Genomic DNA, 144,179 nt, shown 5'->3' with positions numbered 1-144,179 from the left:
TCGCTCGAGCGGCTATTAGTTTGCACGGAAAACGATAGATGGCACACAGATTTGATAGGTCTTGCGCTCAAGCGAGAAACGCTCGAACGAGCGGAATGCACTCAAACTCTCGAACCCTAACTGAACACATATTTCCGTCATTTGTCTATGGTAGTGTAGTGGGCCCTCAAATATAGATCGTGAGAGGTAAAAGACGAAGTGAAATTGAAAAATAACTGAACATAGTTGCCATATCCATGATAAAATTCAGTTTTGTGTATTTTACCGAGATATAAAGTGACCTGAGTAAAAAGGTTTTATAAATATCGAGATATGTGAAAATGAAATAGATGAGTATGGGCTGAAACTGCTTAGGCTGACATTTCATGTTTTTACCATTATTGTTACATTAAGATGATGTTCGATTGAATGTTATAACTACCTATACGTAGCATGATTATAAAAAAAAATATCTCCGGCTTCAGAAAGTCCTCAAGAACACAATTCTGTAAGTACTTTCTCGTCTTTTCTCCTGTAAATTTTAAGAAATCCGTCTCCGACTTATACTACTGTTACCTACATTTTATTATTCCGAGAAATATGATTATCCTTTTCGGTAAGTAAACAATGATATACACATATTTGTTGCACTATGGTGCGATATTTGTAATTGCTTAGGCAGGTCCGACAGCATGTGCATCCATTTTACATTTCGGTCTGTAGATATTACACAGTTTCATATATATTGTATTTGAGCCTTACATAATAATAATATACGGAATTATGATATACAATTGTAATTGCATAGAGTGGTTTACTTCCATGTGTGGGTTTTGGGTTGACAGTGTTGCTTATTAGGCTCTGAAATACGGGACGTTCTCAATCATTCCACTACGAGTGTGGTACGGTCGAACGAAGCACGCTCGAGCGTGTGAGACTCGAACGAGTTTAAGTGAGAGAAAGGGTCCCATGAAGCTCTCTAGTACACTCACAAACATCGATTAGTTCAAGGGCCAGTCAAGATGTTGATATAATTTTGGAGTACTAATTTCCTTTATGTCACAGTTATATGTGCGTGTGTAAGAATAGCAAATAGCAATGGTTGACATGCGAACCTTGTAGCTAATAGAAATGGAAGCCATTAAAAAAAGGAGGATGACGACCATGAAAAAAACGCTGTATATCTGAAACCAATTATTCTATTGCGGTGTTAGTTTTTTAATATATGGTTAAAATGTCTATATTTAATGTTATTTTAGGTTTACCTATATGAGCAACCGTTAATTAGAAAATCATGGATTAGTAAATAATTCGTAATTAGTTACAATAAAATTTATATTTGTCCTACACTTCTGGGAATATCGTAGAGCACTTTAAATTGGCATATTTAACCATAACACCATTCAGCCTTGTTTCCATGAAAACACAAACTCAATATGCTGACCAAGGCAGAATATATTTTATTTAAAAAGAAATATATAAATTAAACGTTACGTTTCAACCTTCTAACAAGGTCCTCTTTATATATATATATTGAACACATTGAACGTTCGATTCAATTTCAATTATAATATTTCAGTACAATAATATTTTACGTAACACAAAGACATTGCAACTTTGTTTGCGGCGCTTCCGTTCGGTATTCTCTGTTCATAACATATCGTAACAGACTTTTACTTACTGTTTTGAACATTTAAGGTTCAGGGATCGAACCAGGAACCCTTAGATAAATGTACCTATTACCATTGGGGGGTAGCTGGTAGCTATGGACTCGTTTCGCTGCATCTTCTGACTGCGGGAGGAACCTTAATAAACTTAACCCACAGAACCTTATAAAGAATGGCAACTCACTTGTATTTGGGTTATAATGACCTAAAGATAGCAAAGGCAAGGTTGGCATGAGAAAAGCATAATACCTGTCTCGTTCTTGAAGCGTAGGTCAAAGAGTTTCCAAGTTACCTCTCAGATACTCGCTTCTATTGGTCTCTCAAATTGTCTCTCAGCTTCTCAGCACTTCACTCCCAAACAAGTGTCTAAAACTCACGTTCACTTTTCATAATCCAGCTCGACTGCTTTCAAATCAAAACTCCCTGTCGTCTCCCAAAATCCCAATTTCTCTCTCTCTCTCTCTCTCTAAAACTTCAAGCGCAACCCTCACTGTCTCTCCTTACTTCAGAATCCCCAAAGCGACTGTCTCGACCAACCCCTTTTTAAGCTAAACTTCGATAGTCCTGTTTCAACTTCCATCCTGTTCACCTAAGCTCCGCCTACTTTTCATATCACCACACTCTTCTCTGCAATAACTGGCAAATGCTTAGTGCTGAGGTTAACACATTCCTAACTGTTTCCTGCATGGTTATCTAGCTCAGTGTAACTCGAAAGTGACACACAATAAGATATATGTAACGATAACAATCAATAGGTGAGTTTCATGTGACGTCAGGATTCGCACCGCCGCCATGTTTGCGGCCAAGTTGATTGTCGTCTGCAAGGAAATACTCACCACGTAGCGTTCGTTACACCTGCGCCAACTGTACGTTTGTTAGTACTGTGTCAAATGTCGGTAACATTGCATACAATTAATGAAAATGTTGTGCCATCTGGAAATAGCAGTGGTTTTCATGTTTTCAGCTTCCGCAACCGAATTGCGCACACATCTCACTGACCTGCTTTGCGCAGTGATTTTGATCCAACGTTGCCACTTTGATAGCTTTAAAGTCCGTGCGCAAAACTGTGTTTTTCTTTTAGACAAGAAAAGAGAGAGAAGTTAGGTTAGGTTATGTTAGGTTAAACACAATAGAAGTGAGAACGGCTTGAGAACATTTTACATCTGACAACATTCTTTTGTGCGCAATCCTGCACATTGTGATAGCTTGTCAGTGGCTTATCAGATGCCACTAATAAAACCGGAAAAGTGTGCGGAATCCCGCTGTAGCAGTTTAAGCTTTTTGGGCAGTCGATAGAAAAAAGATATGGGGGAAAAAGCTACGTTTTGCGGTGTATATCCATATGAACTGGACGATAACGAAATGAAAAGGGGCCTAAATCTTTGGCTAATTCTAGTTCACCTGTGTTTATTTACTTGGCCCAGCTACGTGGAATCAATTTGATTTCATGCTTAATAGTGGTTCGGATTCTGTTTGAATATATACATCCAATACAGAGTAACTAAGATTTTCAAGTCTCTGCCATTATCGTCTCTTTTTCCCATTAATGTTTGTTTAAGCGCTATAATTTAATTAGTAATTTCACTCCGTGCTTTAACAATTTCCGATATCTCAGTCTCAGTAACGCAACGCTTTTTTTTTCTCTGACACTACGCAAAGGCTACTACCGGCACTTTTTCTCAAGGATCGGATAACAATTAATAACAGTTTCTGTTAACGAGCGAAGTGTAAATAATCAAATAATAATATGAATCACTTTGAATGTTATCGTTTTTATTGTGAAACTTATTGGAAGTATCAGCACCTTTCTACCAAAAAAAACACAAAAAAAAACAAACAAGGAAAGACTATTGCAAGTATGATTAAATACTCCAGTTTGATCCATTTGTACTAAAAGTACAAACACAGGAAAACTTACCCGAGAGGAGATGTTCACTGCACACTCTGTAATGTTAGCTCTGTTCATTAATGTTGGCGCGATTTATTCTCGCCAATCTTCAGATCAACAATTATCGAGTTCCGTGCCGTGAAGCGCACCTTCTGTTCTTCTTAGGAGAATTCGAGGATAAACGTGAATTTCTGTTAAACAACCGAATAGTGCACAATGTACCATAGTAAACAAGGTTCCAATCTCCCGCCCGCGCTTGAATTCCGTATGCTTACAAGAACCGGTCTCAATCATGGCTGCTCGATCCCACAATGCAACAGTTTGTGACGTAGGTGAACCACACCTATACTCTGAGTCATGATACCCTATGTTCAACAGATTCTTGACTCGGAACTGAGAAATATTTAGTGGGTCGTCATACATAAGCATCGCCAGTAGGTGAAATGTAAGAGTGTGTTTGGGGTGGCCGGAGCTTGCTAGGAGAGGTGTGATATTAAAATATCCATAAACCCATGGGTTCAACTTTGGGGGGGGGGGGGCAAACTTGTGAGTTAACTTGGGAGAAGAGGCAAAATTAAACTTGATTTTTGTGTAGGGCAGAATGAAAGTTGGGACTTAACTCTTTGGGGTCTGAATCTAACTTGGGACTTAACTTCGGGGAACAGAATTAACAAGTTTTCCATCCCATAAAAATAGCATCCAGGACTATTTTGCTAAGTAACTTACATTTGTACAATCATAAAAAATACTCTTTATACTATACTCGTCAGGTTCCAGGAGGTTTGCAAAATTATCCTTCACTTTTAAATTATGTAACCTGATTTTTTTAGGGGCACAATTTCCCCCTTGCCCCTGAAAGTTACGCCTATGCATAAAATACAATAATTTCTATACCTATTGATAGGTGCCATACGTTCTTGAAATCGGGGATAATTCGGAAAATTTCCCTCCGAAAAACCCTTTTTGTAATTTTGAGCCCCTCTGGACCGGCCCGGGATATAGGTACCCGATTATAATCTACCTTGAAAAATAATATGGTCTATATGTATACGTCCGCCAAGTTTCATTGCAATATCTTCAACAGGTATGAGGGGAAAATATTTCGCAATCCTGTTTGACAATACTATTAGAAACTCTCAAACTCAAAAACCAACAACAAATCACCAACAGTTCAAATAACGCAACACCAAAAATATGTACATAAAGCAACTGACTAAACGTGGCACACAAACAAACTCACGTTCGCACTTTGTCAGCATAACACAAAAACAGTTTAAATTCCTCTGAACTTCTTCTTCTTCATTGTCTTCTTCTTCTTAGTCGCCACTGAAAATCGTGACTAAATAAAAGGACATTGTTTCTTCAATAGCAAAACATATGTTTCACCAACAAAAATCGTATTATTCTGTTCAACAACAGGTTAATTCAGTCAGTCAGAGATGTTCGCGGGCGTCATATTACGCCCAACACAGAATAAGCTATAGTGACCAAAGGCGTAATATTAAGCCGAACACAGAGAAGGGGATACATTTTCTGTTTGTTTTAAAAAAATGATGATGTCCACTTTGGCCTTGAACACCTGAAATTTCTTATCGGAGGGAAAATTCCCTCCCTTCAAAATATTCGGCGAAAGGGAATTCGGAAGTTGCCTTACTCCTCTTACCAATATAATAGGCCTATTAAACAGTACAGAAGAAGAGCTGTTGAATGAAAATAATGTTCAATATGTAGTTAGATATATTTTCTGTTTTGTATTTAGTTATTTCTCTTGTTACTTTAATAGATTAATGTATTACAAATTATGTATTTTTCTTCTATGTCAGACAAGAAATACATTTGCTTTAATATGTGTGAGTACCGAAGTTAAATTCTCATTATAGAGATAAAATATGCCTGAAAGCAAATATTGTCTTAATACTTATGATGAGCATATTCCCTTGGGCTATTGATCAGGTGAGTTCTGAAAAGGTTTCCCAAGCTTTCGAGAGCAAACGTCACTCTCACAAACAGGGTAGAATCTATTCATCATTCGTCGCCAGGAGAGCTTCAATGCCTTACTTCAATTGTCTTAATATGTCTTTTTGAATTTGAAGTTTATATTTATGTCAAAGTACGAGGCCTATTAGGAAAGTAAAGATACAAACGAAAAATAAGATATACAAGAAATGTATTGCACGCAACTAAAGCTACACTGGTACAGAGGCTATTTCTCCACATAAGTACCACCATTGTGCAAACAAATCGTACAAATCCGCCGCCTGCATCTGGAACCAAGTTGTGACTTTTTCCCTGACCTCATCGTTGTTGTCAAAGTGTTTTCCACCAAGATGTTTCTTTAGCTACAGGAACAGATGGTAATAGTTAGGTGCGAGGTCGGGACTGTATGGCGGATGTTCAAGAACGCCCCATTGAAAATGTGCAAGCAGATCCTTGGTGAAATTCGCTGAATGGGGCCGGGCGTCGTCATGAATAAAGTGGATTCCACGTGACAAATTGGCCCTCCGTTTGTTTTGAATTGCACGTCGAAGGTGTTCAAAGTCTGGCAGTAGGTTTCAGCGTTAATGGATTAAGGTTACTTCCAGTGTTGTCAACTTTGGTACACATTTTCCCCCTAACGTGCAAATGTGTTTGTATCTTTACTTTCCTGACAAGCATCGTAATATGTAATTATAATTCGTTATATTGTGTAACCTGACTTGACTTCATAAATATTCAATAACTGTCTCATACAGAAAATTGCCACTAACAGAGGTTGTTTATTGTGACGAGTACAAATGTGACTTCTTGTGTTCCAACCGATAACTTTCTACTGTGTCTTTATGAACGCGCACATGCATAAATGTTTTCAACAAATTTGTACAGTGAAATGTAAGTACATTAGTGATGAATACAATTTAATGAATATTACAAATTACTTTAGAACTTATTGACGCAATGATTTCACAGCACACTCCTAACAAAAAGCGTCGTAAAACTGAGATATAAGCCTTACATGTATTGTGTTGCATTTCAGGACAATTGTAAGAAGTAAATTTATTTCTTGCATATACACATGTTTTTGGAACATATGCTCCATCTTGTGTAAACCAGCTGAAAATACTCACAGAAAGAGAGAAAGAAAGAACCAGAAAGTGGGACAGAGAGAGAAAGAGGGAAAGAGAGAACCAGAAAGTGGGAGAGAGAGAAAGGAACAAGTAGATAGAGGGTGAAAGAGAGATGCAGATGTTGGCATATTAATATTAAATAGATCACTTTATCAGTAAAATTATTTTAAATGTTATGAAGTAAACCGGACGATATCATAAATAATTCCATAAAAATTGATAAACAAACATGGGAAACTTGAAAATTGTCAAATACATTGGAATTTAATTTACTTGAGAGTAGTATTATGGAAACCAGAAGCGTCTCTGCTTTTGATTTATTGGGGGATCACGCATTGCAATACAAATAAATGCAGTACATACAACCACGATGGCACAAAAGTTGCTTTACAATTTGAAAATCTACAAAATCATTTTATATTCTGTGAATAATTACATTATTTCACTTTTTATGTACAAATTGTTTTCCTTCTGAACTAACACACAGCTGGAGTGGAGTGTCTCTAGAACACTTTAACACACACGAAGTCACAGCTCAGTATTAATGTGCAAAAACTAGAAACCATAGTCAATGTAATGCTTCACTCGTTCAATTTTTTGCTCTTTCCTGCCATACACTGAATCTTTCACACCACAGGAGGAAGGTGTGAGATCCGGCGGACGTGGTGGCGTGTCAATGGATGCATGCCGTTCTCTCACTCTATGGTTAAGAACTTCCAAGTACATAATGTGGAGAAGCTCCATCGTGCTCTAAGTAGAGTTTGTCAAATTTGTTCACAGATGTCATACGTCCACCACACGATCCCGTAGTAAATCCAAATACCTAATTGAATAATGTACGGCGCATTCACACCACGTGATGATATTCAACCCCAAACATTCATACCAAGTTGATTGAGCGTTTGATCCGAAAAAAAGACATTCTAATGTTTCGATTCTGATTTCGTAGAAGTAAGTATTGTTATTGTTGTTTACATGTTCTGATGGGTTAAAGGTGGCTTCATCGGAAATGAGTTTGAATCCACCTTGTATACAGATAAATTGTCGCCTCACAAAATTGCACTATTGTGTCTAGATAATCTCTCAACAGCTCATGTAACAGGTGAGGAATGTACGCTTAAAACTTTTGCTCATGCAACATCCTTTGCATTGACCCACGTAAAATATCAGGTAATTCGACATGTAGTCGTCCTGTGGAGTCTCATAGTAGTAAAATCTTCTGATTGAAAGTTGCCTCGTAGATTGTAAATAAAACGACGTCACGATGGATTAAACGTGGAAATGATCTTTTCAGATATTCCGAACGGTAGTTATGCCATTTTGATAAAGAGTTTTCAAAACAAAAATTCCTTCTCTTTTTATTAACATCGTATAAACAAAGGGAGAATAACACTACCACATGTCAACAGTACTGAACTGCTACTCTCAGCGACAGGCTTTTATAGTTTGTCTTTTGTTTTCTCATCAATTTGTATGCCAGAAACAACAAACAAAACTTTCATTATCAGTGACACCAATGTCACTTGCAAGATACTAAGATACTAGCGCCAAATCATAAGCGATACTTACTTGACGTCATCCATGTAGCACATCTTGTTGGCCCAACGTTGGGAGATTTTCAGCACCATTGGGAGATGGTTGGCAAAATTATTCAATTATTGTTGGCACACAAATGGGTAATGGTTCGTTGGGAGCCAACATTGACGACATTGGCCCAACAGTTACGTGCTACATGGGTTCTACACGGACATTAGTTTTGGGGAGTATAAAGTTAATTTTGTGTCACCTTATATAAATGAATCTTGCATGAACATATTACACATTTCTGGATTAGGAACCATTAACGACCAGCAACGACGAACGTGATGCATACCACAACCCAAAAAAAGACTCGATTCCATTTTGTCGGACAAAGTTACTAAAACCATAAAAGTGGTCTTAAACTTCTTAGACCCAAACACTTAAAGCAAAAAGAGGATCAAACACAATGGCTCATTCTTGACCCTAAAAGCCTTGACTAGATAAAATCCAGACTCAGCTTCCTGTCCATTGCTAATTTCACGGCAATACCACTTAGCTGATTTCGACCTGTCCTCTTAATTGAAGAGAAAAACTTGCAAGAAGTGGATTGGCGAAAGGAAAAGTTGAAAATCTGAGTGCAAGGTCATGGCTGTCAGCTGAGTACAGCAGAACTACGACATCTTAATCCCCTGAAAGTTGGGACTTTGCGAGGCTGAAGCAGAGTAACTAACCGGCCCCGATTGATCACTGCTTGATACAGAGTGCTCGATCCAGTTCATGAGAATTGAGTTGACCAGCTACGCTGTTAGGGACCAGTTTTTAGTACAACATATCTCCAAAATTAATATCTTCTTTCAACTATGATTCCTACTGTTCCTACTAGGCTAAAATCACTAGTTTCTGATAAGAAATTTCGATAAAAGATACGTGAAGGTAGCACAGTACCGGACACCTAAAATGTAGTTTATTGAAAAAGAAAAATGTCTGAACGATAGATACACAAGTTATTTATTAGCTATCATGAACACAAATGTTTAGACGCAAAGGAAGTGACAAAAATAAGTGAAAATTGACAGATTTAAAAAGAGGCTCCCAGTACCGGACAGCAAGAATGACGTTATTATTATCAAGATTAAGATACTTAAAGAGTAAGCAAATTGTGTTTTCTTATAAAATGAATCCTGTCATTGGTCTCAAATATAAAAGGGAACATGTTTAGTATCAGCACAGTGTAAACGGGCCCACCCCTTAGACTTAAGACACTGACTCCAGTTCTCATCCAAACTCTTGGACAAATGATGCATGTAGTTTGATTTGTACTAGCTATTTTTTCATCACTATGTAACTGTAGTGTTGGTTGAGACCTGTTGAGACCTGTTGTCTTGTTGCTGCCCTTTTTCCTTGTCTAGTGCGAAAATTTTACCGTGTGGTTGCTACGTTGGCACTTTTTTGCACTCTTTGCATCTTTGTGGGTTCTTCTCGTTTCAGAATTTGCTTTCTTCTCTTTGACCTCGGCTGCTTTAATTTCAGGTTTTTATCTTGTAGGGAATTGACATCAAAATTTCACTTATTTCACACCGTTCCTTCCTTTCAGTCACCCTTCTATTAGAATTGAATGAAAGAGGAGAAATTTCATTGATGACATGTTGCACTTGGGAAGAGGTTGATAGAGTGCTTGGGTTCTTCCGTGAGGTATCTGAGGTGTTGCGTCTAAATGAAGTAGGGCTATCGTCATAGATTGTGTTGTCACAGGAGATGAATGTCCATCATTATGAGAACCATCACTTTCAAGTTGAAGATGATCTGAAGTATACACTGTCGACGGTAAAGGTGCAGACTCTGCAGGAACCTCAGGTAGGCCTATGCAGTCAGGAAACTTCACGCGTTCCTAATCGACAATACATTTGTGCCGATTTTCTATATTGCACTTTTCATGTCTTCTTCATTCCACTTCCCTTTCTCTTTTTCATTCATAATGTGATACTCCAACTGAAATAATGAAAAACGCCCAATTTTCCAATTCCAAGACAAATGGTATTTACATTCAACTGTCCGATACTGGGAGCAGAACTACTGTCCGGTATTGCGCCACATACACGTGTTATGAAATTCGCTCCCAGACGATGAACAGATAAAATGATAGCATAGGTTCTTAATGGTTTTCGATCTTACTTAATCATAAATAAATAAATACCTCTTACGATTTATGAAACTCATCCTTCAGCATAGATGGATCTGCTGCAAATTATCTTACATTGTTCAGTTTCTTCTTCCAACGTGCAGAAGCTGGAACAGAGTGGCCTGTTGTGGCGTAATCTGTGAAGTTGATTACTCCAATTGCACAGAAGTACCACACATGCGTGTCTTACTTATTAATTGCTGTACGTGTATGGCATCTAGCGGGGATACAGAGAAACAGTTACTGTCCGGAACTGCCCAACTCACCCCTACATTTATTATGTGATTTTCCTTTTTTATTTTTTGTTATTTTTTTCGATTTTCTCCCAATTCTGATTAATCCCGACGATGAGGATGAGCAAAAATGGATGGGAAATCACCAAGACTCCCCAATCAAATGCCGAAAGTCGAAGCCGGTCTCCCTGACTTTGTGGCGCACTTCAATAACAATTCCACCACGTTAGATCGATCAAAAAAAAAAACATTATCTAAATATGTAAATAAGTTAGATATTAATTATCAGTTCTTTAACTCCAGTGGCAATGATTGGACCAGAGGTCCTCAACATGAAAAATCAGACGATCAAGGTCATCGTTGAAATTTTACTTCATGCCTGTGGTCGAGGGAGCGTCCGACTTTGTGTTTGAAACGTTGCTCGACACCCGACTACGAGGCAGTGTGCGACCTTCTGTTTGAAATGTTGCTCAACACACGAGAGAGCGTTCGAATTTGTGTTTGAAACGTTGCTCGACGGCCAACGACGAGGGAGCGTCCGACTTTGTGTTTGAAACGTTGCTCGACGCCCAACGACGAGAGAGCGTCCGACTTTGTGTTTGAAACGTTGCTCGACGGCCCACGACGAGGAAGCGTCAGACTTGGTGTTTGAAACATTGCTCGACGCCCGACGACGAGAGAGCATCCGACTTTGCGTTTGAAACGTTGCTCGACGCCCGACGACTAGGGATCGTCCGACTTTGAGTTTGAAATGTTGCTCGACGCCCTAAGACGAGAGAGCGTTCGACTTTGTGTTTGAAACGTTGCTCGACGGCCAAAGACGAGAGAGCGTCCGACTTTGTGTTTGAAACGTTGCTCGACGCCCGACGACGAGGGAGCGTCAGACTTTGTGTTTGAAACGTTGCTCGACGCCCGACGACGAGGGAGCGTCCGACTTTGTGTATGAAACGTTGGTCGACGCCCGACGACGAGGGAGCGTCTGACTTTGTGTATTAAACGTTGCACAACGTCCGACGACGAGGGAGCGTCCGACTTTGTGTTTGAAACGTTGCTCGACGCCCGACGACGAGGGAGCGTCCGACTTTGTGAATGAAACGTTGCTCGACGCCCGACGACGAGGGAGCGTCCGACTTTGTGTATGAAACGTTGCACGACGCCCGACGACGAGGGAGCGTCCGACTTTGTGTTTGAAACGTTGCTCGACGCCCGACGACAAGGGAGCGTCTAACTTGGTCTTCGAGAGTCTACCGGAGGCTTGATGACCGAAACTAATCATCCAACTTCATCGTTCAGCGTTTAGTTGACATTTTTCGATCTGGTGTCTTCTTACCTTCAATGTACAAACAGTCATTTCTGGACTTCCATGAATGAAAATAAAAATTGTAGATTTTTTTAACGAATATTTTTAACGAATATTTTTAACGATTGAGTTTCTGCTTTAGTAAATATTTTACTGAAGATCAATAGAGTTTTGATATTTTCTTCTTCCAAATTGGGCGCCTATAATTTCGATATATGAAGCTGATTGTGGCGCCATCTCTGACATTGATTCTCATTATTTCTTTCGTCTTTTGGAACTCTTGGAAAGGAAATTTAACAGTTTTAAAGAAAGTGAATTGAGGAGTTATTTTGCACAATGAATTAAGTGACAATAATAGATAAGGTATATTGAAAAACTATAAAATAATATTTTTTCAAGACGGTGTCAGCAGCGGCGCAACCACAGGGGGACATGGGGCATGCCCACTGTACCTTGTACGGATATAAGTTCTGACGGGGGGGGGGGGAAGGAAGGGCAAACATTGACAGCCAAGTGTTCTTGCAGGGGACAATTACGACCCACAACTTCAAATTTTATGCAAATAAAAGCACCTTTAGTAAAATTTTATTGATCGTTTCGCTCGCAATACCTGATTTTCTTACTCTTATCAAGTTCAGAATCGTAGCTAGGGGCTGCGGGTGATGACCCTGGATGCCGAGCTATCTAAATGAAAATAAGTTTTAAAATTGTTTGATGGATTTGTGGTATTAAGTCCACTTTACGCGCAGAAAGGCTTATAGGAACTGGTGCTTTTAAAGTGGGATCCGAACCACTGTGCCATGTGCAGTTATGGAAACAAATTCTTCCCCATAAGGCTTTAATAGGAGTAAGTAATGCAGGAGGGTAGGCAACACATATTGCACTTTTCGATGTTCGGGTGATATTGCATGTCTTAACACCTTAAAACGTCTTCCACGCGAAGGTCAGCATGACAGGAAGGCAAAAGGGTCACGTGACTATTGTGGAGTGTTGGGCTTCTCCACGTCCCCAGTTTTTGATCCACATTGCAGAAAAAGTAGAGTTGCATGCAATATATGGAAATAGGTTGTTTTCAACTACACACTTAATTATGATTATGTCGATAGTAAGTGTATCAGACGTGTCTGCCGATTTAGTCGGGACAGTCTTTTACTTCCAATTCCTATCCGTCATAGGCGTAACTTGACGGGGAAAAAAGGGCATTTGCACCCCCCCCCCTCAAATCAAGTTTCTTAAAGCTGTTAAAACAGGAATTAAATACTATGATTCGACGCGTTAAAATGTATTATATTTGAAAGATGGTTCCCAAATAGATACCAATTTATTACTTTGAAAGTGTGTCAGATTTGTATATTACGTCACATCTTAGTGTAGCAAAGGTCTACTACAAAAGTGGTATTTTGTTACAGAAAAATGAACCCACTCCTTTTATTTCGTAGCCGATTTCATCTTGAAACTAGAATTAAGAATATTAGTTAAGAATAAAGAAAATCAAAGAAATAATTATTGCGTTAGACCCAATTCTTTAATACCTTAGCACAATCTTTTTCGCAAGTTTAAATTATGTTGTAAGTCCACTTTATGCACATATAGACTAATCTGAAGTGGATGCAGTTTAAAGTGGGATCCGAACCACTATGTGCTATCACCTGGTATCGTACCCGAGACCTCTTGATTACAAGGCCTTATCACTACGCCATCAGGGAGGCGCACACAATCTTTTTGTTTCGACCTTTTTAAACCTATACATATGTATCATAATAGGTTGTTTAACGTTGCTACGCCTCTATGGATTATTTAGCCAGTATTCGAGCACATAGCGTCAGGGTTCACAGAATATAAGCTTCTCTTCCTTGTTTATGATTTCCTGCCTACAATAGAAAAACTGGCAGGTTCCCATAGCTTTTCTTTCAACAGCCTTACAATGGTTGCATATCATATCACCCAAAAGTGATTCATTCGTTTCGAACACAATCCCCAATGGCGCAGCGGGAGCGTCGTCGCCCTGTAAGTAAGGGATCCTGGGTTCGATTCTGGGTGGAGGAATATATTGGTTCGGATCCCACTTTAAACTGTAGGTCCCGTCCCGATGAGCCTAACTGGGCATAAAGTGGACTTCACGCACCAAATCAAGCAACCCGTTATTGTCCATATTATCGAATCCAGAACCTTCGTCGCGAATAACATAAGCAGTAAGACAATTTGAAATAACCGAATAGAAACAGAACCTAAAACCTACAACGGATAGATTGGATTAAGTCGACGATACAGCACGCGTTCTGAAATGAACAAGAATACGAAAGTTGAAGGACCTCTATACGCACCCACTTTTCCTACCCTCAATGGGGAAGATATCCTTCTTGCTGAGAAGCCTTTACGTAGGAGTGCCCTGAGGGAACTCAAGGCCACGACGATAAAGTGTTCTACATGCAATGACGGGACCAAGACATACGTCTGATAGCTGTGTTCCTCCTTATTTCGTACGCCATTGATAACAGGAACACGTGACCTCGTCTTTGGTAGAGCGGACGCCTGCTTGCTTGCCACCACCCTTTAGTTCAGTGACCTTCGCCCGTAGTTAGCAAGAGTGAATGACTCACCAGATACTTGTTGTATGTGAGGCTACACAAGAATAGATATTTCGTTAGTGGCTGTAAGTACTGGGTGAGTCTGTTAAAAGAGGCCCCGTGGAAAATGTGCTCCTTGCATGTAGGCAACCCTGGTACACCGAAGAGAAGAGCGGGGTAGAGAATTGTCCAGGATATCGGTGCCAAGCAGTTTAGTCAACTTGACATAAACGTAAATGAATGAAACATCTCTTCTGTAAATACAGTACAGCGTGACAACAACCTACCTAGAGGAAGTGCTGGAAGTGTCCTCCGTTGACCTCGAGGCACGTGTGCAGACGATACCACATGTTCTGTAAAACACGGGCGAGGACATCCTGCGAGATGTCCTGGATAGCTGTGATGATGTTGTTCTGGAGTTCTTCGAGTTTGTGAGAGTTGTTGCTATACATCTGTCCGTTTAGATTTCCCCACAAGAAGAAATCACCGGGTGATAAATCTGTAGAACGAGGTGGCCAAGGTTGGTTCGTGCCACAGCTGATGACGCGATCAGGCGGGAACACTGACTCAATGCACGTGATCGTTGCACATGCTGTGTCCGTCGTGGTTCCATCCTGCTGAAAGTAAGCATTCCTTCGCTCATCCTCAGTCAGTTGTTCAACAAACACGTTGAATATGTTACTGATGTAACGAGCCGAGTTCACAGTCTCATGGAAGAACACGGGGATGATGCGGCGTGACGACACGGTACACCAGACACCGAGTTTCTGGGCGTGCAGTGGAACCTCCATGAACACGTGTGGATTGTCACCTGACCAGTGTCGCGTGTTCTGGGAGTTTATGTAACCTGACAGATAGAACCATGCTTCATCTAAAATGAACAAGTAGCCATCCTGCAGCACATCCGGAGCAATATTGGACAGAAACCACTCACAAAACTGCACGCGATCTGCCTTGTCCACATCCCGCACCTGATGCATCACGGCAACTTTGAATGCGTGCAAATTCAAGTCCCGCTTCAGGATCCGCATAGCGGTTGACTGGGACACCTGCAACTGTTGTGCCAAACGCCGAGATGATTTTCGTGGATGCGTATCATTAGCTGCGCTGCGTCGTCCACCTTTGCCTCAGTGCGGACAGTCTTTGGACGCACTTTTGACCTATTCAGTTTCCCGGTTTGCCGCGATTTTGCAATCAGTTTTTGCATTACTGATTTGGTTAGGGCTTTCGCTGGAACTCCATTCACCGCGAACTCCGTCGTAAACAAATCTGCACACTGTTTCCAAGAACCGAGGCGTGCATACGTCTCGACAACAACCATGCTGCTGCACCGTTAACACCATGCTCACCTACCGAACTACACTCACAACTTTCATCGCCGCTCAACTGCACTCAACTGACCTGCACGATGCCTGCGTCAAGGTCACTACTGGACACTTTCTTTTCAATCCCCCTCTATCTAATGTTGTCAAAACTGCTTGGCACCAATATCCTGGACTGTTCTCTACCCCGCTTTTCTCTTCGGTGTACTAGGGTTGCATACATGCAAGGAGCACATTTCCCACGGGGCCTCTTTTAAAAGATTCACCCAATATTATTTCATCTGCAGTTACATCAGTTAACATTCGAACAGTTTCCTAATGTTTACATTAGTGATAAACATGTAAATTAGTTCTCGAGAGTGAGATTTTTATCTATTTGAAAGGGGAGATTTCTATACAGCCTGCCATATATATATATATATATTTCCAGAAACAAGAATAAATTCGAAGACTCAAAAAGAGTCGTATAAGAGTAGTTAGCAAATAGAAAGAAGAAAACGCAAATGTTGAAATAACTTATGGTAGAAATCGAATGATTAACAAACCCGGAAACTTTGGCGACGAGATTGAATGTCGAGTACGTAATTAGCTTGCTCATCAAGCCTGCTTAATGTTGTTTGTGTAAGGTAATTCGTAATAACTGTCAATATCCCACATTCACTATCATTTGTTTCATACTTTTTCTAATTATTATTATTATTGTGAATAACCTGAAGTTAATCAAAGAAACTAAAAGTTAAAATATACAAAACAGTAATTGTGCCTGTAGTATTATATGGATGTGAAACTTGGTCCCTTACATTGAAAGAGGAACATAAATTGAGAGTATTTGAAAATAAGATCCTTAGGAAAATATTTGGACCTAAAAGGGATGAGGAGACAGGTGAGTGGAGAAGGTTACATAAATTAGAACTACATAATTTGTATTCTTGTCCAGATATTATTAGAATAATTAAATCAAGAAGACTTAAGTGGGCAAGCCATGTGGCACGAATGGGAGAGGAAAGAGGAGTTTACAGGATTCTTGTTGAGAAACCTGATGGTAAGAGACCTGTAGGAAGGCCAAGACGAAGATGGAGGGACAACGTTGAGATTGACCTAAGGGAAATCGGTAGGGATGGAAAAGAGTATATAGATTTTGCTCAAGATAGGGAAAGATGGAAGGCCTGTGTTGCTGCAGACATGAACCTTCGGGTTTAAGAAGGCTAGCGAGTTAGTTAGTTAGTTAGTTAACCTGAAGTCGAAGAATTAGTTGAAAGGCAAAAATGCAAGATTCAATGTCTCTGATGTGCCGAATAATATGACGTGATATTATGATATGAATTTATTAATCATATAATATTCATATTCATTCCATTGATCGATCCAAATTGATTACAAAAAAATATGGTATAATGTCCACTCCATGGAATAGTTGTTAGCACAGCGCGCTACGACGGCGTGAGTCCCTGGTTTGAATCCCGGCTTGGGCATGGGTGTCCTTGGTGAGCGTCCCTTCATCAATCGAACATGGTCAAGTGGAAGAGAAGGCTCCACAGCCTTAACTTCGCCATGTAAAAGAAGACGAAATAAATAAATAAATAAATTTCATCATTTCATCACTCATCTTCATCGTCGCTATTTGCCAAAAGTGAAACAATGGCGACACTAATTAACAAACATCCAATCAAATCGAACATCTCCACCGATTTAATTCTATACGGTACCACATTCCCACTTTATTACTGCATCTTACGTCATTTTACAGGATCTCAATTGTTTCCTGATTCGAAAACAATTGGAATGTTGTTTTGTGCATTTGATTGTGCATTGTTTCGTTGTTTGGATTGTTTAATTAACGTCGCATTAATTAGTTTTAGACCAACCGTGACAAAGGGAAGCAAGAGCACAAAGGAAGGGAAAAGACAAGGGAGAGACCACGGCTCTCTTTAAAGGTACCATCCCGTGAATACGACTGAAGTGACTGCAGAAAATTATGGATAACATTTGTTTCGCTTTTTTTCTTCTATTTCTGTTTCAGTTATTTTACTTCGCTTTTCTTCTACCACTCGCGTTAATGATGTTGGTGAGGAAGAATTATAAACTCGTGAAATGGACCACGGTACAAAAAATATATGTCTCTCCCACGGTTCGAACCTGTGACCACAAAATATTGTCTTATTTTTAAAATTTACGCCAAATATGGTTTGTCACTTAGCAGTTTTCGCTCGTCTGTTTCTCCAGGACTTCCATTTCCTCCCCGATGGCGTAGTGGTAACCTCTTCGCCATGTAACCAAAGGCTTCCGAATTCAATGCCAGATAGAGACACATGTGGTTCTTATCCCTCTGTAATATGTAGGTCCAGTGCATAAACTGGACTTACACAATTAGCGTGTTGGACGTGGTCTGTGATGAGAACCATCATTTCAGTGAACTTACCACATCGCGCTACGACGCCAGGGGTCCCGGGTTCGAATACCGGTCTGAGCATGGATATTTATGTGTCCATTCATCAATTTCATCATATCATCACTCATCCCCATCTTCGCAAATTAGCCAAAATGGGCACAAAAAGCGAAGTAAAATAAACCAAGTCAATCAATCAATCAATCAATTGACAATGAATCTAATAATACTGGAAAGAATATTTCCTTACGAGTAGCTCTTGTTAAGAAACCAGTTCCTGAAATTTTCTTCTGGAGGCCTCGTAACACCCAGCTGTTCGTTGTGGCTGGGGCATGAGTCATATGACTCGTGCTATCAATGCTCAATCCTCCCGAGACCTCAGATCCACCAGGCAAACGTAAGCGAATATTTTGTTATTTGGGTTGCATAAACAACAGGCTTTAAGACGTTACGAAATTCTAGGTCCCGTGGCCCAGGTATTTATTTCTCTGACTGTACAGTAGTTTATGGGCCATGTGAACTACGATATCGTAACATCTTAAAGCCTGTTATCCATGCAACCCAAATATCAAAGTTAGGTTTGCCTGGTAAACCTGACTTCTCGGGAACGATTGATTATTGTCAGCAGCGTGAGTCATACCCCCACGCACAACCATAACAAACAACAGCTGGGTGCCGTGAAACCTTCAGGAATTTGTATCTTAACAACAACTACTCGTAAGAAAATGTTGTCTTTACTGATATTAGTCATTGTCAAGAAAGTTCACTGAAATGGTGGTGTTCATCAAATCATCATCGAGCAACACACATGCTGTCAACCCAGAACTCCTTGAAAAAAATGGAGTTAAAAACAACTACTTGACAAATGATAAGACGAATCGATATTCATTAATTCCAACTTAGAATTTTGTACAAGGCATGGTTCATCATGTTCTATCTTCCATTTCATAACTTCATTAATCATCCTCATCGCCTTTGTTGACGCAAGTGCTAGAAAAGCAATATAAAAAGAAACAAAATTAAGAAATTAAAAAAATCGGCGATTTCACGCAGCGACTCACTTGAATGTAGACAAAGTTTCATTAATCTGGAACCAAGGGCCGCCTCGTTCTGCTTCATTGTCATTTTTCCTCCAGTTTGCCTGCCGCGATTATCCTGATGTTGAATAATGCAACATTAATTAAAGTAACCAACCAACGAAGCAATCCACAAAGTGCACCAAAGAAGCGCATATTATGAATAGGTAAACTATGTGATATTATGCTAATTTAGAATTTAGTAATAAAATTGGAATTTTGGGGAGTCCAGTTAAGTGGCTGCACATCAATTATGTAATCGCGATATCATCAAATTGTACGAAGCGTGTCTACACCTACGTAAAAGTGTCATTCCACATGATGGAATATGTAGCGCAAAGCCAGGGCTTTAACATCAAATTTGTTTTGCTATTGTTTTTATTAGTAATTTCCTCAGTTTTCTTCCTCTGAAGTTAAATTAATCATGACGACGATTTATGATTATATTTAGACATGAATGAACATACACAATGAACTAGAATTCGAAACGTTGTTCCGCAAGAAATGCAAATATCCATAAGCCATGAGTGTTTTTCATTGGAGATTTTTCTCTATTTCCGTCATTTTATCATTAATATATTTGTTTTATATACAATAATAATCACAACTAGCTAGAAATAAATATTATATTGCATTTTCACATGCGTATTTTTTTTACGGTTCGAGTGTGAACTGGCACATGTTTATTTACGTGATTGTTCTTCATGTTTCTTGTGTAGTTAAAGAGAGGAAAAATTCTTGTGCAGTGATTAATGCTAAAAGAATTCCGACCGTGACGGACTGGTTATCACAGTCCTGGGTTTGATTTGATTTGATTTAGTTTATTTTACTTCGCGTTTTGTGCCTCTTGGCTAATTTGCGAAGATGGGGATGAGTGATGAAATGATGAAATTGATGAATGGACATTCACAAACAACCAAGCCCAACCGGGATTCGAACCCGGGACCCTTGGCGTCGCAACGCGATGTGCTAACCACTCGGCCACAGGGTCGGGCGCAGTCCTGGGTTCGAATCCCGTCGTGGGTATGGATGTTCTTTGTGAGTGCCCCTTCATCAATTTCATCATATCACTCATCCTCGTCGTCGCGATTAGCAAAAGGTGAAACAAAAACGACGCTAAATAAGAAAATGAAAAGAAGTTATAAGGAGCATTCTTATTTCCGAACGTGTCCCACATTTTAGAGTTGTGTCTGGCCTCCATAAGGAGTTTGAAAGAAATCACAAATGCCTTATTTGTATTTTGGGCATCACGTAACTTCAAATTAGATGGAGAAACAGAAAATTTGAGAGGAGTCTAAGATAACGTGGTTCCTTGGAGAAGTATGTTTAAATCTACTGGATGTGCTACTGGATGTCCGGAAAAACAATTACAATCCCAGCTCAGAAATTACTTCCCGATTTTCTAGATCCGGAAAAGTAAGGATATATGTATAAAAATTCTTACTTTATCGATACTATAAGTGTCGGTAATTTGTTCGAAGTAACAAGTTTCATTCCAGAAATTACATATACAGTCCTTATTGGAGAAATAAGGCACACAATTCTGTTTTTTTCCAGTGTATAGTAGTTTTTTACATTTCAACAAACAAGTACTTCCAGACTTAGTTTACTAACTTGTGAACTTTTTCCTTCCAAAATTCACGGATTGTTTTCCCTTCTTATCTCCGTCTCGACCAAGGACGTTCTGTCTTGCATACGAGTCATTCCATGCGAAATCAACACAGCTTCCGACCTGACCATCTCCGATTTTCATGCAATTTGGGGAGTTAAAAATATGCATGGAACTTAGTAACTATAAAAATGTTTAGTTTCGTGCGTCTTGTAATTGTTAAATTATTCAAGGTCAAAGTTAGCAGAAATTGCCCTTTTTGAGCCCGCTTAGCTATACTAAATGTGCTGTAACTCCGCCCCTATTATGCCTAGAAAGCTCAAATAAAGCTTATTGTACAGGGAATTAAACAAGCTTTGCAGTGATATATAACAAGCACACCTTTCGATAAAAATATAATTTTGTCACATGACCTTGACCTTTGACCTTGAATATCTCAAAACATGTCATCACCAAAAATCGTGAAAAAAATATATTTGGTCCCTCATTCCATACTATAAAACATATCAAAAACTCATTCTGGGACTGCAATGGGATCAGAAGATCAAAATAATATGTGTAACAATGTGACTAATAAAAGCCTCATTACATGAACTATGACGAGTCAAAAGTCCCTTAACACCCTTTACAAAATGTAAAGGAGTTATCCTGGTCATGAAAGAAATAGGTTAGACACAGGGAGATCCCTAGCTATGTGTGTCAAGCGCAAGTCCAGCACATTTTTGACCCCCATATTGAATTCAACGCAAAAATTTCAAAGGGAAGGGTGTGAAGTGATATATCAAATCAGGCTAGAACTTCACGAGAAATGAAATGGTGAAGGTTTTTCTAACTTATTTTTAGGCAGCAAAACGTTATATGCATATCTTTCATTTACGATATATGCACATCATAGTGTTGTCAATATTCCTGTGAGCACACTCGTTGACGTCTCTCACACTCACACAGAAAATTTGGCAATGTAGCAGGTGCAACATCATCGCAAGCAGCAACTATGCCTTCTCTCAGATGGTCAATATCAGGGACTTTTAGTGCATGCACCGTTCTCTTCAAATGTTTCTGAAGGTAAAAGTCCTCCTAAGATGTTAGATCTGGGGAATGTGCAGGCCTTTTAATACATCCCCGTCTGCCCATCAATCTACTAAAAATTTACCATGAAGAAATTGCCAAAATGTTCACATAGTGTGGTCACACACTGTCCTGTTTCAAAACTTTGGAAAAGTGTGAAACGCCCCTCGGTTCGACTACCTGCACACACGCCCTCACGGCACAACGTTGCAGTTGCGGTAAAAATCAGAAACGGGCTTGACTGCAATGTACCGGGTTCGACGTTGTGACGGGGAACATTATTCAGTTTTACCCATGATGTTAGCTCTTTTCCAGCCGGAGATATGATGTTCTTATGCACTCAGGGTTCGGGTATATATATATAATGAAAGTCAGCGTCGACGTAACCAGTTTATTACACTGGGTGTGAAATTAGATATCCGCACAAAACAAAGTCACAATATCTCCTGATAAGATTTCACTGCACTTTTTTCGTTCTTGAAGTTCCAGGTTCGAATCTCCTCTGCACACGTCTTGGAGAGGGAGGACAGGGACCATTCAATTTTTCTCCAGTGGGGAATAAAGGACCTTATTTTTCTTTTAGGGCATTGGGTCGCCTCTGTGCTGACTTGGGGACAATAGGGCATTAATTAAACGACTCAAGGAACATTTAAATCTGCTTTCCTAGTAAAGAGTAATATCAACAAAGCAACGGAAATTTACTATAAGCTTACAAAGGATAATGCTTAGTTAAACTTTATTTACTTTAATTAATACTTGAATAATGCTAAGCTGAAGGCAGTAATAAAACACTGCTCATTTTTCCCTTAATGAAAAATTAACTAACGATGAACATCACCAGTAGTGGGAAAGGCCATATTATAAATCCGAGAAAGTATGAGCCCCCCTCAGGCAGATTTGGCTACACTTAAACCTAGCTCAAGATGTGCATATGAGCTTATTGCTCAAGTGTGGTACTCTGTCTAATCCAAGATTTTTGTAAAAATGCCCTCGGGAATTTCCCGTGAAAGTATGACCCCCCTCAGATTGATTTGCCTACACTTACAAAAGCTACATCTGTGAGATTGTTGTCCATAAGCTTGTCAAAAATATGCCCCTTTTGATATTTTTTTGGCTACACCTAAAACTAAGCCAAAAAGCCACCCACACCCACCCACATACACACCCACACACACACACACACACACACACACACCCACACACACACACACACACCCACACACACACATTTTTACTTCTGGTTTATTTCTATTGCATCATGTTGTACAACAAATTATTACCCAATATTATGCAACAAATTATGATGGAAGAGCTTTGGCATTATGTTGTGCAACAAACTATGATGCAAGAGCTTTTGCATTATGTTGTGCAAGAAATTATGATGCAAGAGCTTTTGCATTATGTTGTGCAACAAATTATGATGCAAGAGCTTTTGCATTATGTTGTGCAACAAATTATGATGCAAGAGCTCTTGCATTATGTTGTGCAACAAATTATGATGCAAGAGCTTTTGCATTACACATCAGTTAGTATTGTGAGAGTGGCTGAGGAGTACAGATGTGTTGTTGCATTGCTCCTCATATTTTTTTTAAAAAAAAACACGAAAATATAGCAGATTTGTATAAATTGAATTATAGGTTTGTTTGATTTAATATACAGAATTTTCTAATATATTCAACAAAGGGTTTATATCTGCCCCAGTTTGTTATACATGACACATGGTATTAGGTCATTGTTTTTCTAGGACATGCCTGTGTAGACATGCATTTGTGGTGGCTTTCTAGAATTGCTCTGTGACTCTCTCATTTCTTACATCATAAACCTATGATTTTTCACCTATAAGAATAACACTACATATGGTGTCATCAGGGAGTGTATCGTGGAATTCACAGATAATTTTAATGTTTGTCCTGTCATTAACCACAACTTGTTTTCTTTTTGAGGTGTTGATGACAAACATGGGTCTCTGTGCTTTGAATTCATCTGGTGTGTAATACATGTCAGTATTGCCAGTAGTGACCCTTTTGTATGCTGTAAATGCCTCATATAATTTCAGAAAATCATCCTTGGACATGTCTAAATTATAATTCTCTCTAGGAAACACCTCATTTCTGCCATTTTTAAGATATATGTTCTTGATGTTGCAGCTATCAAACTTACTTGAATTTTTTTCTTGGTTATTGTGTCTTCCAGTCTGAAACAGTACCACCACAAAATCTGGCATGTCATATTGTACACTGGAAAATGAATTTGTAGCATCAAACTCATAATAGGTACCAGTGGCAGGCTTCTGTACACATTGATATGTATAAAATTGTAAAGGAACCTGTGGATTTTTTAGGATATCAGCTTTGTATTTAAGAGCATAACTGGCTTCATATTCAACAACCGGGATTCTTAGCTCCATAGTCTGAATAAGGCACTTGCCCTCATCAGGTAGGGTATTAGGCAGAGCTTCCCCTGTAGAGTTTAATGTACTGTACCTCATCAAAGCATTATTATCATTGGCAGCTCTTCTAAATGTGATTCTTAAACCACCCTTCCACATAATATCTTTGTAATCTGAGAAGAATCCTGGCAACAGGCGCATAGGAAACAGCACTGTGTGACTCTTAGATAATATTTTATCACCAGCCTCAAATCCACCTATTTTGTAGTAAGAAGCCTCGGTTTTGGATAATTTTAGTGTGGCCAAAGCTGTGGAGGTAATGCCGGGGTAATCCACTCTGTTTATAACAACACCATGTTTTCTGATCTCAATTTCAGAGAACAGATGTGGCACAAAATTGTCTACCAATCTTATATTTGAATTTGCCGGATAATCTGTACCATCGAGCTTTACAACATCAAATTTCATGTATAGATCTGTTCTGTGGGGGTGTATAAAGCCATCCCCTACATCAAGATCAACCTCAATCTCTGTGTTGGGTTGATTTAAATTTGCAAATGTCCTCCTGTTTGGGGGGAATGATTGTAGCTCATAACTCTCAATATTTTCCATTTTTTTTGTATGTATTTTTATTTAAATATTAATTTCTATGATTGCAGTTGTTGTGGCTCCAGCAAAATCAACTAATTCTTCTTTTTCATTAGTGACCATCAACTCAATGTAATCTATTCTATTATGGCACACAGGAAAATATAATGTTGGTGATGGAGTGTAGATGATGGGCTCCATGAATTCAGAGTTAGGTTTGAATGTTGCAATGATGCCAGTTTGTTTGTGAGTGCCTATGCCGTTTGATTTGGTGATCATACCCTCGGCCACATTACAGTGAATATTTAGAGTCTCTATGGCTAAGAATTTAGGTATATTAATATCAGTGTGTTTGATGGCTGGTTCAAGTTTTGTGTTGTTCTCAAAGCCTAACAGCTCTCCTATAGTATCCAGATCCACTGTTTCTGTAGCAGATACAATCTCTACTCTGTGAGTGACAGAAGTTTGAGTTAAAACTATACCTCTGGGTAACTGAACATTTAGAATGGACAGATTATACTGCCCTGGAGTGATGACAATGTTTTGATCCCCAACTGCAATTGTGTTGTTGTGGTGTGTAATATTAGGGATCAAGTACATGCCATAAAATGCACTGAGAGCTATTGTTTTGGGATACACTATATCATCATGTAATCTAAGTTTCAATATTGAATTTTGGCTGGTGAGATGGAATACCCCCATGATGTTTTAAATACCACAGGGCTTTTTGAAAATCTTCAATTGATGGTTTATTTATTTGAGACAGATATCTAAGAACAGATAAACACAGATGTCCACAATTAACATCTTTGAAATTTTGAACACGGGCATTATTGTAATAAAGATTAGTTGATTTTAGATATTTTACTAAATTTTCAGGTGGAACACCTCCAAATGAATCAAACACAAATGCCTCATCTTTTAAATATTTAAGATAACAGATCCAGTGAGTACCCTGATTTTTATACTTATCCAAATTAACTATGCCACACTCTTTGTTGAGTGGTTGTTCTGGTAAAGAATCAGACATGTACACACCTCTAAAATTTTTGATGCCCAGTGGCTTGATTAAAGCTTCAATATCTTGGTTTGTAAGCGGCTCTTGTTTTTTTTAAACTTATTCATGGCTCTCTTAAGACCTTTGCCTTGTTTCTCCATAGCTAGATTATGGCGCTTCAATTCATCTAATTCTGCCTTATTCTTCTTGGCATCTATTACTGTTTTTGCTATAGCAGCTGATCCCCAGCCAAGCTCCCCACAGCCCCAAGTGCTGCTAAGATGGCCGGGATAGTAAATATGAAGCCACCCACATGTGATTTTTTTCTAGATTGCTGTAATTTTTTTAATTGGGGGGTGCTAAGTAATAATTTCATACCATGGCCTTTGGCAAGACAAGAGCTTTTTTTCTTGCGCTGCTTTTTGGTTAAAAGGCTATCAATAGTTTTAAGAGATTTAAGACCTGCATAAGGTATCTGATACATAACACCCTTGGCCTTCATCCTAGGTTTATTATATACATATTCACAGCCCCCACCCCAGTTTTTGTTTGGTGTTCATAGCTATGGTGGTCCCCAATGCTGCTATTCTCTCACTTAAAGAACCATCTTTGCTTACAAATCTACCAAATGCAGCCTCTTCTAATTTCTTGTCTGCAACATGTCTCTTGTCAAGATCAGAATGTGTGTTGTATGCTATGTCATGGTCTCTACAAGCAGCATCTAGGGGATTAACACCAGGATCACCTCTGTTTAATCTATGGTCCAGTTTTGTACCGGGACCACAATACTGATAGCCTGGAATGTGTAGTTCAAATGGCAGCTTGTTTATGATGTCATTAACCAGCCCCCGACCCTCAGAGATATTCCAAAATTTAGGTGGTAGAGTATTAATAATTTTTATAAGATATCCAATCCCCTTAGTGTCATTCACTATAAAATTAGACAATTTGGTGCTTATCATGTCCATAATTCCAACCTTTTCATTGTAAAAATTGTGGTTGCCAGCATTTTCCTCCCCAGCTATCACCAGCAACCTATCTACAAGTTTCCTGACATCATCAACCCAGACAAATTCTTTAGGCAGGGTGTTGTATTGTTTGATTCCACTACATGTCTTGATCTGTGACCATATGAGCTTGATTAAGTTGTTGTATTTTGCTCCACTGCTAGACTTGACTCTTTTATGTGTGGGATCATTGTTCTGGTATAGAGCATCTGATTTTATTAATATTTCTTTGTAATGCTCATAATCTTGATCTGTATAGCTGCCAGGCCTTTTCCTAGTCATCAGTTCCCACAACCCAGGTGTGCCGGGATATTTAACAAAAGCACCTCTTTCTCCAAGATGAGATTCTGAATATACAATGAGATCATCTCCCATAAATGTTACTCTGAAATTGCCAATTCTATGTATGATGCTACCATCACGCTCTGTGTCAGCATAACAGTTGGGCTGAAAAGTTCGTAGGCTAACATAGTAAAAAATATTTTTTTGACAAAATTCGATTTTATTATTCAATATAGTTGCCTTTGATTGCGATACAACGATTATAGCTGTCATACAATTTTTCGATGCCATTTTTATAGTACGATTTCTCTTTAGCCTCAAAATAGGCCTCAGTTTCGGCGATTACCTCTTCATCAGTGCTAAATTTCTTTCCAGCGAGCATTCTTTTAAGGTCTGCAAACAGGAAAAAGTCACTGGGGGCCAGATGTGGAGAATATGGTGGATGGGGAAGCAATTCGTAGTCTAATTCATATAATTTCGCCATCGTTTTCATCGATTTGTGACACGGTGCATTGTCTTGATGAAACAGCACTTTTTTCTTCTTCAAATGGGGCCGTTTTTTCGTGATTTCATCCTTTAAACGCTCCAACAACGCTACGTAATAATCTCAGCTATCTCGATCAACTTCACTTTACGATTATTTAAAATTATTTTGTGGACTTTTTTGATGTTTTCGTCGGTAACAGCCTCTTTGGGGCGTCCACTGCGTGCATCGTCTTCGATGCTCATTTCGCCTCGTTTAAATTTAGCAAACCACTTCTCAACGGTTGATTTTCCTGGTGCAGAGTCCGAATAATGTTTATCAAGCCAAGCCTTGGCTTCAACAGTATTTTTTTTCGCCAAAAAGCAATGCTTTATTAACACACGAAATTCTTTTTTATCCATTTTTTCACAATAACAAAAGCTGCTTCACTCACAATGCTATATCTCACGAACTAATTATCCGGCAGCTGTGAAATTTATACACGTATCTTTTGAAGGTTAGTACTAAGTAAAAATCACATGGATTTAATTCTAGTAACGCCATCTATGAGTCAGCCTACGAACTTTTCAGCCCAACTGTTATAAGCCAAAGACCTCATCTTTGTTGTCTTTAGGTGTGCTTAAATATTTTTGAGCAAGAAGACCCAATTCAATAGGATCCTGAGTAGCTTCAATTCTTCGAGGAGCAACAGGACTAGGTGTATGAATACTAGAAAGTGGGGTGATTGGATAATCTAATATGTTCCTAGCAGCTACAGGTACAAGCTCTGTGATCAAATTTTGATTTTGCTCTGTAACAGTTTTGATATTTTCACCTAATTCACTAATAGCATCAATAATAGGCTGTTCTGTTTGCTTGTGTTGTTCATAGATTCCTCGGTTCTGTGATTTCCATCCCTTAAATCTTTTTACAAGATAATCTCTTAATTTAAGATTATCAATAATTGGCCTTTTCATGGTTATTTATATATGTTTCAAAGTCTAGAAAATTGTTAATTTTATTTCTATATTTACCACTATTAGGTTTTCTTGTCATATCAATTGTGACAAACCCATAGCTGTCCTGGTTCCAGCACCTACTGCAAAACTTGGAAAAATCATTGTAGCTCAAGTCACCACCTACATATTCATCATGTATGTGTTTGAGGTTGGTATGATCTTGATGAAACACACATATAAAATTGTTGTTGTCTCGGATCAGCTGCTTGGGAATTTTAGAAAAAGTCTGTGCCAGGTAGAAGCAATCTATGTTTTTGTGTCGGCCCTGTGTAAAGAAATTTCTAACCTTGTTTTGATTATCCAGTATAAGGTCATCAAACACAACAACAGAGTTATCAAGACATTCATGGAGTGGCTTAACATCTGGTTCAAAAGTGGCTATATCCAGTCCATCATATAGCTTCATCGGTTGCTGAGATTTTAATTGTTCCAAGCTCTTAGAGAAGACATACAAGTACCTGTTTTTCCAGTCTAACCAGTTGGGTGCCAATAAAAAATTATCAATCATTCGTGTAGTTTTACCACAAGCTGATGGCCCAACAATAAGACATCTAATATTATCAGGCAGCAGCATTCCATTTCTCTTATTCTGCTGTTCAGGCTCTGGCAGCCTCTTTATAACATCCCAGGTGTTCATAGTATCACTTTGTTTGCATCGATCCAGCTGTGTTCTGGGAGTCCTAGCCATTTGACAAGTAACTTGTTGCCTTTTCTGCGGATGATTTTTTCTATGAGATATGTGTCAGGCTGCTTAGTTTTGCTGAGTTCTTCTTCATAGAACCTGCCTTTGAGAATTTCTCCTCGGTGATCTTTCATTATATATGTGTTAAGGGTCCCAGGTTTAACTTGAACCACTGTAAATAATTCAGTGCTCCAGTTTCTTGTAAAGCCTCTTTTGAATAAGTGCTTATATTTGCTGATTATTACTTGATCACCCACCTTGTATTTGGCTTTTCTTGTTGTTGGCTGGTATCTAGGATAATAAACAGTTCTGATCAATTTTTGCTCATCAGATGAAGTTACCTCAGAGGGCTTTATGTTGATTGTGGAATGGACCGAGTTGTTATATCTATGTAAAAGTTCTGGAAGAATATTAAGCCATTTATAATTACCTTGAAGGGTGAATTGTTTATACATATGATTTTTTAGGGTTTTGTTGAATCTTTCTACAATTGAGGCCTTGAGATCACTGTAACTCGAGTAATGTTGTATTGACTGGCTTTTAATAAATTGTTGGAACACAGAATTATATAATTCTTTGCCATTATCTGTTTGCAAATAGCGCGGTGATCTTCCACTCTGATTGATGATTGTCCTGAAGGCTTCTGTAACACATGCTCCAGTCTTGGATTTGAGTGGCACAGCCCAGGCAAATTTTGAAAATGTATCTATGACAGTGAGTAGATACTTGTAGCCCTTGTTGATCTTGTCTAAGTTTTTCAGCTGTCCACTTGCCATTTGAACCAAGTCACACTGCCATAAATCATCTATGCCCTTTGTAACCACTGGCAAATTCTTATAATTATGTCTGGCTTGTCTGTGTAATTCATCAACAATAATTTGTCTAGACATGGTATGTAATCAAGAATATTGCAACTATAGGGTGTTCAGCAGCTGATACTACAGGATTTTCTAAATACAGTTTGTCTCCTATTTGTATATTAAATTCAAGAGAGCCATCATCTTCAGCATCAGATGTTTCTAATGTATTGGGGTCTGTAAAATCCTCTAACTCTACACTGGTGATTTTTGCTTTGTTATCAGCATTTGTTATTGATAAGGTAGGGTAGTGGTGTGCCTGTGGTTGAAGCCAATATTTGATCTTGATTGGTGTAAGTGTGCCCCCAACAAAAAACTGGTAATAAAATTGTGCAGGGGACAGCATATATATTTTGCCACCTGGTGTAAATGGTGAATCATATTCTTTGTTGGGGATACTGTACAATTCAAGAATTATTGTATGTTTAGGATTCTCGATTATGCCAGTTATTTCTTTTTCTGCTGTAAGCAATCTACTTGTTACAGATTCAAGACTTGATAGTCCTAACAACATCATCATGGCCTGGCTTGATCTTTATGTCCACAACAAGTTTCTTGTATTGTTGCACAATCTCTTGTAGCTGGGTAGCAAAAACAGACAAAGCATTTGCTTGATTGGATTCCATGGTCCCTAGCTGTTGCTTGATATTAGCTACAATTTGCTGAAAATTTTCAACAACTGCCAATTTTGAATTTTGAGCAGTAAGATCATGGACTTGTCTTCTGATATCCTCAAACAGGGCATGCAATTCATTAATATGTTGATTAGTTGGTAGAGTGGCCACTGTCTGAGTAAGTTGTTTGATCTCTGTCTGGATATTCTTGATATCTTCTGATTTCAATATGCGATTCACTGCCCTCTTTATATTTTTAAGTTCCTGTGATGTAGGCAGATTTGATACAGTATTTTGCAAAGATTCAAGTGCCAATTTCACATCATTTAATTCAGAAGCATCAACGACACCACGCATAGCATCTTGAAGCAGGGCTATATCTGCCTGAGTAGGTGTTGATTGTTGTAAAATTTCAAGTTTTGTTTGAATATCATCGATCAAGTGATGAAAATGAGATAGCTCAGATTCAGTGTTGAGGTTTTCAAGTTTTGTGATCTGTTGCTGGACACTGACAAGGGTGTCTACAATACCAGGCAAGCGGGATTCTTGTACATTTGTCAGATCACTTTGCACTGCTGCTATGGTACCTTCAAGGTGGGTTATGGTACTTTGAATTTTTCCAAAATCTTCATATGTTTCAAGTTGCAGCTTAATGTTGGCAACACTCCGAGTTATTGCACTCAAAGCATCAAAAGATGGCAAGTTGTTCATAAAATTTTCAAGTGTCTCAATTTTTTCTTTAACCTCGGCTATGGCATTGTTCAAGGGGTCCAGATTAGGAATCTCCAGTGATTGAATCTGTTCCTTTAGAGTGGAAATCACTAGATCAAAATCTTCTTGTGATTTTATGCTTTTGACAATTGTTTGGAGCTGTGTCTGGACATTATTTATCTGCTCTTCCAATTGTTGTTTCAATTGCTCAGAGGTGGTGGCCTGGGTCTTAAATTTGGCTTGAAGAGCTGCTACAGCTTCTTCTAAACTTTGAAAATTATCTAATGTGGCCAAATCAGTATATTTGTGAAGCAATAATTTAAGTTCAGAATCAATTTTAAGGAGAGGGTCCATGCATTGTGATTGCAAATTTGTAATTTCTAGTTGAAGACTGGCATTCAGTGTGGTTTGTAAAGCTTGTAAATTACTTCTTAATTTCTTGACTCTGACATCAAGCATCAGAATCTCATCACTGTGATCTTCATGCCTTGTATGGCCAAATATATCATTAGGCATTTTGTTTTAGTGGTTATTTATTATTGAATATCTAATTCTTAATTCTATAAAAAAAGGTATAAGCTTGTCATAGTGTCCCGGGACCTCAATATATAAACAGTCACCAGCAGAAACAGTATATACAGTGCCAGAAATCATGTTTGAGTGCTTAATTCTATAAATATTTCTCCCTATTGAAGCCTTGACATTACCCTGGGGGGTTGTAATAAATTGTAATTGAACACCTACAGGTAATTGGTAATGATTTAAATTATTGTTAAATATGTACAGTATTTTACCTGTTTTATCATCAACATCTGTAAGTATGCTGTTCAGATGAATAATTAACAAAGCACTTAGTTTAGATATTATATCAGAAGAGGGTTGTGGTGTTGGCAGGTCCATAATAGCCTGTTTTTTGAACCCAAGTAAGTTCATAAGCATGTTTATTTATTTCAAATCATGCTCTGTAATTGGGCATTGTTTGCCACTTTTCAAATCACAATGACCCCATGGTAGAGTATGTATGCCACATGACAAAATACATCTCTTATCATCATGTGGGTCCAGAGCTATTTTTCTTACAATATTGCTAGTCAACAAGTGATTTTTACTCTGAATTCTATTTTCTGATGTTCTGATTGAACTCTGTGATTTGAGACAATCTTCATAATCTTCAAATTGGAGCTCTTTGTGAACAGTTACTCTGCCAATGCCCTTGGCTTTTTTTGCAACAGCACCACTACATGTTTCAAAACTGTACATCTTGGCCCTTAACCCAGCAAATGTCACAATAACATCACCAAGTGTCTCATCTTTTAACTTGCCAGGCACCTTTTTGTTGTGGGGTTGAATATTTCTATGTTCACTGGTATCAAAATATTCAAGCAATGCAGGCTGTGTTATATCTTGATAAACATCTTCTGTTTGAATATCAAGAATAAAACTATCTGTGTCCATGTACATCAGTTTTACACAATCACCATAAAAAGGTTTCAGCACATCATAATATAATTTTAACATGTGTAATTTGGCCAATTCCAATATCACAGCCCCTACATAAATAGGCTTATCAAACTTAATTTTTGTTTTTTTCATGTTGAAGAGTGCCATATTTTCATCATAAATTCTTCTATAATTGAAAGTAGGCTTTGCAATCAATTTTTTGCTCAGTCTGGGGTCAGTAATTATTTTAACATCAGTATGTTTTCTGACATTTTCTATGGTTTTGCCATACACTGAATTTACCATCAATTTAAACAAAGATTTATCAAATTGGCTCATTGCAAATGTTTGAAACTCTGTATTTGTATCAATATATGGCTTCAACCATCTTGAATGCCTGAACCTCAAAACTTTGCCAACTTTGATCACTTGAACACCATGATGCATCTAGAACTGGAAATTTTTATAATATATGACATAGCCCTGTTTTGGCTCTAGAATCATCATCAATTTCTTCTGTTTAGAACCAAATGAACACTCAACCTCAAGAATTGGGGGCAAATCAAAAAATGTGTTGTATAAATCATCTGGAATTATCAGACCAACCTGTAAGAACAGGCCATAATTACTGTCATCAAAATCCTTAAGATCTTCAATATTGAAATCTTCAACCCACTCAAGCTCTGCATATGGCAATTTATCCATCATAACATAACCATACAAGCTATTTGCATCCACATACAATATATAATTTGATGGCAGCGCTGGATCATAATTGAGAATATACTTGTTATTTGCTCTGGCATATCTCTGAGAACATTGCACCATGCCTCCTCATATACATTATTCCATAAACAGATACATATCTTGATCTTGGATCAGATCCAACTGCATTTTAATATTCAAAAACTTTGCAAACCATGCTAAGCCTGAAACACTGTACAAATACATTGGATCCAGCTTATAATTTTTCATGGAAAATTTTCTGAATGCCTGCAATATATCAACTAAGAAAGTGACATCAAATTTTAAATATGCCTTGTGATAATCACCAAATATCTGGCATTTTAAATTATTCCACATCAACTGGGCATAGTGATAATCTTCATCAGTGATTCCAAATCCTCTGAATTTGCTATAGAACTTTTATTGTGATGGCAAAGCACACTCATCAAATTTAGAAAAATCTGTAACATAATCATATGGATATACACCCTTCCGCCTAATTAATTTCAGGTCCTGATTTGGAAACAAAGCACATGTGATTTTGAATTGATCATCAGATAATTGATTGGCCAGTGTAGCCAGGCTAGCAGACAGAATTCTGTAGGAATCAAGAAATCTTAAGTGAATAGGAACACCATTAACTTTAATTATCTTGCTAATAGCAATATATTTCTCATCATTTTCTGCTAAAATATTTAAATTCTGCTTGTCAAACCCCTTGTACCTGATCAGATGATGAAAATCATAATTAGATGCACCATGGCAAAATACAGGGACAAATTTGGTCTCTGGATCTTAATATTACAGCTATTACACAGGGCCATTAAGAATTTACCATCTGTATGAGAATGGTGTTTCACCTTGATATTTGTATCTGAAAATTCAGAATCACATACCGGGCATTTTTCTGCATTGTTGAAATCTTCAATCTGATCCTTTGTTAAAGGCAACATGGGTTTTGATTTTAATAAGATATTAGATGCTATGTCATGGCACTCATTTTCTATTCTATGTGCAAATTCTTTGATGGCATCTGGTCCCATGTATAAATATTCTTTACTAACAACACCATCCTGTACAATCACATAATAAAAACTAGAAGGTTCATGTAACTGGTATGATGTAATTGAAGATTCATCAGGATCTGGGCTGCAGAATGCAAGGGGTTTGAGATTTGATTCAAAATCACAGACTATATATGCTGGGTGTTCCAACAAAGCTTCAAATTATTTGAATTTGGCATTTTCATTTGGATTAGGCATCACCATATGAACAGGTTTATGGTTACCACAGTATTTCAGATGCTCAATTAACTTGTTTTTAGCAATTTCTGCATTCCTTTCACGAACCCCATTTATTATTTTTTTACCATCAAATACAGTCAAACATCTTCTGCACAACTTGAATATTGTATTGGATTTGCCTTGTTGTTTTCTGACTAAAGCTTCAAGACTGTGTATCAGAGTGTAATGATATGTGTCATCCCCTTCAATTAAGAGCAGATCAATCGGAACAGCAGAATCATCATCAAGTGTACTGATTCTGAGAGGTGCTATCAAGCAATTGCCACGACCAGTGGAACAAATAAATACATTAATAGATAATTGTTTACCATTGATATCCCTGGCCTTTTTTTCAAATTTATCAATATTCTGAACAGACATTGGATATTCTAAGCCCTCCATTGCATCATCAAAATCATGTTCATGCTGTTTATAATAACTTATTCTCTCAGGATGCCTTAAAACTGGAAACAAAGCAGATAAAATACACCACAAAAAGCATTTCTCATCATTATTTTCTGTTAACCACGGCTCTTTTGTTTTTAATATTGGCAGGTAATGGCAGATATGTAGATCCTTGTAATGGGCTGAATTCAGAAATATTAACATAGAGCTTGTGTGGAGTTCCGCATAGGCTCCAAACTGATTCTTTTGCTGCAAATTCAGAGTGTTTAATGTTCAATTGATCTATCAAACTGCTTATTATTTTGTCTAAATTTGCATTTGAATATACAGCTACAGTTTCTGTTATGTGAGGCTGTGTAAATTTGGTGCCATTTGATTTCTTATATTGTGTAAACAATTTGAGGGACAGCTTATAAGAGCCATTTTGTGCATTTAGAATTGCCTGCACATCAGGATTTATACTGTTCAAAAAATTCTTAATGTCACATTTTTGCTCTGATACAAACCGGTAATCCCTAAGTTGGCCATTAAAACTGCTATGGATGGGTTCATAGCGTGGCTGCTTTGCTGCTCTAGCATTAACAGGTGTTTCATGCTTCCTTTTCAGACCAGATGTAGATGGTTGTGGGGACAATGTTGATGACTGTGCAGAACAAGTACCCATATGTTTATATGTGAAATATTCCATGCTATATTTTCTATGGCATTTTGGGCATATTTTTGTGGGAGTTCTGCAATTGTCTGGATTACAATTCTTTTGATGCTTAGCCCAATTGGGGCTGGATATATTCTTATTGCATTGATTACAATATTTTTGATTTGGCATTTTTGTTGTTGGTTTATTATATAAAATTTCTTGGGGTTCAAATCAAAATTCTATGCTTAATAGAAAATATCAGTTGGGTTCAGCAGTGTGCTTTGTATATTTAGTGTGTGTGTGTGTGTTAATATTTTTGGCTTTGGTATTTATATAAAATTTCTTGGGGTTCAAATCAAAACTCTATACTTAATAAACCTATGACAGGTTGTATAAAGCTGATAGCCTACATGCACAAAGATAGAATAAGTACAGAAGCACTGCCCTAGCACAAATGCATGTCTACACAGGCATGTCCTAGAAAAACAATGACCTAATACCATGTGTCATGTATAACAAACTGGGGCAGATATAAACCTGACTCTAAATATGAGTGGATTACAACAAACAAGCAAAATGTGTCAAATATCAGACCTGTATGAGGAGCAATGCAACAACACATCTGTACTCCTCAGCCACTCTCACAATACTAACTGATGTGTAATGCAAAAGCTCTTGCATCATAATTTGTTGCACAACATAATGCAAAAGCTCTTGCATCATAATTTGTTGCACAACATAATGCAAAAGCTCTTGCATCATAATTTGTTGCATAATATTGGGTAATAATTTGTTGTACAACATGATGCAATAGAAATAAACCAGAAGTAAACATGTGTGTGTGTGTGTGTGTGTGTGTGTGTGTGTGTGTGTGTGGGTGTGTATGTGGGTGGGTGTGGATGTGGGTGGGTGTGGGTGGCTTTTTGGCTTAGTTTTAGGTGTAGCCAAAAAAATATCAAAAGGGGCATATTTTTGACAAGCTTATGGACAACAATCTCACAGATGTAGCTTTTGTAAGTGTAGGCAAATCAATCTGAGGGGGGTCATACTTTCACGGGAAATTCCCGAGGGCATTTTTACAAAAATCTTGGATTAGACAGAGTACCACACTTGAGCAATAAGCTCATATGCACATCTTGAGCTAGGTTTAAGTGTAGCCAAATCTGCCTGAGGGGGGCTCATACTTTCTCGGGTTTATAATATGGCCTTTCCCACTACTATCACCCTTCGTATAATCTACCTGGCAGGCCAAGAAATATTGCTATCGCTCGTATAATCTACCACAGTAGGCCAAAAGATGACGTCATTTCTGCATCGACTGTTGTGAAATGTATAATCTACTAGTAGGCCAAAGAATACGGATACCCTTCGTATAATCTACTAGTAGGCCGTCTCCCAACAGTAAATATGTCCACGAGCTAAACCGTAACCCAATACAATGCGTATAATCTACCTGTAGGCCGCACAAGGAGTACGTTTCTGTTCTACAGGCAGGCCACACTGTAGGAGGTTGAGCTTGAAACATTGCGTATATTCTACCCGGTAGGCCGAGAAATATTGCTACCTCTCGTATAATCTACCACTGTAAGAAGCTCTCTTGTATCCCTAAGCACCCGTGTGGTTGCAATGCTGGGCTATTTGCGGGAGCAGAGCTCGACCATGAGTCGCCGAAGAGTCAACACAGAACTCCCTGGCCGGGGCAGCGTCGCTGCTTATATACAATTCCGAGCGCAGCGCCAGCGCCTCTAGTGGATTCTCGTGAACTACGAGAGCGCTGCTTAACATGGACTGCCATCTATACAGGTTAATAATGAACTATTATAACAATAACGCTCCCTAGTGAGATATGGTAGAACTACGTCCTCTACCAAGCATAGCAGTGAAATCCTATACAGAAGCGATAACAGAACAGATAAGATTACACAATGCTATTCAACAATGACAATAAAAAAAACAAATGCTTAACTTTGTAGCGATCTAGCGGGATCGTTGCAAGTGCCATGTCCCGTAAGCAAGGATGAAAAACCTGTTCACTTAACATTATCCAAGAAGCCCTCACCATTTAAGGTTCCGTTGTTGAATATGGACCAACCATTCCCGTTCTCCATACACTATACCACATCATAAGCTTACCAGCAACAACCATTCGGCTGGGATCTGTCTACTGTAGATTATCAAATCACAGGTATTGCATATAATTTTTATTAACTTTACCGTGAACATAAAAATTAGCCTCGTCACTGAAGAATTTTTCATTCCAAAGGAAGTGTCACGTAATTGTTTGAGATACTTTTCCCAATATTCTCCACTATTCAAGTATTTGGTGAATGTTGCTGATTATAATCATATGCAATGATGCGTATACTTCTTTCTCTCCCAAGATATCAGCGTGATCTCGACGAGTTCCTAACACGCTAGGAGCATTCTTAAAACTTTGTTTTTAACACCTCGAAAAGGAGAAAATGGTTATAAGCATGCAGTAATAACTTTTTGCTGGTTAAAGATACTTTGGATAAACCTTCACTGCTTCATTTCTCGTGAAGTTCTAGCTTGATTTGATATATCACATCACCCCCTTTCCTTTGAAATTTTTGCGTTGAATTCAATATGGGGGTCAAAAATGTGCTGGACTTGCGCTTGACACACATAGCTAGGGATCTCCCTGTGTCTAACCTATTTCTTTCATGACCAGGATAACTCCTTTACATTTTGTAAAGGGTGTTAAGGGACTTTTGACTCGTCATAGTTCATGTAATGAGGCTTTTATTAGTCACATTGTTACACATATTATTTTGATCTTCTGATCCCATTGCAGTCCCAGAATGAGTTTTTGATATGTTTTATAGTATGGAATGAGGGACCAAATATATTTTTTTCACGATTTTTGGTGATGACATGTTTTGAGATATTCAAGGTCAAAGGTCAAGGTCATGTGACAAAATTATATTTTTATCGAAAGGTGTGCTTGTTATATATCACTGGAAAGCTTGTTTAATTCCCTGTACAATAAGCTTTATTTGAGCTTTCTAGGCATAATAGGGGCGGAGTTACAGCACATTTAGTATAGCTAAGCGGGCTCAAAAAGGGCAATTTCTGCTAACTTTGACCTTGAATAATTTAACAATTACAAGACGCACGAAACTAAAAATTTTCATAGTTACTAAGTTCCATGCATATTTTCAACTCCCCAAATTTCATGAAAATCGGAGATGGTCTGGTTAGAAATTGCACATATCTGTGTTGATTTGGCATGGAAATGGACTCATACACAAGTTGAAATCCCATACGGCCGTGTTATTAATTAGGAATTGAGGAATTTTGAACTCAACCGTTCACTTCAACATTAATTTTTGAGCTGAAGATGTGTCATATTCTCGTTATGCTAAGATGTCATAGTAGCCTATTATATTTACTACAAATGCATTCGCGTCCAATTTGAGACAGTTTTTCCTACTTTCCGCTGAAGAGTGATCTGATAGCCCTATGTGTGATGAAAACTGATTTTACTAAATCTCTAATATCATTTATTCCAGCATTTCCTTCAACTTATATTACCTTGTTATTACCTACAATTCTTACACGACTTTTCCTTCGTGCTCGATCTTTGGGTTTAGAAATGTTTACAACACCCCCATCTCCCGTGTGTAAATATCGGGCAACAACACTCTGGAAGATCATAATGTATACAACTTGTTTACTACATATTTTACGTAAATATTATTATATTAGCTTGATATAACTGTGGATTGGAACAAACGAAACAAAATACCTGTTTCACACTCACACTGGAATGAGCGCAGGCCATGCAGTGAAGGTCACTGATCGATTCAGTTGGTGATGGCTTGCTACAAGCAGGCGCCTTATCTCTGCTCAAACAAACACGAAAATCTACTTTACTCTTTTTCGCCAGACTAATGGTGAACATTTATAGGAACGTAAGGAGTAGTATCGTATTCTATTGGAATTAGATTTTGTGGCGTTTAAAAGATATAATAACAATATGTAAATCTCTTTTGTGACCTACACTGAACTTAAGTTAAAGTTTCGTTGAGATGTGAAAGCAGAAGATTTACAACCGAACAGTGTGGTTAACGTGAAACGACTTATTGTTCGGAACAACGATATGTATTATACAAATGGTATCTAATCAAAAACCATATTACATCACATTAAGTGATTTTTAAGACAATTATACCACGTATCTAACGTATCCAATATTCGGATTGATTCCAAACATCTGTATTTTGGGTTATTTTGTGTCGCATTTTTCCCTCTTGAGATAATCGCGACGATGAAGATGATGGGTAATGATACGAATGCAATGCTACATCTAAGCCTCAACAGGTTTCGAACCTGGATTCCCTGGCTTTGTAGAGAGTTGCGGTGATTTTGATTTTGATTTTCATTTGGTATTTTAAGTTCAATTTTTGCACAGTAAGGCTAATCGGTACTGCATCTTCAGTGGGATCCGAACCAATATGTGTCTCCACTGGGTATCAAACCCGTCACTCCTTGATTACAAGGCGACTCCGCTACTACATCGATTTGATTTGTTGTTTTAAGTCCACTTTATGCACAGTAAGGCTAATTGGGACTGGACCTACAGTTTAAAGTGGGATCCGAACCACTTGTGCCTCCACCGGGTATCGAACCCGGGACCCCTTGATTACAAGGCGACAACGCTACCACTGCGCCATCGGGGAGGCTCGCTACTACATCGGGAAGGCTAAGAGAAATATATATATATATATATATATATATATATATATATAGAGAGAGAGAGAGAGAGAGAGAGAGAGAGAGAGAGATAGTTGCCGTGACTACGCTAATGGAGAACTGAAAGTAGCAGAACGCCTAAGCTATTATTTAGTCAATATTTGGGAATGTTAATGAATATTATGAATGTCAGTTCAAATTGGAAAAAAATACTACGAAATTTCCAGAGTGCCGTTACAAATCGTTAATTTTTCTCTTTCCACATTACTTTGCTACTAGATATTTACTTGCTAAGATGTAGAAAGTGCTACATCTTCAGTCTGTGGCATTGAGATTTATTTCTGAGAATGGAGAAGTGGGAAAAGGATCACCTCACATGTTTGGATTATACATCTCCCCACCCCCCATACACACACGCACACAAAGGATATCGGCTTTTGTTCTTATAAGGAAATACAGGGTATCCCACGAACGGCGCAACTGGGAATTAAGAGTGGCGTTACTTTGTAACCGAAACCTGTACATACATAAGTCATTCAACAAATGTTAGCCCTGTCCAAGTAGATATTTTTAAACATAGAAACAACAAACGGGCTGCAGTGTTGTTCATGCAGTGTTGCCAAATGTAAGTGAAAGTGTAAACGTATTTTTTCACAAAGCATGGAAAATTGCATGTCAAACATTCGTACGGAAATTTGGACGTCAATTTCCACCTTGGGTAGGTGGACTATTTCGCCATGTATAGTTCAGAGAAGAAAACCGATCGTTTTCGCGTATAGCCAATCCTGAAATGCCTCGTAAAGGCGTACCGGTCCAAATGGGTGTTTTAAAAAAAATATGAGGTACAGTGGCAACACTGTTGATGTTCGAAGGCAACAAAAGGTGTGTTTAGTGATGGTCTATGACATGGAAATACTGGAAACAGGAAAAAAGGAAAATGAAAATTATGGTGAAAAAAGTGTTACTTACCTACTCCAGGCAACCATGCAATGCGCGTAACAGGCAGTGTAGCTTTGCAAAAGATGTTGAAAATGACAACCATTTTCCCTGAGGCATTCATCAACACGTTTTATCATGTTGGAAGCAACTTTATGCAAGGTTGATTGGTTTATATTGTTAATGGCTGTGCAAATGTTTATTTTTAGATCATCAAGTGTTCTTGTCTTGGGTTATTAATGTAAACTGTTTGTTTCAAATAACCCCACAGAAAAAAATCTGGAGACGTCAGATCCGGGGAGCGACTGGGCCATAAGTTTTTGCTTATAATGTGATCGCCAAAAAACTCTGCCAACATGTCTAAAGTTTCATTAGACGTGTGACATGTTGCGGAGTCTTGTTGAAACCAACAATCACGTTCATCACGTTCCAACAGAGAAATAAACTGTGTGATAAGGTTACGATAAACTATTCCGTCAACTGTTGTGTTGAAAAAGAATGGACCGATTATTTTTCTCCACGAAATCGCGCACCACACACCGGATCTTTTGTGGATGAAGTGATTGTTCATGTAACAAATGGGGATTGTTACTTGACCAGTGTCGAGAATTTTGACTGTTGACATATCCATTTAAGTGGAACCATGCTTCATCCGCGAAAAAAACCTTATCCAAAATATTCACACCATTGTCTCTAATAAAATTTCCAAACCACTGGCAGTATCTTACACGTGCACCTTTGTCTGCTTCCTTCAGTTCTTGCTCAGCCTGTACCTTATATGCACGTAGGTGCAATTGTTTTAACGCTCGGTGAGTTGTTGTTTTTGATACACCTGACTGTGCAGCAAGTTTACGAACAGATTTCCTGGGAGATTGTGATATTCTCTGCTCCACATCCTGCAGCACACCTTGTGTCAAAACTGGTGGTTGTCTGTGGTAGGGTTTGTCATTAACTGATCCTGTTTCACGAAATCTGGAAACAAGTCGATATATCGTCGAATTTTCTGGAACACTGTTATTCGGATATTTCTCGCGAAACACAGTTTTTACACTAACGTACGATTTTGAACAAAAATAATGTTCCACAATGAACACCCTCTCTTCCAAAGAGTACTTCATTTCACAGAACAATTCTAATCTTCCCCTACGAACAATGCGAAATGCACGGCTCAAACAGTTCTGAGTACACAACTTACTGATTCTTTTGTTCTAGTTCGGTGGGCGCTCTTATCGCATTGCATGGTTGCCAGGAGTAGGTAAGTAACACTTTTTTCACCATAATTTTCATTTTCTTTTTTTCCTGTTTCCAGTATTTCCATGTCATAGACCATCACTAAACACACCTTTTGTTGCCTTCAAACATCTACAGTGTTGCCACTGTACCTCAATTTTTTTTAAAAAACACCCATTTGGACCGGTACGCCTTTACGAGGCATTTCAGGATTGGCTATACGCGAAAACGATCGGTTTTCTTCTCTGAACTATACATGGCGAAATAGTCCACCTACCCAAGGTGGAAATTGACGTCCAAATTTCCGTACGAATGTTTGACATGCAATTTTCCATGCTTTGTGCAAAAATACGTTTACACTTTCACTTACATTTGGCAACACTGCATGAACAACACTGCAGCCCGTTTGTTGTTTCTATGTTTAAAAATATCTACTTAGACAGGGCTAACATTTGATGTATGACTTATGTATGTACAGGTTTCGGTTACAAAGTAACGCCACTCTTAATTCCCAGTTGCGCCGTTCGTGGGACACCCTGTATAATATGTATTAACTGTGTCAAGAAAAATTGGAGCCTATTCACACCACACGGAACTTGGACGAAAGCCCACGTAGAGATTGGAAATCCATTCCAACAAAATCGGGATGTACGACACACACGTACGCGCGCACGCATCCATTTTTGATCCCTCTTTAAACTGTAGGCCCACTCCCGATTAGTCTGTCTGTACAGTGTCTCTCAAAAGTTTTAGGACAACGACATTTTAAACTAGGCAACCCAATTTACACAAGGCGTTGGTGGGTTGCGTTTAGAGTTAGGCTCAATTTCAGGGTTGCCACATGCACAATAGATATTTATAAAATACGCGAAAGGAATAAAAACAAGTAATATTGTATAAAATTTTTTAAAATATCAGTATTATATCGCAAGTGACAAAATTCTTTCTGAAAGAAAAAACGTTTTTTAGTATTTCATCGCTGATGAGTCTACAGAAAGGAAAAGAGGTGAGAGAAAACGAAAGGTGACTAAGGAGAGGAGAAAGAGAAAGCGAAAGGAGAAGAGGAAAAGTAGAGGAGAGAAGAAAGAGGATAGGCGAGGAGAGGAGATGTAGTGAGGAGAATGGAAAACGTTTCTAGGAGAGATGAGGAAAATGGAGAAAAGAAGAGGAGAAGAGAAGAGGGGAGTAGAGAGTAAAGTAAAGGATAGAAAAAGAGAAGAACGAAAAGAAGAGGAGAAGAGTGCAGTGGAGTCGGAAATCTAAGACAGGAGAGGAGATACGAGGAGTGGAGATGAGTGGGATGGAGATAAGATGCGAGAAAAGTAGGGAAGGCGATATGAGATAAAAGCAGAGCGAACAGAAGGAGAGGAGAGGAGAAGGAGAAGAGAAGAACAGAAGGGACTGAAGAGAAGAGGTAGTTGCAGAAAATATCGTCTCAGTGTCAAGAATTGATGCATTGGTCAAATTATCGACATGAAACATTCAATAACATTTTGAAATGTATTGGAGAATGTATTAGATCGGTTCGAAATGTTTTTTCGGCTTAGTTCAGAGCAAGGTAAAATCTTCCATGTAAGATCTTTGATTTTGCCTGCGATTATACCACTAAAAACATGAATGTAATTTGAATATTTATAAGAATTATCCAATTTTTGTCCACTTCTCGGTTCGTTGAAATGGAGATTTTGTAATTTAATGTTTCCCCTCCCCCATCGTTAATTCCAAACTGAATCATTCCGTTTCACACGGCGTGGACAATGAACACAATGGGATAGGTCTAAAACTTACGAAAATTTTCTGCCACCGGAAGGGTTTGAACCTACGACCATCAGATTGACAGTCCTGAACTGTAAACACTACCCCACAAGCTTTCGCTCCTGAAAGTAAGTAGAAGGAGCTGACCAATGTGAAATGTAGATGCAACTCTCCTCCTACATGTAATCTGCAAAGAATACTTGTTTGTAACATAGAAAACGAAGGTAGTACGACTCGGCGAAAACATTTAATGGAGAATTGCACATGATGAAAACTTTTCATTCGATATTTGCGGAGGTATCCTTGCATTGAACTCGAGTGGGAAAAGGGGTAAAATTAATATGTCCTGAATTACCACAAATATAAATAGTTATTTCATTAATATTTGTCAATGTCTTTGAAGCAGTACACAATTATCGTTAGAGTATCATAATTCACGATCTTATACATGAAAATATCCCTTTGAATGTGTGTCAATTCATTTATTTGTTTATTTTTTTATAAATTCCATGTGCAGAACAATATAGCCACTATACACGGTTATTACAAATAATGTTACCATGCTCTTGTTTATAATAAAAGGAGAATTAAAAAAAGAACACCTAGTATGGAGGATCGAATCAGGGACCGCAATCAATGCTTTAAAGAACTCTAACCAATACACTACGCCCTTTGTTTCCCTTGGAGCAACAGTTCTTAATTATTCTGTCGCGTCAATATTGTAAACGTTATCCTGCAAAAAGAAGTTCAATACTCTGATATAGCTCTGTACTTCTAGAATTACTCTATACACATGCATTTGAAATTTAACTCTGCATTTATTTCTTCGTTGTTAGTATATATCTAAGCTTGTGAATATACTTTATTTGTAATTTTATAACGGTTAAATGAACATCTACGAAATAGTTATTTATAATAACCTCCGGTTGACCAAGTTGCCAATATAAACAAATGGAATACAGATTGTCTTCGAACTTACATTGTTAAAAAGGAGCGGATAGACGTATTACTATCCCAATACTTATTCAATAAGATTTTTGTTTGTCAGAAATTATGACTTAAACTACTGCATGTTGAGCTAGTGCCCACCTAGCCGACTCTGATGAAATCTATCATCCTTCAGATTCTCTTTCAAATTCGACTCTGGTCACTTGTAACTTGCTGGGTGCAGACGTTGTGCATCGACGCACAGTGCTTTGCGATAAGAAGCGGCCTCGAATAGCGTGAGTGAGTCACTTTGAACGCGAGCAAGCTACGCTACCAAGCTTGTCTGCCTTTCAAAACCAAGTCATTTTTTCACCGTTTCCGAACGCGATTGCTATTGCAGAAGTATATATTCTCTCAAAAAGGGCACGAAAGGAAATTTGACCAATATTCTCCCGTCGTTTAAAAGAGATATTTTCATGTATAAGATCGTGAATTATGATACTCTAACGATAATTGTGTACTGCTTCAAAGACATTGACAAATATTAATGAAATAACTATTTATATTTGTGGTAATTCAGTACATACTAATTTTACCCCTTTTCCCACTCGAGTTCAATGCAAGGATACCTCCGCAAATATCGAATGAAAAGTTTTCATCATGTGCAATTCTCCATTAAATGTTTTCGCCGAGTCGTACTACCTTCGTTTTCTTTGTTACAAACAAGTATTCTTTGCAGATTACATGTAGGAGGAGAGTTGCATCTACATTTCACATTGGTCAGCTCCTTCTACTTACTTTCAGGAGAGAAAGCTTGTAGGGTAGTGTTTACCGTTCAGGACTGTCAATCTGATGGTCGTAGGTTCAAACCCTTCCGGTGGCAGAAAATTTTCGTAAGTTTTAGACCTATCCCATTGTGTTCATTGTCCACGCCGTGTGAAACGGAATGATTCAGTTTGGAATTAACGATGGGGGAGGGGAAACATTAAATTACAAAATCTCCATTTCAACGAACCGACAAGTGGACAAAAATTGGATAATTCTTATAAATATTCAAATTACATTCATGTTTTTAGTGGTATAATCGCAGGTAGAATCAAAGATCTTACATGGAAGATTTTACCTTCCTCTGGACTAAGTAAAAAGGCATTTAATACATTCTAATTCTAATACATTCTTCAATACATTTCAAAATGTTATTGAATGTTTCATGTCGATAATTTGACCAATGCATCAATTCTTGACACTGAGAAGATATTTTCTGCAACTACCTCTTCTCTTCAGTCCCTTCTGTTCTTCTCTTCTCCTTCTCCTCTCCCCTCCTTCTGCTCGCTCTGCTTTTATCTCATATCGCCTTCCCTACTTTTCTCGCATCTTATCTCCATCCCACTCATCTCCACTCCTCGTATCTCCTCTCCTGTCTTACTTTACTCTCTACTCCCCTCTTCTCTTCTCTTCTTCTTTTCTCCATTTTCCTCATCTCTCCTAGAAACGTTTTCCATTCTCCTCACTACATCTCCTCTCCTCGCCTATCCTCTCTTTCTTCTCTCCTCTACTTTTCCTCTTCTCCTATCACTTTCTCTTTCTCCTCTCCTTAGTCACCTTTCGTTTTCTCTCACCTCTTTTCCTTTCTGTAGACTCATCAGCGATGAAATACTAAAAAACGTTTTTTCTTTCAGAAATAATTTTGTCACTTGCGATATAATAGTGATATTTTTTAAAAATTTATACAATATTACTTGTTTTTATTCCTTTCGCGTATTTTATAAATATCTATTGTGCATGTGGCAACCCTGAAATTGAGCCTAACTCTACACGCAACCCACCAACGCCTTGTGTAAATTGGGTTGCCTAGTTTAAAATGTAGTTGTCCTAAAACTTTTGAGAGACACTGCACATAAAGTGGACTTAAAATAACAAATATCCACTGGATCAGAGCTACATCGATATATTTATGGTGAAAGAATTTTAAATGAGGAGTGAAACGAAGATGTACTTTCATGGGCAGTACATTGGTTGATTGAGTTTGTGTTTGAAGTCCACTTAAGGCACAGTAAGGCTAATCGGGACTGGACCTACAGTTAAAGTGGGACACGTACCATTATCGTTGACCTCATCACAAAGTGTAGGATCTCAATTTTTGCAGGAGAGCGATTTAAAGGTTATAAACTAGGGCTAGGATATTTATGCAAATTCATGTTTTCTTTTGGTGAGGCAGAAACGTTGCATAAGTAGATAGGAACGTGTTTTACACGTAAGTGAATAAATTGGGATGCATTTGTTAGGGCATTTTCTTTTGGCATTTTCTGAAACTTTTTGGAGTAAATGTAATTTTTTAAACTTTTTAAACCATTTAAGTCGTTTTTCGGCCTTTTAAAAGTCATATTAAGCATTTTTCTACATTTTGGTGAAAGAAGGTGCATTTTACATGCAAATGTAACTTTTTGAAAGTGAGAGGTTCCCGACTCTCGTCTCATTGCATTCGGAGCAGTTCTGTACGACTGCGAAGAAAGAAAGAAATTCTGTGCAGTATTGTTGATACAAGCTGTTCTGTAACATTTCAATTCTCTTGTCCGACAACCGACAACCATTCACTTTTGAAAATTTGCATATGATTTCTGTTGTGTACTGCAATTCATTACTTAAAGTGTAAAAGATGACAAAAAGTTAACTTTCTTACATGCGCTACCATACGCAATGAACATATGATAGATACTGTAACGTTAATTTGTAATTTGAATTTCTCTTGGTAGCTTATAAATTTGTTTTACAAATCCTTCAGAATTTTCAGGTCATTTTTCTAAGTTTAGGGCATTTTCTTGCATGTATTAGGTCATAAATGCATTTTTTAAAGGTCATGTTTTGGCAAGTTTAAGGTCATCAATATCCTAGCCCTAGTTATAACACATTTTAAAACTATTACAGAAATAATATTTCACTTATGAAACTAATATTTCGGATGCGTGTTTACTGAAGATTCAAGCTTAATTTCAAGCAATATTCTCAAACATTGTGTTATATGTAGTGGCATAAAAAGGGTCATAAACAAGATACGACCATTTGTGACGCGTGTGGTATGTTCGAACGCTTGAGATATACTTTTCTAAAGTGCGTCATTATTTGATTGAGCAACTCCTTGCATTATGTATTAGCGTATTGACTGGTTGTTACTATTTTTGTAATGCTGTATCATTGTGGTAGCTTATCACTTTATTTTTCCTTTCTTTTCCATGAAAATATGAAACAAATTGTTTCAAAATACTTAAAATACTTGTATAAAATGATTGTAAATAACTTGTTGTAAATCACATTCAACGCATCTCACATTGGTACTTGTCAAGGAAATAATTCTCATATCCTCTTTTATCAATTGTATTCCGACGATCTGTTAATTTTCCATGTACGTCAGATTTAGTTTTAATTTTCAATCATGAAAGTTTCACCAGAGAGTGCACAGTAGTTTTTGGGGCGATATAGAGCCAAATTCACACTGTTAAATTATCTGTCGTGTTTTGCGAAAGTACACCGGTCAAGGAATATTGAACAGTGTATCGTATCTCACTTGAAACTGTAAGTCCAGTTCCGATTAGTCTAACTTTCCACAAAGTGGACTTAAGACAAAACTCGTGTTGTGAAATTTGTGCCTTGTGACCTGGGATCTCTTGTAGATGACTGTCATACATTTTAATCACAGCCAAAACTGGATTCCAATGTTATTCCAAGACTGGTTACTTCCATAATGAGATTAAACACGTAGAAATCTCTTTTAAATAACAACAGTCATTTTTTGTAATCTCATCTCTGGTTTAAAAGCTTTCGTAAGGGACACCTCTCTCTTTTCTTTATTTCCAAAACGCTGGATTCCTTCATTTTTTAAAGTCTAGTTCTAACAACTCTTCCTGATATTTTGAAAGTATTTAGGAAAGTAGTATTCCATATTACCAGTTTTGCATTACTAAAGAAAGGGAGAAAATGTTGATAGTTTTTTAAAAACGAGCCACTTCGTTGATTGCGTTCAATTTTCTGTCTTGAACAGAAACAAACCTAGCAAGAAATTATCTTTTGAACTTAAGATCAGAGTTTTTATAACTAAATATTTCCTCTTCTTCACCAGATCTTAGTCGACACATTCTTCCAATTCTTTACACTCAAGTTCATTATATGGTTATCTCAGACGGTACTGAGGAACAAACTGCTTTGTTCTAAGATTCCAACCTTGACTTCTCAGCCTATCAGCTTCTTTATATTTGTTAATTTTGCAGACCAATCTTGTTCCTACTCTTAACTTAAAGATATTCAGAATTCGTATTCTTAAACATTGTAATTAGTTTATGATTATTTTTCACCTTATATTGCTTTGAAATTATCCCAGCACACTAAATACATACACTTGGCACAGGCAAAACTTTATTCTTACATGAAAGACCTCACATGACATCTGCATGCAAGTAGGATTATTAGTATCACAAGCACAGAAATCGCCGTATGAATTTAGATCGAAATTCTCGAAGGCGGGTTTGCCCGCCCCCGTGGCGGAGTGGTTAGCACATAGCGCTACCAAGCCAGATGTCCCGGGATCGAATCCTGGCCTGGGCATGGATGTTTGTCAATGTCTATTCATAAATTTCATCATATCATCACTCATCCCCATTTTCGCAAATTAGCCAAAAGTGGCACGAAAAGCGAAGTAAAATAAAGCAAATCTATCAATCAATCAAAGGCGTGTTTCTTCGTTTAATGTTGTATCTGCGACAAAGGAACTTCATTGCCAAATGAGGAATTTCCGTTGTTTCCTGTCATAGTAATAATCACGATTCCTGTATGCTACTTTTGTTCTGGCTTCCAATGATTTGAAGTTGTTAATTTGTTCTAAAATATTTTCACTAGAAAAAATCAAGTGTTTAGTGGGCACAACATTCTTGACACGTACCATCTTGCCTCTAAACTGAAATATCCATCTTGCTTCTTTCTCTATAGGTTGTCCAGCGAAAAGAATGGACTGTTGGGTATATGAGAACAGCGTTGCCGCTTGCCGCAGGGGCGAGTAACGGACCTGCTGGCAGTGAAAGTACAAGACCAAACAAACGTGCGTGGCCCTTGAATCGCGGGTACATACAAATTGAAGAAATAAGTTCACGGTGAGCTATTATTAAAAACAAGAAACAAATTCACAAAATTACATAAACTGAAAGAATAATTCTTAATGAACTTACTTTTCTCTCACATGTCACTCCAGGGGGTTAATACCTTCCATTGCAGAATCATCACCAGAATCATTTTCTTCTGTCAGATCATCAATATCGCTGAAATCTTCACCCAAGTGGATTTTTATCTGATCAACGTCATCCTGCAATTCATCTGCATTCCACATTTCCTTCTCTATGTCCATGGCATGTTTTACGTAATTTTGCCAGTTTTCAACTGTTACTGTCTTAAATGATTCAGTGATTAAATTTTCAATGTCTTTAGTTTTGAATGTAGTGTTGTTACACCGCACATAATGCTTAACCTGTGACCACACAAGTTCAATCGGGTTCAGTTCGCAATGATATGGGGGAAAACGAAGCACCGTATGCCCCATCTGTTTTGCCATCTCATCGATCTTATACTTATCGTACTTAATTTTATGAATATTTGTAAGTTCCAGAAGATCTCTCCGTAACATGTCGTCATCATAACGAATGCCATGAGATTTCAACCATTCTCTTAAATCATTCTTCTCCCACGAGGTTGTCGGCGTTGGCTCTTGCTTGTGGCTATGATAAGAGGCATTGTCAACAACAATAACAGATCCCGGAGGGAGGTGGGCGAGCAACTGTTCCCGAAAATACATCTCGTACGTTTCTCCATCCATTTCATCATGGGCATCTGCTGTATTCTTTTTGTACTGAAACACAAGTTGGGCGTTTGGCAGAAAACCGCGTTCGTTACACGCATGCACTAAAGTGTATCTATCGCGCTTCTCGAGATGTTGGATTTTTTAAACCATTGGAAAGACCTGCCAGAAACGCTTGTTTTCCAGTTGTAATTGTCTTGTCTTTTCATTCATAATTGACTGAGGTTCCGGTGTTCACCCAGAATTCATCAGTGTAAACAATATTTCTATTTTCACGCCTAAACTTTCTAATTTCTCTTAAATATTTATGGCGAAGAGAAATTAAATCTTCTCTTTCCATTAACATGGATTTGTTGCCCCTTTTCTCATACGAGAAGCCAAGTTCTTTGAGAAAGACATGAAACGTTGATCTTTTAAAATTGGGTAATGTGGAGTCAGAATTAACAGCAGCAAGAACAGAATTAAGTGTTGGGGGGTTGTTTTAAAAAAAAATCGTGAACTTTACGTCGCACAGCATTTCTGACAAAATCATTATATTTTACATTTCTACTTGTAATTGGCGATATTTACCTGGGTCGTTTCTTACCTGGTGTTTCAAGAGGGCCTTGAGAAACGTCGCCCCAAATTTTATACACAGTAGACCGAGAAACTCCAGTTGCTTTCGCCGTCTCGCTGGCTAACCAACTTACACTGCGATCCGGATTTTTTTGTTTTAAATAAACAAAAATATTCATTACTATTTGCCTTTCTTTACTTTTGAGAACCTCACCACGCCTTCTCTTCTTTACACTACTTTCGCTCATATTTCAGTATTAAAACCAACATTTTTTTTTTTACAGCACAACACAACACAACCCAACACACAGATCCGCCACAGTCAATCCTCGTCGAATGTGGTGGAAAGCAGTCGACAACGCTGGGCTCGCCGTTCCCCTCCATTCACGTGCCCCTGCACAAACAAAATTAAAAACACGCGCTGCTGGAAGGAAATTTTGTTGTTCTGAAAGCTTAACCAGTTCCAGAATAGCGTTTTACATTCGAAAGAAAAGCAAGTGTGTTCATCTTTGCGCTCAGTAGTAAAAACAATATTTAAAAAGATGGAGGATGTAGGGAAAGTAAAAGCCCATTTGAAGCAACAGTCTATTCTTTTCGCTGGACAATCTATAGTAACAAATTACTAGAGCTAAGCAAGTTTAGAAATATGTGTCGTAAACAGACTGTAAACAATGTACATAAGTACCATTGTTAATGACTGTAAAGCCTTTTGGCGTTTCTATTTCGGTTTCCGACAAAGTTAAAACCTTTTAATTGTAACAATATGTCCAACAATTTGGTCAATGTCAAAAATATTAACTTTCCATTGAGAAAAATGGGCTTTACAAACAGGGGACCAAGTGGGGGTATCTCAGTTTGTGCTGGGAAATTTTCGTCACAAAGAAACGTCGACGTTATGTGCCTCCACCGGGTATCGAACCTTTTGCCACCACATTTGTCAGATCTGACTCTCATTGCATCTAACGGACTTATACAAGGTGCCGAAAATATGATATTTCACTTCAATAGTTTTATTTTAAGTGTACATTGTATAACGTAAGTTGTTGCCTTAGGTATACATTTGATAATATTAAATATCAAAAACACATGAAATGTTTCAACATGTTAAGCGGTGAGGACCAAAAGTGTACAAACTTCTGATTCATGTGAGTATTGTAGGACAGTTCAAGTAGGTACTGAAGATTTCCAATCTTAAGTTAAGACAGCGTTAAAATTCTATGATCCACTGAGACGAGGGCGACACTCTGTAAATTTCAGCAGAATGATTTAGGAGCATGGATGTTGACAGAAATTTATATAAAGGGTGTCAAGTTTTTTGTAAAATATTGATTGATTGAATAGATTGTTTTACGTTGCTTCCGTGCCACTTTAAGCTAATCGCGACAATGAGGATGAGTGAATATATGATCAAATTCATGAAGGGATACTCATAAATAGCACCCATGCCAGCATCCGAACCCGGGACCCCTGGTGTCTGATGGAATATTGAATAGTAGGAATGTTAATAATAGTAATAATAAGAATAATAATACACAAACATACGGGTGGTTTGTTCATTGTCGGATTTAGAACTATTCTAAAAAAAAGCATTGATAGAATTATATTAGAACGAACAAAAAATGTTCGAATAATTTCTTTCCAGATAGAGAAACAATATTTCAAAATTTAACAGATATAAATTAATCGGGTCTACATTTATTAAACACGTAGATAGGTCGATACCGAAAATCAAATACTGGACAAATATTCGCCATGTTTGTGACGGTTCCACTTGAGGAAATTAATATCTAAACGTATCCCCTTCCTGTAATCATTAATACTAGTGTTGCTCCGAAAGTAATGAATCCAATTTTTATCTCGTTGCATGTGACTGTGTAGGTGGTTGTTGGTGATACAGTAGTGGAGGCTGAATCATCCTGAAAATATACGTGGTAGTTCCTTGCTGCGCGACAGATGGCGGAAGAGAGGCAGCCCGTAGATGTGAGGTCTGACTTGGATGTCCGTTTGAAGCAACGACTGAATTCCTTCACGCGGTAAAAGTTGCACCAATTGAAATCCATCGACGCTTGCTGCAGGATTATGGAGACCAGACAGTGGATGTTAGCACAGTAAGGCGGTGGGTGGCACCTTGTAGTAGTGGGGAAATTGAAGTGAAACACAGACCATTTGCTCGACGGCCATGCACAGCGTCTTGATGAGCTTATACGTTCAAGTCTGCGAATAACGAGCAGGCAACTGTGCATAGAGCTTAATATTGGTTTCAATTAATTGGAAACCACGTTCAGGAAACTGGACCATCACAAAGTTTGTGCGCGGCGGGAAACCTCTTTTCTTGCAGCACGGCAGTGCCAAACCACACTCGAGTTTGAAGACAAAAAAACACATTCCAAATTTTGGCTGGGCTGTCCTTTCACATCCATCATATAGTGCTGATTTGGCTCCGTCAGATTCCCATCTTTTCGGGCCAATGAAAGATGCATTGCGCTGGCAACACCTCCCAACTGATCACAGCTGTGAAACAGTGGACTAAATCGGTTAGTGGTGATTTTTACGCTCGTGGCATACAGGCTTCTGTTCATCACTGGCAAAAATGTGTAGAGAAAGGTGGTGATTACAAAGAAAAATAGTGTCTTGCAGCTGAAACTGTGCTTTATTCAATGATGTACTGTGATCTTTGGTTCTTGTTCTTCGTTAAAACTGTGTTTACCCATTTAGTTAATTTATTTCTTACGCTATCCCATAATAGTTTGTAAGCAGTTGTTGTTCGTTGCCTTGTAAGCAAGGAGTCCCGGGTTCGATACCCGATGGAGGCACATAGTGGTTCGGATCCCACTTTAAACTATAGGTCCAGTCCCGATTAGCCTTACTGTGCATAAAGTGGACTTAAACACAAAATCAATCAATCAATCAATAAGCAGTTGTTGCGATGCCATCTTCTCAAGGGGCTTATAACTGAGCAACCTGTCCCCAGTTCTGATAGATAAATATAAGTACAAATGTGTGCGGCAGGTGAGTGAGTGTGTGTGTGTGTGTGTGTGTGTGTGTGTGTGTGTGTGTGTGTGTGTACGTGCGGGCGTGCGTGCGTGTATACGTATAATGATGCATGCTTTCATGGATCCACTCTTGGACCGATAAATTCCGTGTTACACCTATGGATACCACTGAGAATACTATACTCTCTGTTGATACATATATGGTGCTGATTGTTGTTATTGTAGTAATGGGGTTAGTGCCCTTCTGCATCCCGATTTCGAACACTGCTTATGGTCATTCATCTTCATCGTCGCGATTATCCAAAAGTAGTAAGAAAAGTGACGCAATAGGAGAGAATACTAAATTAACTATGTGTTTTCGTAGTTACGATTACATAAAAGCAACGTAAAACTAGGATAAGTACACAATTTTGCAAAATATATACGCGTATTTAATGAAGAAAACTGTCGTTTACTGCAGGAAATTAAAAACTCCATGTCCTTCTTTTATTGAAGAAAATGACGTGTAAACCCGCGTGTTCTAAACGTATTGCCATTTTAAAAAATGTGTACAAAATATTGTGACCAACATAATTGTAATTAATTGAAAGTCATTCTTGTAACAATAACTTCTTTGCCGGTCAGAACCAATGTATTGGAAATGAACAAGACTGTTCAAGTGTTCAGTCATTGACTATTGGTGGCAGTATTGCTTTGTCACTTCACTTGTCATGGAAAAAGCCTCCACCGAGTGACTGAATTATAATTAATGGTGCCACTGTTCGGACATAATGCATCTGCAAGAGATGGAGCACTCGTTTTTGTACTGGAATTTTAAGATACTTGTACTTCTACTATTAACTCGTTTTCACTTCAGTGACGTATTTCAGCGATGTTTGAAGGCGTATTTCTCAAGAACCAAAACAAATATCGCCGAGATATTTTGCTCATTTCATTTTTGTGTCATAATCCATAAAATGAATGGATTTCAAACTTTTTTATGTCGTAGTGCAGAGGCGCAACCACGAATTTTTGTCTGGCGGGGCAAGTACCAGGATAAACATACCAATAATAATAATAATGTTAATAAAGGAAAGTGCCCAAAACCGGACCCACATTTTGTTTTTGATTAAAAAAATAGAAAAGAGCAAAAAATTATGTTTTAAAAGCATGTAAAATATATTTTATAATGTTATGCACTATTTACTGTTTACTTTGAGAAAATATAATTAAAAATTAGCTATAAAAAAGTAATTTCAAAAACCTTACACTTTGACGATTTGAAAAATAGTTGCCGAAATCGAACCCCTTGTAAAAATAATCAAAATAACACTAAACAAAATTAGAAATAGGTATTATATCAGAGAAAACATAATGTAGTTTCAAAGTATAAGTATAATATAACAATTACATGTTTTTGTTATGAAAATAACATACAGAATGTATTAAAAAAAGATACAGAAAATATATTACAGAATTAAATCGTTTGGCGACAGAAATCGCAGATGTACACGTCCTTTTCAGCACCAGCACAATCCACATGGGCCCACAGCGAGCACATAATGCACGTGACCCATAGTTCCATTTTAGATTCCTCCGCAAAGTGCCTGTCACAAAACATGCAGCACGCATCATCATCTTTGGAAGGGGAAACTTCCGGGAGAAGCTCCAATTCAGATGTTCCAGAAGACACGCTGTTTTCATCTTCGGTGCTTGATTCCTGCACATGTGTCTTAAAATGTATAGATGCTTTTTCACGAGCACGTTCCCTTTTCTCGATGGCTCTACTGCTGACCCAAGTCCCCGGGCGCGATTGCTTTTGCGTCCTTGAGCACGATTCCGTGCTTGTTGTTCAGCTTCTTTGGCTTCTTTAGCTTTTTTAGCTTCCACCAATTGGGCTTTATAAGGCGTAGATGTGATGACCGTAGAACTGCAGGCTTTTCGTCCCCTATTCGAGTTCCTCTTTTTGATTGTTGGAATTGGAGTGATGACAAACGGGCTTGCCTTGTAAGATGTGGAACACTGAGGATCCTCAAGTGTAGTTGATGACAGAGGAACACTCTGACCTGCCGCAGATGTTGATGGTTGATTTGGGTCAAACCCTACAATAACTTGTGGTTTGTCCACACTACATTCTTCTCTGTTCTCTGGAAAGTTCTGATTTCCTGCTGTTTGTTTGTTGAACACAGAGTCATAGAAAGACAGGGACGTCGGAACCGGGGGGGCAGAGGGCGACTTGACCCTCAGTCATAATCGAGGGGGGCAAAATAGCATTTTGCCCCCCCCCCCCCCCGCCGGTCGCGTGCTAAAAATGAGGCTATATTTCTTCCAACTTGTGTCTCGTTTTGAAAAAATTGGAAAAATATTTTTGCACTAGTTAAATGACGTTAAATGACGTTAATCCACGTCTCCGCAAATCAAGTGTAAGGTGGAATTATCCGTTTAGAAATTCGCCGCTTCGATTTTAGGGACAGATGCGATCGGTGTGAAACAATAAACCCCGCGTACCCCGATGGGAAGGGGGCAGAGAGCAGACTATACTATACTTCCCCCCACAACCACCTCCCCCTTAATTTAAATCTCTTCTTTTCCCTCTGCAACTGCATTCCACGGATGCAAGGGCTCCGAACCAGGGGAGCAGGAGGAGCTTGAGCCTTCTAGGTAAAAAGTTGAAGGTGGGGAAAAATTCGAAACGAATGCGAGACGTCGCGGTGGTCTAGTCGGTAGGGCGTTTGACTGCCACGCAGAGACTCGGGTTCGATATCCGTGGTGGGTGATCTAAGGTCCGAATTTTTCCGGCCTTATCCCCGCAAATATCGGCTCCCGGGCTCACCCAGCCTAAAATGAATGGGTACCTGGGGGTTAAATGCGGCCGGAGCATGGTGCTGATCACATCACCTTCACAATGTCAGAGATTGAAAATGTGTGGGTCCTACCCACACATCCCTTACATGTGCCTACATGGCATGGTGCTATTAGCATTAGCACGGTTTAAATAACAAAATCACATGCGAACATAAGAATGAATGGTGTTACTTTTCTCTGAGGTCTAAAACCAAGCCATCAGCTATGAACATGACGTTTAAAACAAACAGTAAACTTTTAGTAAATATAAATGGCCAAGAAATGAAAGTTCCTCCCTTGCTTGTTCCGCCTCTAGCCACAAGTGCTTTCAGTATTTCCTGATGTTAAGAAGCCACAGAGGAGTAAGATTGTCTTCTTGCTCCCCCTCTCCCTAGTCACGCCCTAAAAAATGACACAACATATATTTCAACTTATCTTGGTTGTGAAGAATATTTGGAAAAAAAAACCCCACTAGATTTGTGAACGTGCACTCAAGTTTCCGTTAACAACAAGAAGCAAGTGACATCGCAGTCAGGTCTCTGCAAATCAAGTATCCCCTTCGGAATTCGCTGCTTCTGTTTCCAGTTTTGCTTTTGAAGCCTGCCAGGTTTTGTATCTACAAGTGTGCTCGCATATAACAATGCACCATGGGAGGGGCACAGAGGACAGCTTAGCTTTCAATCTTCTGGTGCATTTTCCGAACACGAGCTTTCTTTAGAGACACTTTGCTCTCAAAAAGGTCATCGACCAGGAGAAAGGTGCACCTTGTAAGTTTTTGGAAATTCAAGCCAAGGCTAATCTCCCCTTCCCCTTCCAAATTTAGACTTGGTCAGACGACCCGGTCATTGTTCAGAGTAGAGTAACTGCAGAAGGCGTGTTTCGGCATTTACTCTGCAAATGGACATTTCCACTATGACATAAAAAACGTTTTAAATATACTATTCATTTTACTGATAATGACACCAAACTGAAATGTGCAAAATATCTCGGCCATATCTGTTTTGGTTCTCGAAAAACGCGCCTTCAAACACTGCTGAAATTCACCTCCTACGTCACAGATTTGAAAACGTCCTCTGCACAGACTAGACAGGCCTTTAGAAATGCGTGCAATCAGGGCTTCTGCTCGTCCCGTAAAGTAGCATGGGCCGTGCAAGCGACAGTCATTTCTTACTGCGTAAAACAAGTATCTTGTTATAACTTCCAGTGCAAAAATAATGTGTGCTCCATTTGTTGGATATGACTTATACCCTAACAGTATAGCAGTATTTACTATAATTCAGCCACTCGGTAGAGGGTTTTCATTAGGCTGACAAAGCAATACTGGTAAGGTAACAGTCAATGGCTGAACACGTGAACAGCCTTGTTCATTGCAATACATAGGTTCTGACTGGCAAGAAATTATTGTTACAAAAATGTCTTTTCTGGAACTACAATTATTTTCGTCATATTTTCTTCGCAATTTTTAAAATAACAATACGTTTAGACAGGGTGCGAAATCACTGCAGATTGGTGGGGGAAGCAGCAGACAGTCACACACACACACTATATACCTAGGTGTATATATATATATACACACACACACGTATATATAATATCATTAAATAAGTGTCAATTAGTAAATAATGAAATTAAATTATACAATATATTATATCGACAGTCCTTCATTGAAAATGTAATTGCAAATTGAAGATTTTAATGTAGCTACTACTGATGCTATGAACTATGATTTGCCTAAGGAGGGAGGGACAAAAATTAAGAGACGTTAAGAGAAGATAATAGTTTCCTGTATAAAAACCACATATAAATGCTAATACGTGTTTTATTAATATATTTATATACTTCGGGGTTGCTAACGAAAGTCGATCAGAAATGGAGAAGAAATAACAAGTCGGTCTTATTTCTGTGTTCTGGGGATATCTGTGTTCAGTGTCCTTAGAGATGAGGCTCTTTGATGTCCGTTCCTTTTGTACGTTTTCGATATTATTCCAGTCAAATATATTCGTATCCCAAATTAATTGTTTATGTTTCTTTGTTTCTTGTTAAGACAAAAACTCTCCTCCCCGGAAGAGATTGGTGGGGGGAAATTTCAGGACAAGATCATTGGTGGTGGGGGGGAATTCCCCCTGGATTTCGCACCCTGCGTTTAGAACACTCGGGTTTACACGCCAATTTCTTAAATATAAGAGGTGATGTGGTAAAAAAAGAAGAAGAAAGAAAAGGTACGCGGAGTTTTTAAATTTCCTGCAGTAAACGACAGTTTTCTTCAGTTAATATATATATGGCAAATGTATGTATTTATCCTACTTTTACGTCATATTGTTTAATGGTTAGTATGTATCTTCTCTAATGTCACATTTCTGCCCACTTTTGGATAATCGCGACAATGACTACGACCAGTATTCGAAGTCGGGGTGCAGGAGAAACTCCCCCACCCCCACTGCCACCAACACCAACCAGCACAATCTAAGTATCACCCAACCTGCCCATAAGACGAGACGAAACTTTGGTCTGTAACGTCTCATTTCGAAACATTCTCATTTCCCGTCTCCTTTTATGAGATGAGACGGGAAATGTCTCGTCTCGTGAGCAACACTAACTTTAACAATAGAAGTATCCCCTTAGGCCTACTGCCCCAAAAGGCTCGAGCAAACCCCCCCTCTTCCACCAAACAACTAACACTTCAATGAAAGGACTTTCACAAAGCAACAGTCATGCCCAGCTCGAGAGTCAAACCTGGAACATGCGAGATCCTCAGTTAAATTATGAATTTTGTGAGTAGTGTAAAATACCCTATTACTGGGTCGATAAAGTATGAGCCCCCTTCAGGCAGATTTGGCTACACTTAAAACTAGCTCAAGATGTGCATATGAGCTTATTGCTCAAGTGTGGTACTCTGTCTAACCCAAATTTTTTGTAAAAATGACCTCGGGAATTTCCCGTGAAAGTATGACCCCCCTCAGATTGATTTGCCTACACTTACAAAATCTGCATCTGTCAGATTGTTTGAGTTGAGTTGGTGTTTTAAGTCCACTTTATGCACAGTAAGGCTAATCGGGACTGGACCTACAGTTTAAAGTGGGATCCGAACCACTTGTGCCTCCACCGGGTATCGAACCCGGGACCCCTTGATTACAAGGCAATGACGCTACCACTGCGCCATAGGGGAGGCCTGTCAGTTTGCTGTCCATAAGCTTGTTAAAAATATGGCCTTCTTGATATTGTTTTTGCTACACTTAAAACTAAGCCAAGATGCTCATATGAGCTTATTGCCTCTAGTGTAATACTCTGTAAAGTGTAATCTTATTAGCTACATCTACACCCACGCACACCCACACCCACCCACACCCACACATGTTTACTTCCGGTCACTTCCGGTCACTTTTGGTCCACTTCCGGTCCACTTCCAGTCCACTTGTGGCCTACTTCTGGTTTATTTCTATTGCATCATTTTGTGCAACAAATTATTATCCAATATTATGCAATAAATTATTAGGCATGTGTTGTTTTCTGATTGGTTGGTTATGACATAATGTGATGATGTGGTATATTCTGATTGGCTTATTGTTTCAGATGTTTTCAATGCGGTCCGTGCTTAGGCTATATAAAGAGATTTTGCATTACATATCAGCTAGTATTGTGAGAATGGCTGAAGAGTATGGGTATTTTGTTGCAGTGCTCCTCATATTTTTTAAAAAACACAAAAATATAGCAGATTTGTATAAATTGAATTATAGGTTTGTTTGATTTAATATACAGCATTTTTTTATTATTCATATCAAACATATTTCTAATATATTGAACAAAGGGTTTATATCTGTCCCAGTTTGTTATACATGACACATGGTATTAGTTCATTGCCTTTCTAGGACATGCCTGTGTAGACATGTATTTGTGGTGGCTTAGTGCTTCTGTAGATTAATACTTATTCTACCTTTGTGCATGTAGGCTATCAGCTTTATACAACCTGTCATAGTTTTATTAAGTATAGAGTTTTGATTTGAACCCCAAGAAATTTTATATAATAAACCAACAACAAAAATACCAAAGCCAAAAATATTAAGACACTAAGTATACACACTAGGTATACAAAGCACACAGCTGAACCCAACTGATATTTTGTATTAAGCATAGAATTTTGATTTGAACCCCAAGAAATTTTATATAATAAACCAACAACAAAAATGCCAAATCAAAAATATTGTAATCAATGCAATAAGAATATAACCAGCCCTAATTGGGCTAAGCACCAAAAGAATTGTGATCCAGAAAAATGCAGAACACCCACAAAAATATGCCCAAAATGCCATAGAAAATATAGCATGGAATACTTCACATATAAACATATGGGTACTTGTTCTGCGCAGTCATCAACATTGCCCCCACAACCATCTTCATCTGGTCTGAAAAGGAAGCTTGAAACACCTGTTAATGCTAGACCGGCAAAGCAGCCGCGCTATCCCCCTGTTCATAGCAGTTTTGCTGGCCAACTTAGGGATCACCGTTTTGTATCAGAGCCAAGATGTGATATTAAGAATTTTTTGAACAGTATAAATCCTGATGTGCAGGCAATTCTAAATGCACAAAATGGCTCTTATAAGCTGTCCCTCAAATTGTTTACACAATATAAGAAACCAAATGGCACAAAATTTACACAGCCCCACATAACAAAAACTGTAGCTGTATATTCAAATACAAATTCAGACAAAATAATAAGCAGTTTGATAGATCAATTGAATATTAAACATTCTGAATTTGCTGCAAAAGAATCGAGTTGGAGCCTATGTGGAACTCCACACAAGCTCTATGTTAATATTTCTAAATTTAACCCATTACAAGGTTCCACATATGTGCCTTTACCTGCCAATATTAAAAACAAAAAAGCTGTGCTTAACATAGAAAATAATGATGAGAAATGTTTTCTGTGGTGTATTTTAGCTGCTTTGTATCCAGTTTTAGATAATCCAAAGAGAATAAGTTATTATAAACAGCATGAACATGATTCTGATGATGCTATGGAGGGCTTAGAATATCCAATGTCTGTTCAGAATATTGATAAATTTGAAAAAAAGCCAGGGATATCAATGGTAAACAATTATCTATTAATGTATTTATTTGTTCTACTGGCCGTGGCAATTGCTTGATAGCACCTCTCAGAATCAGTACACTTGATGATGATTCTGCTGTCCCGATTGATCTGCTCTTAATTGAAGGGGATGACACATACCATTACACTCTGATACACAGTCTTGAAGCTTTAGTCAGAAAACAACAAGGCAAATCCAATACAATATTCAAGTGGTGTAGAAGATGTTTAACTGTATTTGATGGTCAAAAAATAATAAATGGGGTTCGGGAAAAAAATGCAGAAATTGCTAAAAACAAGTTAATTGAACATTTAAAATACTGTGGCAACCATAAACCTGTTCATATGGTTATGCCTAAGCCAAATGAAAATGCCAAATTCAAAAAATTTGAAGCCTTGTTGGAACACCCAGCATATATAGTCTGTGATTTTGAATCAAATCTCAAACCCCTTGCATTATGCAGCCCAGATCCTGATGAATCTTCAATTACATCATACCAGTTACATGAGCCTTCTAGTTTTTATTATGTTGTTGTACAGGATGGTGTTGTTAGTGAAGAATATTTATACATGGGACCAGATGCCATCAAAGAATTTGCACATAGAATAGAAAATGAACGCCATGACATAACATCTAATGTCTTATTAAAATCAAAACCCATGATGCCTTTAACAGAGGATCAGATTGAAGATTTCAACAATGCAGAAAAATGCCCGGTATGTGATTCTGAATTTTCAGATACAAATATCAAGGTGCATCACCATTCTCATACAGATGGTAAATTCAAAATGGCCCTGTGTAAAAGCTGTAATATTAAGATCCAGAGACCAAAATTTGTCCCTATATTTTGCCATGGTGCATCTAATCATGATTTTCATCATCTGATCAGGTACGAGGGGTTTGACAAGCAGAATTTAAATATTTTAGCAGAAAATGATGAGAAATATATTGCTATTAGCAAGATAATTAAAGTTAATGGTGTTCCCATTCACTTAAGATTTCTTGATTCCTACAGAATTCTGTTAGCTAGCCTGGCTACACTGGCCAGTCAATTATCTGATGATCAATTCAAAATCACATGTGCTTTGTTTCCAAATCAGGACCTGAAATTAATTAGGGGGAAGGGTGTATACCCATATGACTATGTTAAAGATTTTTCTAAATTTGATGAGTGTTCTCTGCCACCACAACAAGCTTTCTACAGTAAACTCAGGGCATCTGGAATCACTGATGATGATTATCACCATGCCCAATTGATGTGGGACAACTTAAAATGCCAGACATTTGGTGATTATCATAAGGCATATTTAAAACTTGATGTGACTCTCTTAGCCGATATACTTCAGGCATTTAGAAAATCATCGATGGAAAATTATAAGCTGGATCCAATGTATTTCTACAGTGCTCCAGGCCTAGCATGGTCTGCAATGTTTTTAAACACTAAAATGCAATTGGATCTGATCCAAGATCAAGATATGTATCTGTTTATGGAGCAATGTATAAGAGGAGGCATGGTGCAATGTTCTCAGAGATATGCCAGAGCAAATAACAAGTATATTCCCAATTATGATCCAGCACTGCCATCAAATTATATACTGTATGTAGATGCCAACAGCCTGTATGGTTATGCTATGATGGATAAATTGCCATATGCAGGGCTTGAGTGGGTTGAAGATTTCAATATTGAAGATCTTCAGGATTTTGATGACAGTAACTATGGCCTGTTCTTAGAAGTTGATCTGACAATTCCTGGTGATTTACACAACACATTTTCTGATCTGCCCCCAATTCCTGAGGTTAAGTGTTCACCTGGCTCTAAACAGAAGAAGCTCATGATGACTCTGGAGCCAAAACAGGGTTATGTCATATATTAAAAAAACCTCCAGTTCCTGATGCATCATGGTGTTCAAGTGACCAAAGTTGGCAAAGTCTTAAGGTTCAGGCACTCAAGATGGTTGAAGCCATATATTGATACAAACACAGAGCTTCGAACATCTGCAATGAGCCAATTTGATAAAACTTTGTTTAAATTGATGGTAAATTCAGTGTATGGCAAAACCATAGAAAATGTCAGAAACATACTGATGTTAAATTAATTACTGACCCCAGCCGGAGCAAAAAATTGGTGGCAAAGCCTAATTTCAACTACAGAAGAATTTATGATGACAATATGGCACTTTTCAACATGAAAAAACAAAGATTAAGTTTGAAAAGCCTATTTATGTAGGGGCTGTGATATTAGAATTGGCCAAATTACACATGCTGGAGCTCTATTATGATGTGCTCAAGCCTTTGTATGGTGATTGTGTAAAACTGATGTACATGGACACAGATAGCTTTATTCTTGATATTCAGACAGAAGATGTTTATCAAGATATATCACAGCCTGCATTGCTTGAATATTTTGATACCAGTGAACATACAAAGATTCAACCCCACAACAAAAAGGTGCCTGGCAAGTTAAAAGATAAGACACTTGGTGATGTTATTGTGGCATTTGCTGGGTTAAGGGCCAAGATGTACAGCTTTGAAACATGTAGTGGTGTTGTTGCCAAAAAAGCCAAGGGCATTGGCAGAGTAACTGTTGACAAAGAGCTCCAATTTAAAGATTATGAAGATTGTCTCAAAACCCAGAGTTTAACCAGAACATCACAATGCAGAATTCAGAGTGTGGATCACTTGTTGACTACAAATGTTGTAAGAAAAGTGGCTCTGGACCCACATGATGATAAGAGATGTATTTTGTCATGTGGCATACATACTCTACCATGGGGGCATTGTGATTTGAAAAGTGGTAATCAATGCCCAATTACAGAGCATGATTTGAAATAAATAAACATGCCAATGAACTTATTTGGGTTCAAAAAACAGGCTATTATGGACCTGCCAACACCAGCACCCTCTTCTGATATACAATCTATGATATCTAATCTAAGTGGTTTGTTAATTATTCATCTGAACAGCATACTTACAGATGTTGATGATGAAACAGGTAAAACATTGTACATATTTAACAATAATTTAAATCATTACCAATTACCTGTAGGTGGTCAATTACAATTTATTACAACCCCCGAGTGTGATGTCAAAGTTTCAGTAGGCAAAAATATTTACAGGATAAAGCACTCAAACATGATTTCTGGCACTGTATATACTGTTTCTGCTGGTGACTGCTTATATATTGAGATCCCGGGATCCTATGACAAGCTTATACCTTTTTTTATAGAATTAAGAATTAGATATTTTATAATAAATAACCACTAAAACAAAATGCCTAATGATATATTTGGCCATACAAGGCATGAAGATCACAGTGATGAGATTCTGATGCTTGATGTCAGAGTCAAAAAATTAAGAAGTGATTTACAAGCTTTACAAACCACACTCAATGCCAGTCTTCAACTAGAAATTACAAATTTACAATCACAATGCATGGACCCTCTTCTTAAAATTGATTCAGAACTCAAATTGCTGCTTCAAAAATATACTGACTTGGCTACATTAGATAATTTTCAAAGTTTAGAGGAGGCTGTAGCAGCTCTTCAAGCCAAATTTAAGACTCAGGCTACCAACTCTGAGCAATTGAAACAACAATTGGAAGAGCAGATTAATAATGTCCAGGCACAGCTCCAAACAATTGTCAAAAGCATAAGGTCACAAGAAAATTTTGATCTAGTGATTTCCACTCTAAAAGAACAGATTCAATCACTACAGATACCTAATCTGGACCCCTTGAACAATGCCATAGCCGAGGTTAAAGAAAAAATTGAGACACTTGAAAATTTTATGAACAATCTACCATCTTCTGATGCTCTGAGTGCTATAACTCGTAGTGTTGCCAACATGAAGCTGCAGCTTGAGACATATGAAGATTTTGGAAAAATTCAGAGTACCATAACCCATCTTGAAGGCACCATAGCGGCAGTACAAAGTGATTTGACAAATGTACAAGAATATCTAGAATCTCGCCTGCCTGGTATTGTAGACACTCTTGTCAGTGTCCACCAACAGATCACAAAACTTGAAAACCTCAACACTGAATCTGAGCTATCTCATTTTCATCACTTGATCGATGATATCCAAACAAAGCTTGAAATTTTACAACAATCAACACCTACTCAGGCAGACATAGCCCTGCTTCAAGATGCTATGCGAAGTGTGGCTGATGCTTCTGAATTAAATGATGTGAAATTGGCACTTGAATCTTTGCAGAATACTGTATAAAATCTGCCTACATCACAGGAACTTAAAAATATTAAGAGAGCTGTGAATCACATATTGAAATCAGAGGATATCAAGAATATCCAGACAGAGATCAAACAACTTACTCAGACAGTGGCCACTCTACCAACTAATCAACATATTAATGAACTTTATGCTTTGTTTGAGGCAAGACAAGTCCATGATCTTACTGCTCAAAATTGAAAATTGGCAGTTGTTGAAAATTTACAGCAAATTGTAGCTAATATCAAGCAACAGCTAGGGACCATGGAATCCAACCAAGCAAATGCTTTGTCTGTTTTTGCCACCCAGCTTCAAGAAATTGTCCAACAATATAAAAAACTTGCTGTGGACATAAAAATCAAGCCAGGCCACGATGATGTTGATAGGACTATCAATGAGCATTTTGAGTCTGTAATGAGTAGATTGCTTACAGCAGAAAAAGAAATAACTGGCCTAATCGAGAATCCTAAACATACAATAATTCTTGAATTGTACAGTATCCCCAACAAAGAATATGATTCACCATTTACACCAGGTGGCAAAATATATATGCTGTCCCCTGCACAATTTTATTACCAGTTTTTTGTTGGAGGCACACTTAGACCAATCAAGATCAAATATTGGCTACAACCACAGGCACACCACTACCCTACCTTATCAATAACAAATGCTGACAACAAAGCAAAAATCACCAGTGTAGAGTTAGAGGATTTTACAGATCCCAATACATTAGAAACATCTTATGCTGAAGATGATGGCTCTCTTGAATTTAATATACAAATAGGAGACAAACTGTATTTAGAAAATCCTGTAGTATCAGCTGCTGAACACCCTATAGTTGCAATATTCTTGTTTACATCCTATGTCTAGACAAATTATTGTTGATGAATTACACAGACAAGCCAGACATAATTATAAGAGACTGCCAGTGGTTACAAAAGACATAGATGATTTATGGCAGTGTGACTTGGTTGAGATGGCAAGTGGACAGCTGAAAAACTTAGACAAGATCAACAAGGGCTACAAGTATCTACTCACTGTCATAGACACATTTTCAAAATATGCCTGGGCTGTGCCACTCAAATCCAAGACTGGAGCATGTGTTACAGAAGCCTTCAGGACAATCATCAATCAGAGTGGAAGATCACCGCGCTATCTACAAACAGATAATGGCAAAGAATTCTATAATTCGGTGTTCCAACAATTTATTAAAAGCCAGTCAATACAACATTACTCGAGTTACAGTGATCTCAAGGCCTCTATTGTAGAAAGATTCAACAAAACCCTAAAAAATCATATGTATAAACAATTTACCCTCCAAGGTAATTATAAATGGCTTAGTATCCTACCAGAACTTTTAGATAGATATAACAACTCGGTCCATTCCACAATCAACATGGAGCCCTCTGAGGTAACTTCATCTGATGAGCAAAAATTGATCAGTACTGTTTATTATCCTAAGTAGTATGAAAATAGCGGAGCTGACTCATCCGGAAGATTCGTAGCCTTTTACGCTGTATATTTTAAGGTACCTTCACGGGGAATCACCTATAGGGTAGTAGCGAACCGTAGCCTTTTACGCTGTATATTTTAAGGTACCTTCGCGGGAAAGCACCTATATGGTAGTACCTTCACGGTTAACCCAGTACCTTCGCGGGAAAGCACCTATATGGCAGTACCTTCACGGTTAACACAGTACCTTCACGGGAAATCACCTATAGGGTAGTAGCGAACCGTAGCCTTTTACGATGTATATTTTAAGGTACCTTCACGGGAAAGCACCTATATGGTAGTACCTTCACGGCTAAACCAGTACCTTCGCGGGAAAGCACCTATATGGCAGTACCTTCACGGTTAACACAGTACCTTCACGGGAAATCACCTATAGGGTAGTAGCGAACCGTAGCCTTTTACGCTGTATATTTTAAGGTACCTTCACGGGAAAGCACCTATATGGCAGTGCCTTCACGGTTAACCCAGTCGCGCGTCCAATTTGGTGCCGGGACCGCAGTATTGGTAGCCCGGAATATGCATCTCGAAAGGCAATTTGTTGAGGATGTCGTTGATGAGTCCCCCCTTCCGCCAGCTTCCAGAATCGCGGCGGCAAGATGTTGATGATGTTGATAAGATTCCCGATGCCTTTCGGTTCGTTAACGATGAAGCGGCTTAGTTTGGAAACGATCATGTCCACGATGCCAACCATTTCGTTGTGAAAGTTTCGGTTTCCTGCCCTTTCTTCTCCGGCGATGACCAGCAGCCGGTCCACGAGTTTACGAACGTCGTCCAGCCACACAAATTCCACGGGAAAATTGGAGTAGCGCTTGATACCGCTGCCGGTAGGCAGGCGAGTGGTGCCAGGTTGCTGCTTCATTTCGTTCCAAAACGGTTTGATGATGTTCCTGTACTTCTCGCTGCTACTCGACATGGCCCTGTTCTGAGATGGGTCGTTGTTCTGATGCAAAGCATCGGTCATCTTGAGAATTTCCTTGTAATTGTCGTAATCCTCTTCGGAATACACGTTGGCGTCGGGGCGCTTTCTAGTGATCAGTTCCCATAGCCCCTGCGTGCCTGCATACTTCTTGAAGAAACTTCTGCGTCCCGCTCGGCTCTCGTTGTAGATGATGATATCGTCCTTGTCGAACGTGACGTGCCAACTGCCTATCTTCCACACGACGCTCCCGGAAGGGTCGGGTGATGGATACAAACCGAAAACTTCGTCTCTGTCATCGCCTTTGGTGCTCAGATATTTGGCTGCGGTCGGTCCTAATCGTATTCCCTCTACGGAAGACGAACTGCTGCTGCTGCTGGGCGACGGAAACCTAGTGGGAAGCGATGGCAGTTGGAAGTGTTGGAGAGTTGTGGCGGGTGAAGGAGGAGTGGGAGGATAGTCCGTAATGTTGCGAACTGCCACCGGCACCAACTCTGTGATCAAATCCTTGTTATGTTCGGCAACATCTTTGATTTCTTTGCCCAAGTCACCGATTGCATCGATGAGCGGTTGCTCCTGTCGCTTCTTCTGCTCATAATATCCACGATTCTCTTCCTTCCACCCTTTGAATCGTTTAGCAAGGTACTCGGTCAACTTGATGTTTTCTTCGGTTTTCCTTTTGGACATTGCAAAATGAAGTTTTGGACCTATCTGTTTTCTTACAATTTTGTTATTTTATTTCGACGGAAGAAACAAGACAGAGCTGTCAATGAAATGATATTGTTGATAATCTTATCTTTTTTGTTGTTCATCTCGTACCATTCATCTGAAAATTTTCTAACACTCTGCTTATGATATCCATCAAGCATGTCTTCCATTTCGTCTGTTATTGCGTGAAGATCTTCGGTATTCACGATCTTTTCCCCCGTGATTTTAAATATGTAGTCCTTCATGATCATCTGACACGGCACGGCGAACGCTGGCGAACTATCGGCGATATCAATTATTCTGTGGATGTTATCTTCTTCTTTACCCGACACAATCTTGAATATCTGATAGAGCAGCTCCACAGGAAGGTTAGCAGATCGTGATGTATTCATTTTTTCTTTTTGTTCCCATCGTACTATTATATTACATTTTCCATCACGATAAACTCGTTGATCTTGTTACGATACTTCCCCTGGTTCGGTTTGCGAGTCATGTCAATCGTGACGAAGCCGTAGTCGTCAGCATTCCAGCAATGCGTGCAGAGGTTGCGAAACGACTCGTACGTCATATCCCCTCCGACGAACTCGTCGTACACGTGCTTGAGGTTGGTGGCATCCTGCCGAAACAAGCAAATGAAGTTTGCGTTGTCCCTGATCAGTTGCTTGGGGATCTTCGAGAAGGTCTGAGCCAAGTAAAAGCAGTCCATGCCCTTGTGGCGACCTCGAGTGAAGTAGTTGCGAACCTCATCCTGATTCTGGAGGATGACGTCGTCGAAGACAACCACCGAATTCTCACGACTCTCGTCCAAAGGTACCATCTGCGAGGCAAAGGTGGCTATTTCAAGATCGTCGTAGATTGCAATCAGCTGTCGGTATTTCGATTGTTCGAGACTCTTGGAAAAGACGTACAGGTGTATGTTCTCCCAATCGAGCCAGTGGGTAGCCAGGATGAAATTGTCTACCATCAATGTGGTTTTGTCACAACCCGAGGGCCCCACGATGAGGCATCTGATACTTTCGGGGAGCAATTCGCCATTTTTCTTTCTTCCTTTACCTTCGCCAACGTCCGGGAGCCTCTTGGTCACCTCCCAGCTCATATGATATCGACAGCATCAACCCAAGAATTCTGCGAAGAGGGAAGGCCGAGCCACTTGACGTAAAGTTTGCCCTTGCTGCGTCGGAGCACTTTCTCCACAAGGTAAGTGTCCGGGAACCTACTGGCGGACAGTTCCTGCTCGTATAATCGACCCTCGATGTCCTCACCGTCCGCGGTGCTCTTCAGCTTGTAGGTGGGGATGTAGGGAGGTGATGAAGGCAGGAGAACATCGGTCACAGTGAAAATTTCTGTAGACCAGTTTCGAGTGAAACCTTTGTCGAACACTCCGGGGCGTTTGAACTTGCTCACTCTCACCTTGTCTCCTATTTTATACTTTGGTTTCTTGATTTTTTCACCAGTGTTTCGTTTGCAGTACACTTCAGAGAGCAGGCACCTTTCGTTTCGCTTGGACACTTCCAAGGGTTTCATCCCGATCGTCCTGTGAATTCGGTTGTTGTATTCCTCCACCAATTCGGGCACCAGATCCACCCACTTGTAGTTCCCGCGGAGGGTGAACCGTTTCCACATGAGTCCCTTGAGGGTCCTGTTGAATTGCTCCACGATGCTTGCTTTCAGCTCGCTGTAGGTTGAATAGTGAAGAATACCGTTCTTCTTGAGCATCCTCCCGAAGGCAGAGTTGTAGAATTCCCTGCCTCGATCGGTCTGCAGGAAACAAGGGTTCCCTGTTTGAGAACAGAAGCGAAAGCTTTGCTGACCTCAACCCCGGTCTTGACACCGCTCGGGGGATGCAAGTTCACAATCCGGAGACTTCCGCCACCTAGCGAGAGTTCGTAGAAGATGCTATTGTTGTTGAAGATTAAGAAGATCTTGCCAGTGTTCTCTTCGAACTGCTTCACAATACCGTTCAAGTGGACGATTGTAGCTGCCAACAGGTCGGTTCGGAAAGCAAGCAAGGCATCGTCAAGCATGTCTCGAGCTTTGACGACCTATTCGCTGGATATCTTGACGTACTTGGGAAGCGTGGCGCCAGGTTTCCTCCTGTTGTAGCCGAACACGTTGGTTGGCATGTTATAGCGCATTTCTTTCTTTCCCACTGCTCAGACTATTTTATTAATTTTTCCTCTTCTTGCTTCGAGAAAAAGGTCTCGCAGATATTTTTAATGGTAAAGATTTTCTTTCGAAGCCAACGCCCTTTTTTCCCTTGCGTAATTAACCAAGAACAGAGCCGCCCGAACGGCGAAAAGAGGCTCATCGGTAGAGGAAATGCTGGAATTTGTATTGTTTCTTTGTTTTCGAAAGCATACTTCATCCCCCGAAGAGCACTCGTTTTGATTTGTTAGCTAAATTTAGCTTGCGGCTCAAACAATGCATGATAGAATAAATGTTGCCAACTCACTAGGTTAGTTTAACTCGTAAAAATATTTTGGTGAAATGTTGATGGCAGAGCTGCCAACGCTGACAGTGAGGTTAACATACACCGTGAACTCTTGTAATAAACGGCGTAAACGACATGTTGCCAACTCACTAGGTTAGTTTAACTCGTAAAAATATTGTGGTGAAATGTTGATGGCAGAGCTGCCAACGCTGACAGTGAGATTAACATACACCGTGAACTCTTGTAATATACAGCGTAAAAGGCTACGGTTCACTACTGCCCTATAGGTGCTTTCCCGCGAAGGTGGTGGGTTAACCGTGAAGGTACTGCCATATAGGTGCTTTCCCGCGAAGGTACTGGGTTAACCGTGAAGGTACTGCCATATAGGTGCTTTCCCGTGAAGGTACTGGGTTAACCGTGAAGGTACTGCCATATAGGTGCTTTCCCGTGAAGGTACCTTAAAATATACAGCGTAAAAGGCTACGGTTCGCTACTACCCTATAGGTGATTTCCCGCGAAGGTACTGTGTTAACCGTGAAGGTACTGCCATATAGGTGCTTTCCCGTGAAGGTACTGGGTTAACCGTGAAGGTACTGCCATATAGGTGCTTTCCCGTGAAGGTACCTTAAAATATACATCGTAAAAGGCTACGGTTCGCTACTACCCTATAGGTGATTTCCCGTGAAGGTACTGTGTTAACCGTGAAGGTACTGCCATATAGGTGCTTTCCCGCGAAGGTACTGGGTTAACCGTGAAGGTACTACCATATAGGTGCTTTCCCGTGAAGGTACCTTAAAATATACAGCGTAAAAGGCTACGGTTCGCTACTACCCTATAGGTGATTTCCCGTGAAGGTACTGTGTTAACCGTGAAGGTACTGCCATATAGGTGCTTTCCCGCTAAGGTACTGTGTTAACCGTGAAGGTACTGCCATATAGGTGCTTTCCCGCGAAGGTACCTTAAAATATACAGCGTAAAAGGCTACGGTTCGCTGCTACACTATAGGTGATTCCCCGTGAAGGTACCTTAAAATATACAGCGTAAAAGGCTACGAATCTTCCGGATGAGTCAGCTCCGCTATTCTCATACTACTATCCTAGATGCCAGCCAACAACAAGAAAAGCCAAATACAAGGTAGGTGATCAAGTAAGAATCAGCAAATATAAGCACATATTCAAAAGAGGCTTTACCAGAAACTGGAGCACTGAATTATTTACAGTGGTTCAAGTTAAACCTGGGGCCCGTAACAGATATATAATAAAAGATCACCAAGGAGAAATTCTCAAAGGCAGGTTCTATGAAGAAGAACTCAGCAAAACTAAACAGCCTGACACATATCTCATAGAAAAAATCATCCGTAGAAAAGGCAACAAGATACTGGTCAAATAGCTAGGACTTCCAGAACACAGCTGGATCGAGGCAGACAAAGTGATACTATGAACACCTGGGATGTTATAAAGAGACTACCAGATCCTGAACAGCAGAATAAGAGAAATGGAAAGCTGCTGCCTGATAATATTAGATGTCTTATTCTTGGACCATCGGCTTGTGGTAAAACTACACTAATGATTGATAATTTTTTATTGGCACCCAACTGGTTAGACTGGAAAAACAGGCACTTGTATGTCTTCTCTAAGAGGCTGGAACAATTAAAATATCAGCAGCTGATGAAGCTATATGATGGACTGGATATAGCCACTTTTGAATCAGATGTTAAGCCACTCCATGATTGTCTTGATAACTCTGTTGTTGTGTTTGATGACATTATACTGGATAATCAAAACAAGGTTAGAAATTTCTTTACACAGGGCCGGCACAAAAACATTGATTGCTTCTACCTAGCACAGACCTTTTCAAAAATTCCGAAGCAGCTGATCCGGGACAACAGCAATTTTATATGTGTGTTTCATCAAGATCATACCAACCTCAAACACATACATGATGAATATGTAGGTGGGGACCTGAGCTACAATGATTTTTCCAAGTTTTGCAGCAGGTGCTGGAACCAGGACAGTTATGGGTTTGTCACAATTGATATGACAAGAACACCCAATAGTGGCAAATACAGAAATAAAATCAACGATTTTCTAGACGTTGAGACATAAATAAATAACCATGAAAAGGCCAATCATTGATGATCTTAAATTAAGAGATTATCTTGTAAAAAGATTTAAGGGATGGAAATCAGAGAACCGTGGAATTTCTGAAAAACACAAACAAACAGAACAGCCTGTCATTGATGCTATTAATAATTTAGGTAAGAATATCAAAACTGTTACAGAGCAAAATCAAAATTTGATCACAGAGCTTGTACCTGTAGCTGCTAGGAACATATTAGATTATCCATTCACCCCACTTTCCAGTATTCATACACCTAGTCCTATTGCTCCTAGAAGAATTGAAGCTACTCAGGATCCTATTGAATTGGGTCTTCTTGCTCAAAAATATTTAACCACACCAAAAGACAACAAAGATGAGGTGTTTGGCTTATATGCTGACACAGAGCTTGATGGCAGTATCATACATAGAATTGGCAATTTCAGAGTAACTTTTATGGGGGATGATCTGATTGTTTATTCAGAATCTCGTCTCGGAGAAAAAGGTGGTTTTGTTAAGTACCCCGGAACACCTGGGTTGTGGGAACTGATGACTAGGAAAAGGCCTGGCAGCTATACAGATCAAGATTATGATTATTACAAAGAAATATTAATAAAATCAGATGCTCTATACCAGAACAATGATCCCACACAAAAAAGAGTCAAGTCTAGCAGTGGAGCAAAATACAACAACTTAATCAAGCCCATATGGTCACAGATCAAGACTGGCAGTGGAATCAAACATTACAACACCCTGCCTAAAGAATTTGACTGGGTTGATGATGTCAGGAAACTTGTAGATAGGTTATTGGTGATAGCTGGGGAAGAAATTGCTGGCAACCACAATTTTTACAATGAAAAGGTTGGAATTATGGACATGATAAGCACCAAATTGTCTAATTTTATAGTGAATGACACTAAGAGGATTGGATATCTTATAAAAATTATTAATACTCTACCACCTAAATTTTGGAATATCTCTGAGGGTCGGGGGCTGGTTAATGACATTATAAACAAGCTGCCATTTGAACTACACATACCAGGCTATCAGTATTGTGGTCCAGGCACCAAACTAGACCATAGATTAAACAGAGGTGATCCTGGTGTTAATCCTCTAGATGCTGCTTGTAGAGACCATGACATAGCATACAACACACATTCTGATCTTGATAGGCGACATGTGGCAGACAAAAAATTAGAAGAGGCTGCATTTGGTAGATTTGTAAGCAAAGATGCTTCTTTAAGTGAAAGAATAGCAGCATTGGGGACCACCATAGCTATGAACACCAAACAAAAACTGGGGTGGGGGTTGTGATAAATTAAATAAATTTAAGCCACTTAATTAAGCTATGTAAACCCAGAATATGTATATAATAAACCTAGGATGAAGGCCAAGGGTGTTATGTATCAGATACCTTATGCAGGTCTTAAATCTCTTAAAACTATTGATAGTCTTTTAACCAAAAAGCAGCGCAAGAAAAAAAATTCTTGTCTTGCCAAGGGCCATGGTATGAAATTATTACTTAGTACCCCTCAATTAAAAAAATACAGCAATCTAGAAAAAAATTGCATACAGGGGGCTTCATATTTAGTATCCCGGCCATCTTAGCAGCACTTGGTGCTGTTGGGAGCTTGGCTGGGGGATCAGCTGCTATAGCAAAAACAGTAATAGATGCCAAGAAGAATAAGGCAGAATTAGATGAATTGAAGCGCCATAATCTAGCTATGGAAAAACAAGGCAAAGGTGTTAAGAGAGCCATGAATAAGTTTAAAAAAAAACAAGAGCCGCTTACAAACCAAGATATTGAAGCTTTAATCAAACCACTGGGCATCAAAAATTTTAGAGGTGTGTACATGTCTGATTCTTTACCAGAACAACCACTCAACAAAGAGTGTGGCATAGTTAATTTGGATAAGTACAAAAATCAGGGCACTCACTGGATCTGTTATCTTAAATATTTAAAAGATGAGGCATTTGTGTTTGATTCATTTGGAGGTATTCCACCTGAAAATTTAGTAAAATATCTAAAATCAACTAATCTTTATTACAATAATGCCCGTGTTCAAAATTTCAAAGATGTTAATTGTGGACATCTGTGTTTATCTGTTCTTAGATATCTGTCTCAAATAAATAAACCATCAATTGAAGATTTTCAAAAAGCCCTGTGGTATCTGAAGCATCATGGGGGTATTCCATCTCACCAGCCAAAATTCAATATTGAAACTCAGATTACATGATGATATAGTGTATCCCAAAACAATAGCTCTCAGTGCATTTTATGGCATCTACTTGATCCCTAATATTACACACCACAACAACACAATTGCAGTTGGTGATCAAAAAATTGTTATCACTCCAGGGCAATATAATCTGTCTACTTTAAATGCTCAGTTACCCAGAGGTGTAGTGTTAACTCAAAATTCTGTCACTCACAGAGTAGAGATTGTGTCTGCTAAAGAGACAGTGGATCTGGGTACTATAGGAGAGCTGTTAGGCTTTGAGAACAACACAAAACTTGAACCAGCCATTAAACACACTGCTATTAATATACCTAAATTCTTAGCCATAGAGACTCTGAATATTCACTGTAATGTGGCTGAGGGTATGATCACCAAATCAGATGGCATAGGCACTCACAAACAAACTGGCATCATTGCAACATTCAAACCTAACTCTGAATTTATGGAGCCGATCATCTACACTCCATCACCAACATTATATTTTCCTGTGTGCCATAATAGAATAGATTATATTGAGTTGATGGTCACTAATGAAAAAGAAGAATTAGTTGATTTTGCTGGAGCCACAGCAACTGCTATCATAGAAATTAATATTTAAATAAAAATACATACAAAAAAAATGGAAAATATTGAGAGTTACGAGCTACAATCATTCCCCCCAAACAGGAGGACATTTGCAAATTTAAATCAAGCCAACACAGAGATTGAGGTTGATCTTGATGTAGGAGATGGCTTTATACACCCCCACAGAGCAGACCTATACATCAAGTTTGATGTTGTAAAGCTCGATGGTACAGATTATCCGGCAAATTCAAATATAAGATTGGTAGACAATTTTGTGCCACATCTGTTCTCTGAAATTGAGATCAGAAAACATGGTGTTGTTATAAACAGAGTAGATTACCCTGGTATTACCTCTACAGCTTTGGCCACACTAAAATTATCCAAGACCGAGGCATCATACTACAAAATAGGTGGATTTGAGGCTGGTGATAAAATAATATCTAAGAGCCACACAGTGCTGTTCCCCATGCGCCTGTTGCCAGGATTCTTCTCAGATTACAAAGATATTATGTGGAAGGGTGGTTTAAGAATTACATTTAGAAGAGCTGCCAATGATAATAATGCTTTGATGAGGTACAGTACATTAAACTCTACAGGGGAAGCTCTGCCTCTGTGGTTAATGACAGGACAAACATTAAAATTATCTGTGAATTCCACGATACACTCCCTGATGACACCATATGTAGTGTTATTCTTATAGGTGAAAAATCATATATTTATGATGTAAGAAATGAGAGAGTCACAGAGCAATTCTAGAAAGCCTCTGCAAAATGCATTGTCCTAGTACTAGATATACAAGTTGAGCCTGGTGCCCAATTAAAATATTCGGGTTAACATATTAATACACTAGATGCAATAAGCTCATATGAGCATCTTGGCTTAGTTTTAAGTGTAGCAAAAACAATATCAAGAAGGCCATATTTTTAACAAGCTTATGGACAACAATCTGACAGATGCAGATTTTGTAAGTGTAGGCAAATCAATCTGAGGGGGGTCATACTTTCACGGGAAATTCCCGAGGGCATTTTTACAAAAATCTTGGGTTAGACAGAGTACCACACTTGAGCAATAAGCTCATATGCACATCTTGAGCTAGTTTTAAGTGTAGCCAAATCTGCCTGAGAGGGGCTCATACTTTATCGACCCAGTAATAGGGTATTTTACACTACTTTTGTGTATAATAATTACAACGCCAGTTCATTCGTGGTAATTCTGAATCGGCAGTTTGGTTTGCATATACACGTATAAGCAGGATAATATTCAGTTTTAGAAGGCTCGTAGCGTTGAAACGAGGAGTCAAACAAACAAAAAAATAATTAATGTCTATATGATCACTATGCACTGTGAAAGTTTGCACGATAAGCCTTTGAATAAGTTGTCAATTCTATATTTTTCGAGATTTGAGACAAGAACGAGAATTGCCGTCCGAAACCGAGATGAGACTGTCAACGAGGCATTTACAAATAAACACTCGTGAGACATACATTTACAACTCTCAACAAGAACGAAACCAAGACTGCCATGTCTCGTCTCGATAGGATCCCTAGTGATGAGGTTGTGAACCAATTAATTAATGCGTTCGGGGAAAGAGATGTCGCTACTTTTTTCGCAGCACAAAATTCAAAATATATTTCAGTATGTGATATAATGTTATACACATTATTTCCTTTTAATAATTACACATAAACTTAGCTTTGAAATGTACTGTGCAACTGATTTAATCTTCTCAGTGTATTTTCTCGTATCTGCACAAAAATATTTTATCATAATTTGCGTAACAGAAATGAAACACAGACTGAAATTGCTTTATGGAAAATAAAGTAAAAATAGGCGTTATAAGTAAAGTGAAGAATGTGAAAATTCTTATTTTGCACTACATGGTTTATGGTAAATTTCGATAAATATAAGTTTAAAATATATTTTTGAAAACTTGGTCAGTAACCAATTTTACAAGCAATAGTTTTCTCGTGACTTGATGAAAACATGCACGCAGCAGAACTCTTTATTTTATCTTTCACGTGAGCAGCAGGGATATTTAATAGAAGAATGACCATTATAAAGCATAGCTTTCCCTTCCTTTATCGTTCCTTCTTCCATTATTTAACTCTACACAGATTTGCAAAACTGCTGTACAAGTTGGCTCTCCGTGGTAGAAGTGAAGTAAAATAAACGAAATCTATCATTAAATTGTCCTTTTAACTCTTTCATTCATGTAATTATTCTTTAGTATGCGACATTTTTGTTAAAATTATACTAAAATTTATAAAAGGATGAAATGGTAAATGAGAACACGGCCACGGGCAACTTTCTTTTTAACACATCTATCAGGAAGCTTCAGAAACATCGATTCTCTCAATAAGTTTGCACGTGTACATCGCACCCTTTTAAAAGTAGTGCGTTTTCAGTTATGCTACTAATCATTAAAGGAATACCTCAATACCATCATGCTTCAGGTTCACTGCATGCGGAGATCGAGTACCAGGCAGGGGTGGAAATTTGCGGTAATTTTCGTAAGATCTAAAATTTCAGATTTCTTATTGTATTAAGCGCCGTTTAATGGAATTATGAGTAATAAAATATTCCGTTATATGAATATTCATATATTCAATAAGTATAAAATAAAATTAGCTATTTAGTAATAATTACTATATATAGCTATTATATTGAAGTGTGACTCGGATTAACTTGGGAATCGAATATAGGCCTATATATATGGGGGAAGAGATTGTAAAAACTGGTTGATAGATTTGAAAACCTGCCCCTCCACTCCAAAATAAGTTCCGACGTCCCTGTAGAAAGAGGACTCTCGTTTTGTGTTTGCCTCTTCAATGTAATCGGCATCTGAGAACAGCTTCTTCTTCAAGGGGTATATGCCTGTTACTTTAAATCCATTGATTGATATTTGAGCTGTTTGGCATCGAATATAGACTTTGCCAAACAGGTCCATGACAGCAAATGCACTGACAGCATGTTCATTCTGCCTTAACCACTGTCTAATTTCCTCGCTGTAGTGAACTTTGAGAGGACCCATGAACGTTTTATCCAGAGGATGTAGTTTGTGGGAGGAGTGAGGTGGCAGCGACACAATAGTAACATGATTTGTTTGTGCCAAGTCTATAAGATCAATATTCTGTGTATGGCTAAAGTGGCCATCCAAGAGCAACAGGACAGGTTTTTCCTTTGTAGGATTAGCAAACTCGATGAAGTGTCGATACCACTGAGTGAAGGAATTGATTTGGATCCACCCTGAAGGGTGCGCTGCAAGAATTGTTCCTGGTGGAGCCCCTCTTTTCAACTGTTCACTCATATTTTTCCTCGGAAAAATTACTAAAGGGAGCACGAATGAGCCACAAGCATTCATACAAGCAACAATCGTTATAAAAGCCCCACGTTCTCCTGATGTCAAGGAGGCTATCTCTTTTTTACTCTTAAGGCCAATTACTTTTGCTACTTTAGATTGTACCACAGTAATGCCGCTCTCATCAACGTTGTACACTCTGTCAGGAGTGAATTTACCTTTCTCATAAACATCTTCCAGAAGGTTGTAGAATTTCTCTGTGTTTCCTTTGGTGGACCCAAGAGCCCTGCTATGATGTTCCAGTAGGCTTCCTTTCTGAGAGTTTGGTTTTGTGGCGTTTAAGAAAAAGACTAACCCACTTTTTCCCAGCATTTCGTCTTTGAAAGGATGTTCTATGTTATTTCTCTCTGCCCCTTGTACGACCATTCCTCGCAAGTTATTACGAGTAAGCCCAAAAAACGAAGCTTCCATAGCAAGTGAACCAAGTTCTCAAGTGAACCAGCTCTTCTTCAAGATCTTTACCCAAAACTGTAGGTCTGCCTCTTGTTGTTTTTGCTGCTTCCTCAGGTGTACCATACTTCACGTTGGACAATCTCATAAATGTTGTTTTCGACACATTAAACTGTTTACTGGCCTTCTTGCATCCCATCTTCTTTTTCCGCACTGCGTCAATAGCTTTCGTCATGTTAGACGGACTCCACTTTCGTTGGTCAACCTTCCCCATTATCCTATTGGAACCTGCAACAGAATTCCAAGAGAATAAGAGCGTGTACAAATACAGGCAAACTTTAAACATGACAAACGCAGGGGTCCGGTTTAGGCAACTAAAGGGGTCCGGTTTGAGCGACTCTAGCCAACATTTTGTTCACCCAATAAATTTTTAACCAAACATCTAAATGACACGGTTTCATGATAAATATGAACCTTAAACCTTACCATTTACGAATATATATAGGTCGAAAGGCTTACCTGCCAATATCTAGGAGACATAAATAAAAATGCGCTCCGCTACAGAGTGGTAGAAGCCTAAACTACTATTTACACTTGGTCCCGCTAGAGTTCAGGAGCATGCAGAGCCAGGAGACCGGGGGTCCGCTTTAGGGGTGGGTCCGGTTTTGGGCACTTTCCTCTAATAATAATGTTGCTAATAATGTTATTATAACATTATTGTTATTGTTATTATTGATTTGTTTTATTTTACTTCGCTTCTTGTGCCACTTTTGGCTAATTTGCGAAGATGGGGATGAATGATGGTATTCGCAAACATCCATGCCCAAGCCGGGATTAGAACCCAGGACCAACATTATTTTTACTATTAGTAGTGGTAGTATCAAAGTCGTTATTATCCTCGTAAATTATAAAAAGGGGGCAGAAGTTTGTGCTAAAGCATTTGTGTTCGAACAAACGATTTGAATTATATTTTTTAACACGTTCAATTTCACATTAATAACGGAAAACAAGCGCATAAACTATTTTTGAAAGACAGAACACAATCCATTAACACAATTTTCATGCACGATATATGTTCATTGTATATGCAATGTGGAGTTACGTGGACACTAAATTGTGTGCGTATTCAAAGTTTCTTTAATAAATATTATATACAGCATATAGTATTCAAATAAATTACACAACCAATTCATCCATCTCACAATAAACCAACAGCAAAAAATACATAAATTGTTTCTGAACTGTGCACGCTCCCTTTCCTCAAAACAATTGTTCATGCATTTAAAACAAAGTCAAGTAAGACAAGTGTTATTTCTCTGTGTGGTGATTGACAATGTATTAGAGTGAACAAAGATAAATTGCGAGCGAAGCGAGCAAGAACATTTTTGGATCCAATTTTTTCAGGCTGAAAACAAAATTAATTTAATAGAGCGCAAATAATTTCACGGAATGCCATTGCATATATCATTTACAACTTTCGTGCCTCCCCGATGGTGCAGTGGTAACATCATCACCTTGTGATCAAGGGATTCCGGGTTCGATACCCGGTGGAGACACAGAATGGTTTGGAACCCACTTTTAGCTATAGGCCCAGTCTCAATTAGCCTTTCTGTGCATAAAGTAGACTTAAAAAAACACAAATCAATCAATCAAACAATTTTACAACTTGTTGCCTCCTCGATGGCGCAGTGGTAGCGTCGTTGCTTTGTAAGCAAGGGGTCCCGGGTTCGATACCCGGTGGAGGCTCATAGTGGTTCGGATCCCACTTTAAACTGTAGGTCCAGTCCCGATTAGCCTTTCTGTGCATAAAGTGGACTTAAAACAACAAATCAATCAATTTTACAACTTTTTAACTTAGATCGTTCTGCGCCCAGGGCCGTCTCCCACCGTCCCCTATCTACGGTTCTGAACTTAATAAGACTAAGAAAAACAGACATTGCGAGCGAAGCGAACAAGAAAATGTTATGAAAAGTATTTGTATTTGCGTAAAATTCGAAGTTCTGGGTGGTAATTGTCCCCTGCAGGTACACTTGGTCGTCAAAGTTTAACCCCCTAGATTCATTTCCGACCAAGGTTGGGTGGGCTAATGTTCCCCCTGCTCCCCTGTGGTTGCAGAAGAGAGAAGCGCCTACGCTGTTGTCACTTTGTGGTCTAACTCCTACGTGTTTGTTTAAGTCTGGAAGATGCTTCTTTTGTAAGTGTGGTGCTGATTAGTGTGATGTTGAATTTGTGTATTCCTACGTATTTTATGCGCATACTGGCTTCGGCTTTCCCCAACGCCAGGTTCAATCGATCTACAGCGGCAACGCCGCGTGGTTTCTGCTAGACATGCCAACGATCGGCAAGTTTGGGATACGTGACAGGATGTACAGTGGGATCCATGAGTATTACCGTGCAAATTGTCCATCACCATGTTCGTGCACTTTATTTGACCCAATAAGAGCTTCAAGTATTAAAAGAAAACTCAAAACAAGCTGTTGACAACTTCTGCACCAACATACATAAAAATCCATCGCTTAAAAACACATAGGATGTAAGAGAAATATTAATGAAAATAGTCATGGACAATTTGCACGGAAATACTCATGGATCCCACTGTACGTATAGTGGGATCCATGAGTATTACCGTGCAAATGGACATTTCCACTTTGACATGAAAAACGTTTTAAATCCATTCATTTTACAGATAATGACACAAACATGAGATGTGCAAAATATCTCGGCGATATTTGTTTCGGTTCTCGAGAAACACGCCTTCAAACACCGCTGAAATTCACCTACTACGTCACGGATTTGAAAACGTCCTCTCCACAGACAGGAGGTCCTCTGACGTCATCACTTAGAAATGCGTGCAGGCGGGGCTTCTGCTCGTCCCGTCAACTTAGCATGAGTCGCGGAAGCGACAGAAAATTCACTTGTTACCGTGTAAAACAAGTATCTTAAACTTCCAGTGCAAAAATCTGTGCTCCATTTCTTGGAGATGAATTATGCCCTAGCAGTCTTTACTATAATTCAGCCACTCGGTAGAGGGTTGTTTTCCCATTAGGGTGACAAAGCAAACCTTGTAACAGTCATGGCCGCGTGCACCAACGCCGATTATTTCGAAGTTCAGATGAACGAGATCAATTGTAATCCACTCTAATGGCCGTGTGCACGAACGAAGATCAAATTTTAAACTCGGATCGGGAAAGGATCACTGGAAAATTCCATTGCACGAAGACGGTTCAACACTTGATCGCGATCTAGGAACATCAAAACGAGTTTATCTTCTGAACGGCCATTCGAGACCGTTTTGGTGTCTGATCCTGGTTCACGATACTGACGCTTCGACTGCAGGCAGTTGTTTTTGAATATAAACAAAGCGGAAAGTGATATCGAGGGCGTGCAAACGCTAGAGATGTTGGATGTACAATGCTGATAATTCGAGAGTTGTGTAAAGTAAACTAAAAACTGCCAAAATAATAATAATAATTTGTGGTTCTGTGGTGCAAAGTCGAAATTTTTCTAAATACTGTACTTTCTATCCCAGAACACAAAACATGTGCAAGTGCAAGGTAAATTAGAACAGAGCAATGTTACGATATTGCTACATGCTGTTGCTACACGACATGACAATATAAATATATAAGAATTAAGAAATGAAAAATTCAAATACTTACCACAATACAGTAATAATAATAATAAAATATCTTTATTGAGCGGGCGAGTTTCAGCGTACGCTGTTCTCTCGCGAATGCATTTCGTAAGGCATTGAAGTCCCGTAGAAGAAGGTTCCATGCTTTCTCCTTATTCTTTTGTCTTATGCCGTCAGTTCTTTTTTAAGATTATTATTTCTTTACACCGTACTACATCCTTGTACTCGTCGACAAGGTTGATCAGTACATTTCTCAAATTCAGATAAGTTTGCAGCCCGAATTACTTTCTTCTCCTACACGTTGATACTTTAACACATCACACTATTCGGTGGGGTTCTTGATTGTCATTTGTTTTAGCCAACCAATCAGGTATAGCCTTACAAATTAATCTCGGATCATTTGAACGGAATCTCTTGAACGTCGTTTTTCGTTGGTGCAATGCAAATCTTTAAACCAAGTTCATTTAGAGTGGATCAAAATTGATCCCGCTCATCTGAACTTCGAAATAATCGGCGTTGGTGCACTCGGCCATAAATGAATTTGGTTTAAAGATTTGCATTGCACCAACGAAAAACGAGGTTCAGGAGATTCCGTTCAACTGATCCGAGATTAATTTGTAAGGCTATACCTGATTGGTTGGCTAAAACAAATGACAATCAAGAACCCAATAGAGTAATGTGATGTGTTAAAGTGTCAACATGTAGGAGAAGAAAATAATTCGGGCTGCAAACTTCTATGAATTTGAGTGATGTACTCATCAACCTTGTCAATATGTACAAGGATGTAATGGAGTGTAAAAAAATAATAATATTAAAAAAGAACTGACGGTACAACACAAAAGAGAAGGAGAAAGCATGGAACCTTCTTGTACGGGACTTTAATGACTTACCAAATGCATTCGAATTTGAGAACAGCGTATGCTGAACTTCGCCCGCTCAAATAAAGATATAATATTATTATTTCTATTATTACTGTACTGTGGTAAGTATTTGAATTTTTCATTTCTTAATTCTTATGTATTTATATTGTCGTGTCGTGTAAATAGCCAGTAACACGTATTTTCGTAAATTTATACAATCACATTTCCAACACCATGTAGCAATATCGTAAACATTGCTGTGTTATAATTTACCTTGCACGTAATATATGACATTTATATATGTTTTGTGTTTTGGGATAGAAAGTACAGTATTTATAAACATTACGACTTTGCACCACAGAACCACATTATTATTATTATTTTGGCAGTTTTTAGTTTACATATATAGTTCTCGAATTATCAGCATTGTACATCCAACATCTCTAACGTTTGCACGCCCTCGACATCACTTTCCGCTCTTTTTATATTAAAAAACAACTGCCTGCAGTCGAAGCGTCTGTATTGTGAACCAGGATCAGACACCAAAACGGTTGCGAATGGCCGATCAGAAGATAAACTCGTTTTGATGTTCCTAGATCGCGATCAAGTGTTGAACCGTCTTCGTGCAATGGAATTTTCCAGTGATCCTTTCCCGATCCGAGTTTAAAATTTGATCTTCGTTCGTGCACACGGCCATCAATGGCTGAACACGTGAACAGCCTTGTTCATTGCGAATACATAGGTTAGTTCTGACTGGCAAGAACTTAATATTATAGGAATGCCTTTTCTGGAATTACAGTTATTTTCGTCATAATATTTTCTTCACAAATTTTAAGATAATACTTTTAGAACACACTGGTTTACCCGCCAATTTCTGCAATATAAGAGGTGATACGGTATAAAAAGGTACGGTGAGTTTTTCAATTTCCTGCAGTAAATGACAGTTTTCTTCAGTTAATATATATATTGCAAATTTTTGTATTTAGCCTACTTTTACGTCGCTTTTCCGTTCACTTTGTTTAACCGCAACGATGAGAACGCATGGTTAATTTATTATAATTTATTTATTAATTATCATCTCTAACATCACATTTCTTCCCACTTTTGACTAATCGCTACAATGAAGATGAATAACTACAAGCTGTATTCGAAGTCGGGGTGCAGGAGTACATCCCCCCCACACACACACACTACTACCAACTGCACAATCTAAGTATCACCCAACCTGCCATGATAAGAGACGAACTTTTTCTTCTGTCCCATCTCATTTCGAAAACATTCACTTGTCCCATCTCCTTTTATGAGACGAGACGGAACATGCCTCGTCTCGTGAGCAACACTAACATTAACAATAGAAGCATCCTCCTAGCTGTCCCCAAAGTCTGGAGCAAACATCCTCCCATGTAACAATTTCCAGTTCAATGAAATGTCAATCACAAGGAAACAGTCATGCCCAGGTCGAGAGTCAAACCTGGAACATGCGACTTCCTGAGATAAATCATGAATTTTGTGTATAATAATTACAACGCCAGTTCATTCCTGGTAATTCTGAATCAGCAGTTTGGTTTGCATATATAAGCAGGATAATATTTAGTTTTCGAGGGCTGTACCGTCGAAACGAGGAGTCAAAAATAATAATAATAATAATAATAATAAATTAAGAAAGGTTTTTTTTTGTATTTATAATGATAAGCCTGCATACGTTGTTAATTCTATATTTTTCTAGACTTGAGACGAGAACGAGAATTGCCCTCCCAAACCGAGACGGTTGTTTATAAATTGAGACGAGACTGTCAATGAGACATTTACAAATAAACACGAGACAGACATTTACAACGCTCAACGAGAACGAGACCAAGGCTGCCATGTCTCGTCTCGATAGGATCCTTAGTGGTGAAGTTGTGAACCAACCAATTAATGCATTCGGGGTAACGAGATGAGGCGGCTTTTTTCGCAGTACAAAATTCAAAATAATTATATCGTACCATTTCAGTATGGGATATTGTTATGGGCGTATATATAGTTCACGGGGGGGAGGGATGGATCAACTTTTGGTATGATTAGGGTTGCTTTATTTCGTAAGTGAAAATCCAGGACACTGCTGGCCGGAAGCTTGTTGGGGAGCATGGGGGGAGGGGATGTTGGACCCGACAAAGTTGTGTGTTTGTAGTCACGAAGTATTGATACTTTTCTGTTCATCTTCTGTCACTACGTTTTTAAGGACCAAATTTCTTTAATATGATTCGAGGGGAAAAAATAACTGATTTGATAGTCTCAATGCAGTTTCTTATCGCAGAAATTCCGAAACTATCAGGAAATTGCAGATATTGGTCTGCAGTCCCATCTGGTGTGTGGAATTACGAAATTTCCTTCCCATCCGTATCCCGTCCTATACGTCTCTAATTTAAGAGAATGAAATAAGTCCGAAGGAATTTTTTATGAACAAGCGGATAGAACAAGGAAACTGGTAATTTTAGTGAACCAAAAAAGAGAGGGGTTGGACTCGTTGAATCCCCCTTAAATACGCCCATGGTTATACACATTATTTCCTTGTAATAATTATACATAAACTAAGTACAGATATGTACTGTGCAACTAATGTAATCTTCTCAGTGTGTTTTCTCTTATCTGCACAAAAATGTTTGATCATAATTTGCGCAACAGAAATGGAACACAAACTGAAATTGCTTTATGGAAAAGAAAGTTAAATAGGCTTTATAAATAAAGTTAAGAATGTGAAAATTCCTATTTTGCACTACATAGGTTACGGTAAATATCGATAAATATAAGCTTAAAAAATATTTTTGAGTGTCTGGTCAGCAACCAATTTTATAAGCCATATTTTTCGCATGGCCTGAGAACACACGCAGCTGAACTCTTTCATTTATCTTGCACGTGAGCAGCACGGATATTTCATAGAAGAATGATCATTACAAAGCATAGCTTTCCTTTCTCCTATCGCTCCTTCTTCCATTATTTAAATCGGTACAGATTTGTAAAACTGCTGCACGTGTTCGCTCACCGTGGGCTACCGCTACCCATCTGGAACTGGACGCTCGAAGCAGACGACAAACAAGCTCTCCCTAAGGAGTGACGTAGTAACATGGCGGCGGCGTGTTTTCAGCGCAACGCTAGCCTCCCAACTATGGAAGTCTCCTTTCTGCCTTAAACTGGACGCAGAGAAACGCGAGAACTTGCAGAGGTCATTTTTCCAGGGTGTAGTTTTTAAAATTGTTGTAAAAAAAATTGAGTGGAAATGTCCATTGCCCATCACCATGTTTGTGCACTTTATATGACCCAATAAGAGCTTCAAGAATTAAAATAAAAGTCAAAACAAGCTGTTCATAACTTCTGCACCAGCATACATAAAAATTCATCGCTTAAAAACACATAGGATGTAAGAGAAAACATAATGAAAATAGTCATGGACAACTTGCCAAGCAATACTAATGGGTCCCACTGTACCAAATGCGGTTTAATATTGCCCCCCCCCCAAATTAGAAAAAAAACATTCCAGTTTCAAGTTATAAAGATCCTGATATGCCCTTCTAATAACAAAAAATACTGGAACTGAATGAAATGAAATAGTTCAGTTTGTTGACATCTTGTCTGTGCCAGACCCTCTATGGCCAGACATTCAATTTCCAGGGGGCCTGCAATTTTTCTTGAATAAAAATACGCACAAATTAAAAAAAAAACCTTCCAGAATCTCGTTAATCCACTCTCCTCAATATCTCAGTAAAGGATTTTCCAACAGTGATATTTCGATTCATTCTGCACATCGCCAGAACGTCCGTTGGTCGAAATCGGCAATGTGCGGCAGTGCAAATGTTCGGCAGAAACCGGCGACGAATAATTATGACGTAGTGGTGGTCATGTATGGTATGAACAGCGCAGATGAACAGTCTGTGGCTGATTGTCTTTCTCTACACGGACAGTTGGAACTTGGAAGTAAAGTTGACGCATGCGTAGAATCCATTGATAAGGAAAGAAGCAGGAATAGATGGAAATTAGTGGAATTCAAAATTTAAATGATATTTTTGTGTATACTTGGCATATGTAATCTTGTTAATAGTACAGTGAACTCAACAATTGCGTACATACAAATCCGTTCTGGCTTTTAAACGCAGTGGGAAGAGTGATTTGGATCGAGTAAGTCAAAATGGCAGCAAGCGATACTGCGGGAGATGATTCACTTTATCCGATAGCTGTTCTAATAGACGAGCTCAAAAATGAAGATGTCCAGGTAATTATTTTAGTTTTATATTGTTTAAGAGTAGTTACTGTTGCGTTTGATCACGTAGAAATACGAATGTACTGAAATATGCAATAATATATTTTGGTAGATTTAAGTGCAGAACACGGGCGAGCCGCCGACGTGGTGTTGCTTGAGCTAATTTGAATAAATCATTCTGAAAGTATGACAAATTTAGTCACTCTTTGCATAACTATACATTTCTGTATCCTATCTTACACTTGGCCCCTTGGTAATAGTCACCTTGTTGGCGGACAAAATTATAGTCTCAAATGAAGGTCATTTCAGTGGGTGCCTAAATTCCCGTAACCTCGGTGAAACTGACAGGAGTTCCTCAACATAACTAGGTTTAGGTTTTTTATACTTTTATGTAAATGTAAGGAGCAATTTTACAATACCGGACCATTCCCCGATTTCGTTCATATTTCACATACTTAATGATTTTGGGCTCTAATCACGAATCTGCAGTTAATATTTGGATTAAATGTTAAGTGTCCCCGAAACGCCTGAAATTCCTTTATTTTCTTCTTTTTCACATTGGTCCTTACGTATTCTGCATTCCTAAGGATTCTTGAAGGTGCCATTTCGTTTTTTTTCACGGAAATAATCTATATTTTCGACGTATGAAGTAAGTTTTGTTCGTTACTTTTTCCCTTCAGTAACATGCTAAATGGCAGTCAGTTTCACTTCCGTAGTCGGCATGCAGTGTTTCCACCCCACTCCACCAAAAAATACCTACGTAACCCCACAAGCCATTGATGCATTGCCCCACGAACCATTGATACATAGCCCCACGAACCATTTCCGGTAAGGTTAGGTTAGGTAGTGTCACGTATAGGTTACAATAGTTAAAAATTGGTTTTTTAAAAAAATATGCGTAGCCCCACACCATTCTTGCATAGCCCCACGAACCATTGACACATAGCTGCACAAACCATTTGCGGAAACGTACCTTCTTCAGTTACAAAAACACGTGTTTGGAAATGCTGACCAGGATTGACTGGGATTATGTCATCAAACAGAGGCTACATCCACCTGGAAGTATATGGTGCATTGGTCACACATTTATATCGAATAAATAGATGATTTACCGGCAAAATTGAATGAACGATGCGAGAAAACACTTCCCCGAACTTCCACAATTCTAAAGAAACTGCATTCGGTAAGTAATTTCTCCTGTAAATTTGGAGAAATGCGTTTCGGGGATACTTAAATTTTACCCAACAGACATGGTTTCCATTATCGTATGTGGAGAATGATTGCGGTAATTGAAAAGTTTATTATACAACGTCTGCTCGTCAAATAACAATATCAACACATCACCCTCACATGTTAACCTCAGATAGTTCATCGGGACTACGTATTTTGTGAGTATAAGAAGTCGGATAGAAATTACAGCTGTGTCCGGTATTGTAAAACCTTACCAAATAGAACCTTAGTGAATCGTGCAAGATTTGGCCATACATAATGTTAGCAACTAAACAAATGGTTACATGGATTGACAACCGGTGAATTCATTTAGTTGTGTACAAGAACAGAATGATCTTTCTATTATGTATGTAATGCAACAAGCAAGAAATGAAGCACTAGAACTTATGTAAAATATAAGGTAACAGTTTAATATCCTTCGGACACCTATAACTTCTTAGTTTCGTCAATTTTTAACATTTGTACTTACCTATCTGCTTCGCGGAACATTCCATGAATGGTTTGTGGGGCTATCCATCCCGGAATCGGTGGGAAATTTAAACTAAAAAAATATTTTCCTTTGAAATTTTTGAGTCCAAATTTCCCACCGATTCCGGGATCCGCCCCTGGGGTAATTGACCTACCGCCTCCTCTCCGCTCCGGCTCCCCGGCTCTCTATAGACTCCCTGTTAAAGGCATGTTAGAAATTGGCCAGAGTTACCTGCCCCCAAATGAGCCCCAAACTTTTAAATTTGAAGAAATCAGTTTCCAGGATATGGGTAACTTACCTGAATTTCACACAAAACAACTTGCCGATGTTAGACAATACTACAGGAACTTATTGCGGTAAGTAGTTTCGGTACTAATCTGATATTCCCTGGACAGATTTCTTCATTTTTACAGAAGAAACTACGGTAGTAAGTTCCTGTAGCATTGTCTAACATCTGGAAGGTGTTTTGTGTGATGTAATGGATTTCTTCAAATTTAAAAGTTGGGGGCAGGTGACTCCAGCCAATTTCTAACATGCCTTTAACAGAGACTCTATAGGTGTAGCTGGAGCGGAGGCGGGGCCGGGTTGGGGGTGGTAGGTCAATTACCCCAGGGGCGGAGCCTGGAATCGGTGGGAAATTTGGACTCAGAAATTGCAAACGAAAATAATATTTTAATTTAAATTTCCCATCGATTCCGGGACGAAAAACGTGAATACACCTTAAAGAATGTTCCGCAAAGCAGATAGGTAAGTACAAATGTCAAAAATTGACAAAACGAAGAAGTTATAGGTTTCCGGGGAATATCAGATTTTTACCATAGTTTCTTCTGTAGAAATGAAGAAATCTGTCCGAAGCATAGTAAACTAGTACCGCATATTTTACTGATAAATGCTGTGAAGCTAAGAAAGTGAATACTTTGTCAAGCATCATAACATTCTTAGTTATCAATAACAATGATTACATGATAAAGTGTAATGGACATTTCTAATACAATATGAAGTAAATTTTAAATCAATTCTTTTTATGAATTATAATGCATAAGCGAGATGTGTCGTAGGCTATATCTTCCCAATATTTGCTTTGGTTCTTGAGAAGTACACCTTCAAATATTGCTGAAATTCACTTGTATGTTACAGAAACAGAAATGTTAAGATCATTTTTGGCCCAAGTTCCCTTGTTTATTTGTTATTGCAATTTAATCGTGTTACGAATGCAATTTTTTCATGGTTCGATTTTTATTTGTGTCTGTTAACACATACTTTGGAGTTTTAGGGATTAAGATTTTGTTCAATATATGCTTTCGTGGTTAGGTTAGGCAGGTCAGGTTTGGTTCTCTTAGCATTAAAATAAAGTCCCTAAGTGCATTCTTCTAAGGTTCCAATTTACTTCTACATTCATTCCCACTAATCTAAGATACTGTCGCTTGTCAAGAAAGTGTGGGGCGTTACCCCCACACCCCCTATATGCCTTCATGGTGTGGTGCTATGCACAGGGGAGCACTTTACTTTTTTTTTTTAACTTACATCTCACCTGAGTAATTTCGCTTTATTTTCACGCGCACGGTAACACGCCAGTAAAGAACTCATAACACAGTTTATGAAAACTTTTCAAAGCATATTGAACCTCGACACGACTTCCCCACATCCTTCTTCCAAGTTCCCCCTATTCCTTTCCTTCGGTAAGCTACGGTAAATGGACCCAGCCACCATCTAGCAGGAAACCGAAAAACAATGCCCCAAGTGTGGGTCCTGGGTCTCAGCGAAATTGTGACCATTCGCAATGAAAACTCCCAGACCTCCCCCCACAGCTCAGAATGCAGGGATGATGTTAAAGCAGTGAGGCAGGAAGTCCACTGCCAGAATGTGACCCTTTGCTATGTTGCCAAGTTTCGTCCAACCACTGTGGGCATCTTCGCTCCGATAAGGAGTGTGTGCGGCAAAGGAAATAAAATACAAGCATAAATTGTTACAGATACATAAAGGATGGAGGGGTACGTGACCTAAGGGTAGAACTACAGCGCCTTGAATAACGTAGTGTGGAAAACTGCACGGTTCTGCGCTCTCTGGCTGGTTCCACTCGAAAATGATACCGCTAGAGGCGTTGGTGTTGCACCCGGTGCTTGGTATCCGTCTGCTTATAATGGAAGTAAATGGAGTTTTCGCTGCAACGTCTGATTCTTTTACATGAAGCATTTCTATGAATGTGATAATTGCTATGATATTTGGTACAGTGGTCGCGAAGATATTAACGAACATTCTAGACAGTCGACCATGTCCTGTTATCATCATACTTTCGTTAATAATACGGGAGAAAAAATACGTGTGGAATGCTCTTGGCACTAAATTTTTGTGTATGAATTAGGTTCATTATAATCATCATTATTTCTATTGAAGATATACACACTGAAGCATTTGTATTTTTGATATTTACTGTCTCTTTTCTTCCGCTTTAAACTAATCGCGGAGATGATGATAATGATGATTGCATGAAACGACAAGGGGAACCCCACAAAACTTTCTTAGTGACATCGACATGAGTGTAAGGAAACTTTCAAACCAATGGGACAAGCGACATGGGATGTTCACACTAGTGACACATACTTCCAGACTGTAAAATAGCATTCATTGCACATGAGGGTCCAAACAGCTAACAACACGTTCATATGGCATATTCGCATGTTACTTCGATCGGAAAGCTCGTTAAAGGAAGGGTGCCTAGACCGAAGCGACATGCTACAGGGGGAGTTCCCAACTAAGTGACTAGCTACATGGTGCATTCAGTCTATTAGCAAGCGTTGCTTGCGAACAACAGATAGGTGACACAATAAACCGCACATTACAACAACAGATCTAGGCGACACGATAAGCCCCACGTGTCGCTTCTGCGTCGCTCAAACTGGGGCCATTTCCTCAATAGCTTGCAACTACGCGATGCAATGAGTGTCTTGCTTTAGTGAGATTGCGCACCAAAGCAACAAGGGGCACGCGACACTTATCGCTTGAGGATTTCACCAACCGAACACTGGCCTGTGCTTCCCGTCATGCCGCTTCGTTGTGAAATGTTGCTCTTGATTCTCTCCTTTCCAAGCAACATGTGTCGCTTCGGTGTGAAAGTTGCCTTGGACCGAAGGACCCATGTCGCTTTGGTGTGAAATCCTCGTATCGTTTGTCGCGTGTCGCTTTTGTCTAAAATCTCCTTGAGGAAACGGTGCAGTCAGAGCTTGTGTCCCTACGGTTTGAAAGGCTGCATTGATTACAGACTGCTCGCTTTCAAGTGACACTTGTGGTTTGTCGCCTTGGTATGAAATATCTCTCAGGATACTATTTATATTCTAAAAACATAGAAAAATAAACTCTAATACACAGTCCAAGACCTGACGTCCAGAATCACATTGCAATGTTTTTTCTTGTGTTACGCACGCATGCTATTCATTTATTCATTTTATTTTACTTTTCTTTCCAAATTAATGCCATTTCGTGACTGCAAATCACTCCACAAATATAACTGTTTCCATCAATTCACGTACCGCCAAATCTACATAATATGTTCCAATAACTAACAAAGCCGCATTACTTTCATAAGAAAATTAGCACCGATTCTGATCGCACTGCCATCTATGTTCTCATCAGTCGCGGGAAACAGTTTCTTGGGTAGTTTTTCACACTACGTTATTCAAGGCGCTGTAGGTAGAACCGTGCCTGTTTTCCAGTACACTGATACTGACAATGAAATGGTGGCCAGGGTTGTGCAATTTTGCTTTAAAAATAGGTTTCCTACGTGACATGAGTATATGAAGGAAAACATGAGTTTTGCGATTTTCAGTGGCAGAAAACAAAAAAAAGCTTTATAAAACTTTCCTTCCGAATTTGTATGTGCTCTTATTTTGGAATTTTGCAAACTGCTATATTCACATCATAATTAGCCTATGCAAGTGTCGCGATTCATGTCCGTCTAAGTTTTAATCCTAGCCTTGTTCATAATACAGTGTGTGCTCTCTTATTCGGCCCTGGTTCAACTGGCAGCTTGGCTGAAGAAAATTTATTGATTTCTTCTAGAATATAGTAGTCTTTAAATACCTGTAGTACTGAGTGTATTTTTTAAAGATATAGTCTACAATTGTTTAGTTTTAAAAATGTGTACATACTGTACAGTGACACACATACAATAGTTTTTTTGTGCTTTTTCCCCCTGTTCATCTTGTGAAGTGATGTCTATTGTATTCCATTACATAATTCGGTTTAAACAGCCATTTCATTATCTGGCCAAGGGTGCGGTCCCTTGGTGGTCAGTTAAGAGAACAGCTCAGCTTCGAACGTTCCAAGAATATGCTTCAAATAAATTATGTGCTTAAGATACAAGATCATACCAGTGATGATTAAGGGTGTGTGGGAGTGAGAATTATAAACTTTTAAAGTGTATAACATTAGCCTCGTCTAGTTTGCTGCACTTTTTGACACTCTTTGCACCGAAGCGTCTAGTTGGTTACATGGTGCAACACCGAGTCATCTAGTTCATTGATTTCGAGTCAAGTATTGTGTTTGGTGCCCGCACCATTTGCACTACCTTCCGGACCGGTGTATGTGTGGTGTATGATCACGTGGTGAGTACTAACTAATCAAATGACCGTTCAAAGCAGCAGACAGGCATTTGTTGAATCTTCTGAACTTGAACACCGCTTTCCATCTAGTTGGTTGAATGGCATTTCCTTGCACCACCCTGACACTGGATCACCTGCACTGAACAGAGTGTCAAAAATTAAGGCGAACTAGACGGGGCTAATGTGTTTTAGTGAAAATAAAAATGACTAAGTATTTTTTTTCCAGTTTTGGTAACAACTAATTTTAAAATAAGTAGTTAAATGTTCAGTTTAATTAACGTGGTTTTTCAGTTACATGTACATATGAAAGAGGAATTTCACGCTGTTATTAAAACTCATAAATCCAATCTAAATAAATTGCCGTTAATCGTTATGTTTGTTATAATACAAGTACTAGTGAAATGCATATATACAGCATGTTTCTAAAGTTTGTTTCCAATGCGTAGGAGGTGATTCTACAAGTGAAAATACACAGAAGTACATGTGATGAAATGCCGAAAACTGCACCCATTTGGATTTATTGAAGTGGGGAAAATGTGCGAAAATTATGTTTACAAGGAAATAGTGGCATAACGACCAACCATATGAAGGGTGGGTGAAGGGCATTCCACAAAGAAATGTGGCATGTTCTATTCAAAAGAGCACATGGCAGATGTGTGAAGTGGATGTGCAAGCTATTCTCCAAAGGAAGCAAATGGTTCTGTTGAAGTCATGGGGATAGGGAAGGGTTTTATGGAGTGATTAGCATGGGCAACCCGGGAGATGCAATGTGGGCGATGTTGTGTTGTCGATATTTGTACGTTCCCACATGCACAAAGGTCGAAGTATGACCTTAACTTTGAAGTTTAACTAGGGGTGCTAACACAGTAGTTTGCTTCTGGCAGGAAAGCACCAGTCGCTGCCATTCGTGCTTCACATACTGCAATATTAGCATCACCGCACATCAGGTTGCCATCACACGTTTTCGGTTGAATACGTACGAGTGGAAGGACACGAACTTCTCAAATTGGACAAACCTCGCCATAGGAACTGCTAAGTGTTATCGATTGGCACAGCCCATCGTGTACAGAGCACTAGTGTAACAGGATCAGTGCTACCACCCCGTCAAGAAATTGGAAGACCACAAAGTGTGCGTACAGATCAGTTTGTTGATGCGGTGTTAAATGCTGTCAGGGATCGTCCTGACTCCTGACACCAGTACGCACACTATAGCCAGTGCCCACAACACCTCCCATGTTAATGTGTGGCACATCCTGTCCGGAGAGAGGATGTACCCTTTCAAACTCCAAAAGGTACAAGAACTTTTACCTAAGGACTTTGGCCACGTGCCAATGGTTTTTGCATCAGATGGAAACTATCCCAAAATTTGCGAACAGGGTGTTTTGGGCCGATGAAGCAGTGTTCACCAAAACAGGCAATAGTAAAAACAGTCACATTTAGGATTTTGCAAATCCACATGCAATTCTCGTGGCACACCATTAGCACATTTTTGCGGTTATTTTTTGGTGTGGGATAGTGCATGACTATTTGATTGGGCTGTATATTTTCCTTGTTTGCCTGTGTGGTGGTACATATCAAGCATTTCTTCGTGATGTTTTGCCTGAACTGTTGGAGGATGTGCCCTTGGCATTGAGGCAAGGACTATGATGGCCTCATTGGCTTGTTCCACAATCGGTGTATTGGTAGGGGTGGGTCATCTCTGTGTGGAAATTAATGGCAGACAGTTTGAAAATAGTCTGTGATGTAGTTCCCTCGGCACCTCCACTCAGCGCTCAGTGAACATGTCGACACATATGCAACCTAGCGCAGCACCTCCATTATCTTTGTTTTTTCTACGTAATGGTGATGTCCACTACGGATATTCACTTTCTTCTTGGTTGTCAGTCTCCACATATCACTTTCCGTTTATACCACATCTCGCTAAACCCTTCCCTTCCCCATGACTTCAACAGACCCATTTGCTTCCTTTGGGGGAATCCCTTGTGGATCAACTTCACTTATCTGCCATTTTTTTTAATAGAGCATGCTGCATTTCTTTGTGGAACGCCCTTTGCTGTGGTCATTTGGTTGGCTGTTGTGCCACTATTTTCTTGTAAACATAATTTTCCCACTTCAGTAAATCCAAATGGGTGCAGTTTTCAGCATTTCGTCACATGAACTTATGTGTTTATTTTCACTTGTAGAACCACCTCCTATGCTTTGGAAACGAATTTTAGAAACACCCTGTATATCAACAGGTTTTTCAATTTTTTAAAATATGTGAAAGAACAGTTACATTTTTGAAAATCTGTTAGTGAGTGTGTGAGTTGGCTGTATAAAACATCTTCAGAAAATAAATTTTTGTGCTGAAATATGTAACAAAATTAGTCTAAAATGTAATATAATTAAATAACTTTTTATATTACTAATGTATGAAAGAAAGTTAATTTTTACATCTGTGTAAAACAACTTGTTTTCTACTCAAAGTAAATTATGCGTAAGTTTAGGAAAAAAATGTATTGTAACACATCCCCAAACTTAACAAACCAACTATGAATTTCCAGTTTGAGCACTAACGTTGCCCTTAAATCAAGGGCTGTTTTCAAAAGTAAAATTACATCAAGATGAATTTGGGGTGGTGGTGCAGCAGTAACACTGTAGGAAATGGCCCACGCTTTTTAGCTTTATGGCCATGGTAACATTGGTAGAGATGGTGTCTGGGAAGAAGGACATTTTACCAAACACAGAGCCCATACTTGGGTACAAGTCTATTTTCATAGACACAGACAACAGCACTTTTCCGAAGACTGATTCTTCAGCTGGGTTAGGTTAGATGTGGGTAGGCGTTCAGTGGTGGTAGCATGCTCTATTTTAGAGAAATGCAGGAGAGAACAGATAAACATACAGATCTTTCTAACATTCAGAAACTTAATAGGCTGGCTGGACAGAAGCTGCTTATGACCGAAAATCCATCAAAATACGCTTTAGCACATCGAAGTGCCCAAATATGCCCTTAAAAGCACCTTAGTTTTATTAGTATCTTCATAATATGAATTTCTATATATTTAGGGAACACATCACCCTTACCAAAGTCATAAAAATCCTAGCCTACTTATCGCATTGTTTATCCTGGCTTTCAGTTCATATGTTCATCACTTTTGACGTATAAAAATGTGTGCCTCATATCCCCAAAGTAAAGAAGTCCAGTGGCAGTTTTGTTTTTTAAAAAAATCAGAAATAAGTGGTCATATTATCAGAAGGGATGAAAAAGCCATCAATTTTATTTATGGGTAAGTTAGATCATATAGGTATCTAAGTTCATTTTAAAAATACTTTTCTTGGTGTTGCACCTTTCCCTTTCAACGATAATTCAAATTTTAGTAAACCATGTTTTTGTTCCAAAAAAAACAGATAATATTATTTTATTCATTTATTAGTGTACTTCATCAATTTCATTATATCATTAGTCATCTTCACAATCGGCCAAAAATGGCAAGAGAAAGTGGTATAAAATAGGCCAAATAATAATAATTAAATAAACACTGCTGTATTCTGCAGAGTTGAACTGATGGATGTTCTAGCGATATGGTCATGGAATTCGTGTGCGGTAGAGTTTCATCATCAAATTGACTGCAGAATGTTACATTTAAAAAGCTGTTGTTGAAAATATTATTGGAGAGAGTGAAAAGAGTGGGTTAACAAGATTTTGGGAGTTTTTTTTAATTATGTTGATGCATTTTTAATAATAAAAAAAATGTGGTTGGTGCTTTGCAATTCCCCTGTAATTTTAAGCTACAGTTTTCTGGCTCCTGTCTGGCAAATTCAACCAAAATATAGAAAATGAATTGATTTGAATCGGTGATTGTTGAAACTAGAGTCGTGCATGCCAAAGTAGGTTGGCTCCGGTGTGGTCATACCCTTAGATGTTACTAAAGAACAATCATTCGAGTTGGTGGCAGGAAAAAAAATACACCTGTAACCCTGACATGGAATTACTCACCACCCAAGGAATACATAGCTCAACAAAACAGGTCTTACTGGCCTTAGAAATGAGAAGGGCCAGTAACACGTTGTTAGAGTTCCAGTGGTAAAGCATAAAATTGATGTCCACGCAACATGTTGAGAGCCGCTGTTGTCTAGTTGGTAGGGCATCTGACTGCCATGCAGGAGACCCCAAGTTCAATTCGTGGAGTGGGTGATCTAAGCTCAGAATTTTCCCAGCCTTGTCCCAACATAAAGTGGCTCTGGGGCTCACCCAACCTCAAAGCAATGGATACCGGGGGGGGGGGGGTAAAGACAGCCAGAGCATGGTGGTGATCACATCACCTTCAAAATGCCCTGTATCAAGAATGTGTGCGGCCCTACCTCTACATCCCCTAATTGTGCCTTCATGACACGGTGCTACATGGTGATTTTATACTAAAGGCTGCATATACACTATATATTTTTTTATTCAATTGATGTGCTGTTGGCACATGTGTATAAAATTAGAGTGCTCTTTTCTCATGAGACATTGTCTGTCCATCATGCTAATGTTGCTGAAAAAGTAGTTGGTGTAAACTTTCAGATTGATGTAAATGTAGATTTACTTGTGATTTTTTTTAAATAAAGTGTTTTTATATTTTTTTCATTTGTTTAGCTGAGGCTGAATTCAATCAAGAAGCTCTCGACCATCGCTTTGGCATTAGGAGTTGAAAGAACCCGCAGCGAGCTCATTCCCTTTTTGACAGAAACAATCTACGATGAGGATGAAGTTCTTCTTGCACTGGCTGAGCAGTTGGGAAGTTTTACGCAACTGGTTGGTGGTCCTGACCATGTTCATTGTTTACTGGTAAGTTTGTTGAACTGTTACTATCTGTGTGTCTCTTACAAAAGGCAATGGTATGTGAATTTATTAAAAACAAATTTCTGTGTGTGTAATCACTAGAAGCCTTTATGTCAGAATTTTCCTCACCTGAAAACCTGGAATACAATGCATTATGTACAGTTCTTTCTACATATTCTCTAGTCAAATGTAAACAGTTGTCATATCATGGTACAACTGATTCAATTGCCAATTCTAATACAATACTGTTCATGAAAATAGCAAAACCTTGAAGGAATGTCGGCAAACACAAGAAACTTGCAGAAAATGCAAAGTAGGGTAAGACATGCAAATGATTAGAATTGCAGAGTGATTGCGCATGCCTCGTTGCGTTCTCTGTACTGTCATGTTAGGCATGTAAATAGAGGCAATTGAGGAGCCCCCAAGTATTGTATCATTGTCTGCAAGCTGAAAACATGACTCCAGTAGTCACTATGCCTCACTGACTTCAAAGGGGGCAATTGAAACGACAGCGTTTGAAAGAGAGAAACGATTGGCCTGGGTGAAGGTGGATTTTCATACCAGGATATTACTCCTTGGACAGAACATAACGTCTCAACACTGGTGCTGGTGTGGAAGCATTGAACTGAAGAGAACCGGTAGCTTCAAAAATCTGGTAGTGGACCATTAAATGTGACTGCATCACGTCATGCCAGACAACTCTTGTGCATGGCAGTGATAGACTGTACAGCTTCATCGCAAGTGTTTTTACAATTGAGCATTGCAACATTGTGTCAATGTCTGCTTTCAAAGCTCGATGGCTTTTGCTTCCTTTGGGGCAGACAACCTTGACCCAAAATCAATTCCTCAGGCTACAATTGTCTCATGAACAGAGGCAATGGCATGCAGATTGGCAACATAGTAGTATGTCATTATTAGTAGTATGTGGAATAAATTTCATTCAATTCACATTATTCCTTCATGGTGTTGGAATAGTTGTGTGTCTGTGTGAGCCTATTAAACGATAGCAAATATATAGGCAACAGAGAATGATGTGGAATGTTAAGCCGATGTAATTTCAGAATTTGTAATATCATACATAAGAAAAGGAAATGGCTTAGCTGGCAGCCAAAAGTTCAGCCAGGGCCTTGAACATACCAAACCAATGTTGCATTATAGCATAAAATTGCTTTCTTCTTCACCTGTGTATCGGAGATTGAATACCCATATCTAAGTAGTGGAAGTGATCTTTAAAGAAATTGTTGTGTAAAATACTAGCGTTAACATCTCTGTTGAAGCCAAAATTTGTACCATCTTTTCAGTAATTTAATTTTTTTATAAAAAAGGTGGTGTCTCGTGCCACTTGTCATCAACATATTAACTGCAGATAAAATCGCAACATGCACCTTTTTTTTGCCCTCCAAATTATCAAAACGTTAATAAATGCTTTATAAATCGATGTTCTCATTATCTCTCTGCAGCGATCAGCCATTCATTTGTCTATTTTAACCATGTTTAACCCTTCCATGGCTCATTCTTTTTTCCTATTCCTGTAGAAGAATCGACGTTGGTCCAAAAATTCTGAGGACAAAACGGTATATATTTTAATTTGATCTCGGTGTTTAAAATTACAAATAATTATGAAAATTGAAATTGCAATGTGGCATTTTTTATGTGGAAATAAAATGGAACATGCATTGTTTGCTAGAAATTGATGAAAATAATAAGTTGATTAATGTATTTTTGTAGCCTCCACTGGAATCCCTAGCGACAGTTGAAGAAACTGTGGTGAGAGACAAGGCTGTGGACTCGCTGCGAAACATTTCTGCTCAACACAGTCCGACAGATTTGGAGACCCACTTTGTCCCGCTGGTTCAGAGACTTGCAGCCGGAGATTGGTTTACATCTCGAACATCCGCCTGTGGGCTATTTAGCGTTTGTTATCCAAGAGTTAGCCCTGGAGTGAAAGGTAGGAGTGGAGTTTGAATTTACAGCACAAACACATTTATTTAACCCTTAGGTTCCCGATCGTCTCGATCGAGATGCTCTTAGGTAACCCTCGGGTGCCCGATCATCTCGATCGAGATGCTTTGTCAAGGTCATAGTTTTTACATTATAACTTTGCTATTTTTGGCTAGAATTCAGATTTTCTTTTTTCATATTGTTGTTAACACATGTATTTAACAGAAATGATTGTTGTACTTTTTTTTTCATGAAAATGGCAGGAAAAAGGAGACTTCTTTTTTGCGTCTTTTTCAAGGGAAAAATTTTACCGACAAAGAAGACATATTTTTATATCTATACTTATGGTTAAATATAGCAAAAAATATTAAACATTTTTTTAACAGATGAAGAATCGTTTAATTGATAGACATGTTTTATTTCTATACTTATGGTTAAATATAGCAAAAAATATTAAACTTTTTTTAACAGTTGAAGAATCGTTTAAAAAACAATTCAAATAAAAGAGGTATGAAACTAGTGAAAACTGCATATTGAAGGTCTTTGTTTTAATGCTTACCATGGAAGAGAAACCACTTTTGTACAGATACGGTGTAGCAAAGGGAAATATGATTTTTAAAGCAGCAGATACCAGACCAGGATATTCTTCTCTTATCTGCAGCCAGAACTTGTCCAAGTCTTCATTACAGAATGCCAGTTGCAAAGATTTGTCGCGCAACAATTCTATCAGTTCGTCAAGAAGTTGTGGTCTTAGATTGGCTACTTTGATGGCCTCTTCAATATAGGGGTTTAATATCCATTCTGAACCGGCATTTTCATCAAAGGGAATATATTCTACCATCTGTTCTTGAAGCCGTTCTAGATGTTTGCACATTAAACTGAACAGCATCTTCATGTCAAAAGAATAATTGCAAGTTGAAATAGTGTCTTGTCAGAGGAAAATTTACAAAATTGTGGATTTTGACTCTGGATGCCCAAACTCCTAATTTCTTCTGAAAAGCATTTACTGTGTCTCGAACAAATAAAATGGTTTTGTCCCGTCCTTGCAAGGTCAAATTTAAGTAATTTAGATGAGTGAAGATGTCGGCCAGATAAGCCAGCTGAAACAGCCATGTTTCAGAGGTAAAAAATTCAGCTAGTTGGGGATTGGATTCCTGTAAAAACAGCAACAATTTTGAGCACAGTTCGAACAACCCATTCAACACCTTTTCGCGTGACAACCACCTTACCTTGGTATGCAGTAATAGTTTTTTGTGGATGAAACCCATTTCCTCGCAAATTTTTCTAACAGTCTACACTGCAATGAGCAGCTCTTCACATAATTGCAGATTGAAATACACTTTTCCCATTCTATTTCAAATGGACTTGTAGCCTCAAAAAAAACTGCATATAAAGATTCACCAGTTGTATGTTGAGGCAAGGGTTTGCAGAACAATATATCCTCTTCCACAGATTGTCGATTGGAGTCGGATGATACACAATAACTGAGCGCAATTTGTTACATCTGTGGACTCGTCCAGTTGAATAGAAATAAATTCACTCTTTTAAATCATCTCCTTCAGCTGGTTGCCAACATTTTGGGCCAAATCAGAAATATGCCTTGCCACTGTATCATTCGACAATGGAATCTTTGATATTTTCATAGCCTCTTCGGGGTTGATCATTGTTGACACTATATCAAGTGCACAAGGAAGAATCAAATATTCTGCGACGGACCCTGTGGCCTAGTGGTTAGCACATCGCGCTGCAATGCCAAGGGTCCTGGGTTCGAAACTCCAATTTTTTTTAAAAAAGAGATTTTTCGGGGATTCCCCCTCCCCCTTCATATATATACACCGAATGTGCATACATTTTATATCGTCTGAATCTGTGATTCATTCCGCATACAATGATATATCATTCATCTCTCTAGGGCAATTAGCCTCGGAGCTACAATCATTTCAAGGTAACTGCATTTTGAAGCTTGAATCAGTGGCGTGCTGACCATTCCTTTTGGGGGTACAACTCACGTTACATTGGTCATACAATAATAATGCAAATATTTTTGTGTTCCTTACATGCCAGCGATAATTTCCATGTGCATGTCGACACTGTCATGTATTTTTATCTTGGGGGAGGGGGGGAATTCCCCATTTTTCCGAAATTTTGGAATTTTGGGGATTCTCCCCTCACCCCTGCCACATATATGCCAAATTTGCATAAATTTTATATAGTCTGAATCTCTGGTTCATTCATCATCATTTCATATATCATTCATCTCTCTAAGGCAATTAGCCTCCGATCTACACTCATTTATTAAAACTCTGAATTTTGCTTAAAATCAGCTCGGGCACCTGTGAAAATAGCCTTGGGCTCCAAAAGGTTAACATCTGTTCCCATAGAAACAACAAATACATGTTACTTGTAAACTAAAATTTTTGTTCCTCTATTACCACAAATGTCTATTGCTAATAATGATGTAACTTTTAAAAAGGGGACTATTTATCTACATATTTATCTTGTTTACTCTGTAGAATTGAACATATACACGTGAGACTGCTTTATACATAACTCAGTTCTGCATAATTCTGCTTTATACGTAAGTTACTGTCAGTCCCGGCAAATTATAATTTAAAAATGTGTTAATTAAACCTTATTTGTGCACAATGAATTTAAACGTACGGGTGTTATACATACTAATTTTCATGAAATACAGTTGATTTGTATGTAACCAAGCTATAACATTGTTACAGAAGTATACATTTATTTTTTTATTTACCAAAGCACAAGGTGAGTTTCAAATATGAAACAGGATAGGCATGCATAGTGGCGGTTGGTCTCTAGTTACGAGAAAGATGAGTGCTTCGTGGCGGTGTTCCAGAGAAGGCAAGGAGAGGCGGCATGTGACATGAAATCAGAGGAAATAGATTACAGGAAACTAAAACTGAAATAGCTGCAGATTTAGGCATCGGTTACACCACAGTTTTCACAGTCATTAGTAAAAGAATGCTATTTTAGACGAATTTTTAAAATTGGGTAGTGCATAAACAAAACCCTACCGTCAACAAGAGGGAAGATATGCAGATTTGAAAAAAGTGCTTCTTATTTGGTTTCAGCAAAAACATGCTGAAAAATTCTAGTTCACTAAAACTATTGTGTGTATTGTAGTATTTCAGTATCAAAGTGTTCACTAATAAAGTGGTAAATGTTATGTATATAAGATTCAAACTTTTAGATTCATTAATTTACCACTTTAGGACAGAAATAACCTGTATTATATCGTTCCTTAGAATAATGCAGATGCAATTTTACAGTATATTGATAATGATATGACATGGTATCTAAATCTGATTTGTAAGTAATTCTGTTATATATATTATTTTCTCTTCACCTTGACATATAACTCAGGTTCAACTGTATTTACGTCTTTTTTTTTTTCCAGCTGACTTACGCCTTCACTTCCGCAACTTGTGTCAAGATGATACGCCAATGGTACGAAGAGCTGCAGCAAGCAAACTGGGAGAATTTGCTAAGGTTGTTGAAGTGGAATACTTGAAATCCGATCTGATCCCTATGTTTGTTAACCTGGCTCAGGATGAACAGGTGAGATGCATGTTGGAAATGTTAACTGAAAAAAGAGGCGGCAATAATTTTACTGACAAAGAACAATTGCATACTTGTTCTTCTAATTAGGGATATTTCTATGCACAGGCTCTCATGGCAAGTCCCACATCCCAACAAGCAGAGTTAGATGGGAATTTTACCCAACAATAAACCAACATGAATAGGAAAAGTTCTAAGATGTAGATGTACCTACAATCATGCACAATCACATTGAAAATTATTTTATGATTCATATAAAGAACAATTCCAGATAAAACAGACTGATGCTTTAGAAGGACTTTCATTTGTATGTTATTTCTTTGTGTATATGATTCACAAAACATATAATGAAAAATATGTAACCAAGGAAATTTACAAATATTGGTCTTTCTTCTTCAATAGCAAAATTTCTTCAAATGTGTGCTGCAGCACTATATAAAGATAAGGCTGTTTTCTGCCTTGAAATGGCTTTTTCCCTATATTTTTATGTTCATAACTATAATATTCTAGGATTATTATGAAATCTTAATGGATGTTATTTTTTTGTTTTAACAAAGTTATTTGTATTGAAATACTTTCACATTGCCACTTAGTACACCCAATTGCCAACCTCACTTCCACATAGTACACCCTGGACTGCATTTTGCAAACTAACAAGGCTCTGGCAACTGGCCCTATGACAAGTATAATTCTGTGGGTTGTCCTTTGTTTTGTCCTTGTGTGTGCTGAGTGCTCCTTTACTGCCTCAGTTTTTAACCGAAGTCAGAATATTTTAGTTACACGACACAACAATTATGTTATTTTAGTTATGATAAGGGTCTGGACCCCATATAATGTGATGGGTGCAAAATAGCCTAAGTGCTGATGCACCCAAAATTTTAAATTCAATATCAATTCATACTTTCACATTGAAGCAACTTCTAATGCCAAAAGTGGCTATATTTGTGTCCGAACACCGGATCAGAGACAACATGACAGGACACGACGTGATGCAATGCAAGATGAGTCACAAAGCAACATGACGTGATGAATCACTTTGTTTGTTAGCTAAAATCTGATTGCAGATTTTGTCTGTCAAGGAAAATGGGTAACAGTGCATTATAACAGCAGAATCAATTTATCACTGTGTATCTAGAATTGATGTATCAGTTGATATGTTATGAATTGAATATATTTCTACCAAATAATTCATTTAATTACTGGCTTCAAGTTGTCCCAGTTTCTAGTCCGTGCCTGAAGAGAATGGATTCATGCACAGAGGATTTTGTTGCAAGTTAAAATTCCACAGACTTGCGTCACAAACTGTTGCAACGTAACTTAAGTCAAAAGTTTTGTCCGGTGTGCGGCTGCCCATAAGAGCCACATGTTAAACCTTCCCCGAGTCTGTTTGCAACAAAAATGGCTCCTCGTATCGGATCCGGTGTGTGGCTGGCTTTAGATTTATTGATTGATTGATTGAGTTGGTGTTTGAAGTCCACTTTATGCACACTAAGGCTAATCGGGACTGGACCTACAGTTTAAAGTGGACTCCGAACACTTATGTGTCTCCACCAGGTATCGAACCTGGGACCCCTTGATTATGAGGCGAAGATGCTACCACTGTGCCATCAGGGAGGTCCAGGCTGGCTTTAGAGTAATACTTGCACATGTAATCACAAAACGACAGTAGTGTTGCTTTAATGAGACCATTAAATTATATATGACACCTCCTGGGTAGCCAAATGGTTATTGCTCTCACCCTTTGTGCGAGAAGTCCCTAGTTCGATTTTCAGTGGGAGCCCCCAAAATTTCATTGTTCACCATCATCGTGAGGACAGTTGGGGAGCTACTTGTAAAGAAGTAGCAACCTCCTGTCTTGAAAGCCAGAAAACAGCAGCAGATGGTACTCAATGTGCTGACCACCAGGAGCCAGTGGCCCTCAGATTACTGGTTGCACCATGGAGTTTAGTATTATGCCATACATTTCATGTGCCACCCTCAATGTGCTGTAAGATTAATGCCCAGTTCAATATCCCTTAATCACTAAATTGTGCAAGTTGCTGTAATTGCTTGTCATGATTTCTTTTTCTCCAATGTATCTTTTCTTTTGACAGGACTCTGTGAGATTGCTAGCTGTTGAAGCTTGTGTGAGCATTGCCACCCTGCTACAGCAGGAGGATGTTGAACAACTCGTGATGCCGACTCTCCGCCAGTGTGCCGAGGATAAGTCATGGAGGGTGCGCTATATGGTGGCAGATAAATTCACCGAGGTAAGGAACTTCCTTTCACTATCACTAAGACCAATTATCATGCGACATTGAAATCCATCCCACTCCTGTTTACATAAAGTGGCACTCTTTACAGGGTTGAACAGTTGAAGAATGTGCCACTTTATCTGAACAGGAGCGTAGAATTGGCAGTTTTAAGATCTGCTTGGAGTTGTTGGATGCATCCAAATCCACCTCTTTTTTCCAGATTCTCAGGTTTTACATATTGTAGTGTTATATTAACACTCAGTTCAAAGACTCAGTCCATTGTAATTACATTAAACTAAAGCTAGGGAAACCTTTTGTATATTGTCTCACCACTTCCAACAATCTAATGTTTTTCAATCATCCTTTGTATGACATGATAAATGAGGCTTTCACTAATTTCCCTTACTGATTTAGTCAGATGATCTTTAATGTAATGTTCACTTACCTCTGGGCCCCTTATTCTTATTTAATATCATCAAGATATTCTTCAAACCCTTGTCTGTACAGTCGTCTTTTGTCTCCAACATACAGTTCAAATGGCTTTGGTTGAAACAATTCTTTGTTGGGTAAAGTATGTTTCTAATGCAAGACTGAAAACTTGAAAATTTTTCGTAGTTTACTGGCTGATATGTTCCACTAAATGCTACTGGAATGTGTGTTTTTCTTTGGATTCATAATGTGCATCTTTGTTCTGTCAAATCAGTGAGCCAATTAAAGATACATAAGAGTTCTCTGCTATACTATTTGTAATCCATGAGATCTGTTCTTTTTATTACTTTGTAGTAGGGATGGGACAGATTAATCGGTACTCTATCGGTATCGGACGATATAGGCATATCGGTTTATCGGTAAAATTACAGATTATTTTACTGATCCGATATATCGATAAATATCTTATAATTTCGTGCAAAATTCTGCCATTTTGTTGTAATTTTTATGGACAATCTCAATGCCCTACTTTCTAAAAGAGTAATTGTCTAAATATTAAACTTCTTTTGCACTGCAGTCACCTCGAAACACACAATTGTTAAGGAGATCAAGGAACATTTAATGTTCTTCAAGTACCATATCTAATTTTATATTGGATCGGTAAAATATCGGTTATCAGTATCGGTAAATTTTATATCGGTACTTTATCGGTATCAGCCAAAATTTCATATCGGCACATCCCTACTTTGTAGCAAAGCCACTTTTAAAGGGCTTTTAAAAAACCTAAAAAAAATACATATGTCAATCTAATTCCTAGGGCTGAAATTAAATATTGAAATGAAATATTTAGAACCAATATGAAACTGATACTTTTACAGATTTCTTTTGATACCAATGCCAATACTTGAAAATTGCAACAATTCAAAGTAGTTCGAAATATTTATAAGTTTTTTATTAGATACATACCACAGCAATCTACCAGAGTTTTATTCAGAAGTATTTATAATTTTACATGAAACAGTTATTTAATCATAATATCCATTTGCACCACAGTGTTATTGCAGTAATAAGGAAAATTATACATTTTACAAGATTTTTTGGTATTTAGACTACGAAAGTGTCACATTGCATTTTTGTAGAGATTTCAATACACCAGAAGACTATCAGCTGGTATCAGTGATAAAATTCGTATGGATATTTTCATATGCTGATACATTGGTATGAGTATCAGCTTCAGCTTTAGTAATTACCAAATTAATGTTACCCATGCATGGACGTTTAAGTTTATTTTGATAATTAACGCCAATTTTTTTATTTATTTATTTAGCTTCAGAAAGCAGTTGGACCAGAAATAACAAAAACAGACCTTGTACCTGCATTTCAGTCGTTACTTAAAGATTGTGAAGCAGAAGTCCGTGCTGCAGCTGCACTCAAGGTAAGTGCAATTTTAAATGTTTGCTCATGTATGTAATTACCGTATTTATTCATGTATAATGCACATTTGTTTTCCAAAATTTTTGCTCCCATAATCTGTGGTGCGTATTATGCACGGAATAATTCAGACAGCCAACATGAAACCGCACAGGGTCATTCCATGATTTTGGGACACTTGCATTGATTTTTCATGTTTGCGGAACCCTATCATGTTATATATCATTGTAAAGCTCAAATCCTGCAGTTTCTGAATATGGCAACAGTATTCCATTCAAGATAACGACACCAATGTGAAATGCGGTTGAAATAAGTTCATCACAAAATGAAGGAACGTTCTGATTTCTATGGTGCTTTGGATGAAAGAAAACAAAGTATTACTGGCCAAATAATAGTATATACGGGGTGCCTCAAAAGTAATAGCGCAAACTGACACAGGTGAAAGTACATAATAATAGAAGCAAAAAAGTCCCAGTCAACATGGGTCTGCAAACGAGCCATTCTCGAGATAGTCGCGAATGTATGATTACAAGCTGCCACTGACTTCATTGTTTGTAAACGTCGTCCTAGTTGGTAATATGCTAATAGTGTGTGCGAATGTGTGTTAGAAGCAGTCACTGATTGCATTTTGTAAACACAGAGTGCTTTACTCCTTGCGTGTTCGGAGGTTTGCTATTTGTTTACAAAAAGAGAACATTTCCGAGAGGTGGCTTTTTAATCAAACAGGATGGATACAATCAGCACACAGTCTAATCGTAGTGTGGGGGTCACTTTTCTTACTGTATTAGCATTTTACTGAGACACTTTTGCTTCCAACATTGTGTACTTTCACCTGTGTCAGTTTGCGCTATTACTTATGAGACACCCTGTATACGGAGTATGTAAATTCCTTAATGGAAGAAATCTTGAGCTGCTAACTGCTTGTTTGAAGGTCCAGAATGTGCCTCGTATAAATGTTACATTAGTCACGGAAAAAGTGTATATTTTGAAGTTTTTAGAATAAGTAAAGAAGGAATGAGCAAAACCACGTATAAAAGTTTGAAGGGCATTTCACACAATTTTTGACTTTGTAATGAAACCAAGCAGTGCAACTCTGGCGGAATTCGAGCATACACCTTCCGTTACATGGGATGCATATCAGCAGTATTTGTTGGGCGAGAAAAAATAGAAAATAACTTCCTGAGCATTGCAAATCCATAATTTAATTTTGATCTTGCTTTCTACTATTACAGAATAAATAAGGTGGTTAAAGAGTGAAAACTTTGGGATGCTAAACACAGTGGAGGGAGAAGGGGGAGATGGCATGGGTTGCAAACTTATTGCTTACACAAGAGGATATATTCCCCTCTTGGTCCACATAGCAACAGGTGACTCATTGAATAGGTGATGTTATTCACTCTAGCATAGCAACAGCTTTACGACCTACAACTAAGAAAGCCATTTCTTGAAACAAGATTCTACTGCGAATTATATATGAGGTATAAATTTTTGTAACTGTTACACATCAAAAACCTGGGTGCGCATTATACACGCATGTGCACTATACACACGTAAATGCGGTATATTAGTGATGCAGTATGATTTTTTTTACTAGTACAGATAAAGTACTACTGACCTCATACAAATTTACAAATGTTTCTTTGGAGGACAAAGGTTTTTTATTTCCTTAATTTATATAAGCAGGCAGGGTGGCGACAGACCTGGAAAACCGGGAAAAGTCAGGGAATTTGAGGTGTCAAAAAAAGTCAGGGAATTTCGTCCCTTTTTTTTCCATGAAATATATCATTATGGAACTCTGCACGGCAACAGGAAATCTCGTTCGTAAGTTTCGGCCTCAACTTTGAGGCCCCTTTTATGAGCAACACAACCACGGCGCCAGAAACCAGTGATGGCAGGAGGGGAGAGAGAGAGAGAGAGAGAGAGAGAAATTTTAAATTCGAACACTCTTTGGAGGAAAATTGTTATAATTCGGGCACTATGGGAGCAATCTACTTCGGATAACTTTTGTTTTGCAGCTAAAACATCAGCACATGCAACCGTGTACAATTCAGAACACCGGACCGAGGAAGGGGCGCTTGGGGGCACGTACCCCGAATTTCAATGGAAAAAACAAAAATCTGGAATTTGCTCCCTCTTCTCCCGCTATTTTGGGGAGAAGGCGCGAACTTTAGTATTCTTTTCAAAGAATGGACATTTCTCAAGAGAATGAAACATGGTTAATGTTCTTGGGTGCCATACAAGTTGAATAATAAGCCAAAATGTGATTATTTTGTTTGACGAAAAATATTTAATTTGCATTTTTGGAGGAAAATTGTTCTAACTCTGGCACTATGGGAGCAATGTACTTCGGATAAGTTTTTTTCAGCTAAAACATCAGAGCATGCAGCCGTGTACAATTCAGAATGCCGGACTGAGGAAGGGGGGCTTGGGGGCATGACAACCCAAAATTCAATGGAAAAAACATAAAAATCTGGAGTTTGCCCCCTCTTCTCCCGCTATTTTGGGAAGAAGGCGCAAACCTTAGTATTCTCTTCAAAGAATGGACATTCCCAAAGAGAATGAAACATGTTTCATGTTCTTGGGTTACATAATAATAAGCCATAATGTGAAACTCTTTCTTTTTTTACGAAAAATAGGTGATTTGCATATTGTTCAGAAAATTGTTTATAACTCAGGCACTATGGGAGCAATCTACTTCGGATAAGTTTTGTTTTCCAGCTAAAACATCAGAGCATGCAACCGTAAACAATCTAGAACGTCGAACCGAGGAAGTGGGTTTTGAGGGACGCAACCCCCGAATTTCAATGAAAAAACAATAAAAATCCCCCTCTTGTCCCGCTATTTGTTAAGAAGGCGTGAAATTTATTATCCCTTTCAAAGAATGGAAATTTTTCAAGAGAATGAAACATGTTTCATGTTCTTGGGTGCCATACAAGTTGAATAATAAGCCAAAATGTGATTATTATTTTTTTTACGAAAAATAGGTATTTTGCATTTTTTGGAGGAAATTTGTTATAACTCGTGCACTATGAAAGCAATCTACTTCGGATAAGTTTTGTTTTGCAGCTAAAACATTATAGCATGCAACCGTGTACAATTCAGAACGCCGAACTGAGGAAGGGGGTTTGGGGGTGTGACCGAATGTTTTTTTTTAAAAAATCTGGAATTTCCCCCTCTTCTCCCTCTATTTTGGGAAGAGGGTGCAAACCTTAGTATTCTCTTCAAAGAATGGACGTTTCCAAAGACATTGAAACATGTTTCATATTCCTGGGTGCCATACAAGTTGAATAATGAACCAAAATGTGAAACTCTGTTCGGAAATGTGGCATGGTTATGTTGCGGAGAGGGGGGAAGGTTGGTCATCAATGTGAATTTCCCAGGCTTGCTCCAGACCTGTGTCAGAGTTTCCACCCAAACATAAGAGTATTAAGGTCCAAAAAGCACATTCATTTCGTAATCAGCACCATATCGGGCCAGTACGATCTTACTCTGATGATACCGTATGGTATCATCGGGGGTGTAAAGGTTAAGCCTCTAAATATTACGTGGAAAATGCATTGAATTATCATTTTTTCTTGTCCGTATGGGAGTAGTAAGGGGACTTGCCAACAGATGGAGGGGATACGTGCAGGTGGGGCCGTCCGATAGTTGTCGGACGTCGTAGTAAGGCATTTTGTTGGGCAAACTGAAGGAACATGGAAACAAATAGGTTCCATTGATACATGCGATTTTTTGTCGAATATCGCCATCCGACAAAGTATCTCACTACAACATGCGACAGAAATTGCATGAACTGCAACATCCAACAAAAATCGCATGCATAAACAAGAAGAGCTGTAGACTGCAAATATGCTGCTGAAATTTTATTACTCTTCTGGCTCACTTCACCTCATTTAATGTAGCAGTTCTTACAAAGGTTTTCTTTCATCATCTTGATGTATTACTGGTTTTGCACAAGTTAACATACGTTTACAATTACATTGCACTATTCTTAGATATCAAGAAGAATCCAACCAAATGGGATATATATATATTGAATACTATCACGAAAAAGTGAAACATAAATCCACATTTATGAACGTTATAAACTGGCAAGTGCATGCTCCCAACCTCAAATTTCCTGCAACAGTAGTATTGCAATGAAATTAACGCCACTCTTTGACCTGTCTCTTTAAACTCGTGAGGGATGGTCACTAATCTCTCACTGAGTAAGGTTAATGTACAATATTATGAAATAAAATACTAATAATAAATACGTAAATATTTTAATATCATACTCGTATTTACTCGAATCATTCAATCATAGAAGCAATTCTTCAAGAATTGACTTTTCTCTGCCAGGCCTGCTAAATGTTCAATTTCCACCTACTGATTTATACAAGGGGTGGCAAGAAAGTAATTTCCAATTAGTAGGGACATTGAATTTTTGCAAACGCGAAAACCGTGAAAAATGGTAATTGCTGCGAAGTTGTGTTTATGAATGTGCAGTGATGTCTGGACACATTTTTTGGCCCGTTCGAAATATCGAAATAATGCAAATTTACCATAAACTGCGAATTGTTGGTGTTTTTAGCGATTTTTTAAAAAGAAATGTCCTAAAACAACGAAAAATTCCATGAAATCCAAATTCTTGTCTTTTCTAGGCCATGTTTGTGTATATAGAACATGCAAGTTTTCCAACATTTTACTCAAGAGTAAACTATACATGGATTAATTCCGACAGCCACATTAAATCATGTATTTCGCACGATTTTTTCAACTTCTATCAAAACCATTTGCATCACAGAGCAAAGTGGCAGGGTTCTAACAGGAGATCGAGTGTGTATCTACCATCACACGGGAGCCACATCTTCGTATTTGTTGCACGAGATATGTTTTAAATTACCAAGCTAAGTGCGCACTATCGGTATTTGTCGAGCGAGTAATAATGGATCTCAGTCGTTAGGGCGTCTGACTACTGTGCGAGAGACCCGCGGTTGATCCTCTGCGGGGGAGAACAGGGATGTTTTCCACCTATTCAAAATGCTCCGGTGCCCACCCAGCATCAAATGAAGCTGGTACCTTGAGGAAACTTGGAGGGATGAAGGTAGCCAGGAGTGTTGTGCTGATCACATCACCCCCACCTTCAGCCGTGATCAAGAAAGAGTGGGTCCCTAACTCCACACCCCTATACACCGTCATGGAAAAGTCCAGGGGAGCACGTTACTTTTACTTCCTCAAAAATCTGTCCAAACATATCAAACTGTCACGAAAATACGTAGACCATGTGACCTACAATTTAAAATAATAGTTTAAAAGCACATATATATTTGGCAGATAAATGTTCTAAAATAAAAATGCGAATTTTGGGAAACTTAACACTAACAAGTCAAAAAAAGATAATGCCAATTTTTGGTGCCATAATATATCGGTATCTGTCACGTGAGATTGATTTTTTTTTATTTTTTGGGTGCGTCGCCACTTATGGTCATTATGCACCCTTCAGTATATACGGGGAAAATTCCATTATCTAAAGTACTTACCTTAAAATTAAAAAGGAGGTATGGAAAATAACTTTCCCAAAATAACTTTCAAGATATCAAACTCTCACGAAGAGGCGTAAGCCATGTGACTTACAATTTGAAACAGTAGTTTAAAAACACCATGAAGGTATAATTTCAGATATTTGCCAGAAAATGTGCTAAAATGAAAATGTTAATTTTGGGGAAAATAACACCGTATAGTAAGAAATAAAAAATAAGAAAATACACCATTTTGAAAAGAAAAAAAAATATCAAGGTCCCTACCGATTAGGCATAAATAGAACAAGAATATCAGTTGTAAATTATTGCATTAGTAACAGTGAGTCCTAACCTGATTTTCGGCATAATCACCACCGTTGTTCTAGCATTTGTCGTAGCATGGCACTAAATTTTGTATGCCCATGGCATATGTGTCTGACGTCAAAGACTGGAACTATCTCGACCACAGTGTAGCTGTCAAATCCTTGCCCTGCCAGTTAAACAAAGAGAGGAAAGTCTGTACATTCAAGGTCAGGGCTGTACAGGGAGTGGTTCAAGATCTCTCACCTGAAGTGATGCAAAGGACCCGTGTGTACTCAGCTGTATGGGGTTGTGCACATTCGACTGGCCTTCCATGAATGTAGGCTACATTGCAGTCGGTGGGAGACTGTATGAGAACTGCAATCTTTAACCTAGAACTGTCCTAAAACGGCTGCATTGCAACTGAACCAGATTACAGCTACATGCCACTTCTTCCTGCCTGCATGTGTGTGTGTCGCTCTCCGACCACTAGTGCTGCGTATAGGCACCATTGGAGCTTTTTTCAGCACTCCCCTCGTATATGAACTTTCAGAAGCTTATATTATTAGTGTTCCTGTTTTAATGTGTGGTTAGCTAAATCAGGTATCTATACAATGCTATTCTATAAATTCCTTGCGTTAAATTTCTAATAGGCAACCTAACAGTTGGGCTGAAAAGTTCGTAGGCTGACTCATAGATGGCGTTACTAGAATTAAATCCATGTGATTTTTACTTAGTACTAACCTTCAAAAGATACGTGTATAAATTTCACAGCTGCCGGATAATTAGTTCGTGAGATATAGCATTGTGAGTGAAGCTGCTTTTGTTATTGTGAAAAAATGGATAAAAAAGAATTTCGTGTGTTTATAAAGCATTGCTTTTTGGCGAAAAAAAATACTGTTGAAGCCAAGGCTTGGCTTGATAAACATTATTTGGACTATGCACCAGGAAAATCAACCGTTGAGAAGTGGTTTGCTAAATTTAAACGAGGCGAAATGAGCATCGAAGACGATGCATGCAGTGGACGCCCCAAAGAGGCTGTTACTGTCGAAAACATCAAAAAAGTCCACAAAATAATTTTAAATGATCGTAAAGTGAAGTTGATCGAGATTGCTGAGACTTTAAAAATATCAAAGGAACGTGTTGGACATATTGTGCATGAATATTTGAACATGCGAAAGCTGTGTGCAAAGTGGGTGCCGCGCGTGCTCACAATCGATCAAAAGCAACAACGTTTTGATGATTCGGAGCAATGTTTAGCAATATTCAACCGTAATAAAATTGCTTCCCCATCCACCATATTCTCCAGACCTGGCCCCCAGTGACTTTTTCCTGTTTGCAGACCTTAAAAGAATGCTCGCTGGAAAGAAATTTAGCACTGATGAAGAGGTAATCGCCGAAACTGAGGCCTATTTTGAGGCTAAAGAGAAATCGTACTATAAAAATGGCATCGAAAAATTGTATGACCGCTATAATCGTTGTATCGCCCTCGAAGGCAACTATATTGAATAATAAAATCGAATTTTGTCAAAAAAATATTTTTTACTATGTTAGCCTACGAACTTTTCTGCCCAACTGTTACATACCCTTTTCGTCAGCATTAATGATATAACTGCATGTTGTCAGTTTCACAGTACTTCACTTGGATATACTGTACTGAAGCATAAATCCCATTGATAATGTAAGGAAATATCACACTTTATTTTGTTCGATTCAATTGTTTCACTTATATGCAAGAGTTAAGTTGTTTGCTTTACAGAGAAGAGAGAAGTAGCTTTATGCATTGAAAAATGAGTCCGCACTCATGGTTCTTGCAATCAGAGGGTTCCAAACCTCAGTGGAAATATCAACATATAATACCGAGAATGTATAAGGAGACTGATAAATTACAAAATGTATTTCTTAATCAGTCACTCTTCACTCTTATCTCATTTAGTCGTAACTTTAAAAATAATCAAATATTTTATTTTAAACTTACTGCGTATGACCCTAGCTTGTGAATTGTAATACTTTTCCAAATTCACGATTTTTGCAGTTTGAATTCAAATCATAGAGAATAGAGAAATTAAGTCATTTTCATAGAAGATAATATTGGTACTTAACAAAACCATACGTGGATCTGTATGAGTTTATTATTTCCATTTGCAAAAACATCGATTTAGTTGTTTGTAATTGTCAGGGAAAAATGTAAATTTTGTCCTGGAAAACCTGGAAAAGTCAGGGAATTTCATTTCTGCTTGTTTGTAGCCACCCTGGCAGGGGACTGCAATAGATTTTATCAAGAAACTCTGTATGTAGACATTTATTTTACAAAATGTATTATTTATATACACATAAAGAAGACCAGAATGGCAGAATTTAGCTCCAAGTTACAAGCTATTTATAGATATATCAGATTGGTAAAGTTAACAATACACTGATATATTGGCTGATACCAGTAGTGTCTCAGTTAATCTGTCCCATTCCTAAAAGGTAATGTACTTTCAACATTGTTATTGACAATTCTCATACAGTGTGGCCAGAAAATGTGGAACCAATGGCACCACCTCATTATGCAGAAAGCTGGATGCTGAATTGGGAGGAGGGCATTCTGTGAAAGCACCCCTTTCACAGAGCCCACAAAGTCATGATGATCTTCACCTTTCTGATGGTGATATGATCAGCACCATGCTTTAGACCTTTATCTTGAGGTTTGCCCCCTCTCCAGGTACCCATTTCATCATAGACTGGGCAAACTCCAGATCCTCTCTATGCAGGGACACGATTGGAAAAATCCCCAACTTTTGGATCACACACCCTTGGAATTGAATCCAGGTCTCCTGCATGGTAGTCAGACATCAACTGGACCACTCCTAAATTTTAATAGGAGTGGGGCAAATTAGTTGGTACACTACGGGTATTGATCAGTATTCGTGTGTTGGTAACATTCCCAATTATTTTACTATTCTGATATGTCTAATAAATAACCCTTAATTTTTTGCAAAATTCTACTATTTTGTTGTTCATGTTATGAATACAAAGGTGTAATTCACATATGCTTGTTTTGTAAATTGCATGTTTCAATACCAGTTTTCCCCCCCTTTTTTAAGGGGGGAAAACCCATTGCAGTCACCAGGTTGCATACATTAGTAAAGAAAGGGAATGAACCAGTTGAGTTTTTTTAATGTATCATCTGAATTTTCATGTTGGATCAGTAGAACATCAGTTATTGATAGCAGTAAATATTATTTATCATGCCTGACTGACTTACCATGGAGCCAATGTTTAAAAGGCAGCAAACAACAATTAAAAACCTTTATTCCTATTTTTTTACCCCTTCTAATGGTAATAGTTTTTCTTGTATGTCCACTTTGCTTGCATTGTAGAATTATCTTCTTGTAGTTTACGGTTATTACAAGCATAAGAAAACAGTTTTTCATTGTGACGTTTCAAGAGAACACACGCTCCCTTCAGACATTTATATTTTTAGTTTGATTATAGATACAGTTATAACAATGGTTAGAAATTTTTTAAACAAAAAGAATCCCTTATATAATGGATGTTGTCAATGTTACATTGTTGTAATATAGCAACCTAACTGTGAAAAGAAGCAGTCTGTTTTATTTTTATTTCAGATAAAAAAATTTTGATCACATTTTTTATTTAAAATTATGAATCCCAAATATCATCAGATAATTCAAAGTCGTCATTGTTTTCACAAAAGTTTCTTGATGTTTTCTGTTACATTAAATTTTAAAGATGGTGACTTACTCCATTTGTGAAAAAGAAAACTTTTGAAACTCCATACTGGATCTATGTTGCCATTTTCATTATTTGATTTATTCCAGTGTTCTTCTGCAATGAACTAAGCTTCCCAGACATTCAACTCTATGTTTCCCGTCAATAAAAATAAAACAGACTGCTTCTTTTCACAGTTAGGTTGCTATATTACAACACTGTAACATTGACAACATCCATTATACAACGGATTCTTTTTGTTTAAAAAATTGCTAACCATTGTTATAACTGTATCTTTAATCAAAATAAAAAATAAATGTCTGGTTAAGGGAGCGTGTGTTCTCCTGAAACATCGTAATGAAAAACTGTTTTCTTATGCTTGTCGTAAACGTAAACTACAAGAAAATACTTCTAATGGTAATTTTCAGGGATTTCAAACAACTTTTGTAACGTTGGAAGCGGCCCCGGTGCCCACCCAGCATCGAATGACATGGGTACCTTGGGGGGGGGGGGGTAAAGACAGTCAGGGGTGTGATGCTGATCACATCACCCCCACTCACGACCGGATCAAGAAAGAGTGGGGTGTTACCCCCACACCCCCTATATGCCTTCATGCCGTGGTGCTAAGCACAGGGGAGCACCTTTTTTTTATTTGTTGCATGCTTTGTTCTTTTATCTACTGGCTCCTAAGTAAGTCAGTTATGATTGTTCTGGGACATAGTGCAAGATGTTTTTAAAAGTTCAAAAAAAGCCAATATTATATTTGCATTATTTTTTGAATATTTGATATATTTTAATTGTCTCAAAGGTGACCATTATTAATTTAGTGCAGAATTCGGGTAGGTTTATACAGTGGAACCTCTATTTTATGATTTTCAGAAGGCCAAGCTGTAAAACCTTAAAAATGTGGGAAAATATAAAAGCAAGGAAATTTTTTTTATAACATTTGTCTATGTTGGAACCATCAGGATTGAATGTATAATGTCGGGAATGTAAAATTGGGGTTCCACTGTATATCTTAGCTGCAAGTGTAATTTTTGTGTTCTGACATATATTTTGTAACTATTTTGAATAATTTAAGTAGCTATAGATTTCACATATCTGTATAGGTGACAGTTCAAAGAAATATCGCTCACTCCTGTTAACATACTTTTCTGTAAGCAGATTTTTTTTCCAATTCTCAAACCAATATTTAAGAATACATTCATGTAATTTACTAATCACTAATGTTATCTTTTTTTAGGTTCGAGATTTTTGTCAAAATCTAGACTCATATCAACAGGAAACAATTATAATGACAAGCATATTGCCATATGTCAAGGAGTTGGTGGGCGATGCAAATCAGCATGTGAAATCAGCTTTAGCTTCAGTAATTATGGGATTAAGCCCTATATTGGGAAAACATAAGTAAGTACTAGTTCTTTCTGTAATTTAACTATTTCTCTTTAATTGAAGATATATATATATTGGTGCAATTTTGTGTAGTTCAGCATTTTAGACTTTCATGACTGGTTATGCAAGAATTAAAACATTCAAATGTTACAGGTTAAAGTTTTTTTTTTTTTTAAGGAACCATCACAGTTTAGTTCACAGGGTAATCCTACAAATATAGAATACTTGAATAGAGGAGTGGGAAGCTGGAAGTATACTCTTTTCTTGAGGCAAATTGAAGATGAAGTTTCTGTTGTAATGCCATCTGTGCTAATGGCATCAGCTTACCCAGCTGCAAGTTCTCCTACTTGATGCATATAAACTTTTGACTCACAGCAGTTGGCCTCTGTTATGTTATTTGTTATTAGCGCCACAATTTACACACACACTTAGGTCTTTTCCCTGGGCAGAGATTCAGTTAAACTGCTCTTATCACTCTAACGACATCTGTACTCTTGTGGCCAAGTGCCTTGAATGTTTTATTATTTGCCACCGATGTTTCAGAGTATAGTCTGAACCCAGTCACTCATTTGTGAGTGTCCATTCATAAGTTTCATCTAATCAGCATTCATTTTCATCACAATTAGTCAAAAATGGCAGAAGAGTAATGTTAACGAAGAAAAATGCAGGGTTTTGTGTGTTTAACATATCTTTAATGTTTTAATTTGTATAAATCCTATGACAAATATCTGAAATGTTGGGACAAGAAAGTAAGTACACTGTGAAAATCTGGTTATTTCATTACCCTAATTATTTACTTTTCCACTTTCAGTATGATTGACTATGAGGTCAACATCTGTTTTTAATTTTATTCTACATTTTTCTCTCATCACAACCAGACCATCCTCTGTATGATGTTCCCCTCATCTTTTGCCTTGATGTTACCCTCATCTTTTGCCTTCCTTGACACAGTCGATTTTTCCACATCATTGCATATCTTGTCTTGTTGGTACTTTACCTTGCTTTAAAATACTTAATACACCTTTAATTTTCTATTCTAAACTCAGTGGCGCAACAGCCCTCAAAGGGCCAAGTCCTGCCAGAGCGGTTTTTCATTGGGTGATGCATAGTCAGCACATCGGATCCTATCGCCATTGTTTTCTAGCTTTCGTGACTGGAAATTCTCTATTCTAGAGGGTCTGATGATAGGAGAATGCGAAATCATAGTTTTGAGTATGTTTGTAAATAAATTGTAAACTTAGATTTAAAATTTATTGCAATGCTTGAATTATGATTTTATTTTTCTTTCAGCACAATTGAACATTTGTTACCATTGTTTTTGTCACAGCTGAAAGATGAATGCCCGGAAGTGCGACTGAATATAATTTCTAATTTGGATTGCGTTAATGAAGTGATAGGAATCAAACAGGTGAGTCTTATCTATCGCACTACACGGCGGTCTATTCTAGTTTTATTTGTGCAGTATTCTCTCATCTGTTCAAGAGCAAGTCAATAGTTCAATCACATATGGTAAATTTTACATGCATTAGAGGAAATATTGTTTTATTAAAGTTAGTAAACTAAAAGGTAAAAGTCAAATTGCTCCTTGTACATTTTACTAAGCTGTGAAGATAGGGTTCCAGAAGTGATTACAACGAAGCCATAATGGAGGTGGTGCAATCAACATCATACTCTCCATTTACTCCACAGTTACCCTTTGATGAGTGGCTGGTGAGTCCCACAGCTGCTTTTCCAGAGGCATTTTCACAGGTATATTGCCACCTCGAAGCAAATTATCATTGTCCAAACACTGGGTATGAGCTTGTATATCCTAGTATTGAAGAAGTCTACCACCTGCCTCTTCAACCAATTCATCTGTCAACATTTTGGGCACCCTGCGTGTGCACAATTTTCTGTACCCTAATGTTACAGTCTCGGCTTCATGAATTGTGTTTTGTAACACATCGGCAAACATGACACACAATTCTCTTATTGTCACATGCCTATTTGCATGCACTTGTTCTTCAGTTCCTTTAAGTCCATAAGAAATCACAGATGGCCTCCTGCTCCTGTGTTGGTCATGGATATCTGCCATACCTCCCACGAAGGCATGATACCACGATTTATAATGTTCCCATAAACTGTTGCAATTTGGTGACGAATGTCCGTGGGACATTACCTTTTGCCTGGAGAAACAGTATCACAGTTAGTTTGCACTTCGCATTTGGCAGGATTTTTTTATTGCCGCCGAGTCGACCCCCATGGCAGAGTGGTTAGCACATCGCACTACAATGCCAGGAGTCCCAAGTTTGAATCCCAGCCTGGGCATGGATATTTGTGAGTGTCCATTCATCAATTTCATCATATCATCACTCATCCCCATCTTCGCAAATTAGCCAAAAGTGGCATAAAAAGGGAAGTAAAAAAAAAGCAAATCAATCAATCAATCTTTATAGCCGCAGCCATTTCCCGCACTTGTGACAAGACTCAGCACAGCACTGCTAAATGAATGTTACTGGAAAGATTAAGGATCAAGGTTACTGTCAGTGTTGTCAACTCATGCCTTACATATTTTTCCTAAGATATATATTTGTTGTACCTTTACTTTCCTGATGCATCTCGCATTACATTTTTCTGTATTGCTTTCATAGAAAAGCTGTTTTTTTTTTTGTTTTTTTTTGTAAACATGTAGTGGTCTTAGCTGAAAAAACAAGTATAGATATGAAAGGATGCTCTTTCATTTTTATGCCATCCTTTCAATTATTACGTGTGAAATACCTGGTCACACTGTGAGGACCCCTGCCATATTTAGTTAGGTGTGTGATTGTTATGCGAAAATCTAGATAACGTCTTAGTTTCTAAAAGTAATTAGTAAATTGCCCAATGCACATCTTAATAGTAGTTTTTATAATTATGAGGAAAATATGTTATTTTCAAGTGGAATTTTGAGTGGATTGAGGTCCACCTGTTGCAAACCACCTCTGAAATTTTAACTTATCTTAGTTTTATGTATTTTTTACTTATTCTATGGAAGTGTGTTGAAGGTAATGTTCTCAGATTCTGATCCTGAACCTACCTGGCTGATGAATTAATAAAGATCATTGTATTATATTTTATGCTGATTAGAAATTAATTTTAGACCTCTGTATATTCTTGGTACTGGTTTTGTTTCTTCTCTTTGTAGGATTAAATATTTCACTCGGGTGGAGCGAATTCCCACTGATGACTGATGCTTGAAAATTGTAGCAATTAAGTTGTTCAAAATATTGATTTATGTTAACAATTAAGTAATTCACCCCAATTATAGCATCAGTATACCAGAATTTTTCTTTAAAACATTCAAGAATTACATCGGAATATGAAAAAAAATATGTTATGTATTCACAAAATTCATTTCACATAATGCTGATGCAAACCGTGATAATTAGACTCCACAAAACTTTCGCATGGCATTTTTGCAGATCCTTCGAAATACCAATGCTGGAAATGTATTGGCCATTATCAGTGAATAAATTCCAATCAATATTGATACATCACCATCAGCATTGTGTGAGCCCTATATTTAATATTGAGTTTCATTTCTATGTGTAACTGATTTTTTCACTTTGAATTGTCATTTCAGTTGTCGGAGTCATTGCTTCCAGCAATTGTTGAACTGGCAGAAGATACCAAGTGGAGGGTGAGGCTAGCAATAATTGAGTACATGCCTCTGTTGGCTGGCCAGCTTGGGGTGGAATTCTTTGATGAAAAATTGAACACACTATGCATGACATGGCTCGTGGATCACGGTATTATTTTTATTATTCATTGTATACATCATGGTGAATATGGTTATTTTTTTATCGTTAGTGTATAATTCTTGTGCGTATTCTGTTTGCAGAATTGCTGCTACCAGTATTAAGGGTTGTGATTGGCTGCTGACTGTTTTGTAGCTCTTCTGAAAATATCATTTTCTCTCTCTCTCTCTCTTTCCCTCTCCCTCCCTCCCTCCCCCTCCCTCCACTGTGTTTAGCATTCCAAAGCGTTCATTGCTCAAGAAACCCAAGCTGGTAATTTGTATTTGCATCTGTTATATGCAGTGACATAGTGAAAATATGCATGGTTTCATGTTGGCTGTCCAAATTATTCCATGCGTAATACACACCACAATTTTTTGGGGGAAAAAATTGGAAAGAAAGTGTACCTTATAATGAGTAATAAGGAGTAAATACGGTAATCAAAACTCTTGAAAATGAAGACATGTAATGATTATTTGTGGGTACAGTTTAAGCAATATACTGTGATTTCTGAGTGTGTTATTCCTGCCATCTCTTGATGAGTTACATGGTTGAATGCATGAATTTTCATTCATTCCATTTTTTAAAAAAAACAAGTCTGAAGGAGGTGGTTACTACCTCAACTCTCTCTTTATTCTGTCAATGAAGTGTTCTTTATTGCAACCGTTGCTTTAAATCTTACCCTAAAAGTAAAATATTTTGGTTTCGAAATTATAATTCATTGTATAGATTTCCAGCTTCCTGATAAATACTAAGAACATCACAATCACATGTGTAATAATTTTATTATAGCGTAATGATGGACACTTAAAAGGACTTTTTTTTTAACAAAAATAAGATTAATATGTTTTATTGCCAATTGATCACTAAGTTGCCTACGCATTTTGCTATGCTACATTGACTATGTTTCTTCCAGTGTATGCTATTCGAGAAGCTGCCACTATGAATCTGAAGAAGCTGGTTGAGAAATTTGGGCGAGATTGGGCACAAAACACAGTTATACCAAAGGTTTTAGCAATGTCACGAGATCAGAATTACCTACATAGGATGACATGTTTATTTTGTGTTAATGTAAGTATTATTATTATTATTATTTTCTTTAGGGCCGGTTTTTCAATGTCCAGTTAATCTTTGTTAACTATGTGTCAGTTGGAGATATATATATAAATGGCAAGCATATTACTAAAATCTTCTACAGCATTGCAAACCTCACTGCTACGATAAAACACCATTTACAGTGCCATCAATTGGTTTAAAACATTGAAATATAAATATTCACTTAATTAATATTAATGTTTGACTTCTGCTGTCTCCTTCAAGTTTCAACTTTACCACTCGGAGAGAAAAACGTTGTAAAAATTATTACTGTTTTTTGACAGTTAAATCACGCAGGGTTTGCTTCACTGACTTCTAGAACTTCCACAACTCCTGACCTGGATAAAAAAAACATGCTTCGCTGTGATTGGTCTTCCAGTGCCAATTCATACAGCATACTTCCTGTCATTCACATAAGCCAGTGAAGCAATCAACGGTACACTCTCTTTACCCTGACACACACATCGACAAAAACCAGTCACCCACTGTCCCATTCGCTCAAAACAATCCATCTGAATGTCACGGTGTAATGCGTGACAATATGTAAAAACTAGATCGAGAGAGAACATGCCATGCACTCCCTTCTGGATACAGCTCGTAAAAGGCTATGATCCTCAAAACACAACAGGCTTTCTGGGATTTCTGGGATTCATACTTAGGGTGAGATTCGAACTTAATGGTGACTGCAGAATGTATCAATTTATACTACTACATCGCCAGTATTAATTAACAAGCACCAGGTTTTTCAATGTGAACGTAACTACCAGTTAACTAATCCTAACTTTGCTCTCCAAAATAGTGTGTTAGCAATTCTGAAGCACGAAAATTGCAGGAAATCAATCTCTGCACCATCTCTTAGTATAGTTTCAAACTGCATCGATTGGTACACAGCCTCGTGTTTAAATGTAGAACTACAAGCGCTTATACACTAGAAAGCACGTTTCTGCATTGGAAACAATTGAAACAATGGCAGTGTATCCATTCTGTAAGATTATGAAATAAATTTAAGGAAAGCGAGCACTACAAATTTGGCTTTCCTTCAATAATTTCTAATCTCATGTATTTCAAATGCTTTTATGGAGCTCAAGCAAGCATACATACTTTCTTACAGAAGAAGCATGAGGAACTCAAAAGCCGAAACGTTAATATGCAAGCTCTGTACCATTCTGTGCAATATTTGTTGCTCGAAAAGGAAAAAGCAACCTTTTAGTGAGCATGTTTTGTAGGCAAACTTCTGTACATATTAAAGCACAAGAAGAGTAAAAATAATTTTAAAATCTGCTGTAAGATTTTTCTGAGGTAATATCATTCAACAATAAAGCTGAAGGGAACACACAATAAATAATTGACATAAAGAGAAAAAAAAAAAAGGAACCAGGACCAGGATTCAAACTCATATCATAAAACGTAAGGCACTTTGTAAAGTAGTGCCTCTAACCACTATGCCAAATTGCTGCTGTAAGATTGGTGCACCTGGTGGGGTGGATATTCTTGCCAAAAATTCTTTAACACTACCTTGTAAGCGAATTCTATCAACCATGCTGCTTAATTTTCCTCTTTGCCTGGACATTGGTTGAGTTCTCTAAAACAAAATACTAATTAAATTTTTTTAGTGAATCACATCTTTTTTAATATGATGATGAAGTGGTCGAGTGCGGAACTTCTAAAGCTCCATGAGACAGCCATGTTGCTTAGCAATTTCCCCTTAACCAGTAAAGAATGTACTAAAGCAGGTCTGCTATCTGAATGATTCTGTATAGCACAACATGAAAACTGGGAATTTTGCTGCAAAAATGAGAGAAAGTTCATCGATTGTAAAAAGATTCATGTAGAAACAAATATCCCTTATTGATGAGATTTAAAAATGAATAACTATATGGAATGGCAGATTTCTGTTTTATGAAATTGTAGACACCCTTCCATTTGTGCCTTATAAACATCCTGATATTTTATACTGGTATATAGAAATTATTCAGATATCAAGAAAGGAATGAACAAGGTTTCCTCTAATCCTGAAAACATGGAATCGTCAGTGAGATCAACACATGAGTGAAAAGTCATGTTATTAAGTGATTTTTATACCTAGGTACTTGACGGGATTTGAGAATAAAAGTAACTCATACTTTTTCTAGATATGGACCAATGGCAGAACTTTGAAATAATGATAGATACAGTATGCGCCAAAATATACAGTACTGAAATTAAAAGACGAACATTACATTGTTGCCATCTGTGAGTTTATTTATCCTGAAAGAGACACTAACATACATACTATTAGCGAGTTTACAACTTTCTTTTCACTACTAAGAACACGAGCGGCTGGAGCTATGCCCCATCGACAAATGCACATGCGCGTTCGAAGTGTGCAAGTTTCAGTACTGTATATTTTGCCGCATACCGTATTTATAGATATATTATAGGAATAGACAGATATGAAATTTTGGCTGATACAGATAAATTACAGATATAAAAATTACCTATACTTATAAGGCGATAACAGATATTCTGTCTGTCCAATATAAAGTTCCAAATGGTCCTTGAAGAACCTGAATGGATCATTGACTGCCTTAATAAATGTGTGTTTCAAGGTGACTACAGTGGAAAAAGTTGCATATTTACTTTTTAAAAAGTAGGGCATGGCGATTATCCATAAAAATTATACCAAAATGACAGAATTTTGCACTAAATTGTAAGATATTTATAGATATATTGGATCGGTAAAATAATAGGTAATTTTACTGATACACCGATATACCTATCTCAGTCAATACCGATAGAGTATCGATTAATCTGTCCCGTCCCTACATTTTTCTTGGACCAGTGACTTGAATAGTCTAATAAAATGAAGGTAAATAGTCTATGTAAAATGTTTTTAAATTGTTTGCAAAACTGAGGAATTTGTGGGAACTGTGATTAAAGTGTAAAATATTGCATTTAACATGTGAAAGTTATGTGTCTTGGTTGAAATTAAGAAATAGAGTAGCAGTTCATTTAAAACTCTGAATGGCTTCATCACATCTCAAACTAGGAGGTATTACATGTTCAATGAATAATTTAGAAAGTTGAAAAGACTGACAGGGTACCACTGAGCTGGAATTTCTGGGAAAAATACTGAATTTTAATATGTATTAGTGTGCAAAAGCATTACAGAGTAACCTGGTAATTTTATTTTAAAATGTCGGGAAAAGTTGTTTTGTGGAATGGAGTGAGAACCCTATGAGAGTACTTACACATTAAGGAATTTGAAAGGTGATGTGAATATATAGGATGCATAGGCTACTGCATGTTTAAATTGAATTGTGTAGTTCATCTTCAGTTTATTTTCTTACAGGTTCTTGCAGAAGCATGCGGACCTGATATAACCGCCAAACAGATGCTTCCTACAGTTTTAGGAATGGCAAATGACAATGTAGCAAATGTTCGATTTAATGTAGCTAAAACCCTACAGAAAATAGGACCCATATTAGAGCCAGGGTAAGGTTATTTTGAAGCTCTTAGTTCTAAGTGTAAGACTAGTAAGGGAGAAAATATGCTACAACTGAGCCAATGCCACTTTGACCTGCTGACAATAATGTCATTACTCTTACTGACGACCACAATACCAATGCCGATACTTAGAAGTTTACATTATTTGAAAATATTTATAAACTTGAAAATATAATTTCTAAATGAACGGGGTGGGGTGTCTACCAGTGAAGAAAATCAAGAAATTATGCTTTTGGTCAAGAATTTTTGCTATACTGTATAGTGATCTTACATTGTTATATACCCATACTGGGATTTGATAAAATTGAATATTTGGAAATCTAAAATTGTATTGAGATGTGGTTAAGATTTGTTCATGTTGTTTGTTAAGAATTACTTTCTTGTGTGTGTGTGAATATTTGTACAAATATTAAATAAAGTAATGTGGCCATTGCCCATCCAGGATGAAATCTGAAGCAAAGCTAGTCTATATGTCTTGTTAAAGTACAGCTAGCTTCAGTTTTCATCTTAACCGGACTTATGGTAGTTTTTTTTTTAAAATAAAAATATATATTTCTTAATTTTGCATGATTAAATAAATGTTAAGAAAAATGGAGAAAAGGTCAAGAAAAAGTCAAGAATTTTGGATTTATTATTTTGGTAGACACCCTGTAGAACTAAGCCCTATAAATTACTATAATTTTGCTATAAATTATTTGTAATTTCACATTATATAATTATTTAATCACAAAATCCATTTTTGCTACAATGCTGTTGCCAAGATAATGTAAATTATGCATTTGCAGGATATTTAGACACTGCAGAAGTTTCTGTCTGCATTTTTGTGGATAATGCGAGATTCCCAAACTTCTTAGACAGTATTGACAGAACAGATTTCAGTGAGTGAATTTGAATAGAGACTTTTTGGATAGATTATTAATATTATTAGGCATATGAATTATGCTTTTTACTCAACCTAATTGACAGAATTTTCCATCGAAGTAAAGGCTATCTAAAGAAATATGGGATTTGTAAAACTTATCGGCATATTGATAGCCCAATAAGCATGCCTCTATCAGCTGATGATCTGATAAAGTACGGATTCATCTGTCATATCCGTAATGTATTTATGTAAAGATTGAGATAAAATACTTTTTATTTTTCACTGAAACTGTAACAAGCATAACTGAAAACAAAGCCAGATTGTCCACAGTAGAAATAGTTATGTTGGTGACACCTGGAAACTTGTGTTCAGGCAAGGTGATGCCATCATTAGGAGGTAGGTTGTTATAAAGCTCAAGAGCTTAATGAAAAGATACTGGTGTAGAAGCAATAGCCTTGTGCTGGAATTGTGGAAATTTTTTTACATTACAAGTTGATCATATGGGCACTGAAACTTTAAAGACATTGTGATATTTCACAGGCACAAGGGAAAGTACATTGTAAGATGCTTTATGAAATTGATTTATTAGATGTAGAGAATATAATTAAGCTTTCAGTGCAACCCATTACTAATTAATTTCATAATCAAAAGTGTAACTAAGATAACGCAGGAGAAATACAGTGTAACACCGATTGTACATTCTTGGATTTTAAATTTTCCTGCATTATATGTTCATTCATTCATAGCAAAGTGTTACAAAATTTTCCTCAATTTTACATTTTTCTGCATTTTAAGTTTTTCAGCTTGGTCCCCTGAAAAATGTAAAAAAAGGTAAAGTGCTCCCCTGTGCTTAGCACCATGCCATGAAGGCGTATAGGGGGTGTGGGGCTAACGCCCCACACTTTCTTGATCCGGTCGTGAGTGGGTGTGATGTGATCAGCATCATGCCCCTGACTGCCTTTACCCCCCAGGGTTTCTCCCAGGTACCCATGTCATTTGACGCTGGGTGGGCACCAGGGACGCTTCCAACGTTAGAAAAGTTCCCAGATTTGAACCGGCTGGGGATCGAACCCGGGACTTTTAGCATGGTAGTCAGATGCGTTACCGACTGAGCCACCATGCCTTGTAAAATGTAACGTTGCTTTTTATAGTAGGGAAGAAATACTTCTAAGTTACATAGAAAGAGATGAGGAGGCTCTTTAAAACTTAATTCATACCCATATGCAGATGCTGGGAATAACTGAACTCATCATTCCTCAAGCGTGATCTATGATGTCTTATTGTTTCGTGCATTATAATTTGCTGAAGTAGTAAATTTCCTTTCAGTTGCTTGCAAGGCCAGGTGAAGCCCGTATTGGACAAATTAAATGGTGATAATGATGTTGATGTAAAATATTTTGCCTCAGAAGCAATTGCAGGTAAGTGTTTTTTTTATTTTTATTTTGTGTATGTGTTTGATGAGGGTAACTGTTAGTAATACTCTTACAGATTCCTAACTTGTTGGGACACTTGAACATTGTAACAATTTTCAGATGTTTAGAATACAAGTCCAAATTCACAAACTAGCCTCACAAAATACCATAGAAATAACAATGTGTGTAATGCATGGATTATATCCATGTTATAAAAGAATTTGCTGCAGTGCAGTTAATACTGGAGCACAAATTCTTACGTCACTACTCATTACATATTTTTTCTTTGTAGTCAAAAAAATGGCTAATGTTGGCAAATTACATTGTTCAGAACAATATACATGTGAACAATATAAATGTATTTCATTTTTATCTATACAGTAAAACCTCTGGACTAATGGGGGTATAAGTTGACCGGTTTAATGAAAGTCCGGATTAACTGAAATAACCTAAAAGAACAGTAGAAAGTGCATTAAAACTCCATTTATAGCAACAAAACACGTTTATTATGGTGTATTTAAAGGGCATATACCTAAATACACTGTTCAGTACAGTAAAATGTAAAGCAATACTGTGCATAAGCACATTTAAAATCTTGCATTCTGTTTTTTGCCTGTCTGGCTTATCAGGGTCCGGATTAACGAGATTTTACTGTATTTACATATTTTATGGTATATTTCTTTTTTAGAGTACATATTTTTACCTATAATGCAGTATTTTGTGTCATTTGTCTGGATTCCATTGAGAAATGCATGTTGTATATTTGTGAGACTAACATTCAAACTATGATTTCTTTAAACGTTTGGTAAATTTTATCTGATTATGACATACTTCAATTGACTCTTGTTTTAAGCTATGAAGATCATGTGTCCTTAATTTTTCACTACTGCCATATTTCTTCAGTATTTCTTGTTGGTTCAGGGAATATAGACTGCAGTTCAGGGAATGGCTCTGCTCTGATGGAATTTCTGAGACATTCACCTGAATCTAAAGAAATGCACATGGATGAACGGATCAATTGAAGACTTAACAATGTTTTACATGTTTTGACTACTTAAAAATGTGAGTGTTAGTAATTGCTTTATATCAAAGTATTGACATAAGAGAATTTGTGTCTATTCATATGTATGCTCATGGATTTTTTTTTTTTTCAGCATTGGGCTGAGAATGAGCAGTTGATCACAAATACCACATTTTCATTAAATGTAAGTATTACAGTTAGTTTATACCATCTTATCAGCTTATGTGCATTCTCATTGATGTTTAGTTGGTGTGAATTACAGAATTCAAGATTTTTATTTTAGTAATCTAATGTTTAAGTAATATGGATTCTTATAACAATTTGCAGTATGGGCAAGAAAATAAATACTGAGTAATTTTACGACAAAGTTCTCACTTGTACCGATGTACCATGCTAAAAAAGATTGTAATGTAAAAAAAATCATCCGACCAGCATGTTCTTGAAATATAAGAAGTGAAAACTAATGCAAGAGTTTCTGCGTAGCTTAAGTGTTAGCACTCTTACCTCTGGTGGGATCCTTGATGGTAGCTTCAAAAATTTTCGTTGTGACCTGCATCATCAGGACAATTCGGAAACTGTAGTCTAGAACGAAAACAGGTGCGATGGGACTCGGATGTGCTGATTGTGCATTACCTGATGAAAATCTGCCTGTCAGACATAGTCTTCCAAAGGGCAGCAACCAGTCCTATATGACCAAAAATCTTCCAGGTGTTTCATGACAAGGACTTTTTGCAATCATTAGGGGCATGCATATTTCGTTTATGACGAAAACACGAAATATTTTATTGGGTGCCTAGAAGTTATTTTCTTTATTTTTCTAAACACGTGTGTATGTTTTTCAGCCGTATTTATTCGCAAAATAACGCGAAATGAACGGGAAAATGCAAAATGAAATGTTTTACATGAAATTAATAGTTTATTAACGAAATATTGTTTTTTAATAAAAAATCGCATGTTTTTCGTGTTAAAACTATTATTTTTGCTTCCGCCATTTTGTCTTTTCTTCATTCTCTAAGAAGAGTTTAAGACGCCAACTCTCATTGGTCCAAATCTTGAGTGCACTGGATAATGTGGTCCATTATGATTGGCCCTCATACACGATGCCACCCCAAGAAACCTCGAACCATTCTCCTCACCCCCTCTCGTTCATTTCATTCATAATCTTGAGAGTAGCATGAGTGTGTTGTTATTGTTCTGCGAGATTTGGTAGCGTAAGAAATTACCATGCCGAAAGCCGTGACTGTGTTTGATCGGGAGCGTGAATTTGCTCATGAAAGCTTTTATATTTTTGATAAAGTAAAACGGATAATGGTGTGCAAATTTTGTAATGTTCGAATTGACTGGAAACGTAAAGATTCGTGCATAAAACATATTCGTGAAAGTGCCTCACATGTGAAAAACAAGAAGACTGCGAACAAGAGCGTTTCACCAACAAAGCGACAAGTATCTCTTGGAGAATTGGCACATAATGCGAAACAAATTAAGAAGGACAAAGAAGACTTCATTATGTCGACAGTGAATGCCTTCGTTCACGCAAATATTCCATTGGAAAAGCTCGATGACCCTAGATTACGCACATGGATGAATCGATACATCACTGGTGAGTACAAGCTTTCGTGTCCATTTATTTACTTAATCGTAATCATTCCTGATTCTTATTGGATATTGTGTCTCGTGAAGTAAAATATATTTAGGACAATTCATATTTCGTATTTGATGGAATCACGAAATATTTTATTTGGAGTGTTTTTTTTTCATGAAGAAACGAATGCAAATTTAAAGTTACTCGTTAGCATGAAGAAAAATAAAATGTTATAAGGTGGAAGATCGATGTATTTAGCCATGTATGAGTTTTGTATATTACGATGTAGTAGAAAGTGTTACGATCAGCAGCAAAAAGACAAGAAGTCATGTGCGCACTAAGTTTAAACTTTGTTACCAATGTAAGGATGTGCTATTTTTAATTTTTTAAAAAAAGGCTTGTTTTGTTCGCCTAAAATACGTATCATAGCATGACGTCATTCCCGCTGCTTCCTACGATCTGTTTTTCTGATGTTGCAGTGTCACAAAAAGCATGGTTTTTCTGATTTTTCCACAATTTTGTCACCTGGGAGAACATTTTGTTCATTTAACATGTTCTTCAAATATATCGCAATTTGTAATAATATAATGCATTTCTCTTTTTATTATGCGTTGTCAATCATTTTCATTTGAAGGAAAACTACGTATCATGAATAACGTCTTTCATGCAGCTTGATGCGATCGAATTTTCTGATTCTGTGTCACAAAGCAGCATGGTTTTACGGATTTCCCGTTAATTTTTTCATATAAAAGCTTTTTTTAACATGTGACTTCATGTATTTAGCATAATCTCCAAATGTATTTTAGCTTCGTAATAACGTAACTCGGATTTCTTTATTGTTTGTCAGTCCTGTTTATTTGAAGGCACTTGTTGTCACGGTAAGAATAAATTGTAAATATACAAAATTTTCCTTGTTTGAGTTTTGTTTTAAGCCCACTTTGTGCACAGATGGGCTAATCGGAACTGGTTTTAAGTGGTATCCAAACCACTATGTGACTCCAGTAAATATATGAGAGTGGAAAATTATTTTGTTCTTTACTTAGTTTCTTTTGTGCATTTTTCATTCGTGCCCAAGGGGGGGGGTTATAACCCCCCCCCCCCCTTTGGCCCAGTGTTCCTAAAGAAAAGAACATCAAATGCAGGAAAAGATGGCAAAATGAGGGCTGACTACTGACTTCATTTGATATATTCTGAGATTAGAAAAATAAACCACACATATGCGATTGCATTATCATTCCTTTTTTTTTTTTTCAATGTATTCTAAGATTAGAGGGGATGAGGAACGGAGGGAAGTGATGTGAAGAAATTCCAGCCATGGTTTATTGTGAAAATTGGATACACAGTTATAATTATTAAGAAAGAATATCTATTGCATACTAATAATGTAAACAAATTTTATTCCAAATTTATTACTATCATAATTGCTGCAATGCATTTATCATCTAAAGATAGTAACTTTTTCCTTAGTGACAAATAATTTTTTTAAAAAAAATCCTCATTGATGCCTTAGCAAGTAACAGCAAGTTAATTGTAGAGAGCAATTTAATGGATGTCAGTTGAAAATGTTTAAATTTTCTGCAATCAGGTCAGGATGCCCCCCCCCCCCCCCATTCCTTAAGCTGCACTGGTTCTTGCAAATCGGGCAAATATATGGAATTTAGAATTGCAGATTAATTGGTAACAATTTCATAGATCAAAAACACATTAAAATTGATTTTTTGTGTTTCGCATGGTTCGTACTTACCAATTGTGTATTGCGGAACATAGTTCAAGGTGCCATTATGCCTTTTACACGAAAACAATCTCAATTTTTTACATTCTGGTGCTTTTTTTATTACTTTCTTCGCTTCCGGAACACACAATATGGTGGGCACATCTTGACTCATGTTGTAGCTATGGAGTGTTTCAACCTTCTGCATCAAAAATTACCTACTGTCGTGTTCATCACCAGTGGAAATTATACATTATGGACGGGTAGCTGACGTATAGCCCTATGAACCATACGCGAATAGCCCCACAAACCATTATGCACGGTAGCTGACCGATAGCCCCATGAACCATTTCCGATAAGGTTAGGTTTGGTTATGTTAGGCAAGCATAGTAAAAAAAAGGGGGGGTTGAAACACTGACAGGGGCTTACGTCAACAAATGTACGCAGCATCCGGTTGTCGTAAGGCAAGCAAATGAAAGCAATGGCAATTTTGCGTTGGTGAGATATTTCTCTTGAAAAGTACATCATTTTCCGGTCAAATATATTCCACGATTAAAGAAAATACCTCGACGAACGTTGTAAGCTTTGGAGAAACTCATTTCTGTAAGTAGTTCCTTGTGTAAAATTGAAGAAATATGTCTCCGATGTATGAAACTGGCACCAAATAATTTTATCCTGTATTGTTGAAAATGCAAATTGCAGCCATTTTTTGCAGTAAATCTGTTGTATGCTAGTAATCACTTCTACATCGAAAAATTCCTCCCTACTTTCACAAAGTAAATTACCTGTCCCTAAAGAGTGATGAAAAATAAAAGAAATCTTTGGTTTTCTAATTATTTTACGATGGACGTTTATATATTTGAACAATTTTTCAACCTTTTTAGAACAAAAATGCAAAATCATCAAATACTTCACTACATAATTATTATTACATCTTTGCAAGACTTGGCTCAAGATCAGGAGTTCTGCACTATTCTTTAAATTTTATACATTTAGTGCACTGAAATACTTAGTTACTCTTTTGTTAGTAGGAGCATTACACGAGAAGTGGTCTAGATATTCTATATATTTGTATTTTAATCCAATATCATGTCTAGAACCTTAAATTTTTTGTGTGTAAAAAGTTACCTACATTATGCTGGAATGCTCCTGATGACTATGGCAGGTCCTATTCAAAGCTAGGCTTGAAACCGCATGCTAAAAGGTTATTTTTCCTTTTTATGGCTGAGTTTCTTCAACTACATATTCAATATCATATCATATATTCAACATTACATTGTCCTAACAGAGGGTACTTAATTTTCTAGGTGCTGGTGACTTACCACAAGCAAGAGTTTTGAGGCAGACGTATGTTCCAAAACTCCATGCTGAATATGAACAAGGGATCAAGGAAAACATGAAGGTTGTTCCTGTTGCTATTCTCTGTGACGAAACAACAGACAGGAATGGAAGATGTGTTTTCGTAGTTCTTTTTAAGGTGTTCTTGGCAACATCGACAAAACTGTATGTTGCGGGTATAAAAGTGTTGAACAATGCTAATGCAACTGAATGTTCAAGGGCTATTTTGGACATATTGCAGAAATATGAAATTGCGTACGATAACATTGTGTGTGTTGTTAGTGATTCTGCTCGGTACATGACAAAATGTGTAGATACATCACTTTTTAAAGTGATAATTTCAGAGGATTTGTTGCATGTGCAATGTTGGGCTCACAAGTTAAATATTGTTGGGAACTTCTGGCCTGCCAACTTGACAGAACTTAGAGTTCATTGCCAAGACGAAATCATCGTTCCTGAACACCAGAAAAAGGAAACATGCATACCTAGAGTTTCTGAGGAAGAAATATCCAGATGGTGAGAAGGAAGCAAAATTATTTCAGTCTCCTGCGTTAACCAGGTGGAATTCGTGGTACGGTTCTGTATGCTATGCATGTGAATATCTAACAGGTATTGTGGAATTTTTTAGTTCCTATTTTGAAAACAGTCCTAGTGCAGAATACTTTAAACACCTTTCCAAGGACACTGATGTTGCCACAATAATACAGTGCCAGGCATTTTTTGTGGTAGACCATTCTGCTGTGAATTTTAAACTTATAACTACACTTGAAGGTTCGGAATATCCATATGTTCATAAACTACACCACCAACTACAGGATCTAGTGTCAAAATTTCGTCACTTAGCAGAAGGTATTTCCTCTGACAGGCTTGTGGAGTGTTTAGGTAGACTAAACACAACAAAAAGTGCATCGGTAAAACACAAGTTATGCCTTACATCAGAAAAGTGCAGAGGCAAACTCTTGCAGTTGATTTTAAATGACCCAGCCAAGACCTATATATCAACTCTTGGCAAGTTGTTTGATAAAAGGTCAATTTCGATAACTAAGGTAGATGATAACTTAGCAATGCTGTCCAAAAAAGTTCCATTCTTCAGTAATGTAAAGAAAGAGAATTTTCTTAGTGGCTATGCAGCTTTGCAAAATAGCGTTAAAGATGTACAGGCAGGGCACAATGTGGAAACAATAGACATCCTGAAGGCACTTACGGATGATCATCCAGAATTTGCTTTTGCCTCCATAAGGGCCATTTGGGTACCTGTCTCCAATGTTGATTGCGAACGTGCATTTTCTGCATATGGGTGTGTACATTCAGATAAGGCGGACAACTTTGAAGCCAGAAAACCTGGAGCTTTTCACATCACTTTATTTCACCCAAGATCTCCATTAGGATCAACAATTTTATTGTGAGCAATATATGCATGTTTTTTCCCTGTCAAAGATGCTTTTTTTGTAATTATTAATGTGGACAAATTTTATTCTGGGAAATGATTGTTTCTTTTGTTAAATAATTTGAATGATTTTATATGTTGCCGCAAATTATTTTGTGAATAATGAATTAATTTTTTTTACATCAAGGAGGCTCTTGTATACCTGTTAGCCATACATTTACTTTGTAATAAATGTATGTTTCTTAAATATAAAGAAATTTTCTTTATGTAACTGTTAATGTGGACAAATTTTATGGTGAATAATAAATATTATATTTTTTTAGACAAAGAAACTTTGCATGGACAATCATTTTGAATATTATATTCTGTACTTTTTTTTTTAATCTGGGAAGTTTTAATAACTAACGCTTAGCATGGGCAATTCTGATATGTAACTCTGAGCATTATCAATTTCATTCTGAATATTAAATGAAGTTATTTTGGTAAGTGTCGTACTTACGGAAATGAGTTTCTGTAGCATGTTGAAGGTCCGTGGAGGTGTTTTCTTTTGTCGTGGAATCTGCGTTACCGGGAATTCATGTGTTTTTCAAGAAAATTATGTCTCAGACGCACAATAGATGTTCTTCTTATTTGCTTCTTCTATGTGTACTGGTTGGTGCGTACGTTTCATGATGTAACTCCCTGTCAGTGTTTCCAACCATGCCATTGTTTTCGTTGTTTTGGAACAAGTTTTTTAAATTATGTTCACCTTAACTATACTTGCCTAACTGAACCTAACCTAACCAGAAATGGTTCGTGGGGCTATCCATGAATGGTTTCTGGGGTAGCCCCACACACCATACACTGCATTCCCACTGATGATGCACAATGCAACTCAGGCAGAACACGCCATATTGTGTGTTACGGAAGCGAAGAAAGCAAGAACAATAATTACTGTTAACGTGAAAAATGCAAAAGGCGACCTTCAAGAATCTTTCGCAATGCAGGATATGTAAGTATGAATGTTAACAATGCCAAAATAAACGAGTGAGAGGTGTTGTGCCAATACAATACTGTTACCATTATGTTTTTTTTTTACCGTTAGGAACTCTGATCTATTCACCGCTATAACACCGATATGAGATTTTATTTACCGCTTTTGAACCCGAAATTGACTCTGTTTTTGTACCGATATTTTGCTTTTTTTATTTACCACAAATATGTGTCTCTAGCAATCATCTATAGCTGTTGTTATGTCAATGCAAAATATCCATTCTTGACCAGCACCAAGATCATACTACAGCTTCTTCACACCACCGCTCAGGTGATAATTACAGTGCAGTGTGTTAACTTTCGTTATATTTTATTTCCGACCATACCACATTACATTTCAACTATGCCACATGACTTTACAAGAGTTTCAGGTCAAAATGTTGATGGATGAGGCAATCTGAGTACTTAAAATCAGCTATTGTCCAAATGTTCACTTTTTCGAATTAGCGGGAAACCAAATAGAATACCAAAAGGGTCACAACTTCTTCCCTGGCAATAGTGGTACCTGAACTGTTGAACCATGTGTATCAAGGGGGGGCCAAGAGGTTGATGGTGTTTTCAACCTCAGAATACATCAAAGCCCTATATGCATGCCAAGTAGAATGTAAGTTGCTTTTCTTTAGTGTTTTGCAGAGCATGCATTTCAAGAGATATCTTTGATTGAGATATATTTACTTGCTTTCATGATAATTTCATTTAACATATAAAAAGATCTTTAAAACACACAGTGTGTACATTCATAATTGGGAGAAGAGAGATGCAGTAGTAGATAAAAACTGAGAAACTAGTACTCACTTTATCCGTGAAACTGTTTTTTCTTCTTTGTTCTATTAATTTCAGTGACCACTGCCACCATCCTTGTTGGAACTTGTACTGTTGCTTGGCTTGCTTCTATTGTTCATAGTTCTCCAGCTGCTGCTAGGTGCGCTGTTGTTAACTGTACGTCTGGGTCCCTGTCGTATGCTATTTCTCGGCACTAACTGTTGTAGTAGGGGAATCCATGTGTGGTGGTGTGCCTGTCGCTATCGATGTTTAGTTCATGTGGGAAATGCATTATGGCATGTGATTCCTTGATTTTGGTGTCTTAAGAGTGTGTGGGCGATGTGCTTGACTGTACCTTTCGGATTTTATGGCTATTGTATTTGATGTCAACTAAAGGTTAAAAGATAAAAAATCAGTAACTTACGTGTGTGAGCACGAGATTGGTCAAACAACGTTTCAAACGTTATACTACCCCCTTCTTCAGGTTAATGCGATCTTTTCAGACACCTGACAGGGTCCCTCGTCGAGAAAGTGTTGGTTGAGGATTTAGGTCAAAAGGTATAGGAAAGAACACCTACTAAAAAGATGATGTAAAATATACATACTTAAAACCACGCAATACTCTATTAAAACAAAAGAACGTTCAAAGTTGTTGAAGGCAAACTGCTGATCGGTGCTCGGGGAATGCGAAATTCTGAGGTTTACAATTCTACCCAATAAACCAAACATTATTCTGAATAATGTTAGCAAACATTATCCTATTAACTTGGATTGGAGCCCGAGAACTAGTATTCCTCCTAGAAATACTAGGAATAATACATAGGAAAGTCATGTGAATTTTAAAAATGTTGATATTGTCCGACAGGCAATGATAGTTTGTATAACATTCGCCTACCCTGAGCACCAATAAATTTGCAATTATAATCCCATACTGACATCAAATTATTTCTCCTGCAGTTTACGGTTCTTACAAGCACATAAACACAATTATTACTCTTACATTTCAGAACATATCCTCCCTTCATCAGGCATTTATTTTGAGTTTGAATAATAAGGGATGCATTACAAGTAGACAGTTGTGTCGGAATAGAACCTGTCTCTGCGGAACTGTTTTCTGCACATATGTGCATATGTGAGTCTGAACATGTGAAACGTTGCTGCAAAACTAACCTGTCGTGGTGTTTAGATGGTTGAATGAAAAGGTTTGTTTTCTTTTCTCAAGACATGCTGACTTATGTATTTATTTTCTTATTTAACCATATTGTGGAGCATGCACACGTTTAGCAAAACTTATTGTTAATATAGAATTTGACATTTTTTAAGATTCCCAAGATATCTAATCTTCAGAAATACTGGCGCCTCTTTTTGCATTCTTTGCTGGACACACAGACTCCAAAGAAGCATACACAGTCCATTTTTTTTGTACCCTAGAAGTAATTAGATCTTTTAAATAACAGTGATGTATTTAGTCAGCTTTCAGACTGAAGCAAGAAGCAACAGGCAACAACTTACACAAGAAGCTGTACACGTTAGTTGTCACTTCAGTGTGAGGGCTCTTGCCACATGTCACTTTTTGTCACAGTCTGAAAACTGCCTTATGAAAAATCATGTTTGGGTATTTATTTTATTTATTTATTTCAGATTACATGATGAAACTTTTATGCCAGGAAGATCTTCACTATTTAAACGTGAACAGGCTTGTATATTCTTTTTTGTAATTATTGTAATGCAGTGCATTTGTGATTCATCTGTCATCATCATTAATCATAAAGAGCTGGGCTATTTATTTCCTTTAAAAGAAATTCAATGTAAGCAAGTAAGTTTTCTCATTTGTGTGAAAAGAGACAATATTGGAACAAGCTGATGTTTGTGAAAATTTTTGGTGCATGTACTGTACATTGTGTTTTCCTTTTTTTAAACAGTCTACAATAAAAATTGTTACCACACATAAAATATTAGTAAATATGTATCATTGTTTACAGTTTATTAGCCTCAGTTTTTAGTTTTTAAGTGTTCATATAATTCAGTAATTAGTTAGACATGTGTTAATAATGTAAAAGATATGCATTCCTCTAATTCTGGCTACTTAACATAGTGAAAATATGAAAATGTAACACATTGGTAGATTTGTTTGTTTTTTTAAAAAAATGTTGGAAAAAAAATCCGAGAATTCCAGAGAAAATTCCTCATGTTTGTATAGAAAATATAGTAAATAACACAAATTATTAGTTGTAATATGCTTCTGCAGTGCATATGATTATGTTAGTCAGTTTCTTATTTCACCCTTGCTTCAGAAATGACCTTAATTTTTTCTTTGATTTTCGTGAATTTTGTAACACAAAATGACAACTTTTCTTTCGTTAAAAAAATGTTAAAGCGAGAAAGCACTTCAGTACCTTTTTTTACGATTCTTTTTTTACCTTCAGGTGGAAATTCTGGAAACTCTTGTTATGTCATTGCTGGATGTTTTTGAGACAAATTAATCACATTCAACATGAACAAAATATACAAATAATGCAACTTCTTTTTAATATTTAATATTTTGTTTCTGTGGCTGAGAATTTCTACAGTTCATGCAGTAACATACTTCTTGATCTTATCTATGTGCATTTGCTAAAAAAAAATAAAATACCTTCACGCTGTCTTACTGCCATGTATGAAAAAAGGGAGTTTCTTTTAAGCTGAGATTAATACTACATTGTGAGGGTAAATGTATACAAGATTAAACTCTTCCAAATAAGAATTGAATGTTTCTTTATAAAGGTGCTGCATGTACACAAAGAGAGTCTTGAATACGAGAACTGAGCTAAGTTGACACTGAAAATTTTGATATATCGCTGATTGCGGAAGATTGTAACTTTTCAGTATAGAATCTCTATTTTTTTGGCTATCTGATTGAAAATACAAGAGGCGAATCCTATACATATAGAAATAAGGTTGTGTATGAACATCCTTAAAATTTTGCATAACTACCGTTAAGATATTACAAAACAATACAGTAAATGTTGGTATTAAAGTGTTTTTATTCTTAAGGTTGCTGACTTTTCATCCTGGTTCCCCAGACCTTTTCAGAGTTTACAATATCA

The 144,179-nt window shown here is 37.8% G+C and overlaps 2 protein-coding genes across 2 annotated transcripts; one reads left to right on the top strand and one right to left on the bottom strand.

The window, feature by feature from the left end:
• Positions 1-80,250: 80,250 nt before the first annotated feature.
• Positions 80,251-81,270, bottom strand: LOC145988020 (uncharacterized). Its single transcript, XM_083122858.1, has one exon. It carries the CDS (start codon positions 81,268-81,270, stop codon positions 80,251-80,253), a length of 1,020 nt encoding a protein of 339 aa, XP_082978984.1.
• Positions 81,271-89,704: 8,434 nt separating this feature from the next.
• On the top strand, positions 89,705-143,230 carry Pp2A-29B (Protein phosphatase PP2A regulatory subunit A). The gene is made up of 14 exons (XM_083122511.1): positions 89,705-90,034; positions 100,938-101,129; positions 102,852-103,071; positions 106,486-106,646; positions 108,740-108,895; positions 110,637-110,744; positions 121,502-121,665; positions 122,941-123,058; positions 125,252-125,417; positions 126,322-126,476; positions 129,832-129,974; positions 132,175-132,266; positions 133,415-133,465; positions 142,735-143,230. Exons 1-13 carry the CDS (start codon positions 89,951-89,953, stop codon positions 133,423-133,425), a joined length of 1,770 nt encoding a protein of 589 aa, XP_082978637.1. The 5' UTR covers positions 89,705-89,950; the 3' UTR covers positions 133,426-133,465; positions 142,735-143,230.
• The last annotated feature ends 949 nt before the right edge of the window (positions 143,231-144,179 follow it).

This window comes from Lepisma saccharinum, chromosome 5 (genome assembly GCF_977018435.1).
Source record: "Lepisma saccharinum chromosome 5, izLepSacc3.1, whole genome shotgun sequence".
Lineage (NCBI taxonomy): Eukaryota > Metazoa > Arthropoda > Insecta > Zygentoma > Lepismatidae > Lepisma > Lepisma saccharinum.
The sequence above is the reverse complement of the archived record's forward strand: the minus strand, read 5'-3'. Positions and strand labels throughout refer to the sequence as shown.

What these genes read in the sequence shown, in the direction of transcription:
- LOC145988020 (XM_083122858.1), bottom strand. Translation starts at nt 81,270, where the DNA reads ATGGTCGTACAAGGGGCAGAGAGAAATAACATAGAACATCCTTTCAAA.
- Pp2A-29B (XM_083122511.1), top strand. Translation starts at nt 89,951, where the DNA reads ATGGCAGCAAGCGATACTGCGGGAGATGATTCACTTTATCCGATAGCT. An exon ending in AGTTAGCCCTGGAGTGAAAG is followed by an intron (nt 103,072 to 106,485) that starts GTAGGAGTGGAG and finishes TTTTTTTTCCAG; the next exon opens with CTGACTTACGCCTTCACTTC. An exon ending in CCTATATTGGGAAAACATAA is followed by an intron (nt 121,666 to 122,940) that starts GTAAGTACTAGT and finishes TTTTTCTTTCAG; the next exon opens with CACAATTGAACATTTGTTAC.